The sequence below is a fragment of the Akebia trifoliata genome, chromosome 9 (genome assembly GCF_017979445.1).
Source record: "Akebia trifoliata isolate Shusen 1 chromosome 9, ASM1797944v1, whole genome shotgun sequence".
In the NCBI taxonomy this organism is placed as follows: domain Eukaryota; kingdom Viridiplantae; phylum Streptophyta; class Magnoliopsida; order Ranunculales; family Lardizabalaceae; genus Akebia; species Akebia trifoliata.
Window position 1 is genome coordinate 25,736,283 of NC_141383.1, and position 123,722 is coordinate 25,860,004.

The following is a 123,722-nucleotide window of genomic DNA, read 5'->3' on the forward strand; positions in this document are numbered from 1 at the left end:
CATTTATTTCCAGGGAAATTAAAGTCCCGTTGGACTGGACCATTTTTGATTCACAATATTCACCCTCATGGAAACATCGAGGTACTCAATCCAGCCAATGGAAATATTTTCCAAGTCAATGGCCAACGGCTGAAGCCATTTCAGACTCTTCCTCATTCATCAGAAAAAGATTCATTTTTGAGCAATCCTGTGTACCAGGATTAGCTCCAGTTCCATGTCTGGCTGAAGACATTAAACTTAGCGCTATTTCGGGAGGCAACCCTTGATTTTTGTGCATATTCTGTCAATTTTTTCCACATATACTCATCTTCTCAAAAAAAAAAAAAAAAAAAAAAAAATTCGGACCACTTATTTTGGCATATTTTCTATTGCTTGAACTTTATGTGGCGTGCTTCTTCGCTTCTACATCTTATGCGGAACACTTCTTTTGGTTGTACCCACAACTTCTGCGATGTAATGAAATCCGTTTTCAGGTGTATTCTAAACCTCTACTCTTTAATCATTGAGGACAATGCTACATTTAGGTTTGGGGGTGTGGGATAGCACATTTCAATTTTTCAATTTCTGTACATTGTTTTCGGTACATTTTTCAAAAATACCTTCATCAAAATGTTTATATGTACTGTCATCATATGAATTTTTAAAGCAGGCTCATGTCCAATTTGTTTATAAATTCTTATTCCTCAAAAACAAGATATTTTGAAAAACAAAATTCACGTCACTTCTGATTGTAGTGAAAAAGTTATTTTGGATTAAGAGTTGTCTTCTTCACTGTCTAGAATGAGAGGGAAAGCTTGAAAAATAATGAACTTTGACCTCCTTGTCCTTTGGTTGGCTGAATAGAAGAAAAACAGAACTGTAGTTGATATTTTTGGAGACAGCAACCATAGGATTAGACTGGGTACCTTGAAAAGGGCTACCTGCTTTTTGAAAAAAGAATATCAGAAAAATGATAAAGCGTGAAAAAGGTTGAAAAGAAAAGCAGAAAGATGTGAAGGTTAGAACTGAAAAAGTGCAAATTGTAAAAAGAGTCCAATGGGACCAAAATAGTTCAGTAGGGTGAAAGCCGTCAATGGTAAAAACGTGAGTACACTGGAATATCACAGATAAAGCCCCTTAGAGGTATTAAAGTGAACATCCATACTTCTCACAATCCCAGACAGGAGGCTTAGTTTCGAGTTAGAATTTAGGCAGACCCATACATTTTAGTAGTTAAGAAGGGAAACCTTGTTCCGAAAAATTTATGTTACAATCAGAAAAATTTGTGCACACACTCAAGATATTTCTGAAAATGAGGAATAAAAATAATTTTTACTCAAATAGACCTTTGACTGGATTTTGAAAATTGATGTGATGGCACTATATGCAATAATTTTGAAGTTGTTATCTTTCAAAATGTTAGAATTTTGTGGGTATATTCACTGCAAACCCTCACGAGTCAAACTCGTCCACTAGAGGTAACCTAGGAGTTTAAGGGCTTACTGCATAAGCTAAATGCAGTCGAGAACCTCACGAAAGAGGAGTTGTTTACATTTAAGTTTTGCTCGGGACTAGCAAAATTGAGGTTTGGGGGTGTGATAAGGTCCTAATTATTCAATTTTGGGACCACAATTGCACTAAGATTACCATTACATAAATGTTAGTTCATTTAAATAATTGCAAAATTATTTTATTTATCCAAATTAATAGAGCTAATGATATATTAGTGTTAATTGTAGCGCACGTGGAAGCTAACAAATCGCGAAACAATTACGGTTACAATACACGAGCCGAAAGGAAGCATCCAGAAAAATCTCGATCGATTTGGGCGCCACGTCACCGCGCCACGGCTAGACATGACCGCGCCGCGGTCATCTCGAGGAATTTGCCCTCGAGATTTTCACAGAAGCTTCTAGAAGCTTCGGTGGTTGTAACTAAATGGGTAGTTTGAAGCGAATCATCCGAAAAGTTAACCCGATTGCCCGAATACGAACATTATAAATTTGAGGGTTGATTTTAGAGAATGGTCCTGCTCCTTGCTCTCTTCTTCTCTAAGTTTTGATTTCTCCTCTTTGTAATTCTCTGCAATTTTCCTTTGAGTGAGATCTTGAGTGTAGTGAGAACATCAAGAGGAACCACTGATTGTTTATGTAATTGTGGGAAGAGCTATAAAAGGAGAATTTCGGATCGATCATCGTCTTCATCTTCTTCACCCATATTCTTTGCTTTTTATTAATTGTTGCAATTATGAATCTTGCAATGAGTGGCTAGAATCTCCTTAGAGAGTTCAATAATGCCAGAGCAAGTCCATCCATTTAATGTAGTTTCAAATTCATTATTCTTGCTTATCTTGTTAAATATTCTGTAAATTCTTCTTTGATTAGATCCCTTAGCTTATATTTCTGATTCAACTTTGATAGCCATTACTTAGATAAGTTCAAGAATGGCTATGCTCTATGAAGAATGAGAATATAGATTAAGCAATCTCAATCAGATTAGGATTTACATGAATAACTTCTAGTTACTTTCGTTGATTAAACGGCTCCACTTTCCGATCCATGAGCAATGACTTGCTACATGGATTGAGTTAGATTCAGAATTAATCTGCATTGTGGATGGTTTGCAAAGGCTACATTAACTCTCTAATCCTTCTCTCTTAGAATTTCAATTTTTATTTTCTGTTTAGATTTCAATTTAGTTTCTACTACAACTTTGTTTTGTTTTTAAAACTAATCTGTTTTCCAATTCTGTTTTGGCATTTTTATCCGAATGAATCCGTGAATCCTCATTGTCCCTGTGGAACGAATTCGACTTACCCAAAGTCCATTTCTTAATCTTAATCTCTGCATCTCTATTGCAAGTTTTACAACCGATCACTTATTTTATTTAATAATTACTACTTAAGAAATTGACATCATAATAAAAAAATCCATACATAATCGAAATAAATAACTATCTAAGATGATCATATTTGGGCTTCGTTGACTTTTTTAATAGAAATCTAGCCACAAATCATATCAAGGACAATAAAAAGAAAATAGAAATAAAAGACTAGTAGGTTAGGGAAGAGAAAAATATATATCTTTATTAATTTTGACTTGAATTTGGTAGATTAATCCTTCTATTTAGAAAGCTTCTATAGAAACTAACCTAAAAACTATAAACTAATAAAAGAGAGAGAGTTGGAAGATTAATCTTATTCTTATTTTTTTCTATCCCCTTTCGATCTCTTATCTGGCCTTTTATTTATAGAGATCAGATTAGGGTTTATCTTGAATTCGGATTACTTCTGTGTTTTAAAAAAAACTAATTTGTTTCGATATGAATCATGTTGCCTAACTAATGTACAAATCTCGAGAAAAAACTTTTCGACATCACCACACCACCCAAGGGTTCATGGGGCTGTAGTACTTGTGGGCCCAATTGACTTAAATGTTGGTCTGCAACTTTGTCTTAGGTCCTGGATTGCAATGCACATCTTCATTCATCCTGGTTTATCCTTTTAACTCTCACAATTTTGACTTGTTACATGTAAATAATCATAATTAGTCCGAAATACATAATTTATTTAAAAACAATTATAATTATGGATTATCAATGTATTTTGTCTATTTAGGGGATTTTATTTTCAACATTAAATTCTCTCTAAATAGAGCCCTCAAATCAACTTTCTAAGCCCTGATCAAAAGGACTTCCTATCACATTACGTTAAACACTGTGCTAACATGGAGGTGAGTATAGAACCAAGGATGATTTTCATTGAAATACAAAAAAGCATCTATGGTTCTGTGTATACCATGATGCCAGCTCAGTGTCGAACGCAGTGTCTTAAACAATTACTCTATCATTGTTAAATTTATAAAAATTATTTTCCCACAATCATTTTTTCAAGGAATTCATGTTTCTTGAAAATCAATTCCAGGATGAATGTTTTGGTGGTCCAACAAAAGATTATAACCATAAAAGATGATGTCTTCCTATGCCGCCAACCTCACTTGAGCCCTATAAAGAGTTTCCTCATCATGTTCTGTCCATGTTTCAAAGAGGAAAAAAAAATGTCTTCTACACTTAAAGGGTTAGAACAACATCTTCCCTCACTGGATCTTCTTTCTCTCTCACTATTTCTTTTCTTGGTTTTCCTTCTTATATTCAAATTATTCTCTAGAGCTGGTACTAGAAAACTAAAACTGCCACCTTCACCTTTCAAGCTCCCTATCATAGGGAACCTACATCAACTAGGAACCCTTCCTCATCGGAATCTTGGATCACTTTCTCAAAAACATGGTCCTCTAATGATCATTCACCTTTGTATATCCCCAACTCTTGTGGTATCATCCGGTAATGCAGCTCGTGAGATTATGAAAACCCATGATCTTGTCTTCTCTAGTAGGCCAAGCGTGAACTTTGCCAAGCGACTTTTATACAATAAGGACATTGCTTTTGCGCCTTATGGTGAGTACTGGAGACAGATGCGCATGATTTGTATACTACAGCTTCTTAATACCAAAAGGGTGCGATCATTTCGATCAATAAGAGAAGAAGAGACTGCATTAATGATCGAAAAGATGCGTGGATCGACTTTTGTGAATTTGAGTGAAACATTGTTTTCCTTCACCAATGATTTAATTTGTAGGGTTGCATTGGGAAGGAAGTGCTGTGAGAAGGATATTGGGAAGACGTTGAAGGAGTTTGTGTATTTGCTTGGTGTTTCGATGTGGGAGACTTCATGCCATGGCTTGCTTGGGTGAACAATTTTAATGGTCTAAATGCAAGGGTGGAGAAGTGCTTTAGAGAATTGGATTGTTTTCTTGAAGGAGTAATTGAAGAACATGTTCGAAGTAGGATGAGAAATGGCGGCGGCGGTGGTGGTCAGAATGGTTGTGAAGGTGTGGAGGACTTTGTGGACGTAATGCTTGCAATTGAGAAGGATACCTCACTTGCTATTCCAATTGAGAGAGAGAGTATCAAAGCTCCCCAATCTGGTCCATTCCGATCGGTCTAATAAATCTGCTAACCAAATCTGGTCCATTTCATCCTTAATCTGAAACCGATCTGATCCGAATACGTGATGTATTTTCAAATTATCAATATTCAAATTTTTTAAAAAAAAATCCACTTTTCAACTATACATACAGAGGGAAATCTAAAAGACTAAAATATGTTATCTATATGTATTTGTATGAAATTATGAATAATAAAAAAATATTCGGATTTTTCAGAGTGGATTGGGGTACATCCAAAATCTATCCAAAATCGTATCAGATCTCAGATTTCAATCCAAATCCAATTTTTCATTCTTTTTCGGATTAGATCGATTCAGACATTAGGTATATTTCAAAACATTTCCAGCCCAACCTGTGATGATCAAATAGTCGGTCCCTAAACAAAACCTAATTGAATCCACTTAGTTTTGTTTACTCAGCAGATAAAGTCATGCGGGATTGACGTCAAGATTGTACGGCATATCACACTTTCTTGTTGTGAACCATAGATGTTTTTCACTCGTATCTCGATGAAAAGCATCTATGGTTCCTAGACACTTTCACGTTAGGAAAGTGCAATCTAAGGTACACCCTTCAGGTCACTTCAGCATTATTCCAGCGGATATTTTCAAAATATAGAAGTCATCTTAGATCTTGAATGAGACGACTCTTATCAATTTTATTTGTTTTTGGAAAAACTATAAAATTTGATGACATAACTCACGAGTCGAGTTTATGACTCAACTTGGAAAATTTCCGAGATCACTTGGACAAATTTCTGAGTTGCAACAATTTGGTTCAAACGAGTTTAAGCACCAAGTCATCTCGAAATTAAATTGAGTTAAATCAACTTATCTGAGTTTTGAAACAGAGCTTACCAGGATAACAGCTTTGATACTCTCTCCCTCAATTGGAATAGCAACTGAGGTATCCTTCTCAATTGCAAGCATAACGTCCACAAAGTCCTCCACACCTTCACAACCATTCTGACCACCACCGCTGCAGCCATTTCTCATCCTACTTCGAACATGTTCTTCAATTACTCCTTCAAGAAAACAATCCAATTCTCTAAAGCACTTCTCCACCCTTGCATTTAGACCATTAAAATTGTTCACCCAAGCAAGCCATGGTATGAAGTTTCCCACATCAAAAACACCAAGCAAATACACAAACTCTTTCAACGTCTTCCCAATATCCTTCTCACAGCACTTCCTTCCCAGTGCAACCCTACAAATTAAATCATTGGTGAAGGAAAACAATGTTTCACTCAAATTCACAAAAGTCGATCCACGCATCTTTTCGATCATTAATGCAGTCTCTTCTTCTCTTATTGATCGAAATGATCGCACCCTTTTGGTATTAAGAAGCTGTAGTATACAAATCATGCGCATCTGTCTCCAGTACTCACCATAAGGCGCAAAAGCAATGTCCTTATTGTATAAAAGTCGCTTGGCAAAGTTCACGCTTGGCCTACTAGAGAAGACAAGATCATGGGTTTTCATGATCTCACGAGCTGCATTAGCGGATGATACCACAAGAGTTGGGGATTGACAAAGGTGAATGATCATTAGAGGACCATGTTTTTGAGAAAGTGATCTAAGATTCCGATGAGGAAGGGTTCCTAGTTGATGTAGGTTCCCTATGATAGGGAGCTTGAAAGGTGAAGGTGGCAGTTTTAGTTTTCTAGTACCAGCTCTAGAGAATAATTTGAATATAAGAAGGAAAACCAAGAAAAGAAATAGTGAGAGAGAAAGAAGATCCAGTGAGGGAAGATGTTGTTCTAACCCTTTAAGTGTAGAAGACATTTTTTTTTCCTCTTTGAAACATGGAGAGAACATAATGAGGAAACTCTTTATAGGGCTCAAGTGGGTTGGCGGGATAGGAAGACATAATCTTTTGTGGTTCTAATCCTTTGTTGGACCACCAAAACATTCATCCTAGAATTGATTTTCAAGAAATATGAATTCCTTGAAAAAATGATTGTGGGAAAATAATTTTTATAAATTTAACAATGATAGAGTGATTGTTTAAGACACTGCGTTCGACACTGAGCTGGCATCATGGTATACACAGAACCATAGATGCTTTTTTGTATTTCAACGAAAATCATCCTTGGTTCTATACACACCTCCATGTTAGCATAGTGTTTAACGTAATGTCACAGGAAGTCCTTTTGATCAGGGCTTAGAAAGTTGATTTGAGGGCTCTATTTAGAGAGAATTTAATGTTGAAAATAAAATCCCCTAAATAGACAAAATACATTGATAATCCATAAATATTATTGTTTTTAAATAAATTATGTATTTCAGACTAATTATGATTATTTACATGTAATAAGTCAAAATTGTGAGAGTTAAAAGGATAAACCAGGATGAATGAAGATGTGCATTGCAATCCAGGACCTAAGACAAAGTTGCAGACCTACATTTAAGTCAATTGGGCCCACAAGTACTACAGTCCCATGAACCCTTGGGTGGTGTGGTGATGTCGAAAAGTTTTTTCTCGAGATTTGTACATTAGTAAGGCAGCATGATTCATATCGAAACAAATTAGGTTTTTTTAAAACACAAAAGTAATCCGAATTCAAGATAAATCCTAATCTGATCTCTATAAATAAAAGGCCAGATAAGAGATCGAAAGGGGAGAGAAAAAAATAAGGATAAGAATAATCTTCCAACTCTCTCTCTTTTATTAGTTTATAGTTTTTAGGTTAGTTTCTATAGAAGCATTCTAAATAGAAGGATTAATCTACCAGATTCAAGTCAAAATTAATAAAGATATTTTTTTTTTCTCTTCCCTAATCTACTAGTCTTTTATTTCTATTTTCTTTTTATTGTCCTTGATATGATTTGTGGCTAGATTTCTATTAGAAAAGTCAACGAAGCCCAAACATGATCATCTTAGATAGTTATTTATTTCGATTATGGATGGATTTTTTATTATGATGTCAATTTCTTAAGTAGTAATTATTAAATAAAATAAGTAATCACATGAATTTGATAGTTTACACTTAGATAAGATCAAGTAAAATTATACTTAATTAGAGATTAAATATTTTATCTTTAATTTCGTATTATTAAATATTATCATAAAATTTTGGGATTAATATTTGGATGAATAGATTTCATCTTCTGATTCAATAACAATAACTTTGTTAATTGGATTGAGATAATAAGAAATAAATAACTTGATAAGGTGAATTATTTTGGTGGATTCGACTAATCTAGTTTTTTCATTGTAAATCACATTCTATTTTATTTTAGATTAGTTTTAATTTAATTTTTTTGAATACTTTGAACCTAATTAACTATTTTAAGTCAAAAGAAATTGTTGGATCCAATCGATCCTTTTTTTGTGAAGGTTTTATATATTTTGTTATGTTATTTTTATTGGTAATCTACACAACGAGCACCTTTTAATATTATTCAATTTTTTTTAGGTTTATGATTTGACTCGTGATAATCTGACGCTATTTTTTTCGGATGCCCCTGTATATTCCCATCATAGAACCAGAGATCCTTTTACTCAAGATACACAAGAAAAATACTTACAATTCTATAACTACCATGTCAAGGATCGTTAGGGGGCATTTGAAAAAAGAACATCAAATTATCATTAGTCTTATGATTTCTCTCTGTCAAATAGTGTACGATCACCTTGTGATCAATGTTTTTCCATTTTCAATTACTATGGTTAGTGTATTTATTGACTCCATCAAGATAAGATTTTACATTAACCATATGACTTAAATTACTTTTTGATATCACGAATCATGTCTATACAATATGAAAAATAATTTTATCCTTTATCTTGATACCTCTTTGTATGATTGTTGAATCCAATACCACTAAAAAGATTACATCAATTCTTTTATTCAATTAAAGAAAGATTAGATTGTACCTTTTGCCATTGATTTTGAGGATTGAATCAAGAACAATAATGATAGACCTGTAGTAGAAATCTCCCCTTTGGTCAACCTTGATCATCACACATTTTCTTCTCTCTCTTTAGTAGGATGGGTGTTACTACAAGCAAAAAGGTCTACATTCGATGCCAAGGTCCCTTGAATTTCCTTAGATTTAGCAAAACTTTTCAGAATTTGGCGTTGAATTTAACCATTTGTTTATGTAATAGTGTAGATGTAATTCTTTGCGTCCACCTCGTGCTCTCAGTCTAGATCAAGATCTCACACACAAATTGTATATATAATACAAAAAACATTTTAAAGAGAGAATACAAGAGTTTTTACAAGATTCGGCAAAGGTGTCTACATTCAAAGGTTCAAGGAGATATTCCACTATAATTCATAGTCCAATATTGCATGATTGTATTCACTATTTGGCTACCCATTTTCCATCTCCACTTTCCCCCAAAACTATCTTTTGCTATTATTTGTTTCCCTTTTACAATGACCTTTAATCCTTTAAATGGATTAAAAAAAAAACCTTCCACTTAAAAATGAAACATAATCCTAATTAGATTTCAATTGTCATTATCGACAATAAATTTTGCATATCTATTTTGAGATTCATGAAATAAGATCGTAATTGATTTTGATTAATTTTGATGAAAATGAGAATAAAAATCTCTATATTTTTCTCTTATTAACAATCAAGTACAAAAGCAAAGCTAGTGACATGTGCATAACTTTCTTCTCTCTGGGCTTCACGCGTGATCGGTTGAGAATGCGACTTTTGACATGTAAATGGTTAATTTTGATGCTTGATTTTTTGTAGATTTTCTTCTCCTTGAGCTTTACACTTTATCGATTGAGAATGATTTATTAACTTTCAAAGAAAAACTTTAGACTTGATCTTCTTTTTAATTAGAGTTTGAGTTTTTGAAGAACTTTGTTTTGTTTCTAAAGGTGGGCTTGAGAGCTTCTTCTTTAAAAGGAGAACTTCGATCTTTTTAGAGAAAGTGATCACCATCCTCCAAATGAAGGAGGCTCTGGTATTTATAGACTTAGGGTAAATTGATATTTTCAAATATACCTTCAAGTTATCCGAATTTTATATAATCAATTTAAATGGTATTTGAGTGTTGATCCAACCCATTTAAGTGTGGTTTGGACTTAACCATGAGCTAACCCATTTGTTAGGTGTATGGGCCAATAGTTAATACGGATCACTTGGATTTGTTTGATCATAGGTTTTATCTGGGAAAATCCAAACTCAATAAGGCTCATCCAAATCAATGGGCCGTAATTTAGATGTGTGGGCCCATTTTAGATTTAAAAGTTTTTCGTTAGTTTGGAAGGCAACGTGGCCCACTTGTATTTTGATGCCTACAATCATATCCATCCCTATTGAAATATAGTAATTATCAAAAAGAATTAAAAAACTTGTCATATTAAGATTCTTTCCTGATTTGATAGAATATATATATCTTGGGAAGTACGATGATTGATATGACGTGAACGATCCTGATGGGAGTGGATTCTATCCCTCGTAGTTAGTGATGGTGAAATAGATTTCTTGATCCTTCTAGAATATTGATGTCCAATGATCAATAATCTATAAAAATCTCTTAAAAAATTGACCCTTACGTAAAAGGAACCATCTCTTTTATTTATGAGAGTAAGAAGCCATATGATATTCCTCTATTAGAAAGTGAGTACAAAACTTTATTTTCAAGAAAATAAGAATTCTTTGAGAAAATAAATTTTGTACGAAAATCTTAAAAAGAGTTTGATTTTTAGTTTTAGGATTTTGAGGGAGTGCCACGCCATAAAAAAACTGGAGTTCAGCGGGTCCATTTTCAAAACCTTAGATCAGGTTTAATTTTTTTTTTTTTTTTTCAAATCTGATCTTCATCATGGTCCTCACATGCTTGAAGTGTTTGATTTTCCTTTTAACCTTTAATTTTGTAGTATTTAACATTCATTGGGAAATAGTACGACAGAGCAGTGTTTTAAAAATCGGATCAGGTCTACAGTTAGACTGGATCCGACTAGATTTTGTAGAATTATCGATCTGGTTCATTGAAAACAGTAATGTAGTTAAGAACCGTCAGATTTTTCGCAAAAATGGTTGATCAGATAGAACCGATGATATTTATAAAAATTTGTTCGTAAAATTGAATGTAAACTCTTTAACTTATTACAACTCAAACAACATATATGTTATTTTTTTAAAGTAAATCTACCTTTACTAACTTAGTAAGATTTGAAATCTTACTAAGAATCATTGAGCTCTGCTTGTGGCACCCAAAAACATAATCCAATGCCACAAGGATGTACATGACAAAATTCTATGAACTTTGAAAAAGAAAAAAAAAAAAAAACCTTTATTTTCTTTGTTAGAATTTTAATTTTAAGTTTGGGAGTTCGGTAACCGTCCAATTTGGTTATCCATTTGAGCCCAACAACCCATTGTAATATTTGAAACCTTACTCAGTTGGTAAGGGAAGTGTTCTTTTTTTACGGCATAAGTTGTGAGTTGTGGGTTTGTAACGATTCCTTTATAAATGATTTTTTATTTTGTTTTTAAGAAATTTTGTTATTAAATTATTAAACATATAAGATGCTGTAAATTATTGTTTTTTATTTTTTTTGTGTGTGTAGTGTTTTAAAGAAATCTTAAAACAAACTCAAAAAATTGATTTCTTTTAACATCAATCTGAATCATGTATTTTATTAGGTTCTTAGATCATAAATTACATATATTTTTTAGAATTTTTAACTAATGTAAAATTATGAATATTCGTATAAATTTACATTTTGAAATTAAAAAAAAATAATAATAATAATAGAAGATTTTCATATTTGTTTTATCTAAATATTTTGACTTATTGATGTTCTTCATGGATTTTATAAGTAATATTTGAAAAAATATTAAATTTATCATACATTAATTTTTTAGTTGGAAGTATTCTCAGAAGGTGAAGGAGATCCGATCCTTATCTGTAGCCTTTGCAACATGTGAGTTTGAATTTTTTAGCGAGTTTAAAAACATACTCTAATGATTTTTTTTTGTAATAGAGGCGGCTTCTAGTATTCCTCAAGACCTTCTTCGCATAGTGGTGGAAGATCTTATTTGTTCTTACACTCATTGGTAGTGTTTTTTGAGAGGGGTCCCATCAACCCCTGTTTATCAATAAAAAAAGTTAATTTTTTTTTTTTCAAATTATATATATAAAAATAGAAATCGATATGATCAAATTAAACCTCGGTTGGATCACAGTCCGATCAATTAAGAAATTTTTTTGTTGGATCTTCTGTTCAGTTTTAAAAATATTGCCCCCCCCCCCCCCTCCCCCCTCTCAAACAAAAAAAAATCAGATTCGCCTAATCCCGGAAAAAAAAAACTTTCGCTGATTATTTCTTCTTGACAAATCCACCTCTGGGGGATTTTCTCTGATTTTTTTACAAAAGTTGGATGACATTTTGCTACTATCCTTCATCCTTTCCTTTTTGATTTACAGTATTAACAATCGAAAAGATACGTATATAGAATTGCTGGAAGGCTTTTGTGAAACCACCCATTTATAGATTTTTCTCATCTAAATCTTTTTAGAAGTTCGATGGAATTATATACACTCAAGAGAAAGAAGTAACATCTAACGAGATTACAAGTCCGAGCCCAAATGACATCCAAAAGGTATTTTATGTTGGGGAAGATTTATGTGTTTTAGTAACCACCGGTTTTATAAATAGAGATCTCTAGGATTATAAAACATATAATAAAATAGTGATCATTCTTGTTTTGTCCCGTGGACCTAGGTACAATGCTGAATCATATAAATCCTTGTGTGCAATTTTGTCTCTTTGCTATTTCCAATTTTGACAAAAAAAATTAGACTTTTGAAATAAATAAATAAATAAATAAATTTTTCTTCGAGGTTAATTGGGTTATAACACATTTGGACACACTCAAATTTAGAAGCTTCAGATCTCTATTTCCATTACGCTAGCATATTTTAGCGGTGGAGTTAGTTTCCTAATCCTTTTAAGAGCTCTTAGCAATTCTGATCCACCTTTTTCTGTGTTATTATTTTTTTTTTTTAAATAATCCTGAATGACCTCAAGATTGTTCCTCACATCGCACATCCTTATGTGAAAATGTGTAGGAACCATAGATGTTTTCATCGAGATATGAGTCAAAAAGCATCTATGATTCCTACACACTTGCATGTCAAGATGTGTGATATGCGGTACCATCATGAAGTCACTCCAGCACGACTCTCTTTTGTTTTGATGGGTAAGTTTGATTTGAAACCACAACCTCAAGGTTTGCTTTAATATTGCAATATTTCAACTGACTGAGACATGGTTTTAAGCCCAAATATGGGTGGTAAGTAAATAATAACGAATGGCGTCCAATGATCAAATCCCAAAGAATAACTCTTTTGAAATATAAAAGTATATAAACCATGCTTCAATACTGCATACATCTAATAAACCAAACTTCATTACTTATTCAACATTAAAATTATGTTCCAATACTAATAAAAATACTAGAAGGTATCACCCTCTAAACCGAATATTTTTAAGGTTATATGTGATAATCAATGCTTTAGTAAGAGTGATGTGTAGTTGCAACAACAAGTGGAGATTTCATGTGGACTGCTAGACCTGAGCATTCAGCCATGTCAAAATCCACCGCGCTTACTCCCTCGGGCAAACTCCAGTTAAATTGGTATAGAAGATTAGCTAATGCAATTTCAGTGTTAGCAATTGCAAAAGGAATTCCAGGGCACCCTCTTCTTCCTGCCACCAATGGAATGAACTCGAAATCGTGTCCTAAGTAATCTATAGAGGTACTCAAGAACCTCTTCGGTTGAAACCCCTTGGGTTGTTCCCATGTTACAACATCCATTCTGATAGCCCAAGCATTGATGAAAACTCTAGTTTTGGCAGGAATGTCATACTCTTGTATTTTTACGTTTTGGATTGATTCTCGCGGAACTAGTAAAGGAACCGGAGGATGGAATCTTAGAGTCTCCTTGATCACCAATTGTAAGTGGTGCATCTTGGCCAGATCGTCCTCAGTGATGTATGGCTTTGTACCAATTATCTCCCTTATCTCCTCTTGTACTTCCTTCATAATCTTTGGGTGTCTCATAAGTTCTGCCATCGCCCATTCGAGGATTGTATGTGATGTATCAGTTCCAGCAGCAAACATATCCTACAAAAGTAAATAAAAATAAGAAAGTTTAAAATTTAACTACACATTCATTGATAGATACTGTGAAACATTAGGGGTTGGGCAGAACAAATAGTTTTCCCTGAAAATGTTAATTCATTATGCATTAGGATCTGTATCATTATGCAAGAAACGAGGTGGGAAAATGATTTGGCATACATTTTAGGAAAGAAAATTAATTTTTCCAGAGAACAATATTTTCTCTTTAAGGCGGGGAAAATATATATAATCTGATCTGACCATATGCCCAAATGATATTCATGTGGATTTACCACACCACAAGTCTAACAACTCACTCTCTTCCTATATATGTGCAATCATACACCTATGCATGATTTCCTTGAAAATCCATTTTTTCAAGAATAATTTCATTGAGAAATTAAATTTTTTGGTGTCAATCATAACATCTCTCAACGAATATAGTTCCCTATTAGATTTGCAGAATTTGCATTCTTGAGAATTCGACTTTGAGAAGTGGTCTATGGACTCTTACTCCTAAAAGTTGATGATAGAAGAGTAACCAACTCCAACTCCAATGAAAACAAAAACAAAATGATCTCAACTGCTACTAAAAAAAAAAAAAAAACCTTTAGACATCACCTTCTTTTAAATAAACATTAGTTTTTAAATTTGAAGTGCATTTTTCAGGGGTGGAGGGATCGTGTGACAAAGTATGGGAATTTAAACATCGGTTTATGTTTGATCTTTAAACATTGGTTTTGGAAAAATCGGTGTCTAAAAGTCACCTTTTACATTCACTTTTTCATATGAGGAATAGACATCACCCCTATATACAATACTTTTTCTTATAGACATAATTTAAAAATGATGCCTAAAGTCTTTTTTCTAGGATGTATCAATAGTGCTACTTGATCCCCAAACTTTTTTTTTTTTATAATTCCCATCACATGGGTATCCCTTCTCTATAGTAAAAATCCCTCTTGAACCCCTTAATATGAGTGCACTAAAAAAAAAAAATTTTTCTAGTTTCAATTCTTTTGAAAGCTTAAATTAGAGTAGCACGACTTTGCCTTCTTTAATTTGAAAGTTGCACTCTTTTTACAGTTTAAATCTTCCTTTTTGTTTCTTGAGATTGGTGCAATAAAAATAGACGGAGAGGTGCAACTGGTAGGAATTTTTAAAAAGTTAAAAAATCAACTAACGTCTTGTGATCATCAAGTAGTCTATCCCTGTACAAAACCTAATTGAATCAACTTAGGCTATGTTTGGTAATACTTCTGAAGTCTGAAGTCTTGATATATCTGAAGTCTAAAAATTGAAATCAGACTTCAGAAGTTTCATCCAGCACCCCCCTCATAGTTGTTTCAAAACTTTTGAATTTTGATTATGAAATCTGAAACTTGAAACAAAACAAATAGAAATAAAACTTTTGAAGTCTGAATTTAAAAGGTGGACCACCTCCATTCAAACTTCAGAAGAGCTACCAAACACACACTTTGTTTTATTTACTAGACATATATTTTCAAAATATTGAAGTCATCTTAGATCTTGAATGAGTCTATGTGATGGACAAGTAACATTCAATATCTTGCCGTGTTGTCTCCTAGAGTAATGGGATGACTATTTTAGTCTATTTTATTTGTTTTTGGAAAAAACTATAAAATTTCATCGCATAACTCATGAGTCAAACTTATGATTCAACTTGGTGCATTTCCGAGATGACTAGGAAAAATTTCTGACTTGAAAAAGTTTGGTTAAATGTCAAACGAGTTTCAGCACTGAGTCATCTCGAAAATCAATTGAGTTAAATCAACTTATCCAAATTTTGGGTAGACTCAACGCGTTTTAAAACATAGCTTACTAGGATAAAAGCTTTGATACCCTCTCTCAATGGGAATATCAATTGAGCTCCTTCTCAAAAGCAAGCATAACGTCCACAAAGTCTTCCACACCTTCACAACCATTCTGTCAACCAACACCTCCGCCATTTCTCTTCCTAGTTTGAACATGTTCTTCAATAACTCCTTACAGAAAACAATCCAATTCTCTAAAGTTCTTCTCCACCCTTGCATTCAGACAATTCTCTAAAATCACTGTGAAGGGCCGTTAAAAACTATACCAATCGTTGCTGCTCTTTACGAGCAATATGGGCACCACATGCCTTTAATTTTATCAATTCTGTAAGAGCCAATTGATGTCTACGATCTATAATAGCATAATAAAACTCCTGAATACTCATGTTCTTCTGCTGAAGAGCTCGTATATCATTCTCCAATTGATATTGCTTTGCAAAATTTGACTGAGTAAATAACCTTTACAAATGATCCCAAACCCCCTTTGTTGTCTCATACTTCCCCAACTGTGTACCAATGGAATGCTTAACAGAATTGTTAATCCAAATAATAATTTTTGCATTGTTTGCTTCCCAAGCATCTATCAAATCAACAAAACCCACATCGGTATCCCTAAGTTTCACAGAAGTTCCACTAACATATCAGCACATCTTTTTAACCCTTAAGAAAATTTCTCATCACGTAATTCCAATACGAATAATTCTTTCCATCCAACCGCACACTCACAGATTGAAGCGAATCGTCTCTTTTAGTAGTCACAATTAAAAAAAAAAAAAACAAAGATAAGTAGATCGAAAAAGAAAGGAAAACGAAAAATCAGATTGCAGAAATTAAATGAAAACCCTATTGAAATCATCCCTTTTCTATAAATAAATAAAAAAATAACCAAAAACTCTGTGTGAGATTAAGCCTCGTTCCATGAAAGTTCTGATACCATGTTAAACAATCCAGAGAAACAAAGAAGAAGAGGAGGCTACTGCTGTTTCATTAATTATACGTAATGCAATTGAATACAAAAAGATAATATAACCTAAATACAAAGAGACTATATATAGGCTAAATCAAAATACTCCTCGCTTACTCCCTCTAGTAAACTCCAGTTAAATTGGAATAGAAGATTAGCTAATGCAATTTCAGCACTAGCAATTGAAAAGTGCATTCTTCTTGCCCCAAATGGAATGAACTCAAAATCCTGTCCTAAGTAATCTATAGAGGTACTCAAGAATCTCTTCGGTTGAAACTCCTCGGGTTGTTCCCATGTTATGGGGTCCATTCCGATAGCCCAAGCATTGATGAAAACTCTAGTTTTGGCAGGAATGTCATACTCTTGTAGTTTTTACATTTTGGATTGATTATCGCGGAACTAGTAAAGGTGCCGGAGGATGTAATCTTAAAGTCTCCTTGATCACCAATTGTAAGTAGTGCATCTTGGCTAGATCTTCCTCGGTGATATTTGGTTTTGTACCAATTATCTCCCTTATCTCCTCTTGTACTTCTTTCATAATCTTTGGGTGTCTCATAAGTTCCGCCATAGCCCATTCTAGGAGTGTATGTGATGTATCAGTTCCAGCAGCAAACATATCCTGCAAGATTAGATAAAAATAAAAATTTGAGTAGAAACTACATATTCAGATAAGAACATTGCTAAACATTAGGGTCTATATGATTGGGAAAATGATTTTGCATATCATTTAGAACAATGAATTAATTGTTCCAGAGATCAATATTTTTTCTTTAAGGTGGGGAAATATTATCTGTTATGCAACCTAACGCACAAATGATGTTCATGTGGAATTACCACACCTGTAAGTCTAAAAACTCGCTCTCTCTCGATATTTTCCTATGTGCCATCAAACACCTAGGCATATTTTCCTTGAAAACCCATTTTTCGAAAATAATCTATATTGAGAAGAAGTTTCTTGTAATCAATATTAATCACAACATCTCTCAACGGGTATATTGCGTTATTTGATTTGTAGAATTTGTACTCTTAAATTTTTTTTTCTAATTCAAGTCGATTCCTACATGTGTACCTCTCTTCGGTAAAAATCCCCAGACTTGAAGCCTTTAATATGATTGCACCAAAAAAAAAAAGCAGTTAAATTCTTTTGAAAGCTTAAATTAGTGTAACACGACTTTACTTTTTATAATTCAGAAGTTGCATTCTTTTAAAAGTTTAAATCTTTTTTTTTTTTTAATTTCTCGAGATTAGTTAAATTAAAACAGATAGAGAGGGGCAATTGGTAAGAATTTTTAAAAGGTTTATATTATTTTAAGGTTGGGTTGCAATTGATGTCTTGTGATTAGGGGTTGCAATGGATTGATTCGGTACCGGATCAGTACCACTCTAATACCGATTTGAAAAAAAATATTAATCTTGTCCCCAATCTGATCCATTCCGATTGGTCTAATAAATCTGCTAACCAAATCTGGTCTATTTCATCCTTAATCTGAAACCGATCTGATCCGAATACATGATGTATTTTCAAATTATCAATATTCAAATTTTTTTTAAAAAAATCCACTTTTCAACTATACATACAAAGGGAAATCTAAAAGACTAAAATATGTTATCTATATGTATTTGTATGAAATTATGAATAATAAAAAAATATTCGGATTTTTCAGAGTGGATTGGGGTACATCCGAAATCTATCCAAAATCGTATCAGATCTTAGATTTCAATCCAAATCCAATTTTTCATTCTTTTTCGGATTAGATCGATTCAGACATTAGGTATATTTCAAAACATTTCCAGCCCAACCTGTGATGATCAAATAGTCGGTCCCTATACAAAACCTAATTGAATCCACTTAGTTTCGTTTACTCAGCAGATAAAGTCATGCTGGATTGACATCAAGATTGTACCTCATATCACACTTTCTTGTTGTGAACCATAGATGTTTTTCACTCGTATCTCGATGAAAAGCATCTATGGTTTCTAGACACTTCCACTTTAGGAAAGTGCAATCTAAGGTACACCCTTCAGGTCACTTCAGCATTATTCCAGCGGATATTTTCAAAATATAGAAGTCATCTTAGATCTTGAATGAGACGACTCTTATCAATTTTATTTGTTTTTGGAAAAACTATAAAATTTGATGACATAACTCACGAGTCGAGTTTATGACTCAACTTGGAAAATTTCCGAGATCACTTGGACAAATTTCTGAGTTGCAACAATTTGGTTCAAACGAGTTTAAGCACCGAGTCATCTCCAAATTAAATTGAGTTAAATCAACTTATCTGAGTTTTGAAACAGAGCTTACCAGGATAACAGCTTTGATACTCTCTCTCTCAATTGGAATAGCAAGTGAGGTATCCTTCTCAATTGCAAGCATTACGTCCACAAAGTCCTCCACACCTTCACAACCATTCTGACCACCTCCGCCGCCGCCATTTCTCATCCTACTTCGAACATGTTCTTCAATTACTCCTTCAAGAAAACAATCCAATTCTCTAAAGCACTTCTCCACCCTTGCATTTAGACCATTAAAATTGTTCACCCAAGCAAGCCATGGTATGAAGTCTCCCACATCGAAACACCAAGCAAATACACAAACTCCTTCAACGTCTTCCCAATATCCTTCTCACAGCACTTCCTTCCCAATGCAACCCTACAAATTAAATCATTGGTGAAGGAAAACAATGTTTCACTCAAATTCACAAAAGTCGATCCATGCATCTTTTCGATCATTAATGCCGTCTCTTCTTCTCTTATTGATCGAAATGATCGCACCCTTTTGGTATTAAGAAGCTGTAGTATACAAATCATGCGCATCTGTCTCCAGTACTCACCATAAGGCGCAAAAGCAATGTCCTTATTGTATAAAAGTCGCTTGGCAAAGTTCACGCTTGGCCTACTAGAGAAGACAAGATCATGGGTTTTCATAATCTCACGAGCTGCATTAGCGGATGATACCACAAGAGTTGGGGATTGACAAAGGTGAATGATCATTAGAGGACCATGTTTTTGAGAAAGTGATCCAAGATTCCGATGAGGAAGGGTTCCTAGTTGATGTAGGTTCCCTATGATAGGAAGCTTGAAAGGTGAAGGTGGCAGTTTTAGTTTTCTAGTACCAGCTCTAGAGAATAATTTGAATATAAGAAGGAAAACCAAGAAAAGAAATAGTGAGAGAGAAAGAAGATCCAGTGAGGGAAGATGTTGTTCTAACCCTTTAAGTGTAGAAGACATTTTTTTTCCTCTTTGAAACATGGACAGAACATGATGAGGAAACTCTTTATAGGGCTCAAGTGAGGTTGGCGGCATAGGAAGACATCATCTTTTATGGTTATAATCTTTGTTGGACCACCAAAACATTCATCCTGGAATTGATTTTCAAGAAATATGAATTCCTTGAAAAAATGATTGTGGGAAAATAATTTTTATAAATTTAACAATGATAGAGTGATTGTTTAAGACACTGCGTTCGACACTGAGCTGGCATCATGGTATACACAGAACCATAGATGTTTTTTTGTATTTCAATGAAAATCATCCTTGGTTCTATACTCACCTCCATGTTAGCACAGTGTTTAACGTAATGTGATAGGAAGTCCTTTTGATCAGGGCTTAGAAAGTTGATTTGAGGGCTCTATTTAGAGAGAATTTAATGTTGAAAAAAAAATCCCCTAAATAGACAAAATACAATGCTAATCCATAATTATTATTGTTTTTAAATAAATTATGTATTTCGGACTAATTATGATTATTTACATGTAACAAGTCAAAATTGTGAGAGTTAAAAGGATAAACCAGGATGAATGAAGATGTGCATTGCAATCCAGGACCTAAGACAAAGTTGCAGACCAACATTTAAGTCAATTGGGCCCACAAGTACTACAGCCCCATGAACCCTTGGGTGGTGTGGTGATGTCGAAAAGTTTTTTCTCGAGATTTGTACATTAGTGAGGCAGCATGATTCATATCGAAACAAATTATGTTTTTTTAAAACACAGAAGTAATCCGAATTCAAGATAAACCCTAATCTGATCTCTATAAATAAAAGGCCAGATAAGAGATCGAAAGGGGATAGAAAAAAATAAGGATAAGATTAATCTTCCAACTCTCTTTCTTTTATTAGTTTATAGTTTTTAGGTTAGTTTCTATAGAAGCTTTCTAAATAGAAGGATTATTCTACCAAATTCAAGTCAAAATTAATAAAGATATATATTTTTCTCTTCCCTAATCTACTAGTCTTTTATTTCTATTTTCTTTTTATTGTCCTTGATATGATTTGTGGCTAGATTTCTATTAAAAAAGTCAACGAAGCCCAAATATGATCATCTTAGATAGTTATTTATTTCGATTATGTATGGATTTTTTTATTATGATGTCAATTTTTTAAGTAGTAATTATTAAATAAAATAACTAATCACATGATTTTGATAGTTTACACTTAGATAAGATCAAGTAAAATTATACTTAATTAGAGATTAAATATTTTATCTTTAATTTCGTATTATTAAATATTATCATAGAATTTTGGGATTAATATTTGGATTAATAGATTTCATCTTCTGATCTAATAACAATAACTTTGTTAATTGGATTGAGATAATAAGAAATAAATAACTTGATAAGGTTTATTGTTTTGGTGGATTCGACTAATCTAGTTTTTTCATTGTGAATCACATTCTTGTTTATTTTAGATTAGTTTTAATTTAATTTTTTTGAATACTTTGAACCTAATTAACTGTTTTAAGTCAAAAGAAATTGTTGGATCCGTGTTGTTTATGTGTATCAATCCTTTTTTTGTGAAGGTTTTATATATTTTGTTATGTTATTTTTATTGGTAATCTACACAACGAGCACCTTTTAATATTATTCAATTTTTTTTAGGTTTATGATTTGACTCGTGATAATCTGACGCTATTTTTTTCAGATGCCCTTGTATATTCCCATCATAGAACCAAAGATCCTTTTACTCAAGATACACAAGAAAAATACTTACAATTCTATAACTACCATGTCAAGGATCGTTAGGGGGCATCTGAAAAAAAGAATATCAAATTATCATTAGTCTTATGATTTCTCTCTGTCAAATAGTGTACGATCACCTTGTGATCAATGTTTTTCCATTTTCAATTACTATGGTTAGTGTATTTATTGACTCCATCAAGATAAGATTTTACATTAACGACATGACTTAAATTACTTTTTGATATCACGAATCATGTCTATACAATATGAAAAATAATTTTATCCTTTATCTTGATACCTCTTTGTATGATTGTTGAATCCAATACCACTAAAAAGATTACATCAATTCTTTTATTCAATTAAAGAAAGATTAGATTGTACCTTTTGCCACTGATTTCGAGGATTGAATCAAGAACAATAATGATAGACCTGTAGTAGAAATCTCCCCTTTGGTCAACCTTGATCATCACACATTTTCTTCTCTCTCTTTAGTAGGATGGGTGTCACTACAAGCAAAAGGTCTACATTCGATGCCAAGGTCCCTTGAATTTCCTTAGATTTAGCAAAACTTTTCAGAATTTGGCGTTGAATTTAACCATTTGTTTATGTAATAGTGTAGATGTAATTCTTTGCGTCCACCTCGTGCTCTCAGTCTAGATCAAGATCTCACACACAAATTGTATATATAAGACAAAAAACATTTTAAAGAGAGAATACAAGAGTTTTTACAAGATTCGACAAAGGTGTCTACATTCAAAGGTTAAGGAGATATTCCACTACAATTCGTAGTCCAATATTGCATGATTGCATTCACTATTTGGCTACCCATTTTCCATCTCCACTTTCCCCCAAAACTATCTTCTGTTATTATTTGTTTTCCTTTTACAATGACCTTTAATCCTTTAAATGGATTAAAAAAAAAAACCTTCCACTTAAAAATGAAACATAATCCTAATTAGATTTCAATTGTCATTATCGACAATAAATTTCGTGTATCTATCTTGAGATTCATGAAATAAGATCGTAATTGATTTTGATTAATTTTGATGAAAATGAGAATAAAAATCTCTATATTTTTCTCTCATTAACAATCAATTACAAAAGTAAAGCTAGGAGCAGAATAGTTTTCCTTTATCTCTTTGTTTTGGATTTTTCTTTTTTTTTATAAAAGATCAACAGATTCCTTCTCACGTGTCATTATCACAGTGTTGGACATCAAAGAAGTTAAAAAATAATCAGATCCGCCTAATATGGGAAAAAGAAAAATTCATTGATTTTTTTCATGACAAGTCCACTTCTGGAGCATTGAGTGAAGAAAAAGGGGTAAATTCGATGTCAAAGACTCTCAAATTTGCTTGAATTTAATCAAATTCAATGGACTTTGATGTCAATTTACTCCTTTTTCATGCAATTGGGGATTTGTTCTGATTTTTTTTTACCAAAGTTGGATGGATTTTTCGTATTGATTTTTTTCTGAAAGGTACGTGATAGAAAGATAATTGTTGGGATTACATTGAGGTAATTTTCTTGATGTTCTAAGCCTTTAAGTTTAGAAGACATTTTTTTACTCTTTGAAACATGGGGAGTCCTGACGAACCTCTTTATAGAGCTCAAGTGAAGTTGAAAGAACACAAGGTTACTCGTGGAATGTGTAGGATCATTGGATCAGGTTTTTCCTTTCCTTTTCGATTTACGGAATTAACAATTGAAAAGATACGTATATAGAATTGCTGGAAGGCTTTTGTGTAACCACTCATTTATAGATTTTTCTCATCTAAATCTTTTTAGAAGTTCGATGGAATTATAAACACTCAAGAGAAAGAAGTAACATCTAATGAGATTACAAGTCCAAGCCCAAACGACACCTAAAGGGGGCTTCTTATGTTAGGGGAGATTTACATGTTTTAGTAACCATCGATTTTATAAATAGAAATCTCTAGGATTATAAAACATATAAGAAAAAAGTGTTTGTTTTTGTTTTGTCCCGTTGACGTTAGTACAACGCTGAACCACATAAATCCTTGTGTGCACTTTTGTCTCTTTGCTATTTCGAATTTTGACAAAACAAATTAGACTTTTGAAAAATATAAATAAATAAAGTTTTCTTCGATGTTTAATTGGGTTAACTCATTTGGCTTCACCCAAATTTTAGGAACTTTGGACCTCTGTTCCCACTACACATGCATATTTTAGCATTGGACTAGTTTCCTAATCCTTCAAGAGCTCTTAGCAATTCTGATCCAAATTTTTTTTGGATTTTTTTTGTAATAATCCTGTAATGACCTCAAGATTGTACCTCACATCACACATCTGAAAATGCGTATGAACCACAGATGTTTTTCATCGAGATACAAGTCAAAAAGCATCTAAGAATCCTACACACTTACAGATCAAGATGTGCGATATTAGGTACCATCTTGAGATTACTCCAGCATTTTGTTTTGGTAGGTAAGCTGGATTTGAACCCACAACCTCAAGGTTTGCTTTTAATGTTGTAATATTTCAACCGACTGAAACATGGGTTTAAGCCCCAAAATGGGTAGTAAAGTAAAGTAAACAATAACTAATGGCGTCCAGTGATCAAATCCTAAAACAATAGCTCTTTTGAAATATAAAAGTATATGAACCGTGCTTCAATACTACATACATCAATGCTTTATTCACAGTGACGAGGGGTTGCAACAAGAAGAAGAGGAGATTTCTTGTGGACTGTTAGGCCAGAGCATTCAGCCATGTCAAAATCCTCTGTGCTTACTCCCTCTGGCAAAGTCCAGTTGAATTAGCTAATGCAATTTCAGTACTAGCAATTGCAAAGTGAATTCCAGGGCACCCTCTTCTTCCTGCCCCGAATGGAATGAACTCAAAATCGTGTCCAAAGTAATCTATAAAGGTACTCAAGAATCTCTTCGGTTGAAACTCCTCGGGTTGTTCCCATGTTACGGGGTCCATTCCAATAGCCCAAGCATTGATGAGAACTCTAGTTTTGGCAGGAATGTCCTCTCTTCGTAAAAATCCCGGGACTTGAAGCCTTTAATATGATTGCACTAAAAAAAAAAACAGTCAAATTCTTTTGAAAGCTTAAATTAGTGTAACACAACTTTACCTTCTATAATTCGGAAGTTGCACTCTTTTAAAAGTTTAAATCTTTCTTTATTTCCCGAGATTAATGTAATAAAAACAGATAGGGAGGTGCAATTGGTAGGAATTTTTAACAAGTTTATATTATTTTAAGGTAGGGTTGCAATTGATGTCTTGTGATTAGGGTTGGCAATGGATCGATTTGGTACCTGATCAGTACCACTCTAATACCGATCCGAAAAAAATTTAATCTTGTCCCCAATCCGATCCTTTCTAATCGGACTAATAAATCTGATCCATTTCATCCTTAATCTGAAACTAATCCAATTCGAATACATGTTGTATTTTCAAATTATCCATGTTCAAAAATTAAAAAAAATTAAAAAAAAAAAACCACTGTCAAACTACAAATATAAAGGGAAACCTAAAAGAATAAAATGTGTTATCTATATGATATTACGAATTATAAAAAAATATTCAGATTTTTTGGAGTGTATTGGGGTAACTCTGAATTTGATTCAAAATCTTATCAGATCTCATATTTCATTCCAAATCCAATTTGTCACTCTTTTTCGAATCAGATCGATTTAGAGATTGGGTATATTTCAAAACATTTCCAGCCCAGCCTGTGATCATCTAATTGAATCCACTTAGTTTTATTTACTTAGCGTGTAAAGTGATGCTGAAGTGACATTAAGATCGTACCTCATATCACACTTTCTTATTGTGAATCATAGATGTTTTCGCTCATATCTCAATGAAAAGCACCTATGCTTCCTAGACACTTCCACATCAGGAAAGTGCGATCCAAGGTACAATCTTAAGGTCACTTCAATATTATTCGAGCTGATATTTTCAAAATATAGAAGTCATTGTAGATCTAGAATGAGATGACTCTTATCTATTTTATTTGTTTTTGGAAAAAAAAAAAAAAACTATAAAATTTGATGATGTAACTCACGAGTCGAGTTTATGATTCAACTTGGCAAATTTCCGAGATTACTTGGACAAATTTCTGAGTTGCAACAATTTGGTTCAAACGAGTTTAAGCACCGAGTCATCTCGAAATTAAATTGAGTTAAATCAACTTATCTGAGTTTTAAAACAGAGCTTACCAGGATAACAGCTTTGATACTCTCTCTCTCAATTGGAATGGTGAGTGAGGTATCCTTCTCAGTTGCAAGTATAACGTCCACAAAGTCCTCCACACCTTCACAACCATTCTGACCCCTACTTCGAACATGTTCTTCAATTACCCCTTCAAGAAAACAATTGATTTCTCTAAAGCACTTCTCCACCCTTGCATTGAGACCATTGAAATTGGTCACCCAAGAAAGCCATGGTATGAAGCCTCCCACATTGAAAACACCAAGCAGACACTCCAACTCCTTCAACCTCCTCCCCATATCCTCCTCACAGTACTTCCTTCCCAACGCAACCCTACAAATTAAATCATTGGTGAAGGAAATCAATATTTCACTCAAATTCACCAAAATCGATTGACGTATCTTTTCGATCATTAATACCGTCTCTTCTTCTCTTACTGAACGAAATGATTGCACCCTTTTCGTACTAAGAAGCTGTAGTATACAAATCATGCGCATCTGTCTCCAATACTCACCATAAGGCGCAAAAGCAATGTCCTTATCGTATAAAAGTCGCTTGGCAAAGCTCACGCTTGGCCTACTCGAGAAGACAAGATCATGGGTTTTCATGATCTCACGAGCTGCATTAGCAGATGATACCACAAGAGTTGGGGATTGACAAAGGTAAATAATCATCAGAGGGCCATGTTTTCGAGAAAGCGATCTAAGATTCCGATGAGGAAGGGTTCCTAGTTGATGTAGGTTTCCTATGATAGGGAGCTTGAAAGGTGAAGGTGGTAGTTTTAGTTTTCTAGTACCAGCTCTACAGAATAATTTGAATGTAAGAAGTAAAACTAAGAAAAGAAAAAGTGAGACATAAAGAAGATCAAGTGAGGGTAGTTGTTGTTCTAACCCTTTAATTGACGGAGACATTTTTTTTTCCTCTTTGAAACATGGGGAGACCTGATGAGGAAATTCTTTATAAAGCTCAAGTGAGGTTGGAAGGATAGGAAGACATCATCTTTTGTGGTTATAATCTTTTGTTGGACCACCAAAACATTCATCATGGAATTGATTTTCAAGAAATATGAATTCCTTCAAAAATTGATTGTAGGAAAACAATTTTTATAAATTTAACAATGCTAGAGTGATTGCCCAAGACACTGCCGACACTGAGTTGACGTCATGGTTTTCATGGAAGTGCAGATGTTTTGACTCGTATTTCAATGAAAATCATCCATGGTTCTGTACACATCACCTTGCCAGCACAGTGTTTAACGTAATGTCATAGGAAGTCTTTTTAGCATTATTCATTTTTTTTTCAGGTCTATGATTTGATTCGTGATAATCTGATGCTCTGTTTTTCAGACACCTCTGTACATTCCCATCACAGAACCAGAGATCCTTTTGTTTGGGATACACAAGAAAAAGATTTATGATTTATCGTATCGTAAGGGGGCGTCTGAAAAAAAGAGGCTCAGATTATCATTAGTCTTATGATTTCTCTCTGTCAAATAGTGTACAATCACATCAATTTTTTTTTTCATTTTCAATTATTATGGTTTGTCGATTTATTGACTCCATCAGGATAAGATTTTACATTAACCACATGACTTAAATTACTTTCTGACATCACAAATCATGTCTATACAATGTGGAAAATAATTTAATCCATTATCTTGATACCCCTTTGTCTGATTGTTGAATTCAATGCCGCTCAAAAGATAACATCAATTCTTTTATTCAATTAAAGAAAAATTAGAGTGTACCTTTTGCCATTGATTTTGATGATTGAATCAAGAACAATAATAATAGACCTATAGAAGAAATCTCCCCTTTGGTCAGCCTTGATTTTGACACACTTACTTCTCTCTCCTTAGGAGGATGGGTGTCACTACATGCATAAAAGTCTACATTCCATGCAAAGGTCCATTGAATTCCCTTGGATTTAGCCAAAAATTTCAAAACTTAGCATTGAATTTACCCATTTGTTCATGTAATAGTGTAGATGCAATTTTTTGTGTCCACCTCATGCTTCTAGACTTGATAAAGATTCACACACAAACTGTATATATAATACAAAAAACATTTTAAAGAAAGAATACAATAGTTTTTATATGGTTCGGCAACAATGTCTACATTCAAGGATTCAAGGAGACATTCCATTATAATTTGTATTCCACTATTGCATGATTGCATTCAACTATTGGACTACCCATTTTCCATCTCCCTTTTCCCTAGATCTATCTTCTATTATCATTTTTTCCCCTTCTACAATGACTTTTAATCCTTTAAATACATTAAAAAAAAAAAAAAAAAAAACAGTCCACTTAAAAATGAAACATAATTTTAATTAGATTACATTTGTAATTGTTGACAATAAATTTCATAGATCTACCTCTTCGTAAAATAAGATCATAAGTGATTTTGATGAAAATGAGAGTACAAATCTCGATATTTTCCTCTGATTAACAGTTAAGTATAAAAGCAAATATGGTGACAAGTGAGTGACTTTCTCCTCTCTGAGCTTCGCGAGTGATCGGCTGAGAAGGCGACTTTTGACGTGTAGAAGCTTGCTTTTGATGCTTGAACTTCTGTAGATTTTCTTCTCTTCGAGCTGTGTGCTTTATCGACTAAAAATGATTTCTTAGCTTTCTTAGCTTTCAAAGAATGACTTTAGGCTAGATCTTCTTTTTAATAAGAGTTCAGGTCTCTTGAAGAATTTTATTTTGTCTCTGAAGGAGGGTTTGAGAGCTTCTTCTTCCCTAAAGAGAGAACTTCTGTTTTCTGAAAGAAAGTGATCACCATCATCCAAATGAAGGAGGCTTTGGTATTTGTATTTATAGACTTAGGGTAAAAGGATATTTTAAAAGATAACCTCAACTTAATCGGATTTTATATAACCAGTTTAAATGGTATTTGATTATTGATCCAACCCATTTTAGTGCGTTTTGGACTTAACCATGAGCTAACCCACTTGTTTGGTGTATGGGCCCAATATTCAATGCAGATCACTTGAATTTGTTTGATCATGAGTTTTATCTACGAAAACCTAAAATCAAACTCTATGAGACCTGTCCCAATCAATGGGCCCTAATTTAGATGTGTGGGCCTATTTTAGAATTAAAAACTTTTCGTTAGTTTGGAAGGCGACAGGGCCATTTATATTTTGATACCTACAGTCATATCCATCCTTATTGAAATATAGTCAAAAGGAATAAAAAGCTTGTCATATTAAGATCATTTCCTGATTTTATAGAATTTCATTCAAGTAATGTCATATGTATATCTCGGAATACATGTTGATTGGTGTAACATGAACGATCCCGATGAGAGTACATCGTATCCCTCCACCGTTAGGGTTCTTTTAGTGATGTTCTAGATTGATAATCAATAATCAACAATCGATGAAGATCTCTAAAAAAAAATTGATCCTTACATAAAAGGAAACCATCCCCTTTTATAAATGAGGGCATAGAATTAGGGGTGTCAACGGATAGATATCCGATCGGATAGTGATATATCCGAATCCGAATTCGAAATTTTTTAGTGATATCCGAATTCGAATCCGAATCCGATCGGATATCAGTAACTAATATTCGAATTCGTATCCGAAAAAATTATCGGATATCCGATATTATCCGATTTGAAAACTATCCAAAATTTATCCGAAAATTTATCGAAGGTGAGCCGACGCCGTCGCGGATGGCGAAGGTCTGAAGAGGAGACAGAAAACAGAGCAAAAAACAAACCCAATGTGAGCCGACGTCGATGCCGATGCTGATGTCGATGGTGAGGCCGTGACAGCGAGGGGTTGAACTGTTGAAGTCATGAGGACGAGATGAGGCGATGAGGGGCTGAGCCGTTGCCTAGGATCGTGACTGTGAATCTATGAGGGGTTGAGGTCGCGAGGCGACGCCGCGATGAAGAGGAAGAGCTGAGCTGAGCCGCAGCCTGAGATCGTTGAAGACGACGACGGATCATTGAAGACGACGACAGAACCGTTGATCTGTGCTTCACCGCGAGCTATCCGAGTGTTCTTCGACAGAACTTGAAGTTCAGCTTCTCTAACAACTTCTAACCCTAACGAATGAGAAGTTTATTCGATTTTAAAATTAAAATAAAAAGGTATTTATTTTATTGCTTTCGGATCGGATATTATCGAATCGAATTTATCGATATCCGAATCCGTATCCGAAACCTTATCGGATATTCAAAACTATCCGAATCCGAATCTGATATCCGAAAATTTCGGATAATATCCGAATTTTCGAATTCGAATTCGGATTTCGGCTATCCATTGACACCCCTACATAGAATATTCCTCTATTAGAAAGTGATTACAAAAGCGTTCAGAATCTGTAAGATTGTAAAAAAAAAAGAAAATTCAAAAAAATATGAATTCTTTGAGAAAATAAATTTTATAGGAAAATGGACTTCACCATTTGATTGGCACTAGGGAAATGTTAAAAAGAGATTAATTTTTTAATTTTAGGAGTGGGGATAATGATGAGAGAATAACAGGTGAAAAATCATTTAGATGTGGAAAATCAAATATGGGTAGAAAACTGCTTTGATTCAAACTATATACATTAGAAATTTGCATTTTAGGGAAACTTATTTTCCCCAAATTTTTCATCCAAAAAGACAAAAATTGGTGTTATATGCATTTTAGAAAACCTTACGTCACTGCCTAATCACCATGCCATTTGTGTCCCACCTTATATAGATTTTAAGAGGTCATTCAAGGTTTCAAGTTTTAGTAAGATGGTGACATGTATGGTGAGAAATAAAAGTTAGGAGCAGAATAGTTTTCCTTTATTTGTTTGTCCTGGATTTTTTTAATAAAAGATCAACAGGTTCTTTCTTAGGTGTCATTATCACAGTGTTGGATCTCAAACAAGTTACTTAAAAAATAATCAGATTCCCCCGGGAAAAAAAAAATTCATTGATTTCTTTTCTTGACAAATCCACTTCCAGGAGCACTAAGCGAAAAAAAGGGGTAAATTCAATGCCCAAAGACCCTCAAATTTGCTTGGATTTAGTCAAATTCAATAGGCCTTGATGTCAAATATACGCCTTTTTCATGCAATTGAGGATTTACTCTGTTTTTTTTTTTACCAAAGTTGGATGGATTTTTGGCATTGATTTTTTGCCAAAAGGTACGCACGCGATAGAAAGATAATTTTTGGGATTACATTGGGGTAATTTTCTTGCTGTCCTTCATTCTTTCTTTTTTCGATTTACGAAAAGATTTTGATGATCAAATTAGTTAAGAATGTATACAAAGGAATAATTTAACTTAAGTACATAGAATTGGTTGAAGGCTTTTGCTTAACACCTCATTTATAGATTTTTCTCATCTAAATCTGTCTAGAAGTTCGATAGAATTATAAATGCTTGAGAGAAAGAATACATCTAATGGGATTACAAGTCTGAGCCCTAACGAGATTTAATATTGTACCTTTTCTTTTTTCTTATTTATTTATTTATTTATTTTATTATTTAAAAACATGCAACCATCCTAGTAACAAAGTTCGAATTATAAACATTATAGTTCAATTTGGTTAATTCGGATAAGTTCGAGAAAATTTTGAAAAAAATTAAGGAAAATTTGGGAGAGGTTGAAAAAGATTTAAGGTGATGGGGATTTTAAATAGAAAAATAATTCACACTTGATAAAATTTGGGAAGAAGAAATAGGAGGAAGAAGAACAGAACTTGCCACCATTGCCGGATCACCATTTATTGGAATCGTGGCACAAGGAGAGATCAAGTGTAAATGGGTTTTCTGTTTTCAATTTTCAGCGTGAATCTTGAAAGGTGAACAGTAAAAAGAAAAATAAATAGGTTTTTTTAAAGAACTTCTATTTTCAGCGTGGCAACTCAACCTTGTTGTTAAACTATTAAACATATAAAAAGCTGTAATTTTTTTTTATAGTGTTTTAAAGAAATATTAATAAACTCAAAAAATTGATTTCTTTTAACATCAATCTGATTCATGTATTTTATTAGGTTCTTAGATAATAAATTACATATATTTTTTAGAATTTTTAACTGATGTAAAATTATTAATATTCATATAAATTTACTTTTTGAAATTAAAAATAATAATAATAATAGAAGATTTTCATATTTGTTTTCTCTAAATATTTTGATTTATTGATGTTCTTCAAGGATTTTATAAGTAATATTTGAAAAAATATTAAATTTGTCATACATTAATTTTTGAGATGGAAGTATTCTGAAAAGGTGAAGGAGATCCAATCCTTATTTTGAATTTTTTTTGGAAAGAAACCAATAGACAGCAAAAAAATTTATCGTGTGCTGGTGAGACGGTGATATGTACGATGAGAAATAAAAGTTAGGAGGATAATATGTTTTCCTTTGCCTTTTTGTTTTTGTTTTTACAAAAGATAAACTGTTCCATCTCACATGTCCTAATCACACAGCGATGGACCACAAAGAAGTTACTTCCAAAATAATCATATTCGCCTAATTCGGGAAAAAAAAAACTTTCATTGATTTTTTCTTCTTGACAAATCCACCTCTGAGGGATTTTCTCTGATTTTTTTACAAAAGTTGGATGATATTTTGCTACTATCCTTCATCCTTTCCTTTTCGATTTACGGTATTAACAATCGAAAAGATACGTATATAGAATTGCTGAAGGCTTTTGTGTAACCATTCATTTATAGATTTTTCTCATCTAAATATTTTTAGAAGTTCGACAGAATTATATGCACTGAGGAGAAAGAAGTAACATCTAATGAGATTACAAGTCCAATTCCAAACGACATCTAATGAGATTACGTATTTTAGTAACCATCGGTTTTATAAAGAGATATCTCTAGGATTATAGAACATATAAGAAAATAGTGATTGTTCTTGTTTTGTCCCGTGAGCATAGGTACAATGCTTCACCACATAAATCCTTGTGTGCAATTTTGTCTCTTTGCTGTTTTGAATTTTGACAAAAAAAAAAAGAAAAATTAGACTTTTGAAATAAATAAATAAATAAAGTTTTCTTCGAGGTTAATGGGGTTATAACTCATTTGGCCACACCCAAATTTTAGAAGCTTCGGACCTTTATTTCCACTACGGCAGCGTATTTTAGTGGTGGAATTAGTTTCCAAATCCTTTAAGAACTCTTAGCAAGTCTGATCCACCTTTTTTATTTTATTTTTAATAATCCTGAATGACTTCAAGATTGTACCTCACATCGCACATCCTTATCTGAAAATGTGGAGGAACCACAGATGTTTTCATAGAGATACAAGTCAAAAAGCATCTATGATTCCTACACACTTGCATGTCAAGTTGTGTGATATGTGGTACCATCATGAAGTAACTCCAGCACGACTCTCTTTTGTTTTGGTGGGTAAGCTTAATTTGAACCCACAACCCCAAGGTTAACTTTAATATTGCAATAGTGCCATATTTCAACTGACTGAGATATGGGGTTAAGCCCAAAAATGGGTGGTAAGTAAAGTAAATAATAACGAATGGTGTCCAATGATCAAATCCCAAAGAATAGCTCTTTTGAAATATAAAAGTATATAAACCATGCTTCAATACTACATACATCTAATAAACCAAACTCCATTACTTATTGAACATTAAAATTATGTTCCAATACTATAAACAGTGGTGTGGACTGTTAGACCTGAGCATTCAGCCATGTCAAAATCCTCCGCACTTACTCCCTCAGGCAAACTCCAGTTAAATTGGTATAGAAGATTAGCTAATGCAATTTCAGTATTAGCAATTGCAAAGGGAATTCCAGGGCACCCTCTTCTTCCCGCCCCAAATGGAATCAACTCGAAATCGTGTCCTAAGTAATCTATAGAGGTATTCAAGAACCTCTTCGGTTGAAACTCCTCGGGTTGTTCCCATGTTACGGCATCCATTCCAATAGCCCAAGCATTGATGAAAACTCTAGTTTTGGCAGCAATGTCAAACTCTTGTAGTTTTACGTTTTGGATTGATTCTCGCGGAACTAGTAAAGGAACCGGAGGATGTAATCTTAGAGTCTCCTTGATCACCAATTGTAAGTAGTGCATCTTGGCCAGATCGTCCTCGGCGATGTATGGCTTTGTACCAATTATCTCCCTTATCTCCTCTTGTACTTCTTTCATAATCTTTGGGTGTCTCATAAGTTCTGCCATCGCCCATTCGAGGATTGTATGTGATGTATCAGTTCCAGCAGCAAACATATCCTACAAAAGTAGATAAAAATAAGAAAGTTTAAAATTTAACTACACATTCATTGATAGATACTCTGAAACATTAGGGTTTGCATGATTGTGCCAAAAAAGGGCAGAACAAATAGTTTTCCCTGAAAATTGTAATACATTACGCATTAGCATCTGTATCATTATGTGAGAAAAGGGTTGGGAAAATGATTTGGCATACATTTTAGGAAGGAAAATTAATTTTTCCAGAGAACAATATTTTCTCTTTAAGGCGGGGAAAATATATATTATCTGATCCGATCCTATGCACAAATGATATTCATGTGGAGTTACCACACCACAAGTCTAACATCTCGGTCTCTCTCGACATTTTCCTATATATGTGCAATCAAACACCTATGCATAATTTCCTTGAAAATCCATTTTTTCAAGAAAAATTTCATTGAAAAATTAAATTTTTTCATGTCAGTCATAACATCTCTCAACATGTATAGTGCCCTATTTGATTTGTAGAATTTGTACTCTTGAGAATTCGACTTTGAGAAGTAGTCTATGGACTCTTACTCCTAAAAGTTGATGATAGAAGAGTAACCAACTCCAACTCCAACGAAAACAAAAACAAAATGATCGCAACTCCTACAAAAAAAAAAAAAAAAAAAATAGACATTACCTTCTTTTAAATAAACATTAATTTTAAATTTGAATTAAGTGCATTTTTCAAGGGTTTCGTGTGACAAATTATGGGAATTTAGACATTGGTTTATGTTTGATCTTTAAACATTGGTTTTGGAAAAATTGGTGTCTAAAAATCACCCTTTACATGCACATTTTCATCTGAAGAATAGACATCACCCCTATCTACAATACTTTTTCTTATAAACATAATTTAAAAATGATGTCCAAAGTCTTTTTTCTAGGATGTATCAATAGTGCTACTTGATCCCTTATCTCTTTTTTTTTTTTTTATATATCCCATCACATGGGTATCCCTTCTCTACACTAAAAATCCCCCTTGAACCCCTTAATATGATTGCGCTAAAAAAAACAATTCCAGTTTCAATTCTTTTGAAAGCTTAAATTAGAGTAACACGACTTTACCTTCTTTAATTTGAAAGCTGCACCATTTTTAAAGTTTAAATCTTCCTTTTTGTTTCTTGAGACTGGTGCAATAAAAATAGACGGAGAGGTGCAACTAATAGGAATTTTTAAAAAGTTAAAAATAAATTATATTATATTAAGGTGGGGTGCAACTGATGTCTTGTGATCATCAAGTAGTCTATCCCTGTACAAAACCTAATTGAGTCAACTTAGGCTATGTTTGGTAACACTGCCGAAGTCTGAAGTCTAGAAATATCTGAAGTCTAAAAATTGAAGAGTCCTCCCCATAGTTGTTTCAAAACTTCTGAATTTCGATTATGAAGTCTGAAATCTGAAGCAAAACATATAGAAATAAAACTTTTGAAGTCTGAATTTAAAAGGTGGACCACCTCCATTCGAACTTCAGAAGAGTTACCAAACACACACTTCGTTTTATTTACTCCGCAGATATTTTCAAAATATTGAAGTCATCTTAGATCTTGAATGAGTCTATGTGATGGACAAGTCACATTCAATATCTCGCCGCATTGCCTCCTAGAGTAGCCGCATTGCCTCCTAGAGTAATGGGATGACTATTTTAGTCTATTTTATTTGTTTTTGGAAAAAACTATAAAATTTCATCACATAACTCATGAGTCGGGCATATGATTCAACTTGGTGCATTTCCGAGATGACTTGGACAAATTTCTGACTTGAAAAAGTTTGGTTAAATGTCAGACAAGTTTGAGCACCGAGTCATCTCGAAAATCAATTGAGTTAAATCAACTTATCCGAGTTTTGGGTAGACTCAACGAGTTTTAAAACATAGCTTACCAGGATAACAGCTTTGATACTCCCTCTCTCAATGGGAATACCAATTGAGCTATCCTTCTCAAATGCAAGCATAACGTCCACAAAGTCTTCCACACCTTCACAACCATTCTGTCGACCACCACCACCGCCATTTGTCTTCCTAGTTTGAACATGTTCTTCAATAACTCCTTCCAGAAAACAATCCAATTCTCTAAAGTTCTTCTCCACCCTTGCATTCAGACCATTAAAATAGTTCACCCAAGCAAGCCAAGGTATGAAGTCTCCCACATTGAAAACACCAAGCAAATACACAAACTCCTTAAACCTCCTCCCAATATCCTCCTCACAGTACTTCCTTCCCAATGCAACCCTACAAATTATATCATGGGTGAAGGAAATCAATATTTCACTCAAATTCACCAAAGTCGATTGACGTATCTTTTCGATCATTAATACCGTCTCTTCTTCTCTTACCGAACGAAATGATTGCACCCTTTTGGTACTAAGAAGCTGTAGTATACAAATCATGCGCATCTGTCTCCAGTACTCACCATAAGGCGCGAAAGCGATGTCCTTATCGTATAAAAGTCGCTTGGCAAAGCTCGCACTTGGCCTACTCGAGAAGACAAGATCATGTGTTTTCATGATCTCACGAGCTGCATTAGCAGATGATACCACAAGAGTTGGGGATTGACAAAGGTGAATGATCATGAGAGGGCCATGTTTTTGAGAAAGCGATCTAAGATTACGATGAGGAAGGGTTCCTAGTTGATGAAGGTTCCCTATGATAGGTAGTTTGGAAGGTGAAGGCGGTAGTTTTAGTTTTCTAGTACCAGCTCTACAGAATAATTTGAATATAAGCAGGAAACCAAGAAAAGAAAGAGAGAGAGAAAGAAGATCAAGTGAGTGTAGTTGTTGTTCTAAGCCTTTAAGTTTGGAAGACATTTTTTTTCCTCTTTGAAACATGGGGAGTCCTGAGGAACCTCTTTATAGAGCTCAAGTGTGGTTCAAAGGATGGGGAGACATCATCATTTGTGATGATTTGAAAATTCTAACTTTCACCATATATCAATCTCCATAACCAAAGAACACAAGGTTACTCGTGGAATGTGGAGGATCGTTGGATCAGGTTTGTCCAAGAGATATCCTTGTTGACGGTGGGCCCAAGGCTAATTAATGTCGTTTTGCAATATTTCCTTGCTTGTTACGTGGTGACCTTTGCTTTTGATTCCACCTCACAACATAAGTTAAAAATGAGAGAAATGACACGACAAAGAGTGACATATGGGGGTGTGAAGACTTTGATTTTTTATAGAGGTCGGCACCGTTGATACCGATTCGAAGTGGGACACATATTTGTAAGGTTACATTGTATATGGTTATAAATATTTTAACGTTTATAATAAGTAAATTATTTTTTCAAATATTACGAAAAACTAATTAAGTTACGGGATAGTTTAGCGTTTTAGACTTTTAATAACTCTCTGGACTGTCCAGCGTTTGAAATGTAATTATAAAATCACCTACAAATTTATAAGGGCAATCCGCACCATTGCCAAATTGTTGTCTTATATGAGTTAAAAGTTTTGGAATGAACTGATTTTTAATGAGAATGATGTTTATGATGAGGAGATCAACCTTACTAAAAATCAGTCTATTCCGAAACTTCTAACCCCATCAAAATTGGTTTACAAATATATGAACGATTTATGATTCTTGTAATAATGTTTCCCGAGAAAAAAATATATGGTTCTAACACATGCCATGTCAAGAAAGTATGGAAGAAAGAAGGGGGGGGGGGGGGGAGTAAGAAAATCGCTGACTCTTTTAGTTTTAGGATTGGGGATAATGATGAGAGAATAACATCATGGGGTAGAATTATCGATCTGGCTCATTGAAAACCGTAATGTAGTTAAGGACTGGTAATTTTTTGTAAAAAATGGTTGAACCGATGAAATTTATTAAAATTTGTTTGTAAAATTGAATGTAAACTCCTCAACTTATTACAACTCAAACAACAATTTTTTTTCTTTTTAAGTAAATCTACCTTTACTAACTTAGTAAGATTTGAAATCTTACTAAGAATCATTGAGCTCACCTTGTGGCACCCAAAAACATAATCCAATGCCAAAAGGATGTAGAGGACAAGATTCTATGAATTTTTAATATAAAAAAATAAAAATAAAATCCCTTATTTTCATTGTTAGAATTTTAATTTTAAGTTTGGGAGTTTGGTAGCAATCCATTTTCAAAACCTTGGAACATCCCCCCCACCCAAAAAAAAAAAAAAAAAAAAATTAATTTGTTTTTCTTCTTGGATATGAATTTTTCCATGAAAGTCTAGAGGGTTGTAGTGTTTGGATTGCCAATTTGGTAATCCATTTGAGCCCAACAACCCATAGTAAGATTTGAAATCTTACTCAGTTGGTAAGGAAAGTTTTTCTTTTTTTACGGCATAAGTTGAGAGATGTGGATTTGTAATGATTCCTTTTTAAATGATTTTTTATTTTATTTTAAAGAAATGTTGTTATTAAATTATTAAACATATAAGAAGCTGTAAATATTTTTTTTTTTTGTTTGTAATGTTTTAAAGCAATCTTAAAATAAACTCAAAATTTTGATTTCTTTTAACGTCAATCTGAATCATGTATTTTATTAGGTTCTTAGATAATAATATATATATATATATATATATATATATATATATATATATATATATATATATATATATATATATATATATATTAGAATTTTTAACTAACGTAAAATTATGTATATCTGTATAAATTTACTTATTGAAATTTGAAAAATATAAAAAAGAAAAAATAGAAGATTTTCATATTTGTTTTATCTAAATATTTTGATTTATTAATGTTCTTCAAGGATTTTATAAATAATATTTGAAAAAATATTAAATTTTTCGTACATTAATTTTTGAGTTGGAAGTACTCTCAGAAGGTGAAGGAGATCCAATCCTTATCTTTAGCCTTTGCAACATGTGAGTTTGAGTTTTTTTTGGAATAAATAAATAAAGTTTTCTTTGAGGTTAATTGGGTGTGGCGGTTAGCTCATTTGGCCACACCCAATTAAGAGCTCTTAGCAATTCTGATCCAACTTTCTTTTTTCTTTTTTTTGTCTAATAATCCTGAAATGACCTCAAGATTGTACCTTATGTGAAAATATGCAGGAACCACAAATATTTTCATCGAGATACGAGACAGAAAGAATCTATGATTCCTACACACCACGTCAAGATGTGTGATATGAAGTACCATCTTGAGGTCTCTCCCGCACGACTCTCACTCTTGTTTTATTTTTCCTTTTTTTTTTTTTTTTTTTTTGTGGGTAAGCCCCAAAATGGGTGGTAAAGTAAAGTAAATAAGTAAATAATAACGAATGGCGTCCATGATCAAAACCCAAACAATAGCCCTTTTGAAATATAAAAGTATATAAACCATGCTTCAATACTACATACATCTAATAAACCAAATTTCATTACTTATTGAACATTAAAATTATGTTCCAATACTATAAAGAGACTTGAAGGTATCACCCTCTAAACCAAATATTTTCAAGGTTATATGTGATAATCAATGCTTTATTCACAGTGATGAGGAGTTGCAACAAGAAGAAGAGGAGATTTCTTGTGGACTGTTATGCCTGAGCATTCAGTCATGTCAAAATCCTCCACGCTTACCCCCTCCGGCAAAGTCCAGTTAAATTGGTATAGAAGATTAGCTAATGCAATTTCAACACTAGCAATTGCAAAGTGCATTCCAGGGCACCCTCTTCTTCCTGCCCCAAATGGAATCAACTCGAAATCGTGTCCTGAGTAATCTATAGAGGTACTCAAGAACCTCTTCGGTTTAAACTCCTCGGGTTGTTCCCATGTTACGGGGTCCATTCCGATAGCCCAAGCATTGATGAAAACTCTAGTTTTGGCAGGAATGTCATACTCTTGTAGTTTTACGCTTTGGATTGATTCTCGCGGAACTAGTAAAGGCACTGGAGGATGTAATCTTAAAGTCTCCTTGATCACCAATTGTAAGTAGTGCATCTTGGCTAGATCGTCCTCGGTGATATATGGTTTTGTACCAATAATCTCCCTTATCTCCTCTTGTACTTCCTTCATAGTCTTTGGGTGTCTCATAAGTTCCGCCATAGCCCATTCTAGGACTGTATGCGATGTATCAGTTCCAGCAGAAAACATATCCTGCAAAATTAGATAAAAATAAAAATTTGTGTAGAAATACATATTCAGATAGGAAGATTACTTAACATTAGGGTCTATATGATTATGCCAAAAGGGGGAAGAAAAATAGTTTTCCCTGAAAACTTCAATTCATTATGCATTAGGTTCAGTGTCATTATGCGAGAAAAAGGGCTGGAAAATGATTTTGCATACCATTTAGAACAATGAATTAATTGTTCCAGAGATCAATATTTTGCCTTTAAGGTGGGGAAATATTATCTGATCCAATCTTACGCACAAATGATGTTCATGTGGAATTACCACACCCATTAGTCTAAAAACTCGCTCTCTCAATATTTTCCTACGTGCAATCAAACACCTAGGCATATTTTCCTTGAAAATTCATTTTTTTCGAAAATAATATATATTGAGAAAAAGTTTCTGGTAATCAATATTAATCAGAACATCTCTCAACAGGTATATTGCGCTATTTGATTTGTAGAATTCTCCTCAAAGTTGATGATAGAGTAACCAACTCTGACAAATAAGAAATGATCGTGGCACAACAAATATGTATCAATAATGCTGGTCAATCCCTAATTTAATTTTTTTCTTCCAATTCAAGTCGATTCCTATCACATGTTTACTAAGTACTAAACTGGTATCCACCTTCCTCTATTTGGTAAAAATCCCTGGACTTGAAGCCTTTAATATGATTGCGTTAAAAAAAAAACAGTTAAATTCTTTTGAAAGCTTAAATTAGTGTAACACGACTTTACCTTCTATAATTCGGCAGTTGCACTCTTTTAAAAGTTCAAATCTTTTTTTTATTTCTCGAGATTAGTGTAATTATAATAGATACAGAGTGGCAATTGGTAGGAACTTTTAAAAAGTTTATATTATTTTAAGGTTTGGTTGCAATTGATGTCATGTGATTAGGGTTAGCAATGGATCGATTCCGTACCGGATCAGTACCACTCCAATACCGATCCGAAAAAAAATTTAATCTTGCCCCCAATCCGATCCATTCCGATCGGACTAATAAACCTGCAAACCAAATCTGGTCCATTTCATCCTTAATCTGAAATCGATTTGATCCGAATACATGATGTATTTTCAAATTATCACTGTTCAATTTTTTTTTTTTTTTTTTTTAAATCCACTTTTCAACTACAAATATAGAGGGAAATCTAAATGGCTAAAATATGTTATCTATATGAATTTATATGAAATTATGAATAATAAAAAAATATTCGGATTTTTTCAAAGTGGATTGGGGTACATCCGAATTCGATCAAAAATCGTATCAGATCTCAAATTTCAATCCAAATCCGATTTTTCATTCTTTTTTGGATTAGACCAATTCAGACATTGGGTATATTTCAAAACGTTTCCAGCCCAACCTGTGATCATCAAGTAGTCGGTCCCTATACATAATCTAATTGAATCCACTTAGTTTTATTTGCTAAGTGGATAAAGTCATGCTGGAGTTACATCAAGATTGTACCTCATATCACACTTTCTTGTTGTGAACCGCAGATGTTTTTCACTTGTATCCTGATGAAAAGCATCTATGGCTCCTAGACACTTCCACGTGAGGAAAGTGCGATCTAAGGTACAATCTTGAGGTCACTTCAGCATTATTCCAGGTTCAAACGAGTTTAAGCACCGAGTCATCTTGAAATTAAATTGAGTTAAATCAACTTATCTGAGTTTTAAAACAGAGCTTACCAGGATAACAGCTTTGATACTCTCTCTCGCAATTGGAATAGCAAGTGAGTTATCCTTCTCAATTGCAAGCATAACGTCCACAAAGTCCTCCACACCTTCACAACCATTCTGACCACCATGGCCGCCACCATTTCTCGTCCTACTTTGAACATGTTCTTCAATTACTCCTTCAAGAAAACAATCCATTTCTCTAAAGCCCTTCTCCACCCTTGCATTTAGACCATTAAAATTGTTCACCCAAGCAAGCCATGGTATGAAGTCTCCTACATTGAAAACACCAAGCAAATACCCCAACTCCTTCAACCTCTTCTCCATATCCTCCTCACAGTACTTCCTTCCCAACGCAACCCTACAAATTAAATCATTGGTGAAGGAAATCAATATTTCACTCAAATTCACCAAAGTCGATTGACGTATCTTTTCGATCATTAATACCGTCTCTTCTTCTCTTACCGATCGAAATGATTGCACCCTTCTCGTACTAAGAAGCTGTAGTATACAAATCATGCGCATCTGTCTCCAGTACTCACCATAAGGTGCAAAAGCAATGTCCTTATTATAAAAAAGTCGCTTGGCAAAGCTCACGCTTGGCCTACTCGAGAAGACAAGATCATGGGTTTTCATGATCTCACGAGCTGCATTAGCAGATGATACCACAAGAGTTGGGGTTTGACAAAGGTGAATGATCATCAGAGGACCATGTTTTTGAGAAAGAGATCTAAGATTCCGATGAGGAAGGGTTCCTAGTTGATGTAGGTTCCCTATGATAGGGAGCTTGAAAGGTGAAGGTGGTAGTTTTAGTTTTCTAGTACCAGCTCTGCAGACTAATTTGAATATAAGATGGAAAACCAAGAAAAGAAATAATGAGAGAGAAAGAAGATCAAGTGAGGGTAGTTGTTGTTCTAACCCTTTAAGTGTTGAAGACATTTTTTTTTCCTCTTTGAAACATGGGGAGACATGATGAGGAAACTCTTTATAGAGCTCAAGTGATTTTGGAAGGATAGGAAGACATCATCGTTTGTGGTTATAATCTTTTATCGGACCAACAAATTAATTATCTCTTGTTGGACCACCGAAACATTGATCATGGAATTGATTTTCAAGGAAGATGAATTCCTTGAAAAAATATTGTGGGAAAACAATTTTTATAAATTTAATTTATTGACTCCATCAAGATAAGATTTTACATTAACCACATGACTTAAATTACTTTCTGATATCACGAATCATGTCTATACAATGTGGAAAATAATTTTATCCATTATCTCGATACCTCTTTGTATGATTGTTGAATCCAATACCACTAAAAAGATTACGTCAATGCTTTTATTCAATTAAAGAAAGATTAGATGTACCTTTTGCCATTGATTGCGGTGACTGAATCAAGAATAATAATAATAGACCTGTAGAAGAAATCTTCCCTTTGGTTGAACCTTGATCATCACACATTTTCTTCTCTCTCTTTAGTAGGATGGGTGTCACTACATGCAAAAAAGGTCTACATTCGATGCTAAGGTCCATTGAATTTCCTTGAATTTAATCAAAATTTTCGGAACTTGACATCAAATTTACCCATTTGTTTATGTAATAGTGTAGATGTAATTAATTCTTTGTGTCCACCTCGTGCTCCCAGTCTCGATCAAGATCTCACATACAAACTGTATATATAATACAAAAAAAAATTTAAAGAGAGAATACAAGAGTTTTTATATGGTTCGGCAAAGATGTCTACATTCAAGGGTTCAAAGAGACATTCCACTATAATTCGTAGTCTAATATTGCATGATTACATTCCCTAATTGGCTACCCATTTTCCATCTCCCCTTTCCCCCAAATCTATCTTCTGTTATTATTATTTTTCCCTTTTACAATAACCTTTAATCCTTTAAATGGATTAAAACAAAAACCTTCCACTAAGAAATGAAACATAATCCTAATTATATTTCAATTGTCATTATCGACAATAAATTTCGCATATCTATCTTGAGATTCATGTTGATTTTGATTAATTTTGATGAAAATGAGAATAAAATCTCTATATTTTTCTCTCATTAACAATCAAGTACAAAAGCAAAGCTGGTGATATGTGCATAACTTTCTTCTCTCTGGGCTTCACGCGTGATCGGTTGAGAATGCGACTTTTGACGTGTAAATGGTTACTTTGGATGCTTGATTTTTTGTAGATTTTCTTCTCCCTGAGCTTTACACTTTATCGATTGAGAATGATTTATTAACTTTCAAAGAAAGACTTTAGACTTAATCTTCTTTTTAATCGGAGTTCGAGTTTCTTGAAAAACTTTGTTTTATTTCTAAAAGAGGGTTTGAGAGCTTCTTCTTCTCTAAAATGAGAACTTCGATCTTTTTAGAGAAAGTGATCACCATCCTCCAAATGAAGGAGGTTTTGATATTTATAGACTTAGGGTAAATTGATATTTTCAAATATGCCCTCAAGTTATCTGAATTTTATATAATCAATTTAAATGGTATTTGAGTATTGATTCAACCCATTTAAGTGTGTTTTGGACTTAACCATGAGCTAACCCATTTGTTAGGTGTATGGGCCAATAGTTAATACGGATCACTTGGATTTGTTTGATCATGGGTTTTATCTGCAAAAATCCAAACTCAAATTATATAAGTCTCATCCAAATCAATAGGCCCTAATTTAGATGTGTGGGCCCATTTTAGATTTAAAAGTTTTTTGTTAATTTGGAAGGCAACGTGGCCCATTTATATTTTGATGCCTACAATCATATCCATCCCTATTAAAATATAGTAATTATAAAAAAGGATAAAAAAAAAAACTTGTCATATTAAGATTCTTTCCTGATTTGATAGAATTTCATCCTAGTAATATCATATGTATATCTCAAAATACATATTGATTGGTGTAACATGAACGATCCCGATGAGAGTACATTCTATCCCTCCACCTTAGGGTTCTTTAGTGATATTCTAGATTGGTGATCAATGATCAATAATCGGTGAAAATCTCTATAAAAAAGTGATCCTTACATAAAAGGAAACCATCCCCTTTTATAAATGAGGGCATATAATATTCCTCTATTAGAAAGTGATTACAAAAGCTTTCAGAATCTTTATGATTGTAAAAAATAAAATTCAATTAAATATGAATTCTTTGAGAAAATTTTTTGTAGGAAAATGGACTTCACCATTTGATTTGGTACTAGGGAAATGTTAAAAAGAGATTTATTTTTTAGTTTTAGTATTGGGGATAATGATGAGAGAATAACAGATGAAAAATCATTTAGATGTGGAAAATCAAATATGGGTAGAAAATGGCTTTGATTCAAACCATATACATTAGAAACTTGCATTTTAGGGAAACTTATTTTCCCCAAATTTTTCATTCAAAAAGACAAAAGTTAGTGTAATATGCATTTTAGAAAACCTTACGTCACTGCCTACGTCACCATGCCTTTTGTGTCCCACCTTATATAGATATTAAGAGGCCATTCAAGGTTTATAGTCTTAGTAAGATGGTGATATGTACGGTGAGAAATAGAAGTTAGGAGCAGAATAGTTTTCCTTTATTTCTTTGTTTTGGATTTTTTTTTTTATAAAAGATCAACAGATTCCTTCTCACGTGTCATTATCACAGTGTTGGACCTCAAAGAAGTTACTTAAAAAATAATCAGATCGCCAAATATGGGGAAAAAAATTCATTGATTTTTTTCTTGGACAAAAAAGAGAGGTAAATGCGATGCCCAAAGACCTTCAAATTTGCTTGGATTTAATCAAATTCAATGATTTTTGGGGAAAAAAATTCATTGATTTTTTGTCAAAAGGTACGAGATAGAAAGATAATTTTTGGGAATACATTGGAGTAATTTTCTTATTGTCCTTCATCTCTCTTTTTTCGATTTACAAATTGATTTTGAGGATCAAATTTGTTAAGAATTTAAACAAAAGAATAATTTAACTTTAAGTACATAGAATTGCTTGAAGGCTTTTGCTTAACACCTCATTTATAGATTTTTCTCATCTAAATCTGTCTAGAAGTTCAACAGAATTATAAATGCTCAGGAGAAAGGATACATCTAATGGGATTTCATACCTTTTTTTTTCGATAAACGTGTAACTATCATAGTAACAAAGTTCAGATTATAAATGTTAGAGTTTAATTCGGTTAATTTGGATAAATTTGGAAAATTTTGGAGAGGTTGAAAAAGATTTAAGATGATAGGATTTTAAATAGGAAAAATAATTCACACTTTATAAATTTTAGGAGAAAAGAAAGGAGGAAGAAGAACATAACTTGCCACCGTGGCCAGATCACTACTAATTGGACTCGTGGCAGACGGAGAGATTAGGTGTAAATGGGTTTTCTGTTTTGAATTTTCAGCGTGAAGTGTGAAGGTGGACAGTAAAAAGAAAAATAAATAGGTTTTTTTAAAGAACTTCTATTGGCACCCCAACTTTCACACACACACACTCTCTCTCTCTTTTGGTGCTAAATTTCTATTTATTGTGCTTAGGATTTTATGAGACTAATCGTAATTGTAAACAACTACTGAAGTTGATGGATCATATGGTTGGCATTTTGGGTTTTAGATACATAGAGCTTGTTTTAGGGTTACGGGCATCCAAAAAAATCCACAAAGATAATAATAAAAAATATAAAACAAAGAACACACACGAACAACACATGATCTGTGTTATTCAGCATTGTGCCTACATCCATGGATGAGATGAGAGTGACTTACCACCTATCTCAGACTACAGGAACCCTAGTGTTCTTGTTCTCTGAAATCTTCTCCCCCTTTAACTAAATCCATGTACAAGGGGGGAAGTTGCTCAACCAGAGGAAGAATTTGTTTTACGATTGAAGGGTTAAGGCTTTGTAATATCTTGCCATTTCTGCCTGTAAATTTCACGCTGCTAGGTTGAGTGTTGAGAGTGAGAGAGAGGGTTTCAACGAGAGAAGATGAGAGACAGAACGTTTCAGCGAGATAGACGAGAGAGAGAGAGAGAGAGAGAGAGAGAGAGAGTTCCTACTCTCTGTTTCATTTGGGTTTTAAGATAACAGGGAGGTAGTACTAATTATGTAAAAGATTGAGGATGGCTCTATAAATAGTCGATGTTTTATAACTTAAATGTAAGTTTCAATCGCATCCCTTCATCCTACCCTTATCTGATAATTTCAATATGTTTGGTAAAGCGTTTGGTTAATGGTAGGGTGCCGAACGGGACCCTATATATATATATATATATATATATATATATATATATATATATATATATATATATATGGGGGCGGTTCAAGGGACATATGTAAAAACAATGATTTTTCAAAATATGAGTTAGAGGTTCTGGATTGAGCTGATTTTTTGCGAGGATGGTCACTATGATGAGAAGATCATCCTCACAAAAATCAATTCAATCAAAAACTTCTAAATCCATCAAAAGTCATTTACAAATTATTGACAAAAATTGACAAAATATCGACGGTTCACATTCTAAATCACTTTTAATAGGATTAGAAGTTTCAGATTTGACTGATTTTTTTTTCGGATGATCTTCCCATCATAGAGATCATCCTCACAAAAAATCAACTCAATCCGAAACTTCTAACCCATATTTTGAAAATTTATTAATGTTACATTGTTTTTACATATGTTTTTTCACATATCCCTTGATCTTGACCCTATATATATATATATATATAGGGTAACGTTATTACGACTCCTTTTACGATTCACGTTGCGACTCACCGTTTGTCTTATATGGGCAAAAACATTTGGAATGAGCTGATTTTTTGTGAGGATGATCTCTATGATGAGGGGATCATCCTGGCAAAAAATCATCATATTCCAAAACTTCTAACCCCATCAAAATTGATTTACAAAAATTGGACGGTCTAAAATTTTTCTACTTGTACACATGGGGCTAGAAGTTTCATAATGAGCTGATTTTTGGCAAGGATGATCTCCTCACCATAGAGATCATCCTCATAAAAAATCAGCCTATTCCAAACATTTTTGCCCATATAAGACAAAACGGTGTGTCGCAATGTGAGTCGTAAGAACCCGACCCATATATATGTATATGGGTCCCGTTCAACAACAAACATTTTGGCAAAACATTTTTCAAAACATGGGTTAGAGGTTTTGGAATGGGCTGATTTTTGGTGAGGATGATCTCTACGGTGAGGAGATCATCCTGACCAAAAATCAGCCCATTCCAAAACTTCTAGCCCCAGTTTTACAAGTTGAAAAATCATGGATCGTCCATTTTTTGTAAACCATTTTTGATGGGGTTAGAAGTTTTGGAATGGGCTGATTTTTGGTGATGATGATCTCCCCACCTTTTGAAAAATGTTTTGCCAAAATGTTTGTTGCCGAACATTTCCCTATATATATAGGGAGCGGTTCGGCAGCCCTAAAGCTTGCCAAGTTTTGTGTCAAACATTTTTTGTAAATCATTTTTGATGGTGTTAGAAGTTTTGGAATAGGCTGATTTTTTGTGAGGATGATCTCTACAGTGAAGAGATCATCCTCACAAAAAATCAGCTCATTTTGAAACTTCTAACCCTAATTTACAAGTTGAAAAATCGTGGACCATCCAATTTTTGTAAATCACTTTTGATGGGGTAAGAAGCTTTGGAATAGGCTGATTTTTGGTGAGGATGATCTCCTCATCATAGAGATCATCCTCACAAAAAATAAGCTCATTCCAAAGCTTCTAACCCATATTTTGAAAAATGTTTGACACCAAACTTGGCAAACTTTAGGGCTGCTGAACCGTCCCCATATATATATATGGGAAATGTTCAGCACCCTAAGTTTTACCACACACTTTAACAAACGTTTTTTGTCTTACATGGGTTAGAAGTTTTGGAATGGGCTGATTTTTGGTGAGGATGATCTCTATGATTAGAAGATCATCCTCCCCAAAAATCAGCCCATTCCGAAATGTTTAGCCCCATGTTTACAAGTTGAAAAATCGTGGACCGTCCATTTTTTGTAAACCATTTTTGATGGGGTTAGAAGTTTTGGAATGAGCTGATTTTTGGTGAGGATGATCTCCTCACCATAGAGATCATCCTCACCAAAAATCAGCCAATTCCAAAACTTCTAACCCATGTAAGACAAAACACGTTTGTTAAAATGTGTGGTAAAGCTTAGGGTGCTGAACGGGACCCTATATATATATATATATATAGGGAAATGTTCAGCACCCTAAGTTTTACCACACACTTTAACAAACGTTTTTTGTCCTACATGGGTTAGAAGTTTTGGAATGAGCTGATTTTTGGTGAGGATGATCTCTATGATTAGAAGATCATCCTCCCCAAAAATCAGCCCATTCCGAAATGTTTAGCCCCATGTTTACACGTTGAAAAATCGTGGACCGTCCATTTTTTGTAAATCAATTTTGATGGGGTTAGAAGTTTTGGAATGAGCTGATTTTTGGTGAAGATGATCTCCTCACCATAGAGATCATCCTCACCAAAAATCAGCTTATTCCGAAACTTCTAACCCATGTAAGACAAAATGCGTTTGTTAAAGTGTGTGGTAAAACTTAGGGTGCCGAACGGGACCCATATATATATATATATATATATATGGGAAATGTTCAGCAACAAACATTTTGACAAACATTTTGGTAAAACATTTTTCAAAACATGGGTTAGAGGTCTTGGAATGGGCTGATTTTTGGTGAGGATGATCTCTACGGCGAGGAGATCGTCATCACCAAAAATCAGCCCATTCCAAAACTTCTAACCCCATAAAAAATGATTAACAAAAAATGGACGGTCCACGATTTTTCAACTTGTAAACTGGGGCTAGAAGTTTTGGAATGAGCTGATTTTTGGGGAGGGTAATCTCCTCACCGTAGAGATCATCCTCACCAAAAATCAGCTCATTCCAAGACTTCTAACCCATGTTTTGAAAAATGTTTTGCCAAAATGTTGGTCAAAATGTTTGTTGCTGAACGGGACCCTATATATATATATATATTTCTCCAAAATTCTTACAATTTTGTCCACTACAACCCTTTGGCATCGGATCATGTTTTTTGATGCCACAAGTGATGCAGTCTGGAAACTTTCCTTACTATCATATTTGCAAGATATGTTTGGTGTAGGAACTGATTCAACTTTTGCAACCTTGGATTGGGGAATGACATAGCTCATCATGAACCCAAGAATCATGGAAAAAGCTCAAGCCGAAGTAAGAAGCATTGTTGGAGAGAGAAGAACAGTGTTAGAAACTGATCTGCCTCAATTGCACTACTTGAAATGTTTAATCAAAGAGATTTTTCGATTACATCCTCCAGTTCCAGTATTAGCTACAAGAGAATCCACGGAAGAAATAACAATTGATGGTTACACCATTCCCTTGAAAACTCAGTTCTTCTTGAATGCTTGGGCAATTGGGAGGGACACAGAAGCTTGGGAGAATCCAGACGTTTTCAAACCAGAGAGGTTCATGGGTACCTCTATAGATTTCAAGGGACGGGATTATGAACTTATACCATTTGGAGTTGGGAGGAGAATTTGCCCAGCTATTATGTTTGGAACAGTTAGTGTTGAGCTAGCTTTAGCTCAACTTCTCCACAGTTCTGATTGGGAGCTTCCACATGGTATTAAAGCCAAGGATTTGGATTTGAAAGAAGTGTTTGGTATCATGGTGCACTGCGTATCTCATTTGATCGTTTTTGGGAAACCCCATTTCCCATCAATCTGATGTAAAGGATGCTCAAGACTTCAAGGAATCGAAGAGTGATCTTAACGGAATGGTATGCTTTGAGGAGGTGGATGAATGCTATATTCAATTTGAATAAGAAAGAAGATCAAAACAGGGTAAACTAATAAATTTTTTACCATTTGTATAAATACTTTGAAGTGAATTCACCATTATACAACTTTGGTTTAAAAATATCAGTTATGTAATTAAAAATAAAAAAGAAAAATCAAAGGGATATCAAGCTAAATTCACTGCAGATATTTTTACACGGACGGTAAAATTATGTGGGTATGTAAATATTTTAAAATCGTATCAGATTACGTAATTTGACTAAAACTTTTATTTGGATGCATAAAACATCCTTTGGTTCATTTGGCTTTATAAAACACCCTATGCTAATTGTTTCCATTTCACGAAAATGCTTACTAGTTGAATTTCTTTTTATTTTTATTTAATGTAGGTTTTGTTAAGTTCTTTAGAATCGGGAATTCTTGTGGATTCTATATGAAGAATGTAATGTAACAGCTGTTAATGAATTAGAAATAGAATAATGCTAAATTGAGTCACAAATAGGAACTCAAATATGTTCAACGGATATGGAATGTGTATAGAACCATAGATGAATAATGATAACAAACTCAAAAAAAGATACTTAAATATACTCAACTAGCGTGGAATGTGCACCAAAACATAAATTTTTCTTATGTATCTCGGGGAATAAAATCTATGGTTCTATGCACATGCCAGGCCAGTTGAGTATGTTCTTTTTAGTCAATTTATCATGAGTCTAGATTATTTTCTTGTGTATCTCGAAGAAAAAAATTATGATTCTTCGCACATTCCATGTCAGTTGAATGTGAGATCTTTAGTTCAAGCCCTCTCGTTGACCACCCACAAGGAATTTTCCTATCTTGCCTTGTATGTGTGGTTGGTAAGGTATTGCACGTACTCGAGGGATTTTTGTGACTAATAGCGTTATAAGAGGGCAGTTGCCCCACCCTTGCTAGTCGGGCCTACAATCTGAAATCCCCATAATAAAAAAAAGTGTCAGATCAATGTATTTAAGTATCTTTTATTTATTTATTTATTTTTTTTTTTAAAGTCGTGATGAATGCACGTGGTGGTCTTGGTACGTAGTTGGGTACATGGCTGATGTGTCAAGGGCACAAAACCATAGATCATTTTCATTGGGATATACAGGAAAAATATGTGTGGTTCTCTACCCTTGCCACATCAGCCGTGTACCAAGACCGTGTGCATTAATCATTTTTTTAAAAAGTCAGTTTAGCATGACTCGTAGAAATATGACTATATTTATGAGGTTAATCATAATTAATGTAGAAACTTCGATACTGGACTTTTCTTCTTTTTTTTCTCTCTATGAATATATATATCTTTAATACAAATAGTTTATTGCTTACCAAAAAAAAAAAAAAAATTCACGTAGAAACTTTGATCCCTGGACTTTTCTTCTTCCTTTCTCCCTCTGAGTTTGTATCCAGCAAGAGAAAACAAAATTTTCATTTGAGAAATCTTGCCACACCAATATTTTTCAGTGATAGCTGCTATTAGCACACCAACTTTTATTTATAACACACCAAGCCATATGTAAGCTCTTAATTAACTTCAAAAAGATTGGTGTGCGGTAGTAAAACCATCCATAATTCTTATGGCACACCCAACAAAAGATAAGGAAATCCAATATCAATGGACACCTACGCTTTGATTGACTGTTAGTCCCTTGAAAATTTGTTTTTCTTCTTTGTCGTTCATTGAGGAAATAATTAATTCCTAGAAAATCAAAATGTATCATCCATACTACACGTTTTCCTTGACCATAGAAAGTTATGATCATACTTAAGGGTGTGTTTCATTTCTCAGATATTTCTGTCTCAATTGTCGTTTGTGTAAACGACATATGATGGACACTAAAAAATTCAATAAAGAAAATTTGAGTGCTCACAGGCTCCTCAGTGCGTGCCACATCAAGCTTAGAAGGTAGTTTTCTAACAAATAAGGGTACTTTTGTAAGTTGGGGATGCATTCAATACGCGTGATTACATGGGATTGGTGGATTCCAGCTTACTGAGCTTTGGGAGCAATTTTTTTTTCCCAGAAAATTTGTAAATCTAGGATATATATGAAAGGATCCATCAAAGGAAAGTAATGTGTTTGACGTTATTAAAAAGGATCGTGCTGGAGTAACATTAAAATTGACACGTCAGTACTGTTTGAGAAAAATTAATAGGATGGATATCAGATAAGATGCCTTAGCCATGGAGATAGGTTGACCTCTCATCCAATCAAATCTGCCCAAGTTGTATTGCTACCTAGTGATGAGAAATTATGATGAGAGTCACTAGGACATTTTTGAGATATAGCAACTGATGTTATAAATTTTAATAAGGTGCACAGTGTACACCAAGTCGTAACTTAAAATCAAATCAATCACCAAATATTAGAACTAGATGCAAATTAGTAGATAAATTAGTGGTTATACTTTTATTATGATTCGTGATAATCTAACTACCCCACATGACACACTCAATCGAATCTCTTGCTGTGAAAAATTTGGGAATCATAAATCTATATGTCTCAAGATACATGATTCCCTTGTGATACGTTTTTTATAGGGAAGAACCATTGTATACCCCAAGGCGTACAAATCTATGGTTTCCGAATTTTTCACAACAGGAGAGTTGATTGAGTGTGCCACTTGGGGTAGTCAAATTATCACAATTCTTTTATTAATTGAAAATTGAAATAGGAAATAATAAGTCAAAAAGAGTTGAAAGTTACATTATTCGAATCTTATAAATGAATGATTGAATCCATTGTCAATGTTCGTTGGTTTTAATTCATTTTTTATAATCTTACTACTTAAAAATGTATATAATAAAAGTAGATGATTGTCCCACTCCCTTTATCTAAATCTCTATCCCCTACAAAGACGAGTTGAGATTTAGTCTGACTACAAAGTTCAATGATAATTTTTAACATTATTTTTTCCCTTTACTCTCTTTCATAAAATATCCTTCCAACTTTATTGATTATCCTCTTCAAGTTTCTATCCAAAATGGTGTCCCTCTCCTATAGCTATAAATGGTGTTTATGTGGCACGTTTTGGTTGGATTTAAAACAAATATGATTTGTTTTTAACACCAACTTAAACTTGCCTCATAGGCCATTCTTATCCTGATACTTCCTCTTCTACGTTCCTTTTTCCAAAAAAACTCTTCAATTTTATATATCATTTCCTTTATCATTCAATTCTATTGGCTTTACTCTCTCCTACTTTTTTCAATAATAATTCTTTAATTTTATTGTATTTTCTCTTCCCTTAGTCCCTTTCCTTTATCATTCATAGAAAATTCTAATCTTAGATAGTTGAATGGTTGAGCTTTCACACAACTTTGTGGATTCTTGTGTTGACGTTGCTGAGTTGAGCTGATAAATATCAATAATTGCTTCCATTGAGTTTCGGGCCGAGTAACCTCAGGATCGAATTGAGATGAGTCTGACAGCCATTTTCGGAGTTGACTACAGGTTTTTTAACAATAATTTGGCCTATCATTGATTATTATAGAAAGAAGGATTTATCACATGATTGATAAATTATAGTCAATGGATTTGAACGTTTATACTTGAAAGTTACATAATTTTTTTTTTGTTTTTTTTGTTTTTTGTTTTTTGTGAATGGTACACTGGTGGCGGTGTTATACGTGTGGGTACGTTTAAACCATTTTCTTGGCAAGGACCAAATACCCAAAAGGATGAAGTCCATCTGATGTTTGAAACTTTGAGGATTATTCATCTCAATCCCATATATAAGGAGATATATATGATCAAGGGAGGATATCTCTAGTAAGCTTTCAAAAGAAAAAAAAAATGTCTGAGGCACCAATGGTTCAATGGCTAGAGCAACAAGGGACTTCAGTTCAACCATCTTTGCTATCTCTTCTTTTCTTCCTCATCTTTCTCTTCCTGTTCTTCAAATTCAATAAACCAATAACCAACAACTACAACTTACCACCTTCCCCATCAAAGCTACCACTTATAGGTAACCTCCACCAACTAGGTTCCCACCTTCACCGCAGTCTTGGATTTCTAGCTCAAAAGCATGGCCCACTCATACTCCTGCACCTCGGTCGCGTACCAACTCTCGTGGTCTCATCACCTAGCGCAGCTAAAGAGATCATGAAAATCCATGATCTTGTCTTCTTGAGCAGACCCGAATCGAGGATTAGCAAGCGACTCATGTACGACTACAAGGACATAGCAGGAGCACCTTATGGCGAGTACTGGAGACAGGTCCGAAAAATTTGCGTTCTACAGCTTCTGAGCATGAAGAGGGTGCAATCGTTTCGAGCGGTGAGAGAAGAAGAGACAGAACTCATGATCGAGAGGATCCAACATTCTTCTTCTACTTTGATGGGTTTGGTGGATTTGAGTGAGATGCTTGTTTTACTCACAAACAGTATAATCTGTAGAGTTGCTCTTGGGAGGAAGTATAATGGAGGAGAGGGTGGGAGGAGGTTTAAGGAGATGATAGGTGAGTTTCTAGATTTGTTGGGTACATTAGATGTGGGGAAGATGATGCCATTATTGAATTGGGTGAGTTATATTAATGGTGTAGATGGAAGGGTAGAGAAAAATTTTAGAGAACTTGATTGTTTTTTAGAAAGGGTAGTTGAAGAACATATGGAAGGGAAGAAGAGAGTGGGTGATGATACTGAAGAAGTGGAAGACTTGGTGGATGTTTTGCTTGGGATAGAAAAGGACTGTACAATTGGTATTCCATTTGCAAGAGATAACATCAAAGCTATTATCTTGGTAAGAATCATTATCTCCTTATCTTGCTCTTTATTTATATATATACACACATAGGGGGCGGTTCAAGGGCCATATGAGAAAACATATGAAAAAACTTTCGTTTTTCAAAATAAGAGTTAGAAGTTTTGGATTGAGCTGATTTTTTGCAAGGATGGTCACTATGATGAAAAGATCATCCTCACAAAAAATCAGTTCAATCAGAAACTTCTAAATCCATCAAAAGTGATTTACAAATTAGTGATAAAAATTGATAAAAAATCGATGGTTCACATTCTAAATCACTTTTAATGGGGTTAGAAGTTTCAGATTGGATTGATTTTTTTTTTTTTTTGATGATCTTACCATCATAGAGATCATCCTCACAAAAAATCAACTCAATCTAAAATTTCTAGCCCATATTTTAAAATTTTATAAAAAACGAAAGTTTTTACATATGTTTTCTCATATAGCCCTTGAACCTGACCCATATATATATAAAAATAAGTGTAATGATTTTATAATTCAATCTGACAGGATTAGTGAAAAAGACAACTGACTTGTGCCGTGCATGAACAGTAGAGTTTTCCCTCGAGATACCCAACTGCACATCACGAGGGAAAAGAAAAATGCACTTGCTATGTCAGTGAGTTTTTTAGGTAGCCTGTCAGATTGAGTTGACAGATCAGCACTCAAAATATAAATATAAATATACGTTAATATTAGTTTTAAATCAATCAAATGAGTTGATTTGTGTATAAAAATAAAATTTTGTGACTCAGCATCTGCCTTAAAATCTGATTTTATAATTGTATACTGTGTGTTGGGTGGTTCATTTTCCTCACTAAAAGGAAAAATGCTTTCCTATATCTAATCTTGAGAAAATGATTTTCCCATATCTTGACTTTATTTTTCTTCTGGTTAATTAGTATCCCCTCCCGGGATGGATCCTCTAGTGCCCAGCTTTTCTATAACTCTTGTTCTACATCTCGCGAAACATCACATTGAAAAAAAATAACAGTTCAGTCCTCTAGTAGTCATGGTTTATATCAGATTGAAAAATAATATAAAAAATAGTAAAATAGTAATAATAAGATCGAGGATTTAAAAATGGACGGTCATTGAGCACCTAAATTTAAATGGTCAAATGAAACTGTTTTGATGACATGGCACACCCTCAATCATTTATAATAGTTAGAAAGAAAAACGTACTAGAGAGGATCTGATCCCCTCCATCCTAGATGCATGTGTGTGCATATATATATAAGGGACTCAACTTTTGTTAAACAGTTTGTTTCATCTCTCTCTAATGGTGGGCATTTTAAAAGATCCGACAACATATGGTGGTGTTATTAAAAATATTGTATAGAACTGTGTCTTTTATGTATATATATATATAGGGAAATGTTCAGCACCCTAAGTTTTACCACACACTTTAACAAACGTTTTTTGTCCTACATGGGTTAGAAGTTTTGGAATGAGCTGATTTTTGGTGAGGATGATCTCTATGATTAGAAGATCATCATCCCCAAAAATCAGCCCATTCCGAAATGTTTAGCCCCATGTTTACACGTTGAAAAATCGTGGACCGTCCATTTTTTGTAAATCAATTTTGATGGGGTTAGAAGTTTTGGAATGAGCTGATTTTTGGTGAGGATGATCTCCTCACCATAGAGATCATCCTCACCAAAAATCAGCTCATTCCGAAACTTCTAACCCATGTAAGACAAAACGCATTTGTTAAAGTGTGTGGTAAAACTAAGGGTGGCGAACGAGACCTATATATATATATATATATATATATAGGGTCCCGTTCAGCAACAAACATTTTGGCAAAACATTTTTCAAAACATGGGTTAGAGGTTTTGGAATGGGCTGATTTTTGGTGAGGATGCTTTCTATGGTGAGGAGATCATCCTCACCAAAAATCAGCCCATTCCAAAACTTCTAGCCCCAGTTTACAAGCTGAAAAATTGTGGACCGTCCATTTTTTGTAAATCATTTTTGATGGGGTTAGAAGTTTTGGAATGGGCTGATTTTTGATGATGATGATCTCCTCACCATAGAGATCATCCTCACCAAAAATCAGCCCATTCCAAAACCTCTAACCCATCTTTTGAAAAATGTTTTGCCAAAATGTTTGTTGCTGAACATTTCCCATATATATATATATATATATATATATATATATATATATATATATATATATATAGAGTTTGCCTTATGGGTCATGGGCATCCTCTTCGAGATTAAAAAGGTAAAAGACGAAAGAAAATTAAGGAGGAAGGTGATCTTATAAGATTCCCATGTCAAGGCTGCTAATAAGAGGCAGTGATCAGGACTGTAAGAATGGCCCATAGTCTAGCATTTCATGGAGTGAAAATATGTGGGTTCGATCCACATGATACATAAATTGTGGGCTCATCCTCAATGGTTTAGTAGGCTTGTTTCCATCCATTTTGCCATTATATTATTGGGCTTGCCACTTTGAATTCCGGAAGAAATCGAAGAATTTTTTGAGAATCCTAAAAGATCAATTCATTCTTTTTTCTCTGACAGATGGTCAGAATTTCATCTAGGTTCGAATCCTATTGAAAGGTCCATCAGAGATCAGAAATTGGTGAAGAAACAAGAAGATGTTTCTTTTGTCCCTTCTAGGTGATTGAAAAATAAAGACAGGGTTAACATATTCAAGATAATTACGTATTTAATACCGTCTCAATTCATCCTATTTCATTAGATCCGGGATGTGATATGATTCCGAAGGATGAACCGGATATGGATAGTTCCAATAAGATTTGATTATTGGATAATTATGAGTATAATTCATGAGAAATATGCTAGGCATAAAATATTCCCAAAAACTGCAAAAAATTTGGTAAAAAAAATACCATTATATTTCTTCCACTTGTCAAAATGTATAACTACCGAAATTCCTTAAGAGGCCTCCGAGCATGGTTTTAAAACTCGTTTTGACGCCGTGTCTCATCCCTGAACTAGACCAAGTCATCGCGACCATGAATGAGACTAAGTCATCTCGGCCAATATGCTTGAGTCGTCTTCTTCAACAATGAGAAAAATAAACCATGATTTTAAATCCTGTTTGATACATTTGACTTGCCAATCCATCTCGTTGGTGGATGATACCGAGACGTATCGTTCGAGTTGTCTCACTCTCAGACAAGATTTAAAACCATGGCTCCGAGAGCTCAATTTTTTTTTTCAAACTACGAAAGCAATTATTTAATTTCCAGATCAATCCAATGAAAAATGAAATAAAATGCATGCTATTTGAATATTTTGTTTGTAGGACATGTTTTCCGCAGGAACAGACACCACATATACGGTCATAGAATGGGCAATGGCTGAGCTTATAAGGCATCCAAAAGTCATGAAGGAATTACAAAAGGAGGTGAGAGGGATTGCTAAAGGTAAATCTATTGTTACTGAAGATGACACACAACAAATGTACTACTTGAAATCAGTGATCAAGGAGACACTAAGACTTCATCCTCCGGTTCCATTATTAATTCCTCGTGAATCAACCGAAACAATTAAAATACAAGGGTACGATATTCCTGCCAAAACTACCGTTATAATCAATGCGTGGGCGATTGGAAGAGATCCGATGTCGTGGGAAGATCCAGAAGAGTTTTGGCCAGAGCGGTTCTTGAATGATGGTTGTTCAATTGATTTCAAAGGGCAAGATTTTCAGTTAATCCCATTCGGTTCCGGAAGGAGGGGGTGCCCTGGAATTCTGTTTGCAATTGGTACTATTGAACTTGCTCTTGCTAATCTTTTAAATAATTTCGATTGGGAATTACCTGGTGGAAAGAATGGGAAAGATTTAGACATGAGTGAAGGTATTGGGGTAACAATTCACATGAAATCTAATCTTGTTCTTATTGCAAGGCCTCAGTCTCACTCTTACTAGCATTTAGCACCAAGACTTTTTATTAGATATAATACATGATACGTTGTAATAAAGTGCATGATTAGTATCATAATTAGGGCTTATCTCTCATTCTTCTTTTTTTTATACTGCAACGTGTTAACATGGGAAAATTACAAGGATTTTAAGGAATATCCTTATAATTTCAAGGAAATATTGTAAGAATGGAAGTTCTGTTAATTCTTTCCCTTTGATGATTTACAAGGAATTTTTTTATTTTTTTTATTTTTTTATGTCATGGATATCCCCTCTCTTCGAGAGTGAGACTAATCCCGTGGTCACACGCACCGTCCCCTCGGAAAGTCCTACGTCCAACACGTTGAGTCAATGGTCCACTTGACACACTCTCCTTGAGGAGCTTATCCAGGCTCAGCTTGCCACCAGGCCAACCCCCTTGCGTTTTACAAGGAATTATATATAAAACAATAAGATTAGAAAATTCTAATTAGAGACGAACTTTACTCCTCTAATCTATTTCTTATATTAAATTAATTTGATGTGTCATTATACGGATTTTGTGAATGCATCATGACCTGATCTTCTAACAAAAGTTTCTTAAAGATGGATTTTTTTGATCGAAAAATCAAACGTTTTCTACAATACATTTGATGAAGTCATCATGGGCTCAAGGGAGGATTTGGACGGATAAAAGCCTTGGGAGGATTTGAGCTAATGGGCCAAAATTCTTTACTGGGTTTAAAATAGACCAATTTTATCTTATCTTTTTTTTTTTTTTTTTTTGGGGGGGGGGGGGGGCGGGGGTTAACCCAGTGAGTATCCCCACCTTTGGTGAGACTAATCTACTGGTGCCGATCGCACTAAGGCCAGCAATGATCCGAAATATATTTGATGCTTGAACTGGTCCAATCCAAAAAACAAGTAAAATGAAAAATCCGACTTTCATATCTACCCCAATCCAGCTTTAAAAAAAAAAAAAAACCAATCTGAAAATATTTTAATAATTTTTTTGTATTTCTTAATTTCATATAAATACATATAGATAAAGAGTGTTGATAATCTAACTTAGGCACATGGCAACTCAAGCGACTTATCTGATGTGACAAGCTTGGGAACCATCGATGTTCTCTCCTTGGGATACAAAAATAGGGTTCCCCATAAAAAGATGCAGTTTTGTATCCCAAGGATAGCACATCTGTGATTTTCGAGCCTGCCACGTCAGGTAAGTCGATTGAGTACACCAAGTACCTAAGTTAGATTATCACACCTCATAGATAAAATGTGTTTGTGTTTTTGGTTTCCCTCTATATTTGAAAATGGAAAGTAGGTGTTTAAAAATTTTATATGATTTTATATTTTTTTAAATTTGTTGAACATTGATCATTTGAAAATTAAGCATGTATTCGGATCGGATTGGTTTCAGATTAAGGATGAAATTAAATAGATCTGATTCAATTCACATATTCATTAAACCGTTCAGATCAAATTAGGTACATGTGTTACAAATTTTTGAATTGGTGTTGGAGTGGTGCTGATTTGCCACTGAACCAATCCGTTGCCAACCCTAGCACAAGATCGGGGGCATTTGTGTAATATTTTCATAAGGGTTTTTTTGTGTATGTGTGTGTGTGTTCGTTCGGAGGGGTTATCTTAGGGAGATAAATGCCTTTTAGCAACTTCCAAATTTATGAATAGAGATCTTTAGGTCGGTAAAATTTGTATTTTGTGTGATTTTGTTATTTTCTATTCTTTTTTTTTTTTCACTATTTAATTTTAACAATTTTTGTCTTGCCCCCCTACCACTGTATCAGTGTTGCGTAAAATGACAAAAATAGTAACTAACTTTCATTTGAGAAGGGAGAAAGGAAAAAAAAAAAAAAAAGGGGGAGGAAAGTTAAAAATTTTCAAAAAATGAGAGCTATATATCACATTTAAGTAAGGTGAAATGTGTGAAGTATCAATTATGTAGTTTTAAAAAAATCATACGGATGTAAAACTAAATTCACTACAGATGTTCTTATACAAAATGTAAAATTTATATAACTCTTATGTACTTTAATATTGATCTGTTATTTAATTGAGTACAGATTCGGATCACAATCAGAGTAAGGTAGAGATTGTGGCTCTCCATCAACATGACTAAGCAATTCTACCTAGATTGGTTGTGACCCAAATCAGTTCTTAGTTGAATAACAGAGAATGCCCAATTACTTTAGAAAATAAAACAGAAGTTGATCACATTTTTCATCTACGATTTACAGGTATGAGTTTAATTTAGAACCCATCTCTGACTATATTTATGTTTCAATTTGTTATTTAAGTTCAAATCATGGCTATTGGTACTGCAAAATGATTCAAACCGACACAACCTTCATCGGCACCACCCATATATCCCATCGTTTCATCCACCTACTTTAAAGGAACCTTGGAATCTCTAATGTGACCATTAACACTAAACTGTGATTTCCTGGACCATACAAAATTATTATCTTCTTAAGAGTATGTGTCATTTCTCAAATATTACTATCTCAATTGTCGTTTACAGAATGATGGACCCTACAAAATTATTGAATATAGAAGATTTAAAGAGATCCATCAAAATTATTTGAAGGAAATTCATGTAGTTCACGTTATTATAAAATATTAATAAGATGGATATCAGATGAGATTCCTTAGTCATGAAGCTGGGTTAACCTCTCAAATCTGCCGAAATTTTATTACTTGTTTTGCTACCTAGAGATAGGATATTTTGACAAGAGTATACAGTTATTATGCTTTTTAATAAGGTGTACGGTGTAATTTGAACCATAGTTCAGAATCAAATCAATTTATACATAATAGGGGTGCAACTTAATTTGATTCAAATCGAAAACCGAACAAAATCATGAGTTTGGACTAGTTCGATTCGGTTTGGATTGACTATCGATTCGATTCTGAATTAATAAATTGAAGAACTGATTGATTCGATTCGATTCTCGATTCATGCATTGTAAATAACAAAATCAAATTGAGAATTAAATATGTAGCATGTAATAGTGTGTTCAAGCATTCAAATATATATTTTTAAATAATATTATTTTATTTTCATCATTATTATTTTTAAAATGTGAAACATACTTTTTAAATAATATTATATTTTTTTATTAAAAAATATTTAATTTTTCAAACAATCCATAAAATCGAACTAAATCAAATTGAACTAAGATTGATTTAGTTTGATTGGGTTATATTACAATTTAATTTGATTTTTATTCTCATATATAATGAAACCAATCTAAATTGGTTCTGCTCTATTTCCCCTCTCCCCCAGCCAAGTTACCACACAAAAACAGATAATGACGACAACAATGATGTACGATAAAAAATGTATAATTAGGATTCACATTCAAAATGTTGTATATGACCAAATCGTCAGTGATGACGTGTTGAATAGTAAAAAGACAACAAAATTTTGGATCTCGTGCTCCACGGAGTTGGATAACTGCCATACCATACGTCTCTCACTGTTTCCTGTTCTCCATGACAAAATTAACAGCTGTTGGTGTATTTAATTAAAAAATAAAAAAAAAATTCTATACTTACATCTCCGTTTAATATTTATGTGTTTAGATGTGTTTCTTTATAAGTTGTTGCTTTCTTTGCAGAGGGAATCACATGGCAAAGCTGACAGTTATATGTTGCAAATTTTATTTATTAAAAAAAAACTACCTAACTTAACTCACCGGACTAACCTTACTCTATGAATCAGGCTAGCATGACGACCTTAGTAAATTTTCAAATCTTACTATGGGTAGTTGAACCCACTTGGATTATCAAATTGGAAATCCAACATCCACAGCCTTCTAGAATTAATGAAAAAACTTATATTGAAGAGATTTAAAAAATAATAATAATAATATTTTTGAACTTAATCGATGGTGTTGAAAATAGATGGCTATGGAACTCTTAAATTTAAAACTAAAATTAAACGGTGAAAATTAACATTTTTGTTTTTGAAATTTTTTCAAAATGCATAAAATTTTTTTTCTTAAGAATCATGTGGCATTAGATCATGTTTTTGGGTCAAAAAATTGATGAAGTTAAGATTCGCTTCACTATGTGAAAATTGAAATATTTGACAAGAAAATTTGACGGGCTAAAGCCCACAAATTTTAGAAATTGAATTTCGACAGTGTATGGCCATTGAAATTTTTTATGTTTCCTAATTTGATGACTTAGAGCCATCAAATTTCGCCGTCTTCTATTAATTTGTCTATTTTAGTCTGTTGAAAAAAAAAATTGATAATGAAAAATTCGACCCCTTGGTCCATCAAATTTTATGAAATTCGATGGCCTTGTATGGGCTTTTATCACGTTGTGTTCAAAGCATGATAAGTAAGAAATTAATAACATCGATCTGAATTTTATGACGTGGATCCCCACTCCCATGTTTGTTGAGTAACAAACATGATAAAGTATGGTTCTCTTGAAGTTGTCAAAACTCCAAGGGAGCTTTGTGATAAAAATATAAAAGTTAGGTGTGCCGGTAAATCTCTCTTCTTTGTGAGTTGATGGTGTAGGTTATTGATAATAAATCTAGCCTTACACATTTATTTGTAGTTGTTGATATTAAGGTCATTGAACTCGCCTTGTGCCATCAAAAAATATCAATCAATGCCACAGGGACGTAGTTGAAAAAATTCTATGAACTTTAGGACAAAAAATATAAAGTTATTTTTTACCACTAAACCTTGATTTTAAAATTGAGAGTTCGGCAGCAACCAATTTTTAAAACCTTGGATTAAGACCATTTTCTTTTTCAGATTTGAGTTTTTATATAGTTATTATAAAAGTCAAATGAAAAAATATTTTTTTTCATGTTGTTTTTCTATGCCACTCAAATAATAGAAAATAATTTTCCCTGAAATTTTCCATGATGTACTCAAACAATAAAAAAGGATTTGCCTAAGCAAATCATTTTCTTGACAAATGATTTTCGAAACAATATATTTTCCCTGCAGTCAAACATGCCCTTTGTGGTTTCTGGTTGTTTTCCATATAACAAAAATGAGTCTGACTAGCCTTACTAAGGTAGTAAGGATTTCACCCTCACTAGGGGTCTTGGGCTCCACTTGTGGCATTCACATTACTAAGGTAGTAAGGATTTCACTCTCACTAGGAGTCTTGGGCTCCACTTGTGGCATTCAAAGTTCAGGATCTAGTACTTTAGAGTTGTAGACGATAAAATTCTATGAACTTTGAAAAAAATCCCAAAAAAGAATTATTTTTCATTGTCGAATTTTTATTTTAAGTTTAGGAGTTATGAGGAAGTTCAGTAGCTGTTCATTTTCAAAAACTTGGATCAAGTTAAAAAAAAATTATTTTTTTGAATTTTTATTCTTTTGGATCTGATTTTTTTGAAGTAACTTAGAGGGCCGTGGTGTTGGATTGCTAAGGTGGTAATCCATTTGAGCAAAACAACCCTTACACTACAAAATATGAGGTATTTAGAGGCGGTTTTAAACTGCCTCCAATTTCGACTAAACCGCCTCCAATATATTTAAGGGCGGTTTAGTCAAACCGCCCACTATAATGGCGTCGCTGATTCTTTTTAGTGGCCGACTAAGGGCGGTTTTAAAACCGCCTCTAAATAATGATTTAAGGGCATTTTTTATATTTTTAGAGGCTGTTTTAAAACCGCCTCTAATAATAATAATTTAATGGCGGTTTAAAAACCGCCTCTAAAGAATATGATTTAAGGGCGGTTCTTATATTTTAGAGGCTATTTGAAAACCGCCTCTAATAATAATAATTTAAGGGCAATTTTAAAACCGCCTCTAAATATTGTTATTTAAAGGCGGTTTTTATATTTTAGAGGCAATTTCAAAACCGCCCCTAATAACAAATTAGTTTTAAAAAAAAACAACATTAGAGGCAGTTCAAAACCGCCTCTAATGTTGTAAAAAAAATTAATAAAATATTCATTCCAAAATAAAACCTGTAATTATATAAAGAAAAAGAACTGCTATTGGCACCCCACATTTCACTTATCACATTTTTATAAAAAGATGTCATAACCTGTAAATGTGTTGTGTGGAGGTCTACGCTACATAAACTACAATATACCAAGCATACATCTACGAAATCAAAAACCAAAGTACGTATTCACGAATATTTTCACTATAAAATAAGAGGCAACTCTATGAATTATAAACAAAATAAGTAACTCAAACATTAATCGATAGAAAACAATACCTTTCTAATGGTGTGATTCTTATATAGAACTATACTAGTTCCCTTTGGAGCCAACCCATACTTATGTACATCAACCGATATCGATGTTACTCCTTCAATAGAAAAATTGAAGGGTGGAATTGGGTACCTAGAAAGGGGAAAATTGTGCAAAATAATAAATATCGACAAATAAAATAATAATTGAATTATATTACTTCTTGAAGAGTAGGTGGTGAAAGGAGTTCAACCAACTTTTGGAAAAGCTTTATAATTAAAACGATAAACTAAACACACAACAATAATGGATCTTTGCATCCTAGAAAGATTACAGAAGACTACATTTATCCAAGTTTGAATGTTCACCTAGAAGTCTAAATTAATTAAAATAAGGTGGTTCTTAGTCAATTGCAAAACCAAAACCACTTAAGACTTGAATGCTAGAGACGTAAAATTATTTTCATTGACTATGCAAATCATAAAGAAGGGTTTAAAAACTTGGACGGTTCCACAAAGCACCATAGCATTACATAAATTGTTAAATCAAAAGCATCTAATTGAAAAACCACTCTTCTAAGGACCAACATCACGTTAATGGGATGATACCACTTGATTCTAGATGGTTCTTCTGTCAAACAATTAGAAACCTCCAAATGGTGACTCAAATGCTATGATCCATCCAAAAGATGACATGTCAGTAGATCTATATTGATAGGATGTGTACCTATTGGACATTTAATAGCAAATTATACCATTTACAAAATTATGTAGGACTCAACAAAATCTTCTTCAAAATGAGAAAAAGCTAATGATATCAACCTGAATAAGTATGGAAGACTCTAAACTAATTCTTCTTCAAAGTAAGAAAGAGCCAATGGTCTCAACCTTAATAAGATCAAATAGGGGATGCAATTATTGAACCAATAGTTTATATGATTGGTGTCAAACAATCCTTCACAAACAAGTAATGAAACAAATTAAATTAGAATTTTGAAGGGACATACAAGACTTTCAAAACTCAAATGTATAAATGCAGAGAACAGAAACATGCAGAAAGACGGAGACAATTAGCAAGGCTTTATGTCCTATTGGTTTCTGGATACACAATATTTGATGGATTAGTTTTCTTTGTCAATAGATTTGTTTCCACACATCCAATATATCAATGAATATTAATTAGAAGCAATCATTAACAAAAGCAATATTTCAAAGTTATTAGACAATCAAGTAAAACATACCCAACCTTACAAGCGAAAGGCAATACGAAGCCACCAAGGCAGAGGTCGACATGTAAACAAATTCCAAAATGGGATGCCAATTCACAAAGTTCCTGCATAAATGAGTTCATAAGGGAGGGAAAGAAGGAACAAATGATACCTCCTAACAATTAAGGAGCATTCAATGAAAATCTTTGTTGAAAGAAACCAAAATAAATTTAAAGAATTTTAGTTGACATTGAAGCAATCCATTTACATACTTCAATGGGATCGATGATGCCATGTGGGAAACCAGAGGCAGATCTACCAATCTGAGAAAACATTGACTTTCAAGTTATTTGAAATTGCAAATATGAATTTATGTTGAGGAACAATAAGTCTCAATTGTTGTAATTGAAAGAGTATCAAAGATAGAAAGAAAGATACCGGTCAACGGCTATCCTTATCAAGATGAGAAGCTCCTTCCTTGGCCTCATTGAAATAGAAGCTTGCTCTCATAATCTGCTCTTTCATGAACTCCCTCCCTCCATCAAAAACCTTTCTCGAGAAAACATCTTCATTGGATAACCCGAACTTTGCAAGCTTATCATATTATAGATACGCCTCCCTCTCAAAGTACTATAAAGAGAAGAATTTTACAGAAAAAAAAATTGAAATAGGAAACACAAACTAGAATAGGATATATAATATAGACTTACTCTTCTTCCACATCTCTAAGGATGTTAGTAAGTTGGTTATCGATGAGAAAGCTACTCCGCAATTGTGCCATTTTGGTCAAGTTAAGAACTCATGAATGCTTAACCGAACGAATTACAGAGTTCTGGGAAGACCGTGGTGGGTATTGTCTATACAAATGTAACATTGAGGAATCTCTGTGTAAAAACAGAAAATCAAATCATTCTTCAACAAAGAGAAAGTAAACATCTATACCCTAAACTACATAAGTATAAATATTAAAGATATGTTATTTTTTGTATGAAATTATCAACAGAAATTTAACTACAAATCCCAAACTACAACAAGAAATAAAAATCTCAAACAAAATCAACCTCAGCCAGAGTGCTTGCCTACGCCATGCTTTAGGCTTTGGGGGTCCTAACCAAATGGAATTGTTGGCCTAAGCATTAGCCACATGAAGCTTTGACTAGAGCTATTTTAGTACACAGACCTCTTTAGAATTGAGTTTCGTCGTCTTTATACTATATATTACTGCATAGAGGAGAGAGCACGATTGATAGGGAGTCACCTACCCACTCATGAAAGAACTAGGATAAGGGGTAAGGAACTGCCTCTATCTATAATCCAGTGAATGACACTAAACCTTTAGAGATAAGTGAACCTTTAGAGATAAGGGATTTGGACCACCTACTATAAGATGGAATACACCCTAGTAGCACAGACCTAAAACAGAAAACCCGGGTAGATTTTATAATCCTACTGAAAACTACAGGGAGCTCACCCCTATATAGTAATTCAGTGCACGACTACACCACATTACCCCCCAAAAAACTATGTTGAACCATTTAAAAATAATTAAAATCACTAAATCTATGTCATTGGTACGTAATGTCATTGGTACATAATCTGGTGTGAGCACATCATCTAAGTTAGAAGCAACATCCTGATATCTGTGTTACATCAAAACTACCCCTCGAGTAATCTATGGAAAGACCCCAGTCAAGGTGGAGCTCCTGCCACCAAAGAACACACCTCCTATGGCATTTTATACGTCGGCTCCTTCTGCATCAATGAATCAGAAAAGAGAAGCCTGACTATACAACACCTGATGGTACTACAATATCTATCAGTAGAGAGTTCTTGTCACTTCCTAGTTCACGAAACATGAAAAATACTTATTCACTTGTCTTCGACAGTCATGGTTGTCACTTGTAAGTAGAACATAGTTTAGACGTACGGCATGATATCAAATTATAATAAACATATGGAAGGTCAATGAGAACATACCATAAGATAGATAGCATAACCAGCCTTTGGTCCCCAATATGAATAAGCTCCTACGACAAAGTTGTATGATATGTAACCTGAATGCAGATAGTTTCTCAATTAAAAGGGAAACTGTAAACATTTATAACGAAATGATCGTATAAAAATACAAGTATTCCTGAATGAAAAAAAAAATGGAAATAAGTTCAACAAGTACCCAACCCTGATCCAATCATCTACAGTTCTACAATAAATTAAATTGAAGAAGGAACCTGGCTACGTCATACATGATCATGAGCATATGGAACCTCCTTGAACTTCAAATTGTAACTTCTTTATTATCCTTTAAACATAAGAGATTTGCAAGTGGGTGTCAAAATACCTAGAATGTTTACAACATAAACCTTGTCAAGCATGAGCACTTTCATATCTTCCCAAAATCTTGAAAATTGGTTCAAAATCTTTGATGTGCCCTTTGATCTGTCGTAGATGAAAGGAACCACAAAATAAGCCACAAGCTAATATTTAGGGTCCCTTTGGACAGACACCAAAACACATCTAGCAGAGTTTTTGGAGTCAGCTAAGTTTTGGAGATCCAAGGCTTTTAAAGTCTGTTTTGTACATCAAAAACAATGCACACCCATACTAAATGTGTATACCAATCTCACCCTCCACACACACAAGGCCTTGGTATTTAAAATTGTTAGGTTCATCAATTAACATTAATGGTGGAAGAATCAAAAAGTCATAATAAACGGTAAGTGCTAATTTTTATTTTGTGATAACAGCATTTTGGGTACCACTACACACTACACACTACTAAAAATTTGTGCCATCATCCCCACAAATGGCCTCAAACATTGTTTGGACAACTAGGAAAAAGGTGATTTCCTTTTCAACATAGTTTCAGGGATAGACATCATTACAGTGCCAGACACATAGGTGAGGACAAGCACAATACTTTTGAAAATTTAATTTGATATCTTAGGAGATGTTTAAAAATAGTTGTGTTAATCATTTCTTGCCATTGTCATGTTCAATGTTAGATCTATTTAAAAGTTGGCACACCACCACTGATTCACCTAGAGGCAAGCTAATTTGGAGAGTTTTTTTTTACCTTCTACAATCTGCTAGGGTTTTGGAAGGAAATGATTGTTTATTTATTTATTTTGTTAAGTATAGATTTCATTAAGTTAAATAAAACCATACAAACAGAGGATGTTTTTGAAAAACAACACTTGCTTCTAACATATAGTCACTTTAGCCTCTTTGAAAAAACAGAACTCTCATGCAACTCTCTTGGTCTTTCCACTCCTCATTCTCCTGCTATAGACTTCAATAATTCATGGCCCTCTTTGGATGAATAACCTATCTAATCTCTTTGTTTTTTTGCAAGATCAGATGATAATAATCATTGTAGCTTACTCATGCAGGAATCAATTTAACAGATGCTATGACCTAGCAGACCCATTGGCCAAGAGTGGTTTAGATACAAACTTATTGCATAGAACTATCTTACCTAAACAGTATATTTTCTAAATTCTTATATGTTGATATATTATTTTGTAACCTACCAAAAATATATATAAAAAGAGTGTGTTGGGGGAGGGGGGGAGAAGAAGAAAAGAAATAGAGAAGAGCTTAAATGAGATCCTCACAAGGAAGTTTTCTTTGAGGTGAAGTAATTGAACTCTTCATTTCCAACCAAGACAACACCTTTACTATTTGAAATCTGTGTGTCTGCAATTAAAATGTGACCATTGAACACCAAGAAAGAAATTCATATCAAATAAGGCAAGAATCAACAAATAGCCAACCTTATGTAGCTCAGATTTTATCAATTACATGTGCACTTGTCCAAAAGGAGAAAAGCATGAGTGCAAGTATGGAGCTACAATGCTCCTGCTTGAGGAAATGAGTAGCTGTTATATCTAAGTTGTCATGGGTGAATCTCACTAATTAGTAGGATTCAAATATTGAGAGCATTCAATTCATAAAAAAAAAAATTCTTTTAAGAGCTAAAAATAAAAACTCAAGTAAATTAAATACGTATATGCTATGATTACGTATATGCGCTCCAAACCACACCCTAACCCAACATATAGTGATAAGCTTTTATACAAAGACTTGCAAAAATGACAAAACAACTCAAGTGGCATATATTTATTTGATTTTCTTGATTTTTTTTAATAAATAAATTAGCTCTTAAAAGAAAAATCTTTATGAATTGAATGATCTCACTATTTTTTTTAATAGAAACACCATTCTAGGCTCATAGAGGAATGAAAAATAAGAATCATGTATCATTACTTCATTATTAAATTGAAAGTTTCCATCACTAATTGACTCTCTCAATTCTCAATATTCAAACTACATGCATGAACATAAATTTCTTGTCATCCATGTTATGTTAGGTGATATTAGGTGACTCGTATACATTTTTTATTGTCATATTTAACATCTACTAAAATAGGATTCAAACTGTAAAAGGGCACTGATTATATCAATAGAACTTTTGCAATAAAGAAGATTTTCAATCTTTTTATAAAGATTATAGTTCAAGAATTTATCTAAGAAATACCATTTGAATTCCAATGATTGGATTCTATAATTTCATTAATATCAATGTTATAAGCATTCATTAAAAAACTTCCTTAACTTCAAAAACTCCATTTTATCTAGTGAACTTTTCATTTGGGTATTTTATACATGCAACATTTATGGGCCCACTGAATTCAATGAAATTCTAAGCGTATTTATGCAACCACGACATGTGTTAGGTCATTCAGCATTGGTGCATGGGGCTTCATCAGAAAAGTGAAACATAGGTACATATTAAGAAAGATAATTTAGTGTAGCAACAGTCCAAAGTAATGGCATGTGCAGTACCTTCAACTTCATACACAACTGTCTCTAAAGATGCTTCTTTTGATTCAATGGAAACAAAACCTGCAATTACAAATTGTTAACAACATCTAAAAATATTAGCAACAAGATAAAAAATCAGAAATGAGAGATAAAATACATGACAAACCATGCACCTTTCAATTGCAAAGGTTTCATAACAAAGTCTAGCACAACAAATGGAAGCATCAAGATGGCCTCCCCAAAAAATGCATAATGCCAATTAAAAGTACCTCCAACCTGACACTCACAAGAAAACTATTACTCGGTTTTTGACAGAGGAAATCAAAGTTATGCAGTTCATGGAGTATGGAACGCATACATATTAGCATTTTTTTATGGGCAAACAAGCGAGGTTTCAAATTTCGATTTCATTTACATTTTCATCAGCTAGGCAAAAGAAATATTTCGGTAAGCGTGGTACTTTAGAATTTCGAAAAATATGGAAATATTATAGAATTCATAGAAAACATGCTTTGAAGTTTTAGGAAATAAAAAAAACAAACACAAGAAGTGCCACTTAACTAAGTGGTAAGATTGTGGAGGTTGTTCCCAGGTCCGAAGTTCAAACCACCCCTTGAACCTATTCTTCTTATGCTAACTATTAACAATTAACAATATTCTTATACTAACCAAGCATTTACCAATATAAATAAATAAAAAATACACAAAAATACACTAGTAACTCATAATACTACAGTCAATAACTAGGAAATGGACTTACATTAAACAACCTATAGTGATAAAATTCTCAAGGAACCTAGTAACGAAAAAGCACGCTCCTATTTCGATCAGAAAAGGAACCATATATTTTCTGTCTCCCGAAAGTACACAATTCTTTCCAAGAACACTATACGCAACAACCATGCCAACCTACAACAGAACCAGAATTTATTTGCATAGCATATATCAAACAAGTAAATAGGAATCACCATGATTTGCTTAAGACCATATATCATTGGACATGAGTAGGATACAATACTATAGATTGTTTCAAATGCAAATATTACCAATACATCAAGGATATATCCAATAATCATTACCTTCAATCCATCTTCATGGAAGCCATAGCCTGTAAACAAAGTATCTTACTAAGTCACTGTTCGATAGACAAAAAGCAAAAATAAATAACAAAAATATGTTTTTTGAATAGAGTAATACCAAGTTCTATGACCTTGATACAATAGTGACTTAGAAGTATCCATTTGAAACTTGTAATTAATAGTTTTGAGAAATAGAGAGTTATTACTTCTAATGTAAATAATTGGGTGAATTACCATTTCGTGAGCTAAAAATGAATTATTTATGATTTTGCCTAACTATTCATTTTAATTGCCAACACGTGAATGATCACATTTTCGTTAAAGAAAAATTCAGAACGGTAACGAATTTGGTGGTTTTAGAGTGACAATTTCGCAGGTTTAAAGTGCTTATTTCCAGGTTTGAAGTGACTATTGTCCAAAACGTGATTGAAATCAGGGTTGTATCCTAATCTCAACCAATCTTGTATACCAACCTATACAATCAGTAATTTAGGTTTTGTGAATTTCACAACTATGGAAAAGAACACTGAAATTAAGTGCTAAAAAGACTTCAAATTGTAGAGAAGCTCTAAAGATGATGAATTAGGGAAAGAGAAAAACATAAATCGAAGCAAAGCAAAATTAAAGAAATCAAACCTTTTCCTTCTCCATAGAAACCTTAAAAAACGTGTTTGTCAGTGCAGGAAGCTCTATTGAGATGATCTCCTCTCGATATTAAAAACCAGGAAAATGAAATCTAGTGTTCAAGGATCCATTGCCACACTGTAATCAAAAGTACGACATTCTTTTATTAAAATCCTAACTATAAAAATGAGAGATTATGGTTTTGATTTGAAACTGAACCAAAAATCAAACTATAGAAATTAGGATTTTGGTTTGAAGTTGAACCAAAAATCGAATCAACACTAAAGAAATTTGGGTTTCGATTTGAAATTGAACTAAAAACAAATTATCAAACCTGATTAAAGTTTTGATAACAAAAAAACAAAAAAAAAACCCAAAACCTGATGAACCTTAGCACCAAAACAACCAAAGATTATAGAGAGATGGATAGAGACCAAGAGCTGAAACACACAGATCTGAAGAAATAACAAATTAAAAACCCAATATCACTGAGTTAGATAGATAGGTCTACCACTAGAACAAATCGAGAGCTGGAAAAATTGAAAAAAAAAAAAAAACCTGATGAACACTTCAGCGTGAACAGATCGAGAGACGGAACGATTTTGAGAGAGAGAGAGAGAGAGGGCAAATCGAAAAAAATCGCGCCAAAACATTTCCATGCCCACTTGATCTGGATTTTGTGGCGTTTTTCCTAAAAACGCCCTCATTTGATCTGGTTTGTGCGGCGTTTTTCAAAAAACGTCCTTCTTAGTCTGAAATTTGAGGCATTTTCCTAGAACCGCCGGTGTGAAAACGCCTCCGATCAACCTCCGTTGAAGATGATTTTGTTCTTTCACGGCGTTTCTGACAAAATCGCCTCCGAAAGCCCCTTTCGTTTATTTATCTCGACGCTTCAACCGAACCGCCCAAAATAAGGGCCTCCAAAAGCCCTAGTTTTTGTAGTGTTAGTAAAAACTCGAATATTTAGTAAGTTAGTTACAGGAATGTTTCTCATAAAAAATCACCCCATGCCCCAGTCAAATAATGTGGGATCCTTATAATTGAGATACTTTGATTTTTGGAGAAATTACCTAAAGGATTCTCGTAGAGGGACTTGTTTTTAAATAGTCATGTTTTGGGTGACCTCTTAATAATCCATTTAGTAAACTTTTCTTTTCTTAACAATTTCTGGACCCCATCTCCCACATTTCTCACAATTGAATGCCCTAACTGTTAGAATTCATTGTTTTCATCCAAAAAAATTCAATTTTTGTTATTTCAATCGAGTTTCGCAGACTCCATTCTGTCAGAAAGGATTTAAAAAGGAAGAAGAAGTCATTGTCAAGGATTTTTTTGTCAAACATTTTGAAGATATAAGTAAAAAATTAAGATTTTTGACTTTTTTTTTTATTTAAATTTTTTGATGAAAATCAATCAAGAATGATTCTTTTAGGCTGAAATCATCTAAACAAATTGTTATCTCAAATTCTTAGTCGATCTTTTCATTTATTTTAGTAAAAAAAACTTGAAAATTGAAAATGAGTGGAATTTACCATTGTCGAGTTCACCACTTTTTAAATAAAAAATGGTGAACTCGACAATAAATAAAAAGCATCAAGTTTGACAACAAATAAAAAGTAGTGAAGTCGATAATAAATAATGGTGAGTCCAACAGTAAAAATGGTGAGTCTAACACGATGTATTCTTGATTGGCATGGTAGAACTGTAGACTTTTTCCTTGTATATCCAAAGAAAAAATCTATGATTCTATACACTTGCCACGTCAACTGCATATAGTTTTTTGAGTTAAAAAATCACGACTCTAGATCTTCATAGTTTTTAAAGAGTAATGATAGTCTTTATATTTTGTCCACCACAGATCTTTTCTTCTTGTGTGCCCCAAAGAAAATCTATGGTTCCGTGCTCTTGCCAAGTTGATCGAGTGAAAATTTTCGAGTCAGAATATCACCACTATTTTTTTAAAATTTCTTGTGGGGCAAGTGTTTCCTTTTGGAGGGCGGCAACACTCTCAGTGCTACCTGGAGTATTATTCCAAGTCTTTAGCATTTTTCTTGATATTAACTTTTCAAAAGTTATAAAATGTTAAGACTTTCTACCCAATGGACGGATGAGATGGGAGTAGAGAATTTCTACTGTCAAACCCTATGCAAGTTGTAAATAGTACAGCCTAGAAAGTAAAACTTCAGAGCAGAAATATATGACTTCTCTCAACCATATAACATTTTAGTTTTTACAAGCACACTGTCTCATAAGAAACTCTAATGGCTCTTCTCCAATGGTTGAAGGAAGCAATAACCCTACAAACCATCTTACCTTCCTTTCTCTTTGCCGCTATTTTTCTAATATTTGTTCGAAATAGAAGCCAAAGTTATGACAAAAGAAGAAATCCCAATCTCCCACCAAGCCTACCAAAGCTACCAATTATAGGCAACCTTCACACGCTTGGCAACATGCCTCACCTTTCTCTTCATCGTCTCTCGAAGAAGCTCGGCCCCATCATGCACCTACAACTAGGTGAGATCCCTACTGTGGTCATCTCATCAGCCAAGATGGCCAAGAAAGTGCTGAAGACCCATGACCTTGTTCTCTCTAACAGACCTCAGCTCTTCTCAGCCAAACATTTATTCTACAATTGCACTGATATGGCCTTCTCTCCTTATGGCGCTTATTGGAGACACATCCGTAAGATTTGCATACTTGAGCTTCTAAGTGCCAAAAGGGTCCAATCATTTAGCTTTATAAGAGAAGAAGAGGTAGCACGTCTAGTTGGTCGTGTCGGGGAGTTGCATACAGGCACCATAGACCTTACAAAGTTGCTCGGGTGGTATGCGAATGACATAATTTGCTGAGCTGCCTTCGGAAGGAATTTTTCAGAAGGAGGTGAGTATGATAGACAAGGGTTCCAAAAGATGCTAGAAGAGTATCAAGAACTGCTTGGAGGTTTTAGTTTGGGTGATTACTTCCCTTCTATGGAGTGGATACACAGCTTAACAGGAATAAAATCAAGACTAGTGAGCACATTCAGACGGTTTGATCGGTTCTTCGACGAGGTGATCGAAGAACATATGAATCCTAAGAGAGAAAAAGTAGAGCAAAAGGATTTGGTTGATGTTATGCTGGGTTTACAGAAGAATGAGTCTTTGGAGATGCCCCTCACCATGGATAACATCAAGGCTGTCATCTTGGTGAGTTAATCCATCTTTTATCTCCCATTTTCTTTTATTTGTGTGGATGCAATTGTTGTGTAAATCAGTAAATGTTTTGTATTCACTTGGCAATAAGAAGAATTGAGTGGTTACAGGGGATGGCGCCCACACCAGGGTAAATATTTTCTTGAGGATTTTTTATTTTTTGGGGGTTTCTATTTTTGGGATGAGTCGTGACGAATGCACGCGATCTTGGAATGCGGTTGACGTGGAAAGGGCACAGAAACATAGATCATTTTCATCAGAATACACAGGAAAAAGATGTGCGGTTCTCACTATGTGAAAGCGGAAAAATTCGACAGAAAAAATTGATGGACCAAGGCTCACGAATTTTAGAAACTGAATTTTAACGGTCTAGGACCATCGAAATTCTTGATGTTCCTAGATTTGATAGCTTAGAACTGTTGAATTTATCCCATCCTTCATAAATTTGATAGTTTCAGCCTGTCGAAAAAAATTTTGACAATGAAAAATCGACGCCAATTCGACCTCTAAGTCCGTTGAATTTTATGAAATGTACCCTTGCCATGTCAGCCGCATACCCAACAATGTACCAAGATCGTGTGCATTCATCATTTTCCTTTTGGGAAATAAGACACATTTTCTCACCACTCTCAATTTCTTTAAAAAGAGATCTCTAGGGCAGTAAAATTTGAAAGAAAATTGTGATTGTTTTTTTTCTGATCCATGGATGTAGTCACACTACCGAACCACGTAAATCCTAGGGAGTTTTTTGTCCTCTTTGTTATTTCATATTTTCACAGCAATTAGGTGTATCTGCACCAAACTCTCTAACGCCCAAGTCAGTAAGACGCCACCATGCCTTATTTATAGAGCAAACTTTCATGATGATTTCCCTTTCTGAATTTCCTGCCATGATGACAAATGAATCGTGGTGTCCCTGACTTTTCAGGATTTTACTTGATCTTGAAAATAGGAATATACTACATATTCTCAATCATCCAAGTACTGTATCCTTGTATGACAAGTTTAGTTTTCAGTCCAGTCCTCGATTCGATTGTAAACATGTATACATTGTGTTTGTGACTGCAGGACATGTTTGCTGCAGGAACCGATACAACGTTCATAACTTTAGATTGGGGAATGACGGAGCTCATCATGAACCCAAGAGTCATGGAAAAAGCTCAAGCTGAAGTAAGACAGATCGTTGGAAAGAGAAAAACAGTTTTAGAAAGTGATCTTCCTCAAATGGACTACTTGAAATGTGTAATCAAAGAGATTTTTCGATTACATCCTGCTGCCCCAGTTTTAGTCCCAAGGGAATCCATGGAAGAACTAACAATAGATCAATACATTATTCCCACCAAAACGCGTTTTGTTGTCAATGCTTGGGCAATTGGGAGGGATCCGGAAGCTTGGGAGAATCCCGACATATTTGAACCAGAGAGGTTCATGGGTAGCTCAATAGATTTCAAGGGACAAGATTATGAACTTATACCATTTGGGACTGGGAGGAGAATTTGCCCAGGTATTACATTTGGAACAGCAGGTGTTGAGCTTCCTTTAGCTCAACTTCTTCACAGCTTTGATTGGGAGCTTCCACATGGTATCAAAGCTAAGGATTTGGACATGAAAGAAGTCTTTGGTATCACAATGCACAGAGTCTCTCATCTGATTGTGGTTGCTAAACCACATTTTTCTGGACAATCACACTAAGGTATTATGATGGATTGGGTGTATTGTGATACACACCATGCATGTTATATTTCATTAAGAATAAGATTAGTTTTGACAAGTTCATTAATTATGTTTCATTATCTAGAGTTTGTTTCTATTTGAGTTTGTTTTAAATTTTCCTAGAAACTTATTACAGTTTATTATAATTCAATCATGGTCGTCATCCCACAACCTTCATCGAACTTTCATTTCAGTACTCCCAAGTGCTTTTCATTGAGCGGCTGCTTGCCTTTCTAAAGATTTGCTAAACTTTGAATCAGTGTCGTTAATTGCATCACATACATATACATACACACACACGAACAAAAATAATCCATGGTTTTAAAACTTTTCCGAGAATAAGATGACTTGGGTGAGTCATCTTTATCTAATGAGTCGTGATAATCTGACTATCCCACATGGCACACTCAATCGACTCTCTTGACATGACAAGTTTGGGAGCCATAGACCTGTGTGCATCAGGATACATGATTCCTTCTGGATACACATTTTATGGCAAAGTGAAGTTGTGTATCCAGAGGGATATAATTCTACGGCCCCTGAACCTGTCTCATCATATTATCACGACTCTTATCTAATAGAGAGACGAGCGAGATAGTAAATGTTCATCACTTTGACTCATTTGAGATTCGATTTATCTAGGGCCAAGTTATCTTGGTGTGTCCAAAAATGATGTTTTCTCTCGAACTCAAGTGGGATTCGCTCTATTATAAGAAGGTTATTGGTAAAGTCTTTTAAGTGTTGATACCACTAAGTAACAAAATAATATGTTGTACATTAACAGATGTGTGGAAATAAAAATTTCTCCCAAATAGTTGAGAAGGAATATTACATGAAAAATTTGTGACATGCATAAAATGACAAACATTAAGAAATATTAGTTGAAAATTTTGCGACTCTAGGAAATTACAGAAATCCATCATTTTACCCACCTCATTTTAATAATTTTTTCTATTTATTTTTAGGTCTATCCATCGTATCATAATTGATAAGACTTTACCAACTAAACACATTTTTCCATGCTAGTTTTTTTTACCATTATGTGTATCTCTTCACACAAGATTTGTATCATTATCAATCAATTTCTATGTGTCAAGTCACCTCGACAACATCCAGTGACTCAAGACCTACACTCATTTGCTATCACTGATTCATTCGGCTCGTGATTTATGATTTTGTAAGTGATCCAAAAAAATGTTCGAAAGAGAGAAAGAGAGAGATTTTTACGTCTCTCAACTCATGGGAGATTAACAAGGAGTACAAAGTGTTTAAGAGATGTGGTGGATAAGCTTGTGAATGTGACGTCTCCTCCATTAAGGATAGAGCTGACAAGGACTACTAGGTGCTTGAGAGATGTGGTGGATAAGCTGTTAAGGCTTGATAATGTGCTAAAAATTAAAGGGATATTTACAAAAAATAGTGATCAACGTTTGATGAATTTACGATTCCGAATCACTGGTCATTTTAATTACCAAAACGTGAACAGACATGAATTCAATTCAAAGGTTTTCAAACTGACTATTTTGCAGGTTTAAAGGGACAATTTCACAACTTTAGTCACTTTAAACTTGCGAAATAGTCACCTTAAAACCGTCGAATTTGTTATCATTTTAAATTTCTTTTTAACGAAAACGTTATCATTCACGTTTTGGTAATTAAAAACGAAAATAATAAATAACTAATTTTCAGCTCACGAAATGGTAATTCACCCAAAAGTAAAAGTCATGGATGGCAATGTGATATATAGACTAATACCATCTTACACTATCTTGCTCTTAGGGTCGTTCCATTTACTAACATGTTTCCATCATCATTATTTTGTACCCAACTAGAATTTCTATGGTGGGGATTGTCCCTTATTTATAAATTTTATATTTTGTTAATAAGAGAACAAAAACATTTTCTTTATGAAATTTTTTCTAGTTCTACATGGGCCATATTTGTACAATCACATTGGGGGAATAATAATAATGGCATGAAAAATATAAAAATTGGGATAATCACTATATATATATATGGTACCTACCAATTATTCTTTGATGTTCAATTCAAACCTTTTACATTAAATTGAAAAATTAGTCTTGCAAATTAACAAAAGCTATTGAATTTATCTTTCACAAGTTCTTAAGGATGTTATATCTATGTCCCTTCATCAAGAGATTTGGCCTTTATTTAAAGAATTCTTTCGCTTATTATAAGAGACTGATAAATGTTTCTAATATAGAATTCTTTTCTACTTGGCCTATGATTAGCTTTCAGGATCTAACTTAATTCGTTTTGGTTTAAGTTTGAGATTTCTTACACTTTTCAATTAAATCTTCTGTTATCCTATATTGTAGTGAGATTCGTCTGGATCCCATCTAATTGTATGCTCCAATGACAATTATTGTGTTAATTGATCATGGGAGTTTGGTGAAATATATACTAGGTGTAACCTCAATAGGCTGATAAACACGATTTCTTTCCTCTTTGCGAACAACACTTGGGCTTGAGAGATAAAGTAGATATTCTTATGGGACCACACCATTTAAAAAATCACATGGGAGATGAATAACATCATGAAAATAAAGAAGTGGTTAAATATCTTTTAAGAAATTATTGTCAATAAATAAATATAGAGAATCTAAAACACATGAAGAGAATTAAAATAAAATAAAAAAGTTATTTATGTGAGACCTCATTGTCTCTGGCTCTAAAAACTTCTTAAATGTAATAGATAAGGTAGTTATTAGATTATATTTTTCCCGAAAGATATTACGTACAAAGGTTTGGGCATTCTATATCATAAGGGGGTAAAAAAAAAATGTTTGTGAGATTTGGTAAAAGATGAAAACTAATAAAGTGGATTAAAAGGATAAAAGAGAAAATATAATAAATTAGGGAAGGTGAACAATAAATGACATAAAGTGGGTCCCAAAAAATTATATATTGATGGAATGGGTATTATTAAAAAAAATGAAATTAAAAGAGTAAAAATGAAAAACAATAAAGTGGATTAAAAAAGTAAAAGAAAAAATATAACAAAATCAGAGGATAGGACATCCTCCTTCATGCTAAGGGGGTAAAAGTGAAAAAAAAATAAAATTTGAAAGATATTATTAAAGAAATTGATATTAAAGAGGTAAAAGATGAAAAATAAGAAAGTGGATTAAAAGAGGTAGAGAGAAAATATAATAAAATTAGATAAAGTGAAGAATAAATGAAATAAAGTGGATCCCATGACATTGTAACTTAATGAAAGGTTTAACCTACAAAAATGTAGATAATGGTTGTTTTTGATTAAAGGTTTGTGTTACACACAACTATTCCAACTCAATTGCGTTTTATAATATAGATTTGCTTCTTTGATTCTAATTAAATCAATTAAAATGTAAGGTATCTCTAACCTTAATATTAACTAGAGAGTACAAATATTAGGACTTTTCTCACTTCCTACTACATTTAAGGTTTTCCTCAAATTGAATGGCTCAAAGGAACTCCAACGCACTCGGGCTCGTGGTAGGCATCTCCTCCCAACTACTTTTTCAAAGTCAAAGCTTCAAGGAGGGACTCCAATGCATTCAAACTCTGACTCTTTACCTTAATTTTTTGTGAAGAGAGAGAAAGTGGGAGGGGCAAAAGAAGAGAGTGACTCTCTTTCTCTCTACTTATTAGCGAGGAAAAATTATGGTAGTTGTGAGCCAATTTACTATAGCTAAATTTTGTAGAAACCTAAAAAAATTATTAAAATATCTCTGAATAGTGATTTTGGCATGTATCATTTGAGTTCAAATTCCTTGAATAGGTATAGTTGCTCTCACAATCAAGCATCCAGCAATTATGCCTATTTGCGTTGTTGTTGCTCTAAAATGATAAGAAAAACATATGTTTTTTTTTAAGATATATAAATATAGACTTTCCAAGGATTAATTTTACTTAAAAGTTTCCTAAGAAAATCTTTCCACACCAACTATGCACACATTGTTCTGCCTGAATGAAAGAGCCTTTGATATTTGTTACACTAATGCTGGAGTGACACAAATGGGGCTACAAGGTTGACAGAAATGACGTGATGATGTGCACATAACTGGAGATGCTTTGTATTCGCATCTCACGGAAAAGCATCTATGGTTATATGCGGACCACCATGTCATTGTGTCGCCTAAAGTCCCTTTTTGTGTCACCCCAGTATGACTCTATTTATTAACATGTCACACTTGCACTATGTGAAAACTTAAAAATTTGACAAGAAAATTTGATGGGCTAAAGCTCACAAATTTTAGAAACCTGATTTCGACGGGCTATGACCATTGAAATTGTTTATGTTTCCCAATTTGACGGCTTAGAGCCATCAAATTTCTCCCATCCTTCATTAATTTGATGATTTCGATCTGTCGAAAAATAAAATTTGACAATGAAAATGTTGACGCCTTGGTCCATCAAATTTTACGAAATTTGACGGCCTTAGACCGTCAAATATAAGATTTTTTCACATTGTGTTGACCCAACCAATCCATGTCCTTTTACTACTTTTTTTTCTTTGGAAAGTTAAGCATTGTTGCGACAAAAATAAATTACAACTTATAGTGTAGTTGAACGTGGCCACTCACATCCTCCACTTAAAACCTATGAGACTGCTAAGAAGTTTTGGTACCATGTCACTTCACCTGGTACATACTTTTCAGCATCCTTACCCACTAGTGTTTCTCCACCACATACTTCGGGACCAGCAAAGCAAATAAAGTCGATTGATCTATGATGTGTGTGTATGTGTGTGTGCGTGTGTGTGCGTGTGTGTGAGAGAGAGAGAGAGAGAGTGAGTGAGTGAGTGGGTCATTCAGGAGCTTTGCTAAATAAAATCTGATTGGGTGGGATCACTATTGCATTTCTTTTTAGATGTGTTGCCCGCAAAATGTTAAAAAGTGAATTAGATGTACCCCTTTGAATATTTGAGATACCCATGTTTTAAAACTGATGAAATATCACTTGATCTTATTCTACTTTGAAAGGCTAACGAAATCTAATACAAATACCATTGTTTTCAACCTCTAAAAAAATGATTTTTCTCCCTAAAATAAGTCTTTTTTTATTTGTTTTTTACTCGTCTTCAACCTTAAGATTCTATCAACTTCAACTTTCAAACATGGAGAGCAGGAAAGGATTTTTGAGAAGTACAAGATGGCAGGTTTAAGGCTAAAACAATCCTAGGGTTTCCTTAAAAGATTCATGAGGGTTAAAAGAAATTACCCCAGAGATTCAAGAAGTTAAATATGATGGTATTGAGGTCATTTTCTGTTATTCTTCTTGTGAATATCATATCAGAGAGCATACATCATCAACTAGAAAAGCTAGGGATATCTCAAATATTTAAGTAAAACATGGACGGATATATCTGACTCACCGAATATCAAATGACTTGGACCATTATTTAAAAGAAAAGACATATTTCCTGTGAAAATCTAATATTAGATTTATTCTCTTGATTACTTCGATTAATCTAATACAATACCCTAAAGAGGGTTTATATAGAAAACATAACAAATCCTAACAGTTCTAATCCTAATCTAATCAAATCGAATCTCAATCTAATCATATCTACGATCTTAATTTGATAACAAATTTATCATAATATCTATTGAAATGATTTGGTGCATTTCAATGCATCTTATTACATCGCTTCATATTCAATACTCTAACGTTTCTCTCTTTTGTGGTCTAGTTGTAAGACTTCATTTTTGTATTTTTATTTATTTATTTTTTTGCTATATAAGTGGTCAATAGTTAATATGTGAAAGTAAATTTTAAGCCCAGGTCATGAATGATATCAACCTTAGTAGGTTCTTACCGACTTAGCAAGTTGGCATCCTTCAATACCATCACTGGTCATACATAAAATGTCATTTTCTGATAATTCATGTGGAACATAGTTGACAGATAGGTGGATCATCAATTATTTGGAAAGTTAGCATGTACTAGGGGCAACATTTGAAATGAATTTTATAGGGCCAATATTTGGGCACTTAAATTGGATCCAATGCTGCATTACAACTAATTCCACAGTAGACACTAATATTTTCCCTCACTCCCTCATCTCCATCCTTATTTGCCCCCACCGCACCCTCCAAGTTTTCCCCAGCTCCCTTACAGTTTTTGAAAATCACATTGTCTCTTGATTGCGTCTTCTCTCATAGATTAATCGGAAAATTCCTAAATAGACTTTTCTTCAACGCCCAATCAAAAATATTTGAATTTCTCTTCAAAATTATTCATATTCAAACTTTTCAACTGTACCATTAATTATAGTTTGCCCCCCACTATAATAAAATCCTGACTCCACCCCTAGCGCTGTGAGCAAAAATTCAGTTTTCTTGGGCAACCTTTTACTAGAGAAATAACAGCCCTACCTTTACAGCAAACTTTCTTAGAAGAAACTCTAATGGCTTTCCTCCATTAATTGTTTGAAGAAACTAGTGCCCTCATAAACCACCCTACCTGCCTTTCTCTTTGCCACCATCTTTCTAGCAATACTTCTAAAGTATCTCTCAAAGAATAACAGTTGCTGCAGAAGCTAAAACTATGGAAATAAAAAGGAAATCTCAATTTCTCACCAGGCCCTCCAAAGTTACCACATCAAGCATCGCAGGGTAGTTTTCTAACGAATAAGGGTACTTTTGTAAATTAGGGATGCCTTTTAATACAGTGATTACTGTGAGCTTTTGGGGCAATTTTTTTTTTTTCCAAAAAATTTGACAAAGGAAAGTAATGTGTTTGACGTTATGAAAAAGAGTCATGCTGGAATAACATTAAAATTGACACGTCAGTAATGTTTGAAACGATGTCAATTTTAATGTTAATTACTTCAGCATTTTCCTATATAAGAGAAAAAAAAAAAATTTATTGGATGGATGTCAGATAAGATTCCTTAGCCATGGAGATGGGTTGACCTCTCATTTTTGAGATATAGCAACTGAGATTATAAATTTTAATAAGGTGCACATTGTACACCAAATCATATCTTAAAATTAAATCAATCACCAGATATTAGAACTAGATGCAAATTAGTAGATAAATTATTGGTTATACTTTTATTATGAATCGTAATAAACTAACTACCCCACATGGCACACTCAATCGACTCTCCTGCTATGAAAAGTTTGGGAACCGTAAATCTGTACATCTCAGGATGCACGATTTCCTTGGGATACATTTTTTATGGAAAGTGCAATTGTGTATCTCGAGGCATACAAATCTACGATTTTCAAATTTGACACCACAGGAAAGTCGATTGAGTGTGCCACTTAGGTAGTTAGATTATCCCGATTCTTTTATTAATTGAAACTTGATAAGCAAAACAATAAGTTAAAAAGAGTTGAAAGCGACATTATTGGAATGTTATGAATGAATGATTGAATCCGTCGTTAATGTTTGATGGTTTTAGTTCATTATTTTTAATCTTATTCCATAGAAATCTATATATCAAAGTAGATGATTGTCCCCCTCCCTTTATCTAAATCTCTATCCCTTACAAAGACGAGTTGGGATTTAATCTGACCACAAAGCTCGATGATAATTTTAAACATTATTTTTGTCTGCATTCTCTTTCAAAGAATACCCCTCCAATTTTATTGATTATCCTCTTGATGATTATCCTCTTCAAGTTGATAGCCAAAATGGTGTCCCTTTCCTATAGTGTCTATGTGGCACAGTTTGGTTGGATTTAAAACACATAGTACCGTGTACACAACTTGATTAGGAAGCTAATGTATTTTGAACACCAACTAAAACGTGCCACATAGACTGTTCTGATCCCGATTCTTCTTCTTCTATGTTCTTTTTCCCAAAAAAAAAAACTCCTTCAACTTCATATATCCTTTCCTCTTCTTCCCCTTTTCGATACTATTCATCCTACTTTATTGTTTTTACTCACTCCCCTATTTTTTAATAATACTTCTTTAATTTTATTATTTTTCATCTTCTACCCCCCTCTAATCCTAAAGAGGATACTAATACGGGAAAACTCTAGTATTAAATAGTTGAATAGTTGAGCTTTTACACAAATTCATGGATTCTCGAGTTGATGTAGTTGAGTTGAGTTGATAAATATCCAAGTTGAATCAGTAATTATTTCCATTGAGTTTTAGGGCCGAGTAACCTTAGAATCGAACTGAGTTGAGTCCGACTACCATTCTCGGAGTTAATTACAAGTTTTTTAGCAATAATTTGGCCTATCATTAATTATTATAGAGAGAAGGATTTATCACATGATTGATCAATTATAATAACTGGATTTGAACATTTTTACTTGAAAGTTACGTAATCATTATTTTTTGCTTGTTATTTTATTTTTGGCAGAATTATCAAAACATGCACAACTTTTCGTTTATTTACCAAAATGGTACACTGTTCAAAATATTTTCGAAAACGGTAATTTTACCGTTTTCGGAATTAATTTTTTTACCAAAACGGTAAAAATAGTAAAATGTATTTTTTTTACCGAAAATACCCTTTTAATTTTTTGACTGAAATTACGAAAATAAAATTGATTTTGGTAAAAATAAATTGTAAATACATATGATTGTTGGATTACCGAAAGAGAGTGAATCTTTTTAGTTGGATTTTCATTTTTTTAAGGCTAAAATTATAAATACAATATGTAAAATAAAAAAAGGGTATTTTCGGTATAAAAAAAATACATTTTACTGTTTTTACCATTTTGGTAAAAAAAATTAATTCCGAAAACGGTAAACTTACTGTTTTCGGAATTATTTGCTATAGTGTACCATTTTGATAAATAATTTCAAAAACTCTACCGTTTTGGTAAATTATTCTTTATTTTTTAGTGAATGGCACACTGGTGGCGGTGTTGTACGTGTGGGTAAGTTTAAACCTGGCAAGGACCAATTCCCAAAAGGATGAAGCCCATCTGATGTTTGAAACTTTGATGATCATTCATCTCAATCCCTTCAGAAAGAAACTACAACCACAAATGCTCCCACATATAAGGAGATACATATGAACAAGAGAGGATATCTCTAGTAAGCTTTCAAAAGAAAATAAAAAAATGTCTGAGGCACCACTGCTACAATGGCTAGAGCAACAAGGGATTTCAGTTCAACCATCATTGCTATCTCTTCTCTTCTTCCTCATCTTTATCTTCCTGTTCTTCAAGTTCAATAAACCTATAACCAACAACTACAACTTACCACCTTCCCCATCAAAGCTGCCACTTATAGGTAACCTCCACCAACTAGGCTCCCACCTTCACCGCAGTCTTGGATTTCTTGCTCAAAAGCATGGCCCACTCATGCTCCTGCACCTTGGTCGCGTACCAACTCTCGTGGTCTCATCACCTAGCGCAGCTAAAGAGATCATGAAAATCCATGATCTTGTCTTCTTGAGCAGACCCGAATCTAGGATTAACAAACGACTCATGTACGATTACAAGGACATAGCAGGGGCACCTTATGGCGAGTACTGGAGACAGGTCCGAAAAATTTGCGTTCTACAGCTTCTGAGCATGAAGAGGGTGCAATCGTTTCGATCGGTGAGAGAAGAAGAGACAGAACTCATGATCGAGAGGATCCAACATTCTTCTTCTTCGTCTTCATTGATGGGTTTGGTGGATTTGAGTGAGATGCTTGTTTTACTCACAAACAGTATAATTTGTAGAGTTGCTCTTGGGAGGAAGTATTATGGAGGAGAGGGTGGGAGGAGGTTTAAGGAGATGATAGGTGAGTTTCTAGATTTGTTGGGTACATTAGATGTGGGGAAGATGATACCATTATTGAGTTGGGTGAGTTATATTAATGGTGTAGATGGAAGGGTAGAGAGAAATTTTAGAGAACTTGATTGTTTTCTAGAAAGGGTAGTTGAAGAACATATGGAAAGGAAGGAGAGAGTGGGTGGTGATCCTGAAGAAGTGGAAGACTTGGTGGATGTTTTGCTTGGGATAGAAAAGGATTGTACAATTGGTATTCCTTTTGCAAGAGATAACATCAAAGCTATTATCTTGGTAAGAATCATTATCTACGTATCTTTCTCTTCATTAAAAAAAAGATTAAAAGTGTAAAAATTTTGTTACTCAATGTGACAGGAAAAGTTAAAGACTCAACTCACGTGTGCACAGTAAGAATCATAGATTTTTCCCTCGGGATACACAATTGCACATCCCTATAAAATATGTGCAGTTTGTATCCCGAGGAAAAATCTACCGTTCTTTCACCTGTCACGTCACTGAATTTTTGAGGTACGTTGTCAGGTTGAGTTACAAAATCCGCACTCAAAATATAAATATAAATATATATTAATAATTAATTTTAAATCTATTAAATGAGTTGAGTTGTATACAAAAATAAGATTTTGTGACTCGGCATCGACCTTAAAATTCGATTTTATGATTAATATTGCGTTGGGAGGTTCACTTTCGTCCCTAGAAAGAAAATTGCTTTCCAATATCTAATCTTGACAAAATGATTTTCCCATCTCCTGACTTTTTTTTTCTTGTGGTTAGCATCACCCCCTGGGGAACGGATCCTCTATTGCCCAATTTTTCTATAGCTCGTCCTACATCTTGCAAAACATCATATTGAGAAAAATTACAGTTCAGTCCTCTTATACTAGTGGTTTGGATCAGATTTGAAAAAAAATATTTCAAAAAAAGTAAAATAATAATAATAATAAGATCAAAGGCTTAAAAATGAACGGTCACAACTCCTAAATTTTAATGGTCAAATGAAACTGTTTTGATGAAATAGCACCCTCAATCATTTATGATAGTTAGAAAGAGTTTCAGAAAAATAGGCTACAGAGGATCTGTTTTGATGACATGACTCAATTTTTCTCTCGAATGTTGTGCATTTTAAAAGATCCAACAATATCTGATAGTGTTATTAAAAATATTGTATGAAGCTGCTGTGTCTTTCATATAGAGTTTGCCTTACCGGCACGGGCATCCTCTCTCTGGGAAATATGCTGGGCATAAAATATTCCCAAAAATTTAAAAAAACTTGGTAAAAAAAAATACCATTATAGTTGTTCCACTTGTCAAAATGTAGAACTACTGAAATTCCTTAAGAGGCCTCCGAGTATGATTTTAAAACTATGATGCCTCGTCAGGTCCGTGAGGAGACCAAGTCATCTCGTCCATGAATGAGACTGAATCGTCTTGGCAGATACATTCAAGTCGTCTTGTTCAACAATGAGAAAAATAAACCATGATTTTAAATCTCGTCTGATACATTTGACTTATCTATCCATCTCGTTGGTGGACGATACCAAGATGTATTGTTCGAGTTGTCGCGCTCTCAAATGTGATTTAAAACCATGGCTTTGAGAGCTCAAATTTTTTTATTTTTTATTTTTTGTTTCAAACTGTGGAAGAAATTATTTAATTTCCAGATCAATCCAATGAACAATGAAATAAAATGCATGCTATTCGAAAATTTTGTTTGTAGGACATGTTTGCCGCAGGAACAGACACCACATATACGGTCATAGAATGGGCAATGGCTGAGCTTATAAGGCATCCAAAAGTCATGAAGGAGTTACAAAAGGAGGTGAGAGGGATTGCTAAAGGTAAATCTATTGCTACTGAAGATGACACACAACAAATGTACTACTTGAAATCAGTGATCAAGGAGACACTAAGACTTCATCCTCCGGTTCCATTATTAATTCCTCGTGAATCAACCGAAACAATTAAAATACAAGGGTACGATATTCCTGCCAAAACTACCGTTATAATCAATGCGTGGGCGATTGGAAGAGATCCGATGTCGTGGGAAGATCCAGAAGAGTTTTGGCCAGAGCGGTTCTTGAATGATGGTTGTTCAATTGATTTCAAAGGGCAAGATTTTCAGTTAATCCCATTCGGTTCCGGAAGGAGGGGGTGCCCTGGAATTCTGTTTGCAATTGGTACTATTGAACTTGCTCTTGCTAATCTTTTAAATAATTTCGATTGGGAATTACCTGGTGGAAAGAATGGGAAAGATTTAGACATGAGTGAAGGTATTGGGGTAACAATTCACATGAAATCTAATCTTGTTCTTATTGCAAGGCCTCAGTCTCACTCTTACTAGCATTTAGCACCAAGACCTTTTATTAGATATCATAATTAAGGCTTATCTCTCATTCTTCCTTTTTTTATTCAACTATGTGTTAATATGGGAAACTTACAAGGATTTTAAGGAATATCCCTATTGTTTCAAGGAAATATTGTGTAAGAATGGAAGTTCTGTTAATTCTTTCCCTTTGATGATTTACAAGGATTTTTATTTTTTATTTTTTTTGATATCGTGGATATCCCCACCCTTCGAGTGGGACTAATCCCGTGGTCACACGCACCGCCCCCTCTTAAAGTCCTACGTCTAACAGGTTGAGTCGAGGGTCCACATGACATACTCTCCTTGAGGACCTTATCAAGGCTCAGCTTACCACTGGGCGCCAACCCACTTGGGGTTTACAAGGAACTATATATAAAATAATAAGATTAGGAAATCCTAATTAAATATAAAATCTATCTCCTCTAATCTAATCCTTATATTAAATTAATTTGGCATGTCATTACACGGATTATGAGAATGCATCATAACCTGATCTTCTAACAAAAGTTTCTTAAAGATGGATTTTTTCGATAAAAAAATCAAACGTTTTCTACAATACATTTGATGAAGCCATCATGGGCTCAAGGGAGCATTTGGATAATGGGTGAAATTCTTTACTGGGTTTAAAGAGACCACTTTTGTTTTATCCTTTTTTTTTTTTTTTTTTTGTTAGCCCAGAGAGTATCCCCACCTTTGGTGAGACTAATCTACCTAGTGCCGCACACACTAAGGCTGGCAATGATCCGAAATATATCCAATGCTTGAACTGGTCCAATCTGATCCGATCCATAAAAACATGAAAAAACGGATTTTCATATCAGATTCAGATCTATCTCAATCCGTTCCAAAAAAAATTCGATCCGAAAATATTTTAATATATTTTTTTTGTATTTCTTTATTTCATATAAATGCATATAGATAAAGAGTGTTGATAATCTGACTCAGGCACGTGGCAACTCACGCGATTTATTTGACATGACAAGTTTGGGAACCATAGATTTTCTCTCCTCGGGATACAAAAATTGGTTTCCCCATAAAAAGATGCAGTTTTGTATCCCGAGGAGAGCACATTTATGATTTCCGAGCCTACCACGTAAGGTAAGTTGATTGAGTATGGCACGTGCCTAAGTAAGATTATCACGACTCAAAGATAAAATGTTTGTCTTTTTTGTTTCCCTCTATATTTGAAGTGTTTAAAATTTTTATATGATTTTATATTTTTTAAATTTGTTGAACATTGATCATTTGAAAATTAAGCATGTATTCGGATCGGATTTGTTTCAGATTAAGGATTAAATGAAATTGATTGGATTCGGTTCACATATTCATTAGTCCGTTCAAATCAGATTAGGTACATGTTTACAAATTTTTGAATCTATATTGGACTGGTGTTAATCCGATACTGAACCGATCCATTGCCAGTTCCAACACGCACCATCCAACACCCTATCATGTGCGGCATTTAAGTAGCCACATTTCTATGGAGGGGCATGTAGATATTTAAAGACAGGACTTGAGGAGCAAACCCGATCGCTCCTTACTATCTCAACTAACCCCTGGTGGCTAATTTTATCTTATCTTTGATCCGTATATTTCCTGTTTCTTTCTTTTTGAAATGGGTTTCCTTTATTGAGACATCTACTTGATTTTATAGGATTAAACCCTAAACATCTATATCCAAGTTCCTTTTTGTTTAATATACTTTGCTTACTTAATAAAAAAAAGAGATAAATTTGAAGTCTTTTTGTTGTGTAAATATCTTGTTTTCTGTTGGCTGGGGGGGACCGTAAAATTTGTATTTTGTGCAATTTTGTTATTTTCTATTTCGTGTAAAATGACAAAACTAGTAAATAACCTTCATTTGAGAAGTAAGAAAGAAAAAAAAAAAAAACAAGGAAATGGTATAAAAGGGAGGAAAGTTAAAAAAATAAGAGTTATATATCACATTTATATAAGGTGAAAATGTGTGAAATATCATTTATGTACTTTTAAAAAAATCATACGGATATAAAAATAAATTCATTACAGATGTTCTTATACAAAATGTAAAATTTATATAACTCTCATTAAACTGAGTAAAATTTGTATAACTCTCAATTATGTACTTTTATATTTATCTGTTATTTAACTGAGTACAGATTTTGGTCAATCAGAGTTATAGGTAGAGTTTGTGGCTCTCCATCAACATGACTAAGCAACTCTACCTAGATTGGTTGTGACCCAAATCAGTACTAAGTTGAATGACAGAGAATGCCAATTACTTTAGGAAAATAAAACAGAAGTTAATCACATTTTCCATCTACGATTTACAGGTATTATTTTAATTTTGAACCCATTTCTGACTATATTTATGACCATTAACACTAAACTGTGATTTCCTGAACCATAGAAAATTATTGTCTTCTTAGGAGTATGTGTCATTTCTCATATATTACTATCTCAATTGTCGTTTACAGAATGATTGACCCTACAAAATTATTGAATATAGAAGATTTAATAAGATAGATATCAGATAAGATTCCTTAGCCATGGAGCTGGGTTAACCTCTCATCCAATCAAATCTGCCGAAGCTTTATCACTTGTTTGCCTAGAGATAAGATATTTTGACAAGAGTATACGGTAATTATGCGTTTTAATAAGGTGTGCACTGTAATCCGAACCATATTTTCAGAATCAAATCAATCAGCAGACATTATATGAAAATTGGAAAATTCGACTGGCCACGAAAATTAGAGTCTGTCCAATTTCCCCCATCATCAATAATTTTAATGGTTTCAGTACTTTGGAAAAAAAAAATATTCGACAATGAAAATTTCGATGCTTTGGTCCATCAAATTTTAGGAAATTTGACGGTTTTGGAAAGTCAAATATGGGTTTTTTCACGTTGTAAGATATTAGAGCTAGATACAAATTATTAAATCAATAATTATTTATAATTTATTGGAGTGTTATGAATGGAGGATTTGGCTTGTTATTGATGTTTAACGAAATCACACAAAATACAAGAATTTACGTAATTCAACAGTGTACCTATGTCAACCGATCAGATTAAAACAATCACTATTTTTTCTTGAGTTTTACCTTACAATCCTAGGAATCTCTTGAGAGTACCTAAAATGGAAGCAGATACTCTGTAGCATGTGATTCCTGTAGCACACTTTAACTGGTTGAGAGAGATGTATTTTTTAGAAAATTAACATCTCAGACTCAAGTGATCATGACTTAGATCTGATTTTAAAAAGCAAAATTCAAAAAATAAGTTTTTTATATATAGATCCATGTCTTTAAAAATGAAGGGCTAGTGAACTCCCCAAATTTTAAGTATGAGATCTAATTTTTATTGTTGATGTGGTGCTCACTCAATTTTTTAAAGTGTGGTATAGTATTGCTACAATAACTATATGCTACAAAGGATCCGCTTTCTCCTAAAATGTGTATGTCTCCTAAATCATAAAAATCTTTAAGAAAATATTAAACAATTGCCCCTGCACCCTCACAACTCAGTGTACCTCAAACAGAATACAAGATATTTACGTAATACCATGTTCCAAGTTAACTCTACAAGTTTAACGAATAAAATTTGGCCTCTCACCGATTATTAGACAAAGAAGAATCTATCACATGATTGATAAATTATAGTCACTTGAGTTTGAACATTTTTCATGTTGGAAAATTGCTTGAATTCAATCCGGTTTCTTGATAATCCGTTAACAACCCGTTTAACCCTAAAAGTTGGACTCATTTGATTTGGGTTTTGATCCGACCCGATTTTATTCTTTGTAATCCTAAGTATATAAAAAGGTATTTTTATTGTTCATTCTTAAAGTGTAAGAGAGATCCATTAGAGATAGTGAAAATGAGTGTAACAAGGAATTAGGATTTCTGACGAACTTTGTAAAATTTCATTGAAGATAGTGGATTAATTATCACTGCCCAAGGATGCAGGCATCTTACCTAGGGGTGCACATTGGATTGGGTAAATCCGAGATCCGAACCAATCCGAAGCTTTTGGATTGGATTGGTTCGGACTAAACACACCCACGGTTCGGGTACGGATCGAAGAAAAAAAATCCGATTAATTTGGTTCGGTTCCGGATTAGGATATAATAGAACCGAACCAATCCGAAAACCGAACCAATTATATATAAATATATATATAAATATATATATATATATATATATATATATATATATATATATATATATATATATATATATATATATATATATATAATTATTTAAAAAATAAAAATTTCAATTTTTTATTTCTTTCTTCTTCTTCCTTTAATTTTTTTATTATCCCAAAGTCCACATTCAAAAAAAGTCCTACTTGCTTTTAAGGTTTGAAGATTGGAGGAGATAGAATGCTTGGATTGAGGAAGAAGGTATCTATCTTCAATAAGTATGAGAACCGAGAACCAATCCGAACCAAGATTGGATTGGATTGGTTCGGTTCTATAGGGTAATTGGATTGGTTTGGTTTCAAATTTATAGAACCGATCATGTTTGATTCGGTTTCAATTTTGCCAAAATCCGAACCAATCCGAATCATGTGCACCCCTAATCTTACCAAATCACGTAAATCGTGTTTTCTATTTTCTATTTTTTTTTTCTTCTATTTTTGTTTGAGTTCAATTTTTGGCTCATTGTTCGTTTTTGTTTGTTGCACACTTTCACACGACATATATGTATTTAATTTGTTTATTTATTTATATAGTGGTGTACGTGTGGTTAAGTTTAAACCACGTTCTTGGCAAGGAATAGTACCCAAAATGAGGAAGTATGTTTGAAACTTTATATATATTAAATTTGTTTATTTATTTATATGGTGGTGTACGTGTGGTTAAGTTTAAACCACGCTCTAGGCAAGGAATAGTACCCAAAATGAGGAAGTCCAACCAATGTTTGAAACTTGACGATTAGTAACTTATCTCAATCCCTTGAAAAAGACAGAAACTCCAACCACAAATGCTCTTACGTATAAGGAACTATAATCAAGGGAGAATATCTCTTGTAAGCTTTCAAAAGAAGAAAAAAAATTGTATCAGGCACCACTACTATTATGGCTAGAGCAACAAGTGAGCTCAGTTCAACCATCTTTGCTATATCTTCTCTTCTTCCTGGTCTTTCTCTTCCTGTTCTTCAAGTTCAATAAAGCTATAACCAACAACTACAACTTACCACCTTCCCCATCAAAGCTAGCTTTCTTAAAATAAATTTGGTATTTTTTTTTAAATAGAATTTAAAAATGCACCATTATTAGCACTCTTATTAATTAGCACCAAGACCTTTTATTAGACACAATATTTGTTATATTGTAATAAAGTGCACCATTAATCATTATCACAAGGCTTCTCTCTTCATTTTTTTTAATAATTTATATTAATATGAGAAAATTACAAGGATTTTTAAGGAACATCCCTATAGTTTCAAGGAAATGTATAGAAAACAATAAAGATTAGAAAATCCAAATTAGAGATAAACTGTCTCATGTAATCTAATTATTATATTAAATTAATTTAAATTCAATCTTTATTCTCATGAAATTTTTTGGTGTGTCATTATAAGACTTGTAACAATGCATCATAACCTAATATTCTAACTAAAGTTTTTAAAGATGGATTTTTAGGTAGAAAAATTAAGCATTTTCTACAATACTTGAATGTAGACTTATAAAAGCCTTGGAAGGATTTGTTACTCTTTAATTATTATTATTTTTGACATTTCTTGTGTCTTGTTGGGTATGTTATTGGATCCTTTATTATTTTCATTTTCGTAGAAATAATCTTTGTACCAATTATTGGTGATTAAGGGGTTGAACAAACTTGTATATTAACCTAAGAGGTGGTGGGGGGAGGGGAAGGTCCACCCATTGAGAGATTGAGATTGAAATGGAGTTTTGGACTTTTAGTTCCTTTATCACCATTTGATGATAATATTGATCAATATCAAGTTGACTAGCTTAGTAGTATTGTTCTTTACTCTGACAACATAAAAATCGAAGACTGCATATAAAACATGAGATTAAATAAGGCAAAACTAGTTCAGTCTAGAGACTAAAAGTTTGAAGATGACATATTGTTTTGATCAACACCATCAGATTTTGATTAAAAGATTAAGGAAGGCATATCAACAAGTTTGAAAATAGTGAAGTATCTCAAACATGGGGAAAAAAAATATGAGGATGTATGTCTAAAGAGTCCTGATAATATGACTCACCAAGTGGCATACTCAATCGACTCTCTGACATGACCAGTTTGAGAATCATAGATCTATACGCCTCGAGATACACGATTGCACTTTGTTGTGTAAATGTCTTATATTTTGTTGTGCTACGCAGAGTTGTAGAAGTCCTATTATTAATTTTTTAAAGAATATGAAAATGACAATTGTGTAATTTTCTTAAGGGGTTTTCTATTTTGGGGGTTTCTATTTGTTTTGGTAACTCTCAATTATATAAATGACGATTGTGTTATCTTAGATATTATGATTTTTCACACTTTCTCATAATAAAAAAAATGTATCCTAAGGGAATCCTGTATCCCAAGACTTACAAATCTACGAATCCCGAACTTATCCACTTCAGAGAGTCAATTGAATATGCCACCTGCGGACTCACGTTTAAATGCCCTAAAATATTTCTGAAATTTGAACGCAATATTCTATAAGAAAAACTGATGAACTATCTAGTGAATTGTGAATCGTGATTCGCTTGCGTATCAATACATCACGATGAAAGGTGCAAGTCTGAACAAATCGTCATTGATAATAAAAAAGACAATAAAATTTTGGATTTCGTGCCTCTCTCTATCCCCTGTTCTCCATGTGCCACTCTTTTCTGCATGAAATTCAGTCCACTATTCCACACGACAAAATTTACAGCTGTGGGTGTGTCTGATTACACCGAAAATAATGTGGCAAATTATTTTCTATAAAGTTTTCTGCCTAACCCCCTTTAATTTTCAAAAAATAAAATATAAAAAATTATTTGCTTTAGAAAATTCCTATTTTTAATTGCTTGACAAGAAAATAAACTTAAAAAAAGAGGAGAAAAAGATTTGTCTGGCCCCCTTTTCTCAACCACCACCCTCCTGAGAAAACCATTTGTCACGATTTAATTAAAAAAAAAAAAATGAAAATCTGTACATATTTTTTTATAAGTTGTTGCTTTCTTTTGCAGAGGGAATTACACGGCAAAGCTGAGAGCTATATGTTGCAATTTTATAAAAGAACTCCTTTACATTATTCACTGGACTAACCTTACATTATGAATCGGGCTAGCATGATTACCTTAGTAAGATTTTAAATCTTACTATAGGTTGTTGAACCCGCATGGATTATCAAATTGGAAATCCAACATCTACCACATTCTAGATTTAATGGAAAAACTCATATTCAAGAGAAAAAAAAAATTATTTTTGAACTTGATCAATGGTGTTGAAAATGGATGGCTATCGAACTCCTAATTAAAATTAAACAGTGAAAATTAACACTTTTGTTTTCAAAAAAAATTTCAAAATGCATAAAAAAATAATCTTAATAACCATGTGGCACTAGATCATGTTTTTGAGTCAAAAAATTGATGCAGTTAAGATCCACTTCCACTATGTGAAAACTGAAATATTTGAAAAGAAAATTTGACGAGCCAAAGCCAACAAATTTTATAAACCGAATTTCTACAACCTATGCCTGTTGAAATTTTTGTTATTCCTTGATTTGATGACTTAGAGCCATTAAATTTCTCCATCCTCCATTAATTTGTCGGTTTGAGTCCGTTGAAAAAAAAATGATAATGAAAAATTCAACACCTTGGTCCACCGAATTTTATGTAATTCGACGGCCTTATATACGCTTTGTTCACGTTGTGTTCAAGGTGTGCTAAGTAACAAATTAACAACACCAATCTGAATTTTATGACGTGGATCGCCACTTCAATGTTTGTCGGGTAACAAACATGATAAAGTATGGTTCCCATTAAGTTGTCAAAACTCCAAGGGAGTTTTTGTAATAAAATGTAAAACTTAGGTCTACCAGTAAATCTCTCTTCTTTGTGAGTTGTTGTGTAGGTTATTGATAATAAATATAGAATTACACATTTATATGTAGTTGTTGATATTAAGGTCGTTGAACTCACCTAGTGCCATCCAAAAATACCAATCAATGCCACAAGGAAGTAGTTGAAAAAATTCTATGAACTTTTGGAGAAAAAATATAAAGTTATTTTTTACCATTAAACCTTGATTTTAAAATTGAGAGTTCAGCAACAATCCATTTTCAAAACCTTGGATTAACAACATTTTTTTTTTTTTTTAATCTGAGTTTTTATATAGTTATTATAAAAGTCAAATGAAAATATTTTTTTTTACTGTTTTTCTATGCCATTCAAATAATAGAAAATAATTTTCCCCGAAATTTTCCATGATGTACTCAAAGAATAAAAAAGGATTTGCCTAAGTAAATCATTTTCCTAGCAAATGGTTTGCCCGACAAATGATTTTCTAGGCAATATTTTTCCTGCAATCAAACACGCCCTTAGTGATTTCTGGTCGTTTTCCATATAACGAAAATGAGTTTGACTAGCCTTAGTAAGGTAGTAAGGATTTCACCCTCACTAAGGGTCTTGAGCTCAACTTGTGGCATTCACAATTCATGATTCAGCACTTCAAGGTTGTAGACGATAAAATTCTATCAACTTTGAAAAAACAAATCCCAAAAAATAATTATTTTTCACTGTTGAACTTCAATTTTAAGTTTGGGAGTTATGAGGAAGTTCAGTAGCCATCCATTTTCAAAAACTTGGATCAAGTTCAAAAAAATTGTTTTTTCGAATTTTTATTCTTTTGGATCTGATTTTTTCAAAGCAACTTAGAGGGCCGTAGTGTTAGATTGCTGAGGTGGTAATCCATTTGAGCAAAACGACCCTTAGTAAAGCTCAAATCTTTACTAAGTTAGTTACGGGAATGTTTATCATGAAAAATCACACCATGCTCTAGTCAAATAATGTAGGGTCCTTATAATTAAGAAACTTTGATTTTTGGAGAAATTACAAAAACAACCTTGTGGTGGGACTTTTTTTAAAAATCATGTTTTGGGTGGCCTCTTAATTGTCCATTTAGTAAATTTTTCTTTTCTTAACAGTTCCTGGACCTTATCTCCCACATTTCTCATAATTGAATGTCCTAACCGTTTGAACTCATCGTTTTCATTCAAAAAAATTATATTTTTAGCATCTCAATCGAGTTTCACAGACTCCATTATGTCAGAAAGGATTTATGAAGGAAGAAGAAGCCATTTTCAAGGATTTTTTTTCCAAATATTTTGGAGATATATATATTAAAAATTAGGATTTTCACACATTTTTCTTAGTTTTTGGATGAAAATCGATCAAGAATGGTTCTTTTAGGTTGAAATCATCTAAACAAGTTGTTATCTCAAATTCTTAGTCGAGCTTTTTATTTATTTTAGTTGAAAAAACTCAAAAATTGAAAACGAGTGGAATTTATTAGTGTCAAGTTCATCACTTTTTGTTTAAAAAGTGGTGTACTCGATAGTAAATAAAAAACATCAAGTTCAATTGTAAATAAAAGTGGTGAACTCGAAAGTAAATAGTGGTGAGTTCGATGGTAAAAATTGTGAACTCGACAGTTAATAAAAAGCGTCGAGTTCGACAATAAATAAAAGGGGTGAACTCGACCGTAAATAAAAAAGCGGTGAATTTGCCAATAATGAGAGACCATTTAGAAAAGAAAAGATAACTAAATGTCATGTTAAGCTACCGTCGAAAATTTAGGAATTATTTAGAAAGAAGCCCCTTTGTGAGGGTCCTTTAAGTAATTTTCCCTTGATTTTTTGTCTTCTTGATGTCACCACAACGTCTAAAATTATAACAAAAATACAAAAATCTAACATATACAATTGAGATGAAAAGATTTTCAGTCAAGAAAAGCCTAAGTATTTTCTATCAATGTTGTTAGTCAACAGAAGGACTCTATTATGGTCTTGGGTTGTCACATAATTTTCTCTTAGGAAGCTATCTCATGCATCCATTGAACCTTGGGAGAAAATGGATCACCTTCCCCTGATGTCGCATCAGATAATTCCACAAGGCTCAATCATCCCAATGACCAATGGGTAGTTAAGCTAAGTTTGATGAATCTCAGTCCAACCTGTGGGGAATCTTACTCCAACCGTGGATTTCAACTTTTTCACAATAACATTCAATAATTTTCTGCACACTCAAATACATTACACAGGAGTGGAGCCAAGGTTTTGTCCCGGACTGGCAACTAAGACCCTTAAAAAAATTAAAACACTTTGTGGGGGCAGTAGGTGTATTTTATTTTCCATGCTTTTTATCTAACACTACGGCATATTAATCTTTAGACTAATGATAATATGACTCAGTTTATACTCGATTGACATGGTAGAACTGTAGACTTTTTCCTTGTGTATTCCAAAGAAAAAGATCTATGGCTCTATAGACTAGCCACATCTACTGAGTACAATTTTTCGAGTTAAAAAGTCACGACTCTAGATCTTCATATTTTTTAAAGAGTAATGATAGTCTTTATATTTTGTCCTGGAGTATTATTTTAAGTAGATCTTTTTCCCTTGTGTCCCAAAGAAAAAGATATAGGTTCCGTGCACTTGCCAAGTCGACCAGTGAAAATTTTCGAGTCTGAATATCACCACTCTTTTTTAAAAATTTCTTGGGGGCTAAGTGCCCCCTTTTGGGTGGGTGGGTTTTTTTTTTTTTTTTTGGGGGGGGGGGGGGGGGGGAGGAACAGTCTCGGTGCCACCTCAGTATTATACTAACTCTTGAGCATTACCTCAGTATTATTCTAACTCTTAAGCATTTTTCTTGATATTAACTTTTCAAAAGTTATAAAATGTTAGACTTTTCTACCCAATGGGCAGATGAGATGGGAGTAGATAATTTCTCTCTTTCACAATATAAATAGATGACTTCTCTCAACCATATAACATTTTAGTTTTTACAAGCACACTGTCTCATAAGCAACTCTAATGGCTCTTCTCCAATGGTTGAAGGAAGCAATAACCCTACAAACCATCTTACCTTCCTTTCTCTTTGCCGCTATTTTTCTAATATTTGTTCGAAATAGAAGCCAAAGCTATGACAAAAGAAGAAATCCCAATCTCCCACCAAGCCTACCAAAGCTACCAATTATAGGCAACCTTCACACGCTTGGCAATATGCCTCACCTTTCTCTCCATCAACTCTCGAAGAAGCTCGGCCCCATCATCCACCTACAACTAGGTGAGATCCCTACTGTGGTCATCTCATCAGCCAAGATGGCCAAGGAAGTGCTGAAGACCCATGACCTCGTTCTCTCTAACAGACCTCAGCTCTTCTCAGCCAAACATCTATTCTACAATTGCACTGATATGGTCTTCTCTCCTTACGGTGCTTATTGGAGGCACATCCGTAAGATTTGCATACTTGAGCTTCTAAGTGCCAAAAGGGTCCAATCATTTAGCTTTATAAGAGAAGAAGAGGTAGCACGTCTAGTTGGTCGTGTCGAGGAGTTGCATACAGGCACCATAGACCTTACAAAGTTGCTCGGGTGGTACGCGAATGACATACTTTGCCGAGCTGCCTTCGGAAGGAATTTTTCAGAAGGAGGTGAGTATGATAGACAAGGGTTCCAAAAGATGCTAGAAGAGTATCAAGAACTGCTTGGAGGTTTTAGTTTGGGTGATTACTTCCCTTCTATGGAGTGGATACACAGCTTAACAGGAATAAAATCGAGACTAGTGAACACGTTCAGACGGTTTGATCGGTTCTTCGACGAGGTGATCGAAGAACATATGAATCCTAAGAGAGAAAAAGTTAAGCAAAAGGATTTGGTTGATGTTATGCTGGGTTTACAGAAGAATGAGTCTTTGGAGATGCCCCTCACCATGGATAACATCAAGGCTGTCATCTTGGTGAGTTAATCCATCTTTTATCTCCCATTTTCTTTTATTTGTGTGGATGCAATGGTTGTGTAAATCCATAAATGTTTTGTATTCACTTGGCAATAAGAAGAATTGAGTGGTTGCAGGGGATGGTCTCCACCGGGGCAATTGTGTAATATTTTCTTAAAGATTTTTTTATTTTTGGGGGGTTTCTATTTTTTGAAAGAGTCGTGATGAATGCACTCAGTCTTGGACTATTCCAAACTGTTGTCCACTTTGTATGGAGGACAGGGAATGTTGATCATATCTTAATTCACTGCTCTTTTTCTTATAACATTTTGTCAACTTTCCTTGGTCTTTTTCGGATCCAATGGGTCCTTCCTTGTAAGTTCTCCTCGTTGTTAGTAGAGTGGGCCAATAATGCTTTTTCATTCAGAAAAAGGTTTCTTTGGGCTATGATTCCCTCGACTATTACTTGGGGGGTGTGGAATGAGAGAAATAACATGGTGTTCAATAGTAAGAGGAAAGCTCTCATGGTAGTTTCTTGGAGATCTTGGGCCTTCTGTACCTTTGGTCAAAACAAAATATAGAGTTTGCGGGGATTACCTTTGATGATTTTCTTTTTAGATGGAATTCTTTATGTAACCACCAATGTTCTAGTTTCTTTTGTTTAGCTGCTGTTTGAGAGGCTCTCTCAGCCTCCTTGTACTTTGTTTCCCCTTTCTCCTTTAATATATTATACTTATAATATAAAAAATGCACTCAGTCTTGGTACACAGTTGACGTGGAAAGGGCACAGAACCATAGATCGTTTTCATCAGGATACATGGGAAAAAGATGTGCGGTGCTGTACCCTTGCCACATCAGCCGTGTATCCTACCGTGCACTAAGACCACGTGCATTCATCATTTTTCTTTTGGGAAATAAGACACATTTTTTCACTACTCCCAATTTCTTTAAATAGAGATCTCTAGGGCAATAAAACTTGAAAGAAAATTGTGATTGTTTTTGTTCTGACTCATGAACATAGTCACACTGCCGAACCATGTAAATCTTGAGGCGTTTTTTGTCCTCTTTGTTATTTCATATTTTCGCAGCAATTAGGTGTGTCTAGACCAAACTCTCCAACGCCCAAGTCAGTTAGACCCCACCATGCCTTATTTATAGAGCAAACTTTCACGATGATTTGCCTTTTCTGAATTTCCTGCCACGATTACAAATGTGTCATTGTATCCCTGATTTTTTAGGATTATATCTGATCTTGAAAATAGGAATATTCTTGGACATGTTCTCGATCATCCAAGTATTGTATCCTTGTATGACAAGTTTAGTTTTCAGTCCAGTTGTCGATTCGATTGTAAACATGTATACATTTTGTTTGTGACTGCAGGACATGTTTGCTGCAGGAACTGATACAACATTCATAACTTTAGATTGGGGAATGACAGAGCTCGTCATGAACCCAAGAGTCATGGAAAAAGCTCAAGCTGAAGTAAGACGGATCGTTGGAAAGAGAAGAACAGTTTTAGAAAGTGATCTTCCTCAAATGGACTACTTGAAATGTGTAATCAAAGAGATTTTTCGATTACATCCTCCTGCCCCAGTTTTAGTCCCAAGGGAATCCATGGAAGAAGTAACAATAGATCAATACATTATTCCCACCAAAACGCGTTTTGTCGTCAATGCTTGGGCAATTGGGAGGGACCCGGAAGTTTGGGAGAATCCCGACATTTTCGAACCAGAAAGGTTCATGGGTAGCTCTATAGACTTCAAGGGACAAGATTATGAACTTATACCGTTTGGGACAGGGAGGAGAATTTGCCCAGCTATTACATTTGGAACAGCAGGTGTTGAGCTTCCTTTAGCTCAACTTCTTCACAGTTTTGATTGGGAGCTTCCACATGGTATCAAAGCTAAGGATTTGGACATGAAAGAAGTCTTTGGTATCACAATGCACAGAGTCTCTCATCTGATTGTGGTTGCTAAACCACATTTTTCTGGACAATCACACTAAGATATTATGATAGATTGTAATAAGGGTGTATTGTGATACACACCATGCATGTTATATTTCATTAAGAATATGATTAGTTTTGACAAGTTCATTAATTATGTTTCATTAGCTAGAGTTTGTTTCTATTTGAGGTTGTTCTCAATTTTCCCTAGAAACTTATTACGGTTTATTATAATTCAATCAAGGTCGTCGTCCCACAACCTTCAACGAACTTTCATTTCAATACTCCCAAGGGATATTCATCAAGTGGCTGATTGCCTTTCTAGGGATTTGCTAAACGTGAGTCAGTGCCATTAATTGGATCACATATGTATACATAAACACACACAAACAAAAATAATCCATGGTTTTAAAACTTGTACGAGAATAAGATGACTCGGGTGAGTAATCTTTATCTAATGAATCGTGATAATCACTATGTGAAAAAAAAAAAAAAAAAAACCATATTTGATAGTCTCAACCCATCAAATTTTGAAAAATTTTACGGACCATCCCGTCAAACATTTTCTTGTAGAATTTTTTATTTTTATAGGCATTGAACTATCAAATTATTGGAGAATGAGCTTCAAAAAACAAAACAAAAAAACAAAATTCCATAGAGTATGGCCGTCGAATATGGAGGTTTAATAAATAATAGGACAGTCCTTTAATTCACCAATCACAATAAATGAAATAGTAATAAAAAATTTAGAAAAATATAAAACTAAACAAAAATCATAAAACAAGCTCCAAATTAAACTAAACAACTCAAAATTCATATTATGTATTAAAATTTCATTACTAAACAAGTTCTAATTAAAGTAATTGGGCACTTACAAATGAAATTACGTCACATAATTTCTTAGAAATAAAATATAATTAGAAGTAAATGGTTGTGATGCCTTTGATCTCTTCTGGCTCTCTCCGCTCTATCGTGTCCTCTTTATTTTCCTCAAGGTTTGGATTTCCCCTCTATTTCCTCTATTCTCAAAGAAATCTGAATAGCGCTCTCATATGTACACGGAAAAGGTTTGGTACATCGAGATATCAACCTAAAGTAATAGAAGAACATAGTTAGACTTTATTCAAAAATGTTAGAAAACAAGAAATATTATATGAAGGCAAAATACTATTAATATCTTTAAAAACTATATATATATTTATGAATATTAATAGCAAATCAAAAAACAAGTCGATAGAAAACCAATTACAGGCTAATTTGGTTAGTTGTAATCAAGCAGTCCTCCACTAATGAAGAACGGCTATAAGCAACCATAACCCACTAGCATAAGAACTAGTTATTTTGATATGCCACAGCCAATGTTCATTATTCAATACTTAGAAAATACACAAAGCATATGCCAATAGTAGCTAGTTTAAAACTTAGTTACCGAAAGTGCTAGAACATGGTTCTATGTTGGGAGCGGCTTAAAATGTATAATGTATCTATGTTGAGAGTGAGAATCATCAAAAAGTAGAAATTAAACTATTTTAAGTGTTTATTTATGGGTAAGATGGTCAAATCAACATGTCTAAACCAATTCAAACCAAGGCAAGAGACTCTTTTTATGGTTCTAAATTGACCCAATTTGTATAACTTTTGGGACAATAATATCTCCATAGTTAGGCCTATCAATTGGACGGTCTGGATCAAGGAGCATGTGAAACAGGTGGCAATATAAAGGATAAAATGATGAAAGTTTTTCTACATCGCTACTAATGAAAAAAAAAAACACACACACACACACATACACACAACTACACCTACATATCCAGAGATATATGTAACAACGACATGGACAAGTGTTGTTGACATAGGTACGATGTGTATGCCATGGAACCACTGATACATGTTCGACATGGAAAAAACCTTAAAAATTGCAGTATCCTCATTACATAGGCACATACACGCACGTAAATAAAGCTCTTATATAGTATGTACATATATCATGAGGTCCATTTAGAACCATAACATACAAATGCCCATCAACTGATTGACCCACACAACATTTTCAATTAGTGTGACATCTTTTAGATGGGTCGGTTTTGGTGTTTTATTTAAAATACAAACAAGTTACAAAAATGTTGGACAATCCAACATTTTAATTTGGTTTTAAAAAAGTTAGTATTCTTTATAATTAATGAGAAATTTAACCCTTTGTGGTAAAAAAAATTTCGAACAAAACAAATGAAAAATCACGACGAGGTAAGAAATATCCATTAGTGAAACTAGAAATAAAGTTATAATGTGGTGGAAGTATCCATGCAGTATCCAATACAAGTGTCATTATTATATCGTGTAAATAATGGTACCTGAGTCAGGATGAAGTATTTGTATGACTATATCATATAATGTACACAATAATATTTACTAGAATAATCTTCACAAGTTGAATTTTGAATGATTATAAATAAAAAAGATATGGAAAAGACATGAACAAATTATTGTAAGAGAAAAAAAGATGGTGGATATTGGATTTCAAACAGAATTATCAAGTACCGAAGCCATATTTAATGCTCATCTAGGTAAGGTGTTACCTTCACTCGATAGCCATGGGAAATTGGTGGTGAACCATCTGCATTGTTTGGCAGAAAGATCTCCCAAACACAAAACTCATCATGTACACAGATAATCAATGAGAATCAAGTCATTCAAAAAGGATATAGAGAACACTTGTAAAATAAACAAAACTGAAACATTCATGTGAATGGTTGAACTTCATAATGTCAAGCGGATGCTAAATCAAGATTATTGAACTAAAAATAAGAAATATATCACCAAACATATCGTAACATAAACAAAATCACATTTGAAATCAAATCGTCAACTTAAAAAGTAAAACATTTGAAATCAAATCAAGAAAATAAGATAGCATTTTATCTTTAAAAATAAAAAAAATCGGGCCATTGAGGTTAAACATTTATGCATGTTTATTGAGTGTCTCATATTCTGTGTTAGTTAATGGATGTTCTTATGGTTTTTTTGGCGGAAGTCGGGGTCTTAGACAAGGAGATCTCATTTCACCTAGCCTCTTCATCTTAGCAGAGGAAGCTCTAATTGTGAGATTGAACAACCTTACGCAATCAGGGAAGCTGGAAAAGTTTTCAATTTCAAAAAAAGGGGTAGCCCCAAGCCACCTACTTTTTGCGAACGATTTAATTATATTCACCAAGGCAACTTCTAAGTCCTTATCGAATATTAAAGACTTTCTGGAATCCTATGAGAAGGCATCAGGTCAATAAATTAACCTTGAGAAAAGTAGTTTTTTTGTGGCGGAACATGTTGAATATAGAAGAGTTGAAATTGTGAAGACTATCCTGGGCTTTTCTAAGGGCTCACTCCCTACCAATTACCTGGGAGTCCCTTTGTTCATTGGCAAAGTGACAAGAGAAATGTGCAGAGGATTGGTGTCTAAGATCATGATAAAAATGGAGGGTTGGAAATCCAAACTTCTTTCGGAGGGAGGTCAGCTAAGCTTGCTCTCTCATGTGCTCTCCTCAATACCAGTCTATCTCATATATATTCTCCCTATTCCAAAGGCAATTGCGACCTAATTGAAATTGTGCTTCACTAAGTTTTTTTGGGGCAGAAATGAGGGAAGGAGGAAAAATCATCTTGTGGCCTAGTATAAATTAACTGTGTAAACCAAAGTGGGAAGGTAGATTGGGTATTAGAATTTTTCAGATGTACATAAAACATGCCTAATGAAAATATGCTGGAGATTGATAAATGAGCGAGGGCTCTGGATAGAGCTCTTCAAGAATAAGTATGCTAAAGATGGTAATTGGTGGAATCCGGCAAATTCGAGAGGTTTTAAACTATGGCATTATATTCGGGGTTTTTTTCAACCGACAATTCGACTCTCTAAGAGGTTAATTGGAGATGGAGCATCTTCATCACTTTTTCTTACACAACTGGAGAGGATCTTATCCTCTAATCGATCCCTATCCTAACAAAAATAAAAATATTACATTGATGGAGGTATGAGGTCCAGGTGGTTAGGATGTACAAAAGCTAAGAGACATTATTGAGAATCCTAATGTTGTGGCAGATATTATAGCATCTAATGTTCAACATAGCAGTTCAGATAAAACAATTTGGATGGCTTCAAATTCAAGTTTATTCTTGTCTTATTCGGCTTGGGACAATTTAAGAGCTAAAGGTGACACTTATCAAATATGCAAGGCAATATGGAACTCTCAGGTTCCCACAAAGATGAAGACATTGGCGTGGAAGATCTTCCACAAGGCATGCCAGGTGGATTTAGCTAGAAAAAAATGGGGCTTCGCCATGGCGTCTAGATGCCCATGTTGTGAGGCAGAGGAAGAAACAGTCAGCCATTTATTCTTTCAATGCTCTTTCACTTTAAAGGTGTGGAATTTCTTTAGTTGTCATCTCTTAGAAGAGGAAACCAGAGCAATTTCATTGGCATCACTACTAAAATGAGGGTTATCTAAGAAATCTCAATTTGGTACAGTAACCGGAAGGGTCCCATGGGTAGTATGCTGGAACATTTGGTTAGCCAAGAACAAACACATTTTTGAGAGTATAACTCCCACATCCCACAAAGTAATCCAAAGTAGCCTTAATTGGATTAGGGAGTTGGAGGAGTATCAAGTTTACAAGGTCTCTGCCTCAGATGGTGAAATTCGAATTCTTAAGGATTTTGGAATCCTTAGGAAGCACATTCAACCTCATTGTATAGTTACTGTTTGTTAGAGAAGACCTCCCGCAAGCTGGTTAAAACTAAATACGAATGGGGCTGCTAAAGGTAATCCAAGGTGCTCAAGTGGTGGTGCCATTCTCTGTGGCGATAAGGGAGATCTAGTAGAAGCAGGTTATTGGGATTTTGGTATTGTGACAAACAATGAAGCTAAAATACAGGCGTTGGTTGCTACATTGAGGAGCTTCCAATTAGAAGGGGAAAAAAAGTCATCAAAGAGCTAGATTCGGCAATCATAGTTAAAGGTCTCCTTAGTCAAAAAATTTCTTGGAAGTTAGATCAATGGGTGTATGAAGCAAGAAAGCTGATTTCCAAATTTGAAGTTCATTTAACTCGTGTCTGAAGAGAGGTGAATGCAACTGCAGATGCCCTTGCTGCTGCTGCAATTCACAATGCTTCATCTATGATGTTCATGCAAGTTCAGAAATGCCTTTATTTGTTAAAATGCTTATGTTGGGGATAAGCTTGATCTTCTTCAGTTTCGTTCTATAAATCGCTAGGGACTTCCCTATTGTAAATGTTTTCACTAATTTAATATAATTTACTTGCTTGCTTAGCAAACAAAAAAAAATTTATGTTTATTGATATTTATTATCGACAGGTTACAAAAATATGTAAGTTTCAAAAGAGAAGTAAAATGAATAATTTTCCTTTCATATGATTTCATTAGTGTTTCTGATAGCTTATGCAAAAAAAGAAAGTGGAGTTGTTAGGAACATGTGCAGCATTACAAAAGTGCAAATAGTTCATAAAAATTGAAGTTTCATAAATAGGAGACAATGCTATCATTGGTTGGTCACTAAATTTTAAAAAAATTTAATTATTGTTTCCTTTCATTGTCCCCATTGTTTGTTGTTATTGCCTTGATTGCTTGAAACATTTATAACCTTATGTTGTTTCCTAGATGACCTTGTATCATTTTATTCCACAATACCTATAGAAAAATAAAATAAAATAGAGAAGTATTTAGCTAGAATCATGGAGAAATCATCAACCTACGCATGACAGTGAATCTTAGGATTTCCTATAATAGATCCTTTTAATGTGTGCATGAGCACTGATGCAGACGAAAAATATAATGCCCAAAAAGAGAAATATTTTAACTTTGACACCAAACAAGAAAAACAGGCAAGAAGAATGAAAATAATCTTCGAATGTGGTTGAATCAAGAGATACCCACAAAATATCTCTGCAAGTGAACCTTAAGGAACACTAAGTCTAACAATGCTAGCAAAGCTTAAAAAAAGTATTTGACCAATCAAAAGTCTCTCCATCATTCTTTTATTTTATACAAATATATAGAATCTTATATAAGAAAAATGTCCAAGAGAGACTTTGGGACAATTTAGATAATTCTAGAAGATACATGGGATAAGTAGGGAATAAATATTGCATGGGAACTCAACAGCTAGAAACTCAAAACCATGATAAATGAATTAAGTCTTGAGCTAAATCATAATAAATGGTTCAAGGATCAAGATTGACTATAAAACACCATGATAAAAGCTTTGCTTAGTCTCAAGTAAATTAAAATTGTAGGAGCAAATGAGAGACTTTTTGCTACATAACATGGGCTTCCAAAAGATACTAAAATGTGCTTGTTGAACTTAAGTTTTGACCCATTAAATGGGTACCAATTACCAAAGATCAAAATATTCTACTCCATGGCTGGGCTAAATGAGCTTCAACTGCATCATTCTACTCAATGGCTAAAAAAGTCATCCTTGAGTTCTATCAATAAATTGTTTATAAACATCAAATTAGCTAGCTCCATATTTAGAATATTTTCCAGCTTTGTGAACAAAGACTAACCATTTTAGCTGAAAGGAACTACAATTGAATTTATCTACAAGTTCACATTCATAGACATAGCAATTCCATATGTCTTGTTCTTCATTTCTTGACAAAATCTCCATATGGAATAAATGTCTTGTTGCAATTCTAGATTAAATGCATTTGATTAAAATGAAGATCAGAAAAATCTCCTAAGAATCTCAGAAGATGAAATTTTTCGAAAAGTCATAATTTAAGATAAATAAACTGCCTAAACAAACAAAAACATTAATTAAGACCAAGAAACTAGATAAGGAATGAAACCCATCACTCAAAACAACTAATCAAGAGAAATGAAATCAGAAAATCACCAATACCCATTAACTAAAACTACAGAGACACCTAACATTGTTATAGGACTGGGACACCGTTCTGTATCATAACTCTAAAATAAACTCAAATCTAGTAGGTTACCAATATCACTCAAAAAGAAGATAACTTCAAGACTAAAACATCCCATAACACTTCCATCTAATGGATGCAGAACATAATACTTGAGACCAAAAACGTTTACTCGGAATGAACCAATATACATACATAACCTCGATTGGTCATAAGAGTAGTATCACAAGACTATGTATATATTAGTAGCTTTATTTCAATCCATCATCCCAATCCCCTTCTCACCAGTCGTAAAGAGTTGACTTACTTGTTAATAATCTCGAAGAGGTTAGAACCACATGGATAGAGCCACACCAACAAATTAGTAATCAAATTTCAGATAAAGCACAACAAATTCTTTGCAACTAGAAAATAGTGTACACAAAATAAAAAAAGATGAAATTCAAAACATGTCACGTAAGACATCATTCCTATCTATAGGAAAGGGACACTATACTGGATCACGACTCAAACCAAAATTGTATAACTACATAGAGGGAGTATAAGTGGGTCACCTGTATCGAAAGGTACAGATTGAATTCCGATGGGATCTCCTCCTCTGAATAGAGACGATCAGAGAAATATACTCATCTCAAGCAGCAGTTCGCATGAACTTGTACCCGTAGGGTCTCAACATAGTTTGTGACCTTCCAAGACATATTTTACAACAGCATCAACACCACCAAACAAATATGTGTTCATCTGACTAAGCCTAAGGATGTCATCTGTTGGGGACACTATCTTCTTCCTTAGGGCACCTATGTCCCATACACAAACTATTTGGTCCAAGGAAGTTGACACGACCAAATCTTCTTTAGGATGAAATGAGGCACACATGACATAATGATTGTGACCAGTCAATACAGATATACAAGCACGTGACTGCCAATTCCATATTTTGATACACTACGTCAAAATCCCGAATTTATATAAAAAAATTTGTTGGGCCTGGCACGTCGAATTTTAAAATCCAAAATCCGCGGCCCGTGGACCACGTTTTCGTTTTCTCTTTCTCTCACGTTTTCATCGTCTCTTTCTCTTCGTCTTTCTCATCGATCAACCTCTCACAGTCAGTCTCTCTCTCTCACAGTCTCTGTCTCAGTCGACCTTACCCTCTCTCACTGTCATCGATCGATCGATCGATCGACCTCTCACAGTCTCTGTCTCGGCCGATAGATCGACGCAGGTACTTCTCCTCTCTCTCTCTCTCTCTCTCTCTCTCTCTCTCTCTCTCTCTCTCTCTCTCGATAGATCGACGTTTCCATCACTTTCTCACAGTTGCCATCTCGATCGATCGACCTCGTTTTTTCACTCTCTCTCGCGATCGATCGACCTCTCCATCGATCGATTGACCTCTCCATCTCTTTCTCAGTGTCTTTCATGATCGATCTCTCGATAGATCTCATCTCCCACTATTTGATCGATTGATCTCGATCTAGATCTGATCCTCGTTCTCTCACTATCTCATCGCTACATGTCTCTGATAGCTCGAAGTAACCTATCGATCTCGCTACCTATCTCTGATAGCTCGAATTGATCAGATTGGTCACAAAGGGACTCTCACCTGCTACACCTCACGCGACAAGCCAGGAATCATTGCGACTTCGGGCTAGGTACTCTCTCTAATCCGATATATTTAGATTTGGATTGAAGATTTAGGTTTTTTATCCAATGTATTTTGTATCAATCTTGATACCTATAGATTCCTATATTTTGAAGCATGTAATTTGATGCTTCTAAATAATGTCTGAATGTGGAGAATTTATTGAGACTAATTACGAAATTGTGAGAATTTATTGAGACTAATTTATTTTGTTTGTCTTAGAATTGAAAATTTCCGATACATTTAAATGTCTTGAAAATTCTTGATTTTTCTCATCTAAAACCCATATATGCTGTGTGATAATAAAAGGTTGGCATGCAAAAATAATTGGTGTGCTATAAGAAATTATATAATCTGACAGTAGTTCTTTAATTAACAATTAATTGATTCTTTAAACGAATGGAAATGAAGCTACTAAAGTTCCAATTATGTTCGATAAGTACAAAAGCTTTTGATCTCTTTTTTTTTTTTTTAATGATATTTTCGAGATACCCAATGATCAATCCTCACTTAAGGATTTATGAGCAATATGTCGTAATGAAGGTGCCAACTTACTAACTTGATTAAAGTCTACATGTTTAGTACCATATGATCTTGGCTCAAAATCCGCCTTCATATACCAATTAGTACCCACTAAACCGCTTGCTTATCGTGGGAGTAGATTAAATTTTCATCAATTTTGCCTTTTTATGCAATAGGTTGCACAAATTGGTGAGAGTATGTCATGTTTCATTTCTTTTATTAGTTTTAGTGATTTTTGGTATCACCCTTCATTTTTTGTGGAGGAGATGGCTAAGCTATGTTGATTCTTAGTCCACCAAATTTTAGTAGGTTTATATATTCCTAATTACGGATTGACACATTTTATAAAGTGTGTGGATCATATTGGATCGTTGATTTTATTCATTGAGTCCCATGCCTTGATTACAATGTGTAGTTGCATTGGCGGTATGGTGCCATTAATTATTAGAGATCATGTTCAGAGGCCACTGGTGGTTGCAGCTACATATGCTCACCCAATTTCTATTAGGCAACTAGTGGCTGTAGCTAGAGATGCTCACCTAATTTTTATGAATAATGATGAATGCACGTGATAAATCACACGTGACTGATATAGCAATGTCATAGAACAGTATATCTTTTTTCTTGTGTATCCCAAATAAAAAAAGATCTATGAAGGATTATCTTATACCCCACAGCCAAAGCATTTTAGCCATTCATTTTAGATCAATCTTAGAATTGTAGACATTCATATTCATAGATTTGGGTTTTGCTTTTCTTTCCTTTATTCTGTTGTAGTATTGGGCCCTTTGATATATAGAGAGATAGATATGACATCTCACGTGTTGATGTTAGTCAATAATGAATGCCCATTACTGAAGCCAATTTACAGCTCCTTGGGGAAGATATAGTTTGACACTCATCAGGGAACTGCAGCATATTATGTTGGGGTAGTAAGGACTTAGAAGTCATGAACCGTTAGATCTTTAAACTTTTATATTTTTATCACAGTGCCTTCATATATAATTGATTTCCTAGTTCTGCAATTAGTGCATGATTTATGACGGATGTGCAGATCTTCGTGAGGATAAGCACTATTTGGCTGATCATCCCGGTTTGGTGCCTGTGACTACTGCCCAGGTATAACTTCTGCTCTATGTATTTACACCTATTAGTATTTATTTCCTTAAGTTTTTTTTTTGGGTGGGGGAGGAGAAAATGTACAATCAACACTCTTGATGACAATGTTTATTGTTACTATCAAGGGAGAGGAACTCCGGAAACAGATAGGAGCTGCTTATTATATCGAATGCAGTTCAAAAACTCAGCAGGTAATGATACCGTTACTTATTTCTACAACCTAAGTAGTTCCTTCTAATTTCAGTGACAGTAATTTTATGCGAGAGATTGAACATCAAACTTCTTCATGATGTTGATGTGAGAGAGATTGAACATCAAAATATGCCCAGACGGTGTCATCTCTAGCTTCTCTTGGTGGTTTGTCATATTTTTAAGCCCTGCTTGGTGCACTACAAATTATTTGCATTTGCAAATGATTTACACTGCAAATGGTTTGTGGTGAAAGATTTACAATTGCTTGGTAACCATTGGGAAATTTCTTGCGAATCTTTTTGTGGTTGATTGGTATTTGCAATAAAAACTTTCATCGAGTATAATCTTTTTGAATTTTAAGTGTAATTAATGAAAATTTGTTCACTTGTTTCTGGTATATTTCATAGTATGTGTAGGAGGCTCTGAAACATTAGATTGTAGCTTGAGAAGAACCTTTTAATTAGGAAGATTCGAGTTTGAATATACATGACATAAAGGTTGAGGTCAATTTAGGTTGAAAGCAAGGGCACTTAGGTAATTTTTTATTAGCCTAGAAGGGAAGATTGAGGTCAAAGGACATGATATTTCAAATGAATTGTAATCTAATACGGTGTCTTGTTCCTATAGCAACGTTAGGTGTCTACGTGGCATATTTTTATTAGATTTAAAACACATCAAGGTGCGTGAATGACTAGGTTAAGAACCTAGGTGTTTTAAACTCTAACAAAAACATGCCATGTAGACACCTTACCATTGTTATAGCAACGGAACCTTTCTAGATCTTAACTCATCTCAAATGTGTGTTTATTAACAAAAACATGCCATGTTTTGGAATTTGCACAGAGAATAAAATGGCAAAGTTCCTAAAAAAGAAGTTATGTGTTGGATAGTTCCAATCCTTGTATCTTGATCTTTGCAGATAAATATCATGGATGGGATGCATTTCCTAAACATATACACCTTTTTTATTTTATTTTATGAATATGTTCTTTATCAGTCATTTATAATTAGTAATTCTGAAATAAAATCTCAAACTCAAGCTTTGTAGGCTGAAGAAAAATTAATTTACATTGTCCTCGGCGGTAGGTTTCTCAGACTCAAATGGGCTCTCACATTCATCTTCTTTCCCTGTGTTTTGTAGGTTTTGTGCGCATCTGGTGAACCTAGTCAACAACAGGTAAATGGCATGTTGAACCATAGGGTCAAAACGTTTCCTTAAAGACCTGATTAACTACTGGTAGTTGGCATGTGCTAACGCCGGTTATTATAAGAGTCTTTTTGTAATTTAAAATACTAAAGGGCTTTGCGATTCCAATTTTACTGATTTTTGATGAAAATAACTTTCATAATATTAAGTTAAAATGTAAAGGAGAGGGCATTTGTGGGATTTCAATTTTGGTGTCGAACCGCTTCTACTCCGCCCTCTCATTATAATAGTATCTTTCATTCTTGGTGTATTATGTTTCACAATTACCAATTCCTGGCTTACTTGTTCCCACAATTATCATTTGTGGGATTTTAATTTTGGTGTGGAACTGCTTCTACTCTGCCCTCTCTCTTTTATGTTTGGTGTGCTTGCAAATCGATGCAAACTTTGTAACTGCATGCCGTAAATCTGCTCTCTTGTGGTGTGATTAAATAAGTCCACTGTACAGTGAGATGTCCATATCTTGAAGATTGTACTTGAGAAATTTCATTTATAGCATACTTCACTATAAAATATATATATATATATATTATTATTATTATTATTTTAAGGGTCTTGATTCTTTATTTAAATTTCTGTTTTAGAGCAGATTTTGTGGTGGTCATCTTTATGTAGAGAATGATTCAATTTAAGTATAATTGTCAAAACCTCAACCAAAATGCTACATCTTAGGTTTTCAATTTTGAGTTGGGATGTTGCAGTAAATTTTTTAATTTCATACCCCTCGAGAGGTCTATGGTACCTAGGCCTTAGGGGTGGCAATGGGTCAGGTCGTGTTGAAGTAAGGGTATTATGAACATTTAGAATATTGTGTACAGCTGTTGCTCTGTACTGATGTGGATAGGCAAACCTTTCTCTTGCTTGTATAAACTGTTTGCAGTTGTTTATGAGGAGCTACAGCCATTGTTGTTGAAAAGAGGACCAATGGTGCAGACAACAGTCTTTGTTGCAGTAGTTGTTGTTGAGGTATAAAGAGATTATGAGTTAAGGACCAAAGCAAACACTCAAAACAGTTGCAGAAGACAAAAATAGGGGCACCCCTATTTATGAGGTAAGATCAAGCTTCTCTATTTGACTGTATTTAAGGCATATTTTTGAACGTTAGTATAGTTGCTTCACACTAAGTTCAAACACATTCTTGTGAGATGATATGCGTCCATCCTAAACCAGGTGTAAAAACACTCCACACTAACATTTTTAAGCATTATACCTCTTAATGCAGGGCCCAGCTATTGGATTTGGCCATGTCACTTCTGCCTGGTTTGGTTGCCAAAGAGATTGATTTATTGTTTCTTGCAATGAAATGCTGCATGCAGGAGGATGTGCTGGAAAAGGCGAAAAAGGCCAAGGAAAAAGCGGCACGTGAAGCACAAGGGTTCATTCCCCAATCTACAACGATAACAGCACCGACCTCCACCAAAGATATTGCCAATCTAGTAATTTCAATATCATTTGGTCTTATTTAGTTTAATTATTGTCAGTTATTTGTAGCTTCGACAGAATTTTCGATCTTAACAAAGAGGTTTTCATGTATATTAATTTTGGATTATTTAGTTTAATTTGGAACTTGTTTTATAATTTTTCTTTTGTTTTTTTCTTTTTCCAATTTTTTTTTTATTATTTCGTTCATTGTGATTGGTGAATTAAAGGACCGTGCTATTGTTTGTTAAACCTCCAAATTTGACGGTCATACTCTATGGATTTTTTTTTGTTTTTTTTTTAAGTCCATTCTCCAATAATTTGATAGTCCAGGGCCGTCAAAAAAAAATTCTACAAGAGAATATTTGACGGGCATATTTGATGGGAGGGTCTGTCAAATTTCTTAAAATTTGACAGGCTAAGACCGTCAAATATGGGCCTTTTTCACATAGTGATAGTCTGGTCATCACTCAAACTAACAATCCAAGGGTACTCATTGTGAAATTAAATTGTATGAATGTAATCAAGGTGTTCAAGAAGTGTAAAAAGATACCGATGCATCTTATAGTTCCAAACTTTGATCTTGTAATCATCCCCTGCAAAAGCTAGTTTCTTCCATAAAAGTAATAACTACCACCTAACAATAAGGCAACAAAGCTACAAATTAAACACATCAAATATTTAGGATTCAGTTAGGGTTTCAATGGTTTCAAGCATCTGCAAGAAATGATTAAATGAACAGAAAATAAATCAAAATAGTTCAAAAAAGCCGAATCTAGTCATTACATACAAAATCATCAACGATAAAACAAATTCTATAAGGAAAAAAATTCAAATCTGATCTACAGAATGAAGTTAATCTAATTTTTAATAGATAAAAGTTGAAGATAATCTCGATTGGCATTGTAACAGTTAAACGTAACGAACAACTAAAATTAAGGAATTATATACAAAATCACCAACTATAAAATGAATTCTATCAGGCAAAAATTCAAAACTAATCTGCAAAAATGAAACTAATCAAATTTTTTTATCGATAGATATGAAAGATGATCTCAATGTAATATTCTAAGGGATAACCCTAACAAACAATTGAAATTGAGTAATTACATAAAAAATCACCAATTAACATACGTCTTGATGACTTATCAATAAAAACGAGGATCAGATCTAGATCAATCAAATAGAGTAGGAGATTGATCGAGACAGAGAAATCAATCAATCAGATAGAGGGGAATATAAGATCGATCGAGGGAGAAAGAAAGAGAGAGATGGACAGGTCAATCGAGAGAGAGAGAGAGATCGAAAAACGTGGTCGAAAGGCCGTGGAATTTTAAGTTTTAAAATTCATCAAGCTAGGCCGAACAAATTTTTTGTTCAAAATTTGGGCTTTTCATATTGTGAAACTAACTACCCCACATGGCACACTCAACCGACTCTCTTGATGTGACAAGTTCGGGAGTTGTACGCCCCAGGATACTCTTGTTATGGCAAAGTGAAGTTGTGTATCTAGAGCCATATAGATCTACAGCCCCCGAACTTGTCACATTAGGAGAGTTAATTGAGTGTGCCATGTGGGGTAGTCAAATTATCACGATTCTCACCTAATAGATAGATAGTCAATGTTCATCACTTTGACTCATTTGAGATTCGATTTATCCAGGGCCAAGTTATCTCGGTGTGTCCAAAAATGATGTTGTCTCTCAAACTCAAGAGGGATTCGCTCTATTATAAGAAGGAAGCCTTATTGGGTAAGCTTTGTTATACAAAAATGTTAAAATATTTTGAGGTTTAGGGTACAATCTTTCAATTAATGTAGATTTATGATCGATTATGATTCAGTCTTGCAAATCCAATACTCTAATCAAGTTGATTTAATGCTTTGATTGGGGTTAACCATATGAAAACCTTTCACTATTGATAATCTGTCAAGCAAAGTAGAAGAGATACTAAACATGAAACTATTGTGAAAAGCATTAACGATAGGCATAGCAAGCCACAAGCAAAGATTTACAAAGGGATTCACTCTTCTTCCTATCCCTCTCAGTTAAACCTGTTTCCTCTCAACAAATAGAAAATCCTAGACCCAAATCACAAATTGAGTTTCCAAAATTTGGTGACCAGAGAGAAAATAATTACAGATTTTTCTTCTAAGAAAACTTAAATGTTCACTCGATTTTGAAATGGTTTGATTCATCCTATCTGATGTGGGTCGTCTAATTTATCTTCACTAGGTGGGGCCAACACGAATTGAAAAACTGATTCAAAACCATGTTTAGATCCTAAATTAAGTCATATTGGGCATACACCAAGGCATAGAACTATTAGCCTATGTCAACCAAAACCAAGTCATAACCCATATATGACCTCAGCCAATACCCATTTATTCACCCTTGCAAATGTTGTAAATGAATCATTACTTATTGATCTTGTATAGCCCGAATCATCATCACCATTGGTCACAAATGTCTCTTAATCCATATTATTTAATTAATGACCTAAATATTCCTAAAATAGTTTTGGGATTCTTGTAGAAATGAAACAAAGATAAGTGATTCCATAGAAACGATACAATAGAAAGCAAATTAAACTGCCTCAAATGAGGACTAAGAGACACCAAGAACCAGTTAGAATATTAGCTTATGAATAATAAAATAAAATATATTGAAATAAACCAGAGCATTTATATTTCAAGATTGACTCAAATAATTAGAGATTAAGATAAACTAATTAATTAGATTAGATTATAAATAATTGAGATTCTTATGTTCTCTATATAAATCCTATTAGGGTTATGTAATCAGATTCAAGGAAATCAATCGAATCTCTTCTTTATCTAAACCAATGTAACTCCCACGACAAACTGTTTTCTTGCAGTAAGGATTTTTTTTTTTTTTTGCACACCATTAAGAACAAATTTGCAAAGACATTAAACAACTTACAAAAGCAAATGAAAGAATAAGAGATTTTACAAAACACACACACAGAGAGTAGAAGAGTTAGCATCAATGGATTAGTTTAGATCGAATTGGAACCAATCCCATAAGAAACTTATTAGATCACAACCCGATCCAATATACTATGGTTGTTCCAAATCCATTGAAAAAATTAATATTTTCATATTAGTCCTAATCCAGAGAGTAATTCAATTTGATAAAAATATATGTGGGATACAATATATAACCTATCTAAATAAAAACATACATCATTTAAATGTTTTGAAACACATTATATTGGATCGTGTCAGTCTGACATGATACTTTTGTGTTCATTTTAACAGTTAATTGTCCTGTTTGTTTCCCCAAATTTTGATTTATTGTGTAGAAACATAAGAAGAGAAAAATATAAAAGATGAAAAGCAATCACACAAAGAACGTAGGATTACATGATTCAACAAATTGTCTACGTCCACGAAGGAGAGGGAGATCTATCTACAATCAACTATAAAGATTACAAGCTCTCAAACCTCTGTGACTCTCAGTCGCAAGAAACTTCACAGAGCAATTAAAAGAGCAAAAAACATAAGAAATCCTAGGCTGAAAATATATATACCCAAGAATTTTCGCCTCAAAGCACTGCCTCTACACAATGTGATAAAATCCTATATTTGATGGCCCAAGGCAGTCGAATTTCATAAATTTCGACAGACTAAGGCGTCAAAATTTTCATTATCAAATTTTATTTTTCGACATACCAAAATCATCAAATTAATGGAGAATGGGAGAAATTTGATGACTCTAAACCATCGAATTGGAGAACATAAAAAATTTCAATGGCCATAAGCCGTCAAAATTCGATTTCTAAAATTTGTGTGCCTTGGTCTATCGAATTTTCTTGTCAAAATTTTCAGTTTTCACACTGCCCCGAACCCCCGCATGGGCCTGTCAAGTAGCCTAACTAAGTCCTTTTCCAAGCATAGGGGAAAGACCCATGGGCCGAGACCCACATCAATCCCCTATGCTTGGAGACTGACCCTTTACTTCTGACTTGCCTCCTCAAGCCCAAGCCCAACATGAATACTAGACATGTCACTAGAGAATTATACATATCTAACTGTAACCACGCACTTGTACATATAAATCTTTTGATCTTTTGTGGTTAAGATAATTAAAGCAAGAGGTAAAGCAATTAGAATATGTGGGTGGAAGAGGTTGTTAGAATCTATGAAGATAATATTTATTTGTTGGAATGGCAGAGTTGGTAGAACAGTGACACGTTATGTGAAAACTGAAAATTTTGACAAAAAAAATCGATGGGCCAAAACCCACAAATTTTAGAAAGTGAATTTTGATGGCCTATGACCATTGAAATTTTTGATGATTTTCAATTAGACAGCTTAGAGCCATCAAATTTCTCTCACTCTCCATTAATTTAACAATTTCGGTTCGTCAAAAAAAAAATTAACAATGAAAATTTTGATACCTTGATCCATCAAATTTTATGAAATTCAACGGCCTTACGCCATCAAATATAGGTGTTTTTCACGTTGTGTCTACAAAATTACAGAAAGTCCATCTTTTATAGTTAAGAGAATTGCGTCACTGTCCCACCTCATTTTAATTATTTTTTCTATTTATTTTTAGGCCTTTCCATCGTACCTCATTTTAATTATTTTTTCTATTTATTGTTAGGCCTTTCCATGTACCTCATCACCAATAGACTTTGTCAAAGGGGGAAGTTAGTTTATCATTATTTATCTTTTAAAAAAAGGGGCACGTGGCGAAACTTTCAAATTGTATATTTTGTTGAGGAAATTTCGAGACGCTTTTTGAAAATAATTGAAGAGGAAGTGGAGGGCTAAGGAGTTATGAATCCAACAACTTTAACAACCTTTGAAAATAAATGATAAACGAGCTTAATTAAATTAAGGGTGGTGGTAGCATGGTAGGTTGGCTTGTTATAAATATAAAGAAAGGCAGTGTTGCCGTCAACTCCAGCTAACCGTCAACCCTAGATCGTGGCCGCTGGATAGTTCTTGAGATTCAAATTGTATACATTTGAAGGACCATCCAACGGCTTATACCTAGTCATGACGGTCCATTTCCATTGGCAGTATAATATTTCTACAAAATTAATGTTTAGAGTCCCTCTCTATCTTGAAAAATATTTTCCTTAGAAATATCATTTGATTTTTACCAAAAAATTCCCAAAAATATGATTCGATGCTTTAGGTTTGTGAGGACAGGATTCTATGAATTTTGAAAAAAATATATATATTTTTCATTGTAGAATATCATTTTTAAGTTTGAGAGTTATGTGAAAGTTCAGTAACTATTCATTTTCAAAACTTAAGATCTAATTTTTAAAAAAAATTAGTTTTTGAATTTTTATTTTTGATATGAGTTTTTGGATGAAATTTAGAGGGCTGTGATGTTAGATTTCTGATGTGGTAATCCATTTGAATAAAATGACTTTTAGTAAGAATCAAAATCTTACTATGTGTGTAAGGAAAGGGTTTCCATAAAATCAATTCCAATAAAAATTTGACGTAAGCCTGATAATTGAAAATCGATTAGTTTTTTTTACCATTATGTGAATATCTTCTCACAAGATTTGTATCATTATCAATCAATTTCTATGTGTCGAGTCACCTCGACAACAAACACTGACTCAAGACCTACAATCATTTGCTATCAACTTGCCAAGTCGATCAAAACTTGGGTGAGTCAGTGATTCGACTCGGCACGTGATTTATAATTTTATAAGTGATCCAAAAAAAAATGTTAGAGAGAGAGAAAAAGAAAGATTTCTAAGTCTCTCTACTCATGGGAGATAACGAGGACTGCCAAGTGCTTGAGTAGATGTGGTGAATAAGCTTTTGAATGTGAGGTCTCTTTCTTTAAGGATAGAGCTGACAAGACTACTGAGTGCTTGAGAGATGTGGTGGGTAAGCTGTTAAGGTTTAATAATGTGCTAAAAATTTAAGTGATATGTAAAAATAAAAATAAAAAAATGATCAACTTTTGACAAATTTACAATTCCGGCTCACTGTTCATTTTAATTATCAAAACGTGAAGACTCACGAATTCAATTTAGAGGTTTTGAAAGTGACTATTTAGCAGGTTGAAAGTGACAATTTCACAAGTTTAGTCACTTTAAACTTATGCAGTAGTCACTTTAAAAACCGTCGAATTTGTTATCATTCTAAATTTCCTTTTAACGAAAACGAGATTTTTCATGTTTTGGTAATTAAAAGGAATAGTTAACCAAAATAGTAAATAATTCATTTTTAGCTCACGAAATGGTAATTCACCCAAAATAAAAAGTCATGGATGGCAATGAGATATATAGACTAATCCCATCTTAAACTATCTTGCTCTTGGGGTGGTTCCATTTATTAACATGTTTCCGTCATCACTATTTTGTAACCAACTAGAATTTCTAAGGTGGGGATTGTCCCTTATTTATAAATTTTATATTTTGTTTATGAGAGAACA

At 33.8% G+C, this 123,722-nt stretch overlaps 6 protein-coding genes, 1 long non-coding RNA gene and 5 pseudogenes across 29 annotated transcripts; 6 read left to right on the top strand and 6 right to left on the bottom strand.

The window, feature by feature from the left end:
* The first annotated feature begins 3,902 nt into the window (after window positions 1-3,902).
* On the top strand, window positions 3,903-50,728 carry LOC147395025 (cytochrome P450 71AP13 pseudogene; annotated as a pseudogene).
* Window positions 5,813-6,766, bottom strand: LOC147395026 (cytochrome P450 736A117 pseudogene; annotated as a pseudogene).
* Window positions 13,478-20,116, bottom strand: LOC147395027 (cytochrome P450 736A117 pseudogene; annotated as a pseudogene).
* On the bottom strand, window positions 24,425-26,940 carry LOC147395028 (cytochrome P450 736A117 pseudogene; annotated as a pseudogene).
* On the bottom strand, window positions 33,547-37,156 carry LOC147395029 (cytochrome P450 736A117-like). The gene is made up of 2 exons (XM_086453362.1): window positions 36,113-37,156; window positions 33,547-34,225 (listed from the first exon to the last, which is right to left on the bottom strand). The coding sequence occupies exons 1-2, from the start codon at window positions 37,055-37,057 to the stop codon at window positions 33,632-33,634; spliced, it is 1,539 nt and encodes a 512-aa protein (XP_086309488.1). The 5' UTR covers window positions 37,058-37,156; the 3' UTR covers window positions 33,547-33,631.
* Window positions 39,498-42,971, bottom strand: LOC147395030 (cytochrome P450 736A117-like). Of its 2 annotated transcripts, XM_086453361.1 has the most exons (3): window positions 42,468-42,607; window positions 42,015-42,363; window positions 39,498-40,304 (listed from the first exon to the last, which is right to left on the bottom strand). In XM_086453361.1, the coding sequence occupies exons 2-3, from the start codon at window positions 42,327-42,329 to the stop codon at window positions 39,690-39,692; spliced, it is 930 nt and encodes a 309-aa protein (XP_086309487.1). In that variant the 5' UTR covers window positions 42,330-42,363; window positions 42,468-42,607; the 3' UTR covers window positions 39,498-39,689. The 2 variants fall into 2 exon arrangements, with proteins under 2 accessions (XP_086309487.1, XP_086309486.1); XM_086453360.1 differs by having other exon boundaries at window positions 42,015-42,971.
* A 3,771-nt stretch (window positions 50,729-54,499) lies between the features above and the next one.
* Window positions 54,500-59,675, top strand: LOC147395031 (cytochrome P450 71A1-like). The gene is made up of 2 exons (XM_086454256.1): window positions 54,500-55,561; window positions 58,848-59,675. Exons 1-2 carry the CDS (start codon window positions 54,617-54,619, stop codon window positions 59,469-59,471), a joined length of 1,569 nt encoding a protein of 522 aa, XP_086310382.1. The 5' UTR covers window positions 54,500-54,616; the 3' UTR covers window positions 59,472-59,675.
* A 5,735-nt stretch (window positions 59,676-65,410) lies between these two features.
* LOC147395032 (putative sphingolipid transporter spinster homolog 3) lies at window positions 65,411-74,330 on the bottom strand. Of its 21 annotated transcripts, none has more exons than XM_086454126.1 (15): window positions 73,948-74,330; window positions 73,402-73,527; window positions 72,766-72,794; window positions 72,447-72,595; window positions 71,860-71,962; window positions 71,708-71,767; window positions 70,477-70,558; window positions 69,201-69,298; window positions 68,840-68,916; window positions 68,585-68,614; window positions 67,573-67,746; window positions 67,301-67,492; window positions 67,135-67,185; window positions 66,896-66,987; window positions 65,411-65,808 (listed from the first exon to the last, which is right to left on the bottom strand). In XM_086454126.1, exons 5-10 carry the CDS (start codon window positions 71,909-71,911, stop codon window positions 68,588-68,590), a joined length of 396 nt encoding a protein of 131 aa, XP_086310252.1. In that variant the 5' UTR covers window positions 71,912-71,962; window positions 72,447-72,595; window positions 72,766-72,794; window positions 73,402-73,527; window positions 73,948-74,330; the 3' UTR covers window positions 65,411-65,808; window positions 66,896-66,987; window positions 67,135-67,185; window positions 67,301-67,492; window positions 67,573-67,746; window positions 68,585-68,587. The 21 variants fall into 21 exon arrangements, with proteins under 21 accessions (XP_086310252.1, XP_086310260.1, XP_086310249.1 ...); XM_086454134.1 differs by having other exon boundaries at window positions 69,106-69,298; XM_086454123.1 differs by lacking the exon at window positions 68,585-68,614 and adding an exon at window positions 73,779-73,844.
* Window positions 74,331-75,521: 1,191 nt separating this feature from the next.
* On the top strand, window positions 75,522-78,370 carry LOC147395033 (cytochrome P450 71AP13-like; annotated as a pseudogene). Its single transcript, XR_015181334.1, has 2 exons — window positions 75,522-76,574; window positions 77,649-78,370. The product of XR_015181334.1 is annotated as a cytochrome P450 71AP13-like (transcript).
* Window positions 78,371-87,147: 8,777 nt separating this feature from the next.
* Window positions 87,148-90,542, top strand: LOC147395034 (cytochrome P450 736A117-like). Its single transcript, XM_086453395.1, has 2 exons — window positions 87,148-88,284; window positions 89,726-90,542. The coding sequence occupies exons 1-2, from the start codon at window positions 87,334-87,336 to the stop codon at window positions 90,347-90,349; spliced, it is 1,575 nt and encodes a 524-aa protein (XP_086309521.1). The 5' UTR covers window positions 87,148-87,333; the 3' UTR covers window positions 90,350-90,542.
* Window positions 90,543-101,303: 10,761 nt separating this feature from the next.
* LOC147395035 (cytochrome P450 71AP13-like) lies at window positions 101,304-104,397 on the top strand. Its single transcript, XM_086454187.1, has 2 exons — window positions 101,304-102,322; window positions 103,683-104,397. Exons 1-2 carry the CDS (start codon window positions 101,399-101,401, stop codon window positions 104,304-104,306), a joined length of 1,548 nt encoding a protein of 515 aa, XP_086310313.1. The 5' UTR covers window positions 101,304-101,398; the 3' UTR covers window positions 104,307-104,397.
* A 7,909-nt stretch (window positions 104,398-112,306) lies between these two features.
* Window positions 112,307-117,430, top strand: LOC147395036 (uncharacterized). The gene is made up of 6 exons (XR_015181397.1): window positions 112,307-112,836; window positions 114,403-114,467; window positions 114,593-114,658; window positions 115,801-115,836; window positions 116,747-116,917; window positions 117,089-117,430. It is a non-coding gene; the product is annotated as an uncharacterized LOC147395036 (long non-coding RNA).
* Window positions 117,431-123,722: the final 6,292 nt, after the last annotated feature.

Coding starts and splice junctions, on each gene's coding strand:
- LOC147395029 (XM_086453362.1), bottom strand. CDS start 37,057: ATGTTTCAAAGAGGAAAAAAAATGTCTTCCAAACTTAAAGGCTTAGAA. Junction 34,226..36,112: donor GTATCAAAGCTGTTATCCTG/GTAAGCTATGTT, acceptor CTACTTTTGTAG/GATATGTTTGCTGCTGGAAC.
- LOC147395030 (XM_086453360.1), bottom strand. CDS start 42,941: ATGTCTTCAACACTTAAAGGGTTAGAACAACAACTACCCTCACTTGAT. Junction 40,305..42,014: donor GTATCAAAGCTGTTATCCTG/GTAAGCTCTGTT, acceptor CTAATTTTGCAG/GATATGTTTTCTGCTGGAAC.
- LOC147395031 (XM_086454256.1), top strand. CDS start 54,617: ATGTCTGAGGCACCAATGGTTCAATGGCTAGAGCAACAAGGGACTTCA. Junction 55,562..58,847: donor ACATCAAAGCTATTATCTTG/GTAAGAATCATT, acceptor TTTTGTTTGTAG/GACATGTTTTCCGCAGGAAC.
- LOC147395032 (XM_086454125.1), bottom strand. CDS start 71,911: ATGCTTCCATTTGTTGTGCTAGACTTTGTTATGAAACCTTTGCAATTG. Junction 70,559..71,707: donor AGTTGTGTATGAAGTTGAAG/GTACTGCACATG, acceptor TTTTAATTGCAG/ACACACAGATTTCAAATAGT. Junction 68,917..69,200: donor TTATGTTGTAAACATTCTAG/GTATTTTGACAC, acceptor ATCTGCATTCAG/GTTACATATCATACAACTTT.
- LOC147395034 (XM_086453395.1), top strand. CDS start 87,334: ATGTCTGAGGCACCACTGCTACAATGGCTAGAGCAACAAGGGATTTCA. Junction 88,285..89,725: donor ACATCAAAGCTATTATCTTG/GTAAGAATCATT, acceptor TTTTGTTTGTAG/GACATGTTTGCCGCAGGAAC.
- LOC147395035 (XM_086454187.1), top strand. CDS start 101,399: ATGGCTCTTCTCCAATGGTTGAAGGAAGCAATAACCCTACAAACCATC. Junction 102,323..103,682: donor ACATCAAGGCTGTCATCTTG/GTGAGTTAATCC, acceptor TTGTGACTGCAG/GACATGTTTGCTGCAGGAAC.